The sequence below is a fragment of the Lampetra fluviatilis genome, chromosome 28, assembly GCF_964198595.1.
Source record: "Lampetra fluviatilis chromosome 28, kcLamFluv1.1, whole genome shotgun sequence".
Lineage (NCBI taxonomy): Eukaryota > Metazoa > Chordata > Hyperoartia > Petromyzontiformes > Petromyzontidae > Lampetra > Lampetra fluviatilis.
Genome location: NC_136302.1, coordinates 6,138,838 through 6,283,016, shown reverse-complemented (window position 1 = coordinate 6,283,016; position 144,179 = coordinate 6,138,838). Strand labels below are relative to the sequence as shown.

The 144,179-nt window shown below is 46.4% G+C and overlaps 4 protein-coding genes and 1 pseudogene across 4 annotated transcripts; all 5 read left to right on the top strand.

The window, feature by feature from the left end:
* The first annotated feature begins 7,703 nt into the window (after positions 1-7,703).
* LOC144942842 (large ribosomal subunit protein eL31 pseudogene) lies at positions 7,704-8,202 on the top strand (annotated as a pseudogene).
* Positions 8,203-25,294: 17,092 nt separating this feature from the next.
* Positions 25,295-39,332, top strand: LOC144942725 (protein mono-ADP-ribosyltransferase TIPARP-like). Its single transcript, XM_078869592.1, has 5 exons — positions 25,295-26,415; positions 30,914-31,067; positions 33,069-33,190; positions 37,158-37,397; positions 37,974-39,332. The coding sequence occupies exons 1-5, from the start codon at positions 25,757-25,759 to the stop codon at positions 38,422-38,424; spliced, it is 1,626 nt and encodes a 541-aa protein (XP_078725718.1). The 5' UTR covers positions 25,295-25,756; the 3' UTR covers positions 38,425-39,332.
* A 28,431-nt stretch (positions 39,333-67,763) lies between these two features.
* On the top strand, positions 67,764-68,699 carry LOC144942841 (olfactory receptor class A-like protein 4). Its single transcript, XM_078869847.1, has one exon. It carries the CDS (start codon positions 67,764-67,766, stop codon positions 68,697-68,699), a length of 936 nt encoding a protein of 311 aa, XP_078725973.1.
* Positions 68,700-76,812: 8,113 nt separating this feature from the next.
* Positions 76,813-91,933, top strand: PPP1R7 (protein phosphatase 1 regulatory subunit 7). Its single transcript, XM_078869591.1, has 10 exons — positions 76,813-76,857; positions 78,153-78,239; positions 80,173-80,228; positions 80,528-80,593; positions 81,138-81,268; positions 82,391-82,553; positions 84,409-84,525; positions 85,741-85,845; positions 86,044-86,130; positions 86,719-91,933. Exons 1-10 carry the CDS (start codon positions 76,836-76,838, stop codon positions 86,893-86,895), a joined length of 1,011 nt encoding a protein of 336 aa, XP_078725717.1. The 5' UTR covers positions 76,813-76,835; the 3' UTR covers positions 86,896-91,933.
* A 4,447-nt stretch (positions 91,934-96,380) lies between these two features.
* On the top strand, positions 96,381-142,803 carry LOC144942723 (anoctamin-7-like). Its single transcript, XM_078869589.1, has 23 exons — positions 96,381-96,666; positions 99,106-99,187; positions 100,189-100,367; positions 103,177-103,284; positions 103,895-104,031; positions 106,035-106,092; positions 109,852-109,962; positions 111,139-111,304; positions 113,317-113,407; positions 115,523-115,619; positions 115,999-116,139; positions 116,415-116,552; positions 118,753-118,851; positions 120,130-120,232; positions 121,142-121,253; positions 121,868-121,922; positions 122,644-122,741; positions 123,338-123,474; positions 125,715-125,920; positions 126,730-126,872; positions 128,139-128,229; positions 132,659-132,793; positions 142,627-142,803. The coding sequence occupies exons 1-23, from the start codon at positions 96,619-96,621 to the stop codon at positions 142,738-142,740; spliced, it is 2,649 nt and encodes an 882-aa protein (XP_078725715.1). The 5' UTR covers positions 96,381-96,618; the 3' UTR covers positions 142,741-142,803.
* The last annotated feature ends 1,376 nt before the right edge of the window (positions 142,804-144,179 follow it).

Sequence of the window (144,179 nt, the reverse complement as noted above, 5' to 3'; positions counted from 1 at the left end):
GTCACAAACAGTCAGACCCCCACCCTCTCAAATATGACGTCATAAAGCTCTGCCCCCCACCATAAATAAAACATGCTTCAAATCGCTTTGAACTATTGTCATTGTAGTGCGTATTTAATGTGGCGCTGCACTCTGATGTTGTAGGAGAAAACATTTATTAAAAAGTATATTTAATTAAGTAGAATGTGTTGTCTATATTTATTTAAAGTTGCGCATTTTTATGTGACGTCACATTTCTCACCCCCCACCCCTCGTCACACATCGTTCGTGACGTCATTTATGGACGGCCCCTTACGTAGCCAATCACCATGATTTACGTGATTGTTCAACGTATTGGTATTTGACACATTCAACGAATAAGGGAATGATAAAAGGGCAGAGCCGATATATATTTATATATTTTGATTCGTACGAGCTGAATTCGCGCGTTCGCAAAAGTGCAGGGTTCCGATCCGGCAGGCTACCCTGGATAATACTGCGGGCGTGATACTACGCGCCGTCTGTTTCAAAGCTGGACGTTCAAGATCCTGTGACATCGTTTGCAAAAGTCGGCAATTGTGCGCCGGTGTGATAGTCTCAATTAGTCGTGTTCGAAATAAGAAAAACATGACCATCAAATCACCACAATTGGAGATTTCATCTCAACCATTGCCCCCCTACTGCGCAAACTTGGCAGGAGCCTCCTGAATAATGAGTCGTGAGACTTAGTGAGGCTTTAACTGGGTCAACAATTTCGATTTAAAGCTTTCGTGACTGCAGGGATTCATCTTCTTGGTTCTTTCGGTAAAGTCACGTAGAAGGGAAATGATAAAATAATAAAAATAAAACATAATAAAATAAAATTCTCACGACGTTTCGGCCACAACGCAAGCAGCCGTCCTCAGGTGAAGAACAGGGCTGTCGGAAAGACAGCGTCTGAATGAACACCACCAAGCTTGGCAGCGTAATATATAAAGAACCAAGAAGATAGGTCAACAACCATAAGATATAATAGATAATCACTCATCCCATATCGAATGAAGGCGAGTTGTGACGCTAGGAACCTGATCTTTCTGGCTCCTACGGCTGGGAATCGAACTCGGGAACCTGGAATGTATCTTCATCTATCTGGTGTGTGTGTGTGGGTGTTTTACGGGTTGTCCCGCGGTATTCCAGCACGTTGAGCGAAACGTCGGACATCATTCCGAGCAACACGTGACGTGGTACAACCCGAGGACACATCTGAGCGCTACCCTACGCATCTGCGATCTCTTTCACAAACCCACACTCACCAACGTGGTGAAGTATTGTCAAACAACCTCAAAGATCAGCACGTGGTGGGAGGGATCCTTCATCCGGCAGTAGCCTGACACACATATACCATGTATTATTATATATTTTTCTATTATTTTTATTATTTATTATTTATTTTTTAAAAATCCCCACGTGACTTTACCGAAAATACCTAAAAGTATGAATCCTTGCAGTCACGAAAGCTTCAAATCTAGAAATATTATTACATAAAAATTAAACAGCATGATGTTTGCTGAACTTCTTTAGCACCGCACTGAGCCACCCGTGCTCACCGGAGGTGTGGGGGGAAGGGCAACGAACGATCATCCGCCGCCTCTAAATGACCCTGCGATGTAAATGTATCTTCCACGTGAACCGCAGTTGATGTCGCTCCGATGGAATACCTCTCGGTTCTGTTCAAATAGCCGCCGTTGAACGAACAAGACAAACGTGAAGCATCATCGTTGCGGAGAATGTTGATAACAACAACAACAACAGGCGCGACTTTGTCGATGATACGTTGATGATTCGTTGATGTGTCGATGATACGTTGATTTGTCGATGATATGTTGATGATTTGTTGATGATACGTTGATGATACGTTGATGATACGCTGCCGAAGAGAGATACACCCCCTCGAGATGAACCCCTCGAAAGCCGCGTCACTGATGGGCTCTCATCAAACTATCATTTCACGCAGAGACGCAATTGTGTGGAAAGAGGCGTTACTCACTTTGTTCAATTCTCAGAAGCGCTCGACCACTCCCCTCGCCTGCATTCCTAAATCTACATTTACACGCCATGCTAAATTACTCAACATCCCAAGTCGCTCAGTGTGTTTCCACAGCGGACCCCGCGCTCTGTCTTAATTAATTAGTCGCTTTAATCAATATATTTCGATATTAGAAAGTCACTGGAGCTATGCCCTTTTCAATCTATATTTATATTTTTTCCTTCATAACTGCTTCTCGTGTTTAGTCCGTTAAACCTTCTCCCGCGCCTCCGATCAGCACGCTTTGCTACGTACGGCGCGAAAGAAGTTCAACAAACGCGCGCACACACGCGCACACACGCGCGCACACACACGCGCACACACAAAGATAAAGACAAAGATCCCCCGTATAGCCTTAACAGACTGTAGGGACAAGTGCTGTTAGCGAGCACCTATGAAGGCCGGAACGGTACACGAGGGGTGGGTGGCAGCACCACGCCCGACCGCCTTTGTCTCCCTAGCGGCGTTGTTTACACACCGTACCAGGTACTCATTTTAGGCTGAGTCGACCTAGGGGAGACCCAGGACCGGTTCAGATAATCGTCACTGGTGTTTGCCGTGAGCGGGAATCGAACCCGGGTCGCCAAGTTCGTAGTGCAGCGCGCTAACCGCTACAATACCGCTCCCCACACACACAAAGATACACACGCGCACACACACGCACACACACACGCACACACGCGCACACGCACACACACACACGCACGCACACACGCACGCACACACACACGCACACACACGCACACACACGCACGCACACGCACACACACGCACACACGCACGCACACACACACGCACACACGCACGCGCGCACACACACACGCACACACACACACGCACACACACACGCACACACGCACGCACACACGCACGCGCGCACACACACACGCACACGCGCACACGCGCACGCACACACACACGCACACACACACACACGCGACGTGCGGCGTCTATCTAACTAACCGAGTCGCCCGCGTTGTGCGCGCGATTGGATCGCGATTTCCCAGCACGGAACAAGTCGGCCCGAGCCGCGTGCACGAGCCACGTCACTTACAAGAAGACCCGAGACACGTTGTCCCTCAGCTGACCCCCCCCACCACCACCAACATCCCCCCACCATACCTCCCCACCAACACACCCCCTACCAACACCCCCCCCCCATACCTCCCCACCAACACAACCCCTACCAACAAGCCCCCCCAACAATAACCCTCCCCCCACCAACACCCCCCCCCCCTGCACCTCCCCACCAACACACCCCCTACCAACACACCCCCCCACGAACACCCCCCCCCCTATACCTCCCCACCAACACCCCCCGCCACCAACACCCCCCCCCCACCAACACCCCCCTATCAACAACCCCCCTGCACCTTCACTCAAAACTGCTCTAGAGGAGTTGTACACCCCCAGCTGCCACTGCTATTCAAAATGGCCTGAAATCAAATGTATCGTTCCGGATGACCGCTGCAAAGTATGATCTTGAGTTTTGATTATAGTGTGCTGATCTATAAAGGTGTATTTGAAATTGTTGATACTGCTACTGATACTCCTGCTGTTATGGAGTGACTCATGCTGCCAGCTATGGCTGCAAAGTTTGGTCGTACATGTGATGTATATCGTTTATTGTTAAATTTGAATCACAGTTCCTATGATCACTGTTACATTGTTTTATAACTTTATTTTGATGATTTTGAAAACGTTTTGGTTTAGCCATGTTTGTTTGTTGTAGTACAGCGTTAGCCTGATAACTTTAATCTGAATTCTCTTATGGTTGTTATTGTTTGACTTGCATCCCACTTTTTTCTGTTGCGTGTTCATATTTTTGTTTTGTTGCGGTTGCACCCGAGTCAAGAGCCGCATGGCTCACAGGGTTATACCTAATAAATGAAACTGAAACTGAACTGAAACCTCCCCACCAACACAACCCCCACCAACACTACCCCACCAACACCAACACCACCCCCACCAACCCCCCCCACCACCCCCCCCCACCAACACCCTCCCCCACTACCCCCCCCCACCAACACTCCCCCCACCAACACCCCCCCCCCCTGCACCTCCCCACCAATTGTGTGTGCCCGTTACCCTCTCCGTTGTGGGGCGCACTGGAGATTCGCCTCCTTCCCCCTCCATAGCTCGCACCTCCACTGAGTATTATAATAATCATAATAATAATACCAACGGCAGATCACCGCTCTTCCTTCTCATTCATGTCAACCACAGCCGCATATTCCAATGTGATTATATTTTTTTGCCACAATCGCTGTTGTTAATCTTTTTTTTACGCGTGCATTCTGTTGTGCTTTTCGCGGTTATGTACGATGCTTTCCTGTACCGACCTGTCTAGCTTCCTCTGTAATGTTCCATCATTGTCGACCCCAGCTTGGGCTGGACACCCGTGAGGGTACTTGCCTTGGAGTGCGCCTGTGATGTGGTGGCTCTTCCTCTGTGGTGGCTACGCACACGTGGCCTGTGATCCGGTACTGTGGAGGCAGCGAGGCGTTGGTGGGTCACACACGTGTTGGAAAACTCCCTTCCCGTGGCCGCCGAAGCGGTGCCATACCCCTGGCTTGCCCAGAGAATGCGGTCGCGGAAATGTGGCCTTTAAAGTTACAAACTGTCAAAATAACAATAGGGTCTACCCTTTTCTGGCAATAAAACAGGTCTTAGTTGTTCAAACAACAAAGTAGAAACCTTCGCAAGGAATCAAGTCTGCGTTAACCACACGTGTTTGTGGTGAGCATTTCTTCATAGTTACAAAACTTTGTTGTCTCTGTTTGCGCGGGTCTTCCTCAACGGCTTGCGGCTTTGGCCAACCGGATATAATGGATGTTGAGAAGATAATCCAGACCTTGACAACAACCAGCTGTCGTCTGGATGCAGGGCCCAACGTGCCTCCTAGTGGAGTGGGTGAATAAAATCAGCCTGGGACTGGCTAGACATCATCTGGCGATTATTGTCAAGGGGAATCTTTCGAGATCCCCTGAAGGAAATGTTCGTTGGATCTCTCTGGAAAAAGCCCGCCCTTGATCCAGATAGACGTTTTAACTTTAGAACGGTCTCTAACCTGCGCTTTGTGGGTAAGGGTATTGACAAGGTAGTTGCACAGCAGTTGTAATGATCACATGTATATCCACGATAATAGTTTGAACTTGAAGTTTTCGTGACTGCAAGGATCCATACTCTGGTTCTTTTGGTAAAGTCACGTAGGTAAAAAGCCAGAAGCAGTTGCTGATGACGAGTGCTTGTGTTGCGCCCGAAATGTCGTGATTTATTTATTTTTTACTTTTTTTTACTTTTATCATTTTTTACCCACGTGACTTTACCGAAAGAACCAGAGAGTACAAACTGTATTATTCATGCGGATGTTATGCCTCGCAATAAGTGTCTATTTTGATGTTCGAACATCTTTACATCTCTATTATTTTGATGTAAAGCTTTCGTGACTGCAGGGATTCATATTCTTGGTTCTTTCGGTAAAGTCACGTAAAAGAAAAATAATAAAATAATACAAATATATTTTTTATATTTGTATTACTTAATTATTTCCCTTCTACGTGACTTTACCGAAAGAACCAAGAATATCTCTATTATTGTTATCAGCTTTGTATGTTTTTTCGCGCTCAAGCAGGAAAACTATTTTTCTCTTGTTTAACAGCTGCCTATCCGACATCCAAGGCTGCATTAGTTTTCGTTTGTTCAGGTTGAACCCTGACAAGATTGAGGTGCTGGTGGTGGACCCTCATCGTCAGAGGGTGAGCGTGTTTGGGTGTCCAACTGGCCACCAATAAACCTGGGTCTTATTTTTGATGACTTCCTGACCTTCGAATCTCAGGTTGCAGCTGCTGTCAAGACCTCGTTTTACCGCCTGAGAAAATGGCCCAGGCTAAACATTCGGTTCCCTCTCTAGATCTTCCTCCCTTGATCCATGCTTCGGTGACCACTCGCCTTGACTACTGCAACTGTTTCTTCACCTGAGGACGGCTGCTTGCGTTGTGGCCGAAACGTCGTGAGAATTTTATTTTATTACGCGTATCGCCGTCACAGTCGGTCTCCCCTCCTACAAAGGCCCCACACAACCAGGGCTCCCGCGACCTACTTTCCCCTCCCGGACGGCTTCGATCCACCGGCGAGAGGACTGCTCGATGTCCTCAGGGTGCACTTACACCCCCACGTGGGTGGCTGTTACGTTGCTTATATGTGCCCGAAGCTGTGGAGTCCCCTACATCATCAGATTGTTAGGAAGCCACTGGAGCTGTACACTTTTAAATCTAGATTCAAAAACGTTTTTTTTTAGGACAGTTTTTTGGGGGATTTAGTTTGTTGTCCTTCCCCCGCACATCCGATTGGCATGGCTGGGCTACGTAGGGTGCGAAAAAAGTTCAATATTTATACCTAAACGGGGCTGCCTGACCGTTAAAAGCTAAAAATATAACTTAAAACGTTACCTGTTCCACCTCGCCTTTACAGATGAATAGTGAAATAGTGTTGCAAAATGCATGGTTTAATATTAACTTTATAATTATTCTTACTGCCTGGTTTTAAGGGTTCGATTGGACAATGATAATTTATGTACATTGCGACTAGGTTTAGGAAAAGCGCTTTTAAAGAAATAATGCTTTTTCGAATGACTGATTGAAAATGAACTGGATAGCTCATGGGATTCTTCCAGTTTCAAAAAAGTGTCATTGCGTTCTTCCAGTTTCAAAAAAGTGTCTATGTCTGCGCTATTCTGTAACAAATGCCATCCACGCACAGCATGCAATCTTCCAACTCCCCTCCAAATGTTTCTGGTCAGAAGTTTTCTTGACATTGGCAGTGGTTCAAGTTAAGTGGTCATCTCCATATACTGTATATCAAAGGCAAAGTTGTGAATATGTGTGTCTGTTCAAAATGTTTAGCGTACTTCTTGACATGCAACAAACTGAAATTTGCCATGTGGGTACTTTCCAGACTGTACACCATGCAAACATTATAAAAATACACTTTTGGGGGGGGAGCTCAATAATGCATACATTTTTTTGCACGGCAAGTGAGCTGTGACGTCACATCTGTCACGTGACCCGCGCATTTGGAAGCGTAACGCATTGTAGTGTAGTGGGTAGCGCGCTGCGCTACGAACCCGGCAACCCGAGTTCGATTCCCGCTCACGGCCACCACCGGTGACGATTATTTTTACCGGTCCTGGGCCTCCTCTAGGTCGACTCAGCATCAAACGAGTAACTGCTCTGCTGTGTGAACATCGCCACTGGGGAGACAAAGGCGGCGGGCGTGGTGAATCCATGTCCCGGGCGAAGCCGGGTAGTAAAGCTAGTCTATATATATATTTGTATATGAATAAACATCCGGACGGTATGATATAATGTACCGGGATAAAATTTAGGTTACATATTATGTATTATAAATGGGCAAAAAATAAGTCGTGTCGTATAAAAGGCGTGTTAAATTAACTCGAGACTCAAACATCGCACCCCCTGTCTTTGAGACTTCGAAAATTAACGACTGTGGCCATGCAACCCAAACTAGGGACCACCCATAGAGACACAATGAGATGCACACTCACAGAAACACACAAAGACACACACACACAGAGACTCATACACAGAGATGCATTAAAGACAAGCCACAGTGCGACTGTGGTCATGCAATCCAGGCCATGCACCGTCGTACAGTCAACCGTTGTCGTCTGTGTTCCACCAAAAGAGGAAGAACAGAACAACGCTCTTCGACATCAGCGGCGGCGAAGATGGCGCCAGCCAAGAAGGGTGGCGAGAAAAAGACTCGTTCCACCATCAACGTCCGCAAACGCATCCACGGCATTGGCTTCGAGAAGCGTGCTCCCCGCGCCATCAAGGAGATCCGCAAGTTTGCCGAGAAGGAGATGGGCACTCCCGACGTGCGCATCGATACTCGTCTCAACAAGGCGGTGTGGAGCAAGCGTGTGCGGGACGTGCCGTACCGGATCCGTGCGCGGCTCTCCAGGAAGAGGAATGAGGATGAAGATCCCCCCCCAACAAGTTGTACACTCTTGTCACCTTCGTGCCCGCCACCTCCTTCAAAGGTCTCCAGACCGTCAATGTGGATGAAAGTTAAACAATTTCAAAACATAGATGAATAAACTGTCATTCCCCAAAAAAAAAACCGCCACAAACTCTCTCTCTCTCTCTTAAAGCCCCCTCGTGGCAAGCAGATCTCAACATTGGCATTCATCCCCGGAACATATTGCCGCACGCAAGAATAAAAGATAATGAACTGGAGTAACATTGTCTAGGATGCAAAGTGTTTTAAAATCGACGAGAAGTAAACAAAGTACATTACGTGCATTCGAATATATATGATGTTAAATACATGCACTGGAATACATTGTGTGGCATACAATGTGCTAGATGCACTCGAGTACATTATGTAGCACACAATGCATGATAAATGTACTATACTATGCGATGCATTATACAATGCATGGTGATTGTATTACAATTCGTTATGTACTATATAACATATATTAAATGTAATATACAACTGTTACGCGATATATATTTTTCTGCACATACTGGCACTGCCATCAAGGTGTCAATGCATCCATGAAACAATTATTAATATACATTTGAAGGGACCTTTGCTCACGCGGTGTCCAGCAAAGGTCTCTTTATTGATGACCCGCAGGTAACGCAGCCGGTCGTACAGCAGGTAACGCACGTTCCAGCAACTCCGCACTCGGAACTCCCCACACCCCCTGCTCTCACTTCCTCTTTCTCCCCCTCCCCCCTCCCGGTCTGTCCTGACCGCCAGTCAATCATTGCCCAGGGCTTTGCCCCAGGTGATGACCGACTGTCAAGGCACCTCCAAATCTCCCACACTATCCTTGGTCCCTCTGCTTGTGAGTCCATCCCTGTCCAGGGCTCTTGCCCCAGATGCAGAGGTCGCAACCGGGTTTTGATTCCTTACCCGTACCCGTACCCGGCCGCACCAGGGTCGCAAACGGCTACCCGTACCCGTACCCGGTCGGGTACGGGTAGCCGGGTATCGGGTAGGGTACGGGTATCGGGTACCCGGTTGCGACCTCTGCCCAGATGATGATTGACCGGCAAGGTGTCCCCATGTCTCCAACAATTCACCGAATTGCATTCTTCCTCTTGTCGCACGGCTGACGTAGACCGCAGAGCAACGACAATCAGGTTTAATTGTCTTTTTATATTAAACCCGATCATCTGAGATTGGGAGAAATCCGGTTTAATTGGTTCGAATTGCAGAACCGCACTTCTCAACGATGGGCTTCATCCATTCCAAGCTAAGGAACTCACTGGCGCCCACGATTGTGGAGGAGAAGCTCCTCGTGTTCATCAAGACCAACCTGCCCGCCGCATTCTACGACTACCCCGTGCCCGACGGCCCCCCCCACGAGTACGATAGCAGCACCGACGAGGAAGCAGCCTAAGCCTTGGATCAGAGTTTCGTATTCATTAAACCAGGTTTTAATTCCCCGAAATCGGGTTTCATTGTCTTAAAGAAAAAACCCGATGCCTGCCGCTGGAAAAATCGGGTTTTTTCCACCCAAATGTCGCTGTCACGACGTCTCTTTTGTATATTTGTGGATGGGGGCATTGCGTCATTGTATGTTGTACGGCCTGTTCTGGATGACCACAGTCGCATACTGGAGAGTTTTAAAATTTCCATTGGTGCATCGGGTATACCCCTTTGCCATGGTTTGTGCAGTGGATGCGGTTTAGGGTGGACCATGCGCTTTGTGGAAGATCAAACCATTTGTAATAATCGATGTTCTTGTAATCGTTTGCTGTATAGGCAATAGGCTCATGTGTCTCCTGCAGAAACTAGTGGCCGCTACATTCACCACATTGTATGGAATTGTGCTATTGAATATTCATATGACATTCAGGAAATAAGTATTTCTGCGTGCACTTTTCCATTCTCATCTACAATCTACAAATATAAAACATAGACTATACTATTTACAAAATACAATTGTCCGCTTTGAGTAAAACGCCAAGGTGTCACGTGCACCCCGACAAAGCTAAACAAATACATGAAGTCGTCACGTGAACAAACTTGCTCATGTGTCGTGAAATGTTGTGGTTTGCTGTCCAACACGCCGGGGGTGCTGAAGCAATAATACATTGTCGCGTTTTTGTTCACGTGGCAACTTATTATTCATTTGCCTGTGTCGTCTGGAGGAGGACACACGACACGACGACGGCCGTTTTACTCAAACGGCAGTCTGACCACCTTCCCCTCCCCCCCCCAAAAAACATCGATTAAAAATCACGCATAAACATTAGTCGCGACAGCCTACGTGTCAAATTGCGGTTGGTTTGCCGACAGTTTGTTCGATGTTTTTATCCGTCGTGTCTATATGTAACCGGTGTAGGAGCTTAATGTTAACGAATCACACGTAATCATTGTGAATGGAAGATAATGATGACCATGGGTTGGACCCATAGACTCACGTGCCTGCACAGAAGGCAACCTACCCCTAGGCCTCGGCAGGGTAAGGTAATTGTACCCTTTTTACCGGGTAAAAGGGTAAAGGTGTCGACATGCCAAGGGGTAAGGGTAAAGGGTAGGATAAAGGTAGGCTCGTTGCTTTTTACCTTTTACCTTACCTGCTAAAGGGTAAAAGGTAGGGTAGAGTGATTGTATTGTGGTAAGGTAAAAGGTAGGGTAAAGGTAGGCTCGTTGTTTTTACACTTTTACCTTACCTTGCCGAGGCCTACCTCCACCAGCAGTGTAGTCAATTCAGGGTACAGGGCACCTAATTCAGATGCTGATGGACACTGTTACAATACACGGGTTGAGCAGTGAGGCGTTGTGTAACGTGGGGTCGATTGGTGTGCATCTGATCAAAATTACATATGCACGAATGCTCCTCAGAAGAACATTTTGAAATAAGGAAGTTGCCCTTCCACAACCTTCGGGTGTCCCTCGGTGGTGGAGTCACTCGATCTTCAAGAGGAGGGCAGAACACAACGCAAAATATCCACATTCATCGCCTCCGAACTTGTCTTTTCATTGTTGGCTTTATTAACCGGCGTGTCCCCTCGTTACGATCACGGGAGGAGATGGATAATGCGAGCACGGTTACATCTATCTACAAGAACATAAAATACAATCTTCTTGGTTCTTTCGGTAAAGTCACGTAGAATGGAAATAATAAAATAATAAAAATTTAACATAATAAAATAATTATCACGACGTTTCTCCACCTGAGGACGGCTGCTTGCGTTGTGGCCGAAACCTCGTGAGAATAATTGTATTATGTTTTATTTTTATTATTTTATTTTTTACATTCTACGTGACTTTACTGAAAGAACCAAGAAGATGAATCCCTGCAGTCACGAAAGCTTTAAATCGTAAAATAAAATATAATATTTAGCAGCAGATACCTCTCTGTGCGTCATAACCGCTTTACCAGCAGAGTTGGCGATCGCCAGTAAAACGGAAGTTGATTTTCAAACAGTGTCGTGACACAGTTGGATTTTCATCAAGACTCATGTGGAGTAAACGTGAAGCAATTGTATGTCGCAACCCTATGACTTTGCCCTGAGCATTTGTGCGATGGCGATGATGGTCTGTGGACGATTTGTCGCTTAAAAAAAAAAAACTTCCTTTCTTATGAAAAAAAAATTTGGTACAACCTCGACTGAGCTTGCGAACATCTCAAAGCGCCCATCGTCACCCGAGCTGCACCTCTCCGCAACCTTCTCGTCAACGAAGCGCACATACGGCTCCTGTCGAGTCGATTACACTGGTTAACACACTTTTCTGGCATAAGGTATTCCAAAGGTTTGAAGGTAATTTTTTGGTGCTGATTCCACATCAGGTTATTGAGATATCAAATATTGCATTTTCAATAAAAACTGCAGAAGAAAATTATTAAATAAATGTGGATATCTACATAAAATGATATTGTAAACACACTATCCTAAAAATACAGCACCACATTTTAACACTAAAGCAGTCACTGACTCGCAACAACTTGCAATCATAAGTGACAGAGTTAATTTCAGGTAAAATCAATGAAAATGGGGTATGCCGATAGCATAAAAATGAGATGTGATAGAGCAAATCTGAGATCAGATTTGGAATCAGCACCCTGAAATTAGTCTAAAACAGCTGCAAAAGTCCAGGCCAGAATTTAGTTTTTTTGTTGACCAGTGTTATTAAAACGAGCGTGGCTCGCGGAGTTGCATGGCACCCAGGGCTTACGTTGTGTCGAAATAAACAATCACAAACCGTGTCGACGCTTACGGTGTTACCCCGTATTCTTGCACAGGGGAACTGAGTTTGCAGGTCCACACGGCGTACAGCCGTTTCAATACGGGTAACGACAACAACAAAATGGTCTATTTGTGTTGTGTATCTCCCTTGTGAATGGACTTTGTAGGGCGAACGTTGAGAAGTATAAGGGGCACGAGGTGACCAATAAGGTCTGAATTGGTCCGTAATAAGGTAGGCACTGATAAGGGGTTGACAGGTATGCAATAAGGGACCGTCCATAAATGACGTCACGCGATTTTGGACGATTTTTGACTCCCCCCCTCGTCACACGGCGTCACAAAAAGTTAGACCCCCCCCCCCTCAAATATGAGGTCACAAATCTCTGCCTCCCCCCCCCCCAAATAAAACATGCTTCAAATCGCATTAAACTATTGTCATTGTAGTGCGTATTTAATGGGGCGCTGCACTCTGATGTTGTAGGAGAAAACATTTATTAAAACGTCGATTTAATTAAGTAGAACGTGTCGTCTATATTTATTTAAAGTTGCGCATTTTGATGTGACGTCACATTTCTCAACCCCCCCCCCCTCGTCACACATCGTCACAAATGTCTGACCCCCCCCCCTAGGTGCGTGACGTCATTTATGGACGGCCCCATACAACAAAATGTCCGTGTCATTAACTAATCAGAGACGACTAATAGCTATCACAATTTCTCTTTTTGCCTTTATTTGTCAATTAAAAATGTTACGGAATGAACGGTATGGACTGTATGTACTGTATGGACTGTATGTTGAACTTCTTAAGCGCCGTACGTAGCCAACCGTGCTAATTCGAGGTACGGGGGGAACGATAACAAACTAAACACGATATCTCGTCAGCACACTGTGAATAAGTTACGTGTCCTTCCTTGTTTGATGCCTTTGTTGCAGTATCGGTGCGAGGTGTGCCATTTGTATATTACCACCAAAGTTTCTCACCGAGAAATTATCCACGTTTACAATATATGGGATTTTAAGACGGCGTCTCGCATCTTGTTCAAGTCATCCTTGCGTTTGTTTACCCAGGAAAGCATCACTCGTGTGTGTCATCGCGGCAATCAAAGCTCTTAGCCAACTCGTAGATCAAGTCGACATCACCTGCCATTATTATCTTCTTATCTTATCTTAAATGAATGTATATAGCGCTTTAGCCAAGGTGCTTTACACCGAATTAACAAGGGTGCATGTGAATGTAATGGTAGAGATGATGTGAATGAAACAGATGAGGGGAAGCAATGGGCGAATCTGTGACGCTTGAATTCGGTGAAAGCGAAATTGACGTCAATAGATGATGGTGAATGGATTGAATAAATGAATGGGAGATGGGTGAGAGCCATCCATATAATGGGAGTATGAAGAGGGAACAGTAACGGCGGTGGTGGTTACGAGGGGGAGACTGAGGGGTCGTGGGGTGAGCGAGTTGGTAACGATAAGTGAGTTTTGAGTGCGGAGTGGGAACTCAGTGAGCGAAGGTGACTGCTTCACGTGGAGGGGAGAGTTTGTTCCAGCGAAGGGGGGGGGGGCGAGAGGAGAGAAAAAGCGAAAGCGTGGATTGAGCACAGGAGAAAGATAGCATAGATTGAGAACGTAGTCTGCCATCCAAGTACTATTATATTCACAATAAAGGCTTTTTTTGGTTCGATCGTGTAAGCATATACGTGTCGTAACCCGCCACCACCCGACACAGCCAACCAGTACGGGTTGTCACCTTGCTAGCCAGGCTGGAACCTGCTTAGCATCCGACGAGTGGCCGCTACATTCACGACGATGTTGATGTTGAATTTAATTAAATTCACGCGATCCCGTACGAGCCGCAATGTTCGGCGTAATAACCGAGCAACAACAGCAGGGGGACATCCCCGGCCCCTTCGGGATGAGAGATGAAAGAGCGAGCGACAGGTGAAGTTCCTCACGGCGACGGCGACGACGATGATGATGATGATATTGCGTTTTAATTGCACAAGGAGTGCAAAGGGTTGGCGGAGGAGGCGTGTGTCTGTGTGTGAACGAGTTAGGTGCGGGCAGCGGTAGCCGCGAGTTTGTGTTGTTGTTGTTGTCATTGTTGCTGTTGTTGTTGTGATACTGTCGTTGGCAGTGGTCCATGAGCACAAATGACAAATAACGCAACGCAGTCGTTAGTAACACTGCCCTGAAATGAAAATCATAGCCCATGACTGGAGGTAGAACCCCCCCCACCCTCTCGTGCGTGACACCCCCCCCCCACCCCCTCGTGCGTGACACCCCCCCCCCACCCCCTCGTGCGTGACACCCCCCCCCACCCCCTCGTGCGTGACACCCCCCCCCCCACCCCCTCGTGCGTGACACCCCCCCCCCACCCCCTCGTGCGTGACACCCCCCCCCCACCCCCTCGTGCGTGACACCCCCCCCCCACCCCCTCGTGCGTGACACCCCCCCCCCACCCCCTCGTGCGTGACACCCCCCCCCCACCCCCTCGTTCGTAGAATACGGTATGAAGACAATGCGTGCAAAAGTCGATTTCTAAAGGCCGCAGTCAAATGTCACCAACTAACGGTCGTTATTACATCGATGCGCTTCGAGAAAAAGAAGGACACTTAGAAACTGCTCGCGATACCTTTGAAGAGTGAGTCAAAACGATCCGCAGTGAACGATTTCGAAAAGGGGAAAAGAAACGACGTGACGGGCAAAGAACGCGTGAGAATGGAAGCATGGCGAGAGATAGAGAGAGAGACGCACGTGTGGGATTATGACACCGATGGACTGAAATAGACATTCGCCGCAGTGGCGATGTAACTTTACATCATCGGCTCATGGGGGATGTGGGAAACGGTCAGGTGGGGGGGGGGCCCAATGTTTGATTTGAGCGATTTGCGGAAGCCAAACGTGACCGCTCTGATTAAATACAAATACAACGTGTGCACGTTAATGAAAGTATTTTCGCAACACCAAAAAAAACATTGAAACCGCGTTTGAAATACGTTTTCGTTCTTTGACACTGTTGTTGAAAACTTCTCTCACTCGGTGGTTGTCAATGGGGCCTCAACTCGTAGCTTTGGCCATCAGACACCCCCTGCCCCCACCACGCTCGTTGCTCTACTGACTCACCGATTTAGAGAAGTCGCGCCCGATAACCACATCACATCGACTGCCGCAAAGTGGGCTCGTGCAGCACACGTCAAGAGGTGGTGGTCGACGGTCAATATTAAAGGACGGCAGAGGTGGGACAAAGTCATTGTTATGCAAGTCCAAGTCGAGTCGCAAGTCATCAAATTCATGACTCGAGTCTGACTCGAGTCCAAGTCACATGACTCGAGTCCACATCTCAGAGGTGGGACAAAGTCATTGTTATGCAAGTCCAAGTCGAGTCGCAAGTCATCAAATTCATGACTCGAGTCTGACTCGAGTCCAAGTCACATGACTCGAGTCCACACCTCTGAAGGACGGTACTATTTGTTTTTTTCGGTAAAGTCACGTAGGTAAAAAATAAAAATAAATAAAATCACGACGTTTCGGGCGCAACACAAGCGTCCTTCCTCGGGTGGGGACAACTTATCGAAAGCACACCGCTTAAGTGTGACTGATGAAGGGCGCTTGTGTTGCGCCCGAAACGTCGTGATTTAATTGATTTTAATTTTTCACCCACGTGACTTTACCGAAAAAACCAAAGAGTATGAATCCTTGCAGTCGCCAAAACTTCAAATCTAGAACTCTAGGACAGAGTGGAAGCCCCAATAGGACCCCTCCCCCTCCCCCCAACACGAGATGGAGTGGTAAAAATGAAGGTGGCATAGCAGGTGCTGGATAGATTGTGGCATCGTGGGGCCGTGAGAGATTGCGAGGGGCGTGAGTGACGCCTTCTTCATCCATTCGGCCGTGGGTATGGAACAGGTGTCGGCAACCCCAGAAGCGTAACGAGAAGAGACATTTGTTTCGAGTTCGGTGAGAAAAAACAACGACCCACCTCAATGTCTCAAGAGCAGCATGGACAACGGTCACGAAGCGGTCCTTAAAGAGATGCATGCGGCTCTTTAAGGACCTCCTGTGCGAGATCAAAGCTGCATATGCTGATTTATTTTTTGATGGAAGTGTGTACAGGTTAGTTGCTCAATTACTCATGGACGTTTCCGGTAAGGGTGCGCGTTTCCAACCTCTATGCGTACATTTGTGCACGTGGTTCTTTCGGTAAAGTCACGTAGATAAAAATAAAATAAAATAAATCACGACGTTTCGATCGCAACACAGGCAATCCTCATCAAATCGAGGTTGTGCACGTCTGTTGAACCACTTTCGCACCCTCGTACGTAACCAACCTCGATAACATTAGTCAACAAAAAAACTTTTTTTTCTGGCCTGGACTTTTGCAGCTGTTTTAGACTAATTTCAGGGTGCTGATTCCAAATCTGATCTCAGATTTGCTCTATCACATCTCATTTTTATGTTATCGGCATACCCAATTTTAATTGATTTTACCCGAAATTAACTCCGTCACTTATGATTGCAAGTTGTTGCGAGTCAGTGACTGCTTTAGTGTTAAAATATGGTGCTGTATTTTTAGAATAGTGTGTTTATAATATAATTTTATGTAGATATCCACATTTATTTAATATTTTTCTTCTGCAGTTTTTATTGAAAATGCAATATTTGATATCTCAAAAACCTGATGTGATCGACAAAAACTGATGCCAGATTTGGAATCAACACCCCAAATGTATCTTAATTTGGAGCTTTCGTGACTGCATAAATTACTCTTTGGTTCTTTCGGTAAAGTCACGTATAAAGATAAAATAATAAATTAAATACTGGGCATACGACGTTTCGATTGCAACACAAGCAATCGTCATCAGGTATAAATGAAATAGAAACACAAATCTAGTTGGAATACCTTATGCCAGAAAAAGTGTGTTGACCAGTGAGGTGCGGGTGCAAGAAAAAACAAACGAAACACGAAAAGCATTCGATGATGACGATGCTGCTGATGTAATCGCGATGATATCACCAGCAGCCATTATCAATCCACTGCTGAATGGAGTCTTCCCCACGCCGTTGCCCCCCCCCCCCCCACCGATCACCCTCCCTCCTGCCCCACATTGTCCCACGATTTCACGATGCCTCTCTCGTGCAACGCGACCCGAGCTCAGAACTCCACGCGCTCTCTCGTTACATTCCTCTCGGGCGCTTTTTATTTACACGATTTCTCTTAACTCACTCACTCTGTCTGTTGTTGTTGTTGTCGTTGTTGTATCCTCAAATCTTGTAACTCGATTTTAACCCACTTCCCAATGTGGTATCGACTGCAAACTTGGTATACTCATGTCATACTCATGACAATACTATTTTCTATCATAAAAAATGAAAAAAATATTTGTAAACAATTTTTGTATACGTTATGTTTCGGCTTGGGTCTAATTGTCCACGGTAAACTCACATTGGCTGTAATTAACCACGGCCCCTTACATTATGGCAAGCTTCGGGGCCACTTCTTAGAGTCGTGGAGTTCTTCCATTACTAGTAGGGTACATTTCATGATAGCGTGTTTGAAAAAACAAGTTTTTTTTAAATATAACTTTTTACTCTCCGACGTGCAAATCTCTGCTCGTTGATTTCCACCGGACGAGAACGACCCTTGCTGCGCTGGGAACGTTCGCGTTAGTCACGCGTGCCTCGATCATTTACATTACGATGATTTCATTGTTCTAGTTTATGGGTAATTATGATCATTTGTGGATTTTTTAAAGAAACGATGTCACCGGATCTTTACGTCCGCATCAGAACATTTGACGGGGAAGGAAGTAACATACCGTGGAGATAATAATATATTAAATTCAACATTCGATCATCATCATCAGCAGCAGCAGAAGCAGCAGCCGTGATCAAACTACTGCTGGATATATAGTACGAGTGGAGCTGTTTGCGCAGTTGTAAGCGCACTGCAATATGAACGGATTTCACAAATTCGAATACCAGCCATTGCTAACACGAGCGGCGAGTGATACCTTACCTGATAACGGACGCTTGTGTTGCGCCCGAAACGTCGTGATTTATTTTATTTTCTACCTACGTGACTTTACCGAAAGAACCAAAGAGTATGGATTCCTGCAATCACGAAAGCTTCAAATCAAGATCGGTCCCACCAACCCACACGTGATCGATTGGTGAAGTGTGGGTCAAACAATTCACGTGATCGATTTGGTGTGGGGGAGAACGTCATTCAGCAGTAGAGAGATCACGGCCGACGGTGATGACGATTGTTTATTTTTTAGGTGTGAAGGAACCGGCGTTCCCGGATAAATGACAAACACAATCGTCTCCTAGTCAATCGTCTATCGCTACTACCATGGTAAATAGCAGAGGTGGGACAAAGTCATTGTTATGCAAGTCCAAGTCGAGTCGCAAGTCATCAAATTCATGACTCGAGTCTGACTCGAGTCCAAGTCACATGACTCGAGTCCACACCTCTGGTAAATAGCGTCCCCGTGAAGTTTACTCATTGATTGCTCCACCCATGTTGAGGACTCTATCTAGCAGACATGGACTGTCTTGTCTCATCCACACACTGTGTTAAACAACCCCTCATTAACCACACTGTGTTAAACAATCACTCACTCACCCACTCACTCACCCACTCACTCACCACACTGTGTTAAACAATCACTCACTCACCCACTCACTCACCACACTGTGTTAAACAACAACACACTCACCCACCCACTCACCACACTGTGTTAAACAACCACTCACTCACCCACTCACTCACCACACTGTGTAAAACAACCACTCACTCACCCACTCACTCACCACACTGTGTTAAACAATCACTCACTCACCCACTCACTCACCCACTCACTCACCACACTGTGTTAAACCACCACTCACTCACCACACTGTGTTAAACAATCACTCACTCACCCACTCACTCACCCACTCACTCACCACACTGTGTTAAACAATCACTCACTCACCCACTCACTCACCACACTGTGTTAAACAACAACACACTCACCCACCCACTCACCACACTGTGTTAAACAACCACTCACTCACCCACTCACTCACCACACTGTGTTAAACAACCACTCACTCATCACACTGTGTTAAACAATCACTCACTCACCCACTCACTCACCCACTCACTCACCACACTGTGTTAAACAACAACACACTCACCCACCCACTCACCACACTGTGTTAAACAACCACTCACTCACCACACTGTGTTAAACAACCACTCACTCACCCACTCACACACCCACTCACTCACCACACTGTGTTAAACAATCACTCACTCACTCACCCACTCACTCACCACACTGTGTTAAACAACCACTCACTCACCACACTGTGTTAAACAACCACTCACTCACTCACCCACTCACTCACCACACTGTGTTAAACAACCACCCACTCACCACACTGTGTTAAACAATCACTCACTCACCCACTCACTCACCCACTCACTCACCACATTGTGTTAAACAACAACACACTCACCCACTCACCACACTGTGTTAAACAATCACTCACTCACTCACCCACTCACTCACCACACTGTGTTAAACAACAACACACTCACCCACTCACCACACTGTGTTAAACAATCACTCACTCACCCACTCACTCACCACACTGTGTTAAACAACCACTCAATCACCACACTGTGTTAAACAATCACTCACTCACCCACTCACTCACCCACTCACTCACCACACTGTGTTAAACAACAACACACTCACCCACTCACCACACTGTGTTAAACAATCACTCACTCACTCACCCACTCACTCACCACACTGTGTTAAACAACAACACACTCACCCACTCACCACACTGTGTTAAACAATCACTCACTCACTCACCCACTTACTCACCACACTGTGTTAAACAACCACCCACTCACCACACTGTGTTAAACAACCACTCACTCACCCACTCACTCACCCACTCACTCACCACACTGTGTTAAACAACCACTCACTCACCACACTGTGTTAAACAATCACTCACTCACCCACTCACTCACCACACTGTGTTAAACAACCACTCACTCACTCACCCACTCACTCACCACACTGTGTTAAACAATCACTCACTCACTCACCCACTCACTCACCACACTGTGTTAAACAACCACTCACTCACCACACTGTGTTTAACAATCACTCACTCACTCACCCACTCACTCACCACACTGTGTTAAACAACCACCCACTCACCACACTGTGTTAAACAACCACTCACTCACTCACCCACTCACTCACCACACTGTGTTAAACAACCACTCACTCACCACACTGTGTTAAACAACCACTCACTCACTCACCCACTCACTCACCACACTGTGTTAAACAACCACCCACTCACCACACTGTGTTAAACAATCACTCACTCACCCACTCACTCACCCACTCACTCACCACACTGTGTTAAACAACCACTCACTCACCCACTCACCACACTGTGTTAAACAATCACTCACTCACTCACCCACTCACTCACCACACTGTGTTAAACAATCACTCACTCACCACACTGTGTTAAACAATCACTCACTCACTCACCCACTCACTCACCACACTGTGTTAAACAACCACCCACTCACCACACTGTGTTAAACAATCACTCACTCACCCACTCACTCACCCACTCACTCACCACACTGTGTTAAACAACCACTCACTCACCACACTGTGTTAAACAACAACACACTCACCCACTCACCACACTGTGTTAAACAACAACACACTCACCCACTCACCACACTGTGTTAAACAATCACTCACTCACTCACCCACTCACTCACCACACTGTGTTAAACAACTACTCAATCACCACACGGTGTTAAACAATCACTCACTCACTCACCCACACACTCACCACACTGTGTTAAACAACCACTCACTCACCACACTGTGTTAAACAATCACTCACTCACCCACTCACTCACCCACTCACTCACCACACTGTGTTAAGCAACCACCCACTCACCACACTGTGTTAAACAACCACTCACTCACCCACTCACTCACCCACTCACTCACCACACTGTGTTAAGCAACCACCCACTCACCACACTCTGTTAAACAACCACCCACTCACCACACTGTGTTAAACAATCACTCACTCACCCACTCACTCACCCACTCACTCACCACACTGTGTTAAACAACCACTCACTCACCACACTGTGTTAAACAATCACTCACTCACCCACTCACTCACCACACTGTGTTAAACAATCACTCACTCACCCACTCACTCACCCACTCACTCACCACACTGTGTTAAACAATCACTCACTCACCCACTCACTCACCCACTCACTCACTCACCACACTGTGTTAAACAATCACTCACTCACCCACTCACTCACCCACTCACTCACCACACTGTTTTAAACAATCACTCACTCACCCACTCACTCACTCACCACACTGTGTTAAACAATCACTCACTCACCCACTCACTCACCCACTCACTCACCACACTGTGTTAAACAATCACTCACTCACCACACTGTGTTAAACAATCACTCACTCACCCACTCACTCACCACACTGTGTTAAGCAATCACTCACTCACCACATTGTGTTAAACAACAACACACTCACTCACCACACTGTGTTAAACCACCACCCACTCACCACACTGTGTTAAACAACCACTCACTCACCCACTCACTCACCCACTCACTCACCACACTGTGTTAAACCACCACCCACTCACCACACTGTGTTAAACAACCACTCACTCACCCACTCACTCACCCACTCACTCCACTCACTCACCACACTGTGTTAAACCACCACCCACTCACCACACTGTGTTAAACAACCACTCACTCACCCACTCACTCACCCACTCACTCACCACACTCACTCACCACACTGTGTTAAACCACCACACTGTGTTTGTGTTAAACAACCACTCACTCACCACGCTCACTCACCCACTCACTCACTCACCACACTGAAGGTCACAACAACACACTCATCCACTCACCACCCTGTGTTAAACAACCACTCACTCACCACACTGTGTTAAACAACAACACACTCATCACACTGTGTTAAACAACAACACACTCATCCACCCACTCACCACACTGCAGGTCACCACCCACCCACTCACTCACCACACGTCTCTTTTTGCATCTTGCCTCCCACTGCTCCTTAGAACGTTTCTCAAATGCAAGAAACGCGTTCACCCTTTACTCTTTGAAATGCGCAGTTTCAATATTGCTGCTGTTTGCTGCTGGACGCTTAACGTATCGGGCCACTGACCCTGTGCTCAGCAATCGTAATAATCACATCAGTGGCGATGACGTCACTAGGGCGCTTGTGCCAGGCTAGGTGCACTTTGAGGGGATCACGTGAAGTGTAATCATCACATTCGAGCCACACACGCACGCACGACTACATGACACTCACACACAGGCACACGGGACAAGCGCATTATTCGTTTTCCTAACCGCAATTTTTGTTTTAATGCGTCACATATGAATAATACATTGCACGCTGCTCAATCGTAACACGCGAAAGTTACGTCAATGACACATTGCGTAACACCCCTGGCAGTCGTGTGAATCACCGTGCACACATCTCGTGCAAACACGCAACTTTGTGTCTTCGATGTATCACTCGTCGTTTCCGAGCCACAGCTCTCGCATCGGTGGCGAGTGACGGCGTCGCGGTGGCTAGGAGATGTTAACTACCTCGCCTGGTGCACAGGAGGTCGTGGGTTCGACCCCGACGCCTGCTGCTGTTGATTTGGGAGTTTGCGGTGTTTCTCTCTCATCATCATCACGGTGGCTAGGAGATGTTAACTACCTCGCCTGGTGTACAGGAGGTCGTGGGTTCGACCCCGACGCCTGCTGCTGTTGATTTGGGAGTTTGCGTGTCTCTCTCTCTCTCTCATCATCATCACGGTGGCTAGGAGATGTTAACTACCTCGCCTGGTGTACAGGAGGTCGTGGGTTCGATTCCGACCCCCAATTGCCTGTATATTTGTAGTTTGCGTGTCTCTCTCCCCGTGGTCGCGTGAAATATTTTTTTCCGGTTTTCCCCTCCACATGTAAAATCAACGTGCGCTCTAGAGTATTTGGCTGCTATACATTTCCACATGATAAGCCACTTAGTTGAGCCATCATTTGTGGCCGGGTCGCTTCTGAAAAAGAGCTATATATCTCAGTGGGCCTTACCTGGTAAGGATAAACAATGTTTTAGTTTTACATCTGAGGATCGTTAATAGATCTTAACCTCTCCGCCCCCACCCCATCACCAACCGGCATTGACCAGTCGAACACGTAGCAGGCTGTCGCGACTGATATCATCCATAATATAGGGTTTGTGTTGGGTTAGATCGCGTAACTATATAAATGTGTCGTTAAACCCGCCACCACCCGACACAGCCAATTAGTAAGGTTTGCCACGGAAACAGAACGTGCTAATTCGTCACTAGTACAGCACACCGGTTGTGTGTTGGAGCGCCAAGCCACAACATTTACAATCCAAGTATAGGGTGCTTCAAAAAAAGTGTTAAAACTTATACGGGACTATTGTTTTTCATGGACAAACGAACGGATAATACACTGTAGCATGATAAAAAAAAAGTATGTTAAGGGCTTGTCTCTTGGATTTTTCCTCACTTGATACAGTAAATTTAGCTGTGACGGTCCCACCTGATGACGGAGACTTGTGTTGCCTCCGAAACGTCGTGTTTTATTATTTTACTTCTATTATTTATATTATTTTTATTACATATTTTTATTTTTTACCTACGTGACTTTACCGAAAAAACCTAAGAGTATGAATCCTTGCAATCACGAAAGCTTCAAATCTAGAATTGTGTTAATAGCTTAAAAGTGTCTCCAACTTGTTCGCCGTCGTTGTCAACGCGCGCCTGGAATCTTCTCCAGGTGGTCTCCGAAGCCCGGATGGACACTCCTCGTGGCGTTGTTGCAAATTCTCAGAAGTGTTCACATCTTTTTGAAGCACCCCATATTCCCAGGGCTGCACACATTGGGTGGCTTATCTCCTGGCCTTGAGGCTTGCTGCTGCTGCTGCTGCTGCTCTCGTTGTTGCTGAGCGGTAGCGTAGCGGTTAGTGCCCCGTGCTACGAACCCGGTGACCCGAGTTCAATTGCCCGCTCATGGCCAACACCGATGACGATTATCTGAAGTGTTCACATATTTTTCTTCTTGGTTCTTTCGGTAAAGTCACGTAGAATGGAAATAATAAAATAATAAAAATAGAACATAATACAATAATTCTCACGACGGTTCGGCCACAACGCAAGCAGCCGTCCTCAGGTGGAGAACAGGTCTGTCGAGAAGAGAACAGGTCTGTCGAGAAGACAGTCTATTCAGACTCTGTCTTCTCGACAGACCTGTTCTCCACCTGAGGACGGCTGCTTGCGTTGTGGCCGAAACGTCGTGAGAATGTTTTTATTATGTTTTATTTTTATAATTTTATTATTTCCATTCTACGTGACTTTACCAAAAGAACCAAATAGATGAATCCCTGCAGTCACGAAAGCTTTAAATCGAAATTTGTTCACATTTTTTTTGAAGCACTGCGTATTGACCAGCAGAGTAAAACAAACTCTGGCCAAACAACCCTGTGGTTAAACAACCCGCCGCGGCCAACAAACGAAACGAAAAAGAAAACCCCAGCACAAAATCGTGCGGTCATCATTGTCATCGACGACGATCGCGTCGAACGGCGATGATCGCTCCGTTGGCCGTGTGAGTGCGGTGTCGCAGCACGGCGCCACTGCTGGGGTCGACTGAATGCCGAGCGGCTTCGTCTCGTGTGGCGGGGGGTGGGGGGGGGTGCCTTCGCTCGCTCCGCTCTGCCCCTGATGAATAACCGCGGCGATGCAGCCAATGGCTCTTTGCACCCGCAAACCCCGACCCGCCCACCAACCCACCCCGCCACCTCCACGGAGACTGTCACACGCCACGAGTTTCGCATCACCACGCCCGCGTGATGAAGTCCACTTGCCGCTTTTGATGATGATGATGCGTTTGTCGTTGTGGCAGCAATCGTCCCCTCCACCTGTTCCCGTCGACTTTAAAATGCGGCAGGCCCCTCCGAGGCACGCCACAGAGCAACCTGAACGCGACTCAGCGCCGACCTCACGCGTTCTGCGAGGTGGTTAAACACGCTGAGGGTTTACATTTCAACTCGGTAACATAGCACAAGCTCACGGTGTGTATTTGTTCACACACTCGTGTGTGTGAATAACGGACAATACACCTTACTGCTCGAAGCCTCAAGATACATTTAACGCGTATAATTTAATCATTTTAGTCCACCACGCACCGTCATTAAAAGACAAATCGATTAACTCGCGGTGACAGCTGAGTGACACTCAACTCATCGGCGTGAAAGCTACCGGGAGCCACAGGCGTTTTGTCGAGGAATTCCAACATCGGGTCGGCTTGAGCCGTGCACAGATAATGCGAGCTCAGAACCTCGGCGCGGACACAGCAACGCCGACTCCATCCACGCGCCGCCTCGCGCTCCGAGCCCGCAGCGCGGAGCTCGCAGCGAGGAAGAAAGCCAGCGCGCGTGCCCGACGTTTCGCGGCAGCGCCAACCGCGGCACCGCCGCCCCCCCTGCCGACGGCGAGGTCGTCGTACCCGAGGGCGAACGCGAGGCGAGCCGCCCATGGGCTGCTCAGATTGGCGGCCCTGGCGCGGTTCTCAGAAAGCGTTTCCGAGAATTCTCTCCGTGATCCGCCCAGCTTCGAGATGACCCACACTGGTCGCAAGGCACCACCCCACGCACACGACGCCCAAGGGCTGGAGGCTGCCGCTGCTGCTCTTGCTGCTGCTGCTGCTGGTGATGATGATGGTGGTGATGCAGGTGCCAGCCCTTTTGCCGGCGCTAACGGCGACGGTGACGATGACGAAGGTGGCAGTGCAGACGCAGGACGCGCCGGCTCGGGCACAGTCGAGGACTTGTGGTCGGGTCTTGCGGAGATCGGAGCGCTGCCCTACCACTGGCAGATGCGGCGGCCGGGCGCGCCTTGGGAGAGCATCCCGGCTCGCGCGCAGGAGCTCCTCGAGCGAGTTTTCTGCAACCCCGACAACGACTCAGCGCAGCTGCGCACCGAGTGAGTGTCGCGCGCGCACGCGGCGTGAGACGCCAGCCTACAGAGGCGGCGGCGGCACGGAGAGAGGGAGGGGAGGGAGGGGAGACCCAAGGCGCTATCTATGCAGCCTGTCGAGCAGGGCAACGTGGGGATGCACTGTTTCGTGACTTTATTAAGGAGCGCGGTCTCGTGTTTTCCGATTAAGGATTTCAACGTCTCGCGTTTACGCGCATTGCTGCTCTTGAAATATTGTTGAGTTGGTTTTTTTTACGAATGAATTCGCAAATAAATTGCTCTTCTCCTTGTTGATTGGGTCTTTCGGGAAAGTAACGACGTAGGTTCAAATTAATAAAAATAAACAAAAACCACGACGTTTCGATCACAACACAAGCGATCGCCATCAGATCGCTTGTGATGCGATCGAAGCGTCGTGGTTTTTGTTTCTTTTATTTGTATTAATTTTAACCTATCTACGTGGTGACTTTACCAAACGACCCAAACAATATGAATTCCTGCAGTCACGAAAGCTTTAAGTCAAGATTTGCTCTTCTTGTTGTCTTGTTTTGCCGACTCCCTGCAAATAGACTCTCTGAGTTTCTAGGGCTGTTCTGATCTCATCGACAAGAGCGCGTGTGTTGTTGTAAGTTTATCGATGAGAATAACACCCATTTATGATACTAATAATAGGGCATTGTCTTAAAGTATAAATAACCGTAAGAGATTACTCGGAAGGGACATCGGAAGTAAGTCTGTGATATCTACGTCCGCGGATCGTTTTCTATCGCGGGCGTGTCGCAATGCTCTGCGAGATTTCCAAATGGATTCTTCATCTCAGGACAGTGGCAGAGATATTAGTGGCGTTTGGGGGACAAACCGACTGGACGTATCTATTTATATATTTGAAAGCAATAATGCCAGTTCAACACGTAGGCTTTCGCGACCAATATCATTCATAATACAGGAGGTTTTTTTTTGGGGGGGGGGGGGATTTAATCGCGTCAATATATAAATGTGTCGTTAAACCCGCCACCACCCGACACAGCCAATGAGTAAGATCTGGCTGTCGCCTGATGAAGCTAGTTGTAAGTACCGGCGAACTGTCGTGCTCAGATTGTAAATGTTGTGGATTTACTCTCCAACACACCGGTTAGTGCTGTACTAGTGTACTAAAAGGGTACACCGACGGTCGCCGAACGGCAGGATAGGCTCCGCTGTATCAGCCATGAGCCAATCAAGTCAAGTGTTTGGTAGTACGTGTTGTTGACGTCGTTTATTGTGAAAATTCGGTCACAGTTCCTATGACCACTGTTTCATTGCTTTTATGGCTTCATTTTGGTGATTTTCGAAAACATATTTGGTTTGGCCATGTTTGTTTGTTGTAGTACAGAGTTAGACTGATGGCCTTAATCTAAGTTGTATTGTGGTTGTTGTTGTTTGACTTGCATCCCACTGGGATATTTGCACAGGGTTGGTGTACGATGATTTTTCTGCAATATTTTGCTGTCTTTTCTTGGATTTTCTGTTTGCACATAGTCACTTTAAGATGTTTTCGTGTTCATGTTTTTGTTCTGTGTTTGTTGCGGTTGCACCCAATTCAAGAGCCGAATGGCTCACAGGGCTATACCTAATAAATTAACTTCGAACTTTCTGGGCCGAAGTTCAGGGGCGGAGCTTAAGGGTGTTCGCGGGGAACCGTCGGGAAGGTTCTAAAGGGGGCGTGTCTAGAGGCGGGGCGTGTCTAGAGGCGGGCGTGTCTGGAGGCGGGGCGTGTCTGGAGGCGGGGCTTGACTCCACGTGGAGGGGTTATAAAGGGAAGCAGAAAGAGGCTCAAAGTCAGTCTGGGAAGTCTGTAAGCGGGGTCACGTCTCGCGCCTTCAGAACGCCAGCGGCCACGTGGCGGTCCGAGGGTTGACTCCTTGCGCGCAGGGAAAAACGGAACGAATTTCGATTTAAAGCTTTCGTGACTGCAGGGATTCATCTTCTTGGTTCTTTCGGTAAAGTCACGTAGAAGGGAAGTAATAAAATAATTAAAATAAAACATAATAAAATAATTCTCACGACGTTTCGGCCACAACGCAAGCAGCCGTCCTCAGGTGAAGACCAGGTCTGTCGGGGAGACAGACATAATTATTTTATTATGTTTTATTTTTATTATTTTATTACTTCCCTTCTACGTGACTTTACCGAAAGAACCAAGAAGAACGGAACGGTTTATATACGAGGAGCGTGGAGCTGTTGTTCAGCCGACACAGATATAAATAAAGACACGAGTCAACGTTCGTCGTCGAAGTGTTTTATTACACTAGTAACGAATTGGCACGTTCTGTTGACGTGACACACATTACTAATTGGCTGTGTCGAGTGGTGGCGGGTTTAACGACGCAGTTATGTTTACGCGATCTCACCCCAAAAAACTATATTAGCAATAATGCCCTTTGTAATCATTAAAATTGAACACGAAAGTTAGCAAGCATTGTAAGACAGGGTGACATTGCCATTCTCAAACAGATTATGCGCACGATCTTGTGCTGCTGCAGCTGCTGATGATAATGTCCGAAATGTATCCAGTTCAGTGTCACCGAGTCTCAAGATGTTTACAGAATTTCTCAACTCGTGTTTTAAGGCAAACAGTCCTTAATATACGATAACGCGTGTTTGCCCAAAGCGTTCGCTAAGTTAGCGTTGCATGTTGGGTGGAGTGGTGGCGCGGTCGTTTTTGCTGTGAACCTGGCCACCTGAGTTTGACTCCCGGCCACGGCCAACATCAGTGGCGAGTGAGATGTGAACCAATCCTGATCCCACATCTCCCTCCCCCCCCATCGTCAACCCGCACTTACCAGCGTGGTGAAGAATGGTCAAACAGCCCTTTTACCGAGACGGGGTTGGAGATGCCTTCATCCAGCAGTAGATTAACAAAGAGCTGTAAATTATTAACGTTACCAAGACTAACTATATAATTTGACGTTGTTGAATAAAAAATATACATTTCGATTTAAAGCTTTCGTGACTGCAGGGATTCATCTTCTTGGTTCTTTCAGTAAAGTCACGTAGAAGGGAAATAATAAAATATTAAAAATAAAACATAATAAAATAATTCTCACGATGTATCGGCCACAAGACAGTGTCATTCAGACGCTGTCTTTCCGACAGACCTGTTCTTCACCTGAGGACGGCTGCTTGCGTTGTGGCCGAAACGTCGTGAGAATTGTATTGTTTTATTTTTTATTATTTTAGTATTTCCCTTCTACGTGACTACCGAAAGAACCAAGAAGAGAAAAAATATATACATTTAAATGTATCCGAATTTGCTGAATTTTAAATAGAAAGTTACTGTACTCGCAAATGTATTTATTGGGAAAAGCATAAGAATCGTTGCCCCCTCCCACAAAACGAAATGCCTTGGCAGGAACCCTCCAAGAGAGAGTCACGAGACTCGGTGAGGCCTCTTACCGGGGACACAAATGTGCTCAGATGTTTAACGCGCGTCACCTCGCACGTGTTCACATCTTTACATGCTTTAATTTAACTCACTCTGTCTGTTGTTGTATCCTCAAATCTTGTAACTCAATTTTAACACACTTCCCAATGTGGTATCGACTGCAAACTTGGTATACTTATGTCATACTGATGACAATACTATATTCTATCATAAAAAATGTTTTTTTTAAACATTCTATTTTGAAATGTTATGTTTCGGTTATGCCAAAACCTTACTAATTGGCTGTGTCGAGTGGTGGCGGGTTTAACGACGCATTTATATTTACGCGATCTAACCCAAAAACACCGATATTATGAGTGATAATATATTCAGGACATTTATTTTTATTTAGCAAATGCTTTTGCACGTGACTTTCACGCACTTGATACAGCTAATCTGGCTGTGACGGTCCCACCTGATGACGGAGACTTGTGTTGCCTCCGAAACGTCGTGATTTTTGTTTTTATTTTTTTTATTTTATTTTACTTTCTACGTGACTTTACCGAAAAAACCTAAGAAGACTTTCACGCAGTTAGTGCGCCAGATAAATACAATTATCATGAGATAAATGGCAATGTCGGGTTCTGCTAGCATATGACGAGAGGGCTTGAGGAGAGAGAGAGAGAGAATTCGTGTAGCTTTGCTGTTCCTCCTCCGCTGAAGGAGCGCAGAGCACAGTGGGTTTACTCGATGGCCCAGAGGTTTGTTGCATGGCCACAATCTCACCACTGTGACTTGTCTTTAACTTTCCATTCATCTATGTATGTTCAAGTTCAAGTTCATTTATTAGGTATAGCCCTGTGAGCCATTCGGCTCTTGAATCGGGTGCAACCGCAACAAACAAATAACAAAAACATGAACAAAAAAACATCTTAAAGTGAATATGTGACTGAGTGCAAACAGAAAATCCAATTAAAGACAGCAAAATATTGCAGAAAAAACACCGTACACCGACGCTGTGTGCAAAAATCCCAGTGTGGGTAGGAAGTAAATAAATATGAAAATCTAAATGTTGGAATCTGTGTGCGTGGCTGGCTCCAGGAATGGGATTCTGCCTCTGGACTTCGCCACCATGGAGGCGAGGAATCCTTCTGGAGACAAATTGCTCGCCCGGCGCCTTGAGAGCTCGCGTTTCAGGCCCTATCCCTGCCGTTTCTACCGCAGGGACCAGAACCGCTGGCTCCGGCTCGACGAGGTGAGGCACCCAAGCACCACACCTAGCAACGCCACAGTAACGGCAGCAGCAGCACCCAACAGCAAAGACAAAGACCCCCCGTGTAGCCTTGACAGACTGTAGGGACAAGTGCTGTTAGCGAGCACCTATGAAGGCCTGCACTGCGCCTGGCCCCCTTAGTCTCCCCAGCGGCGAAGTTTTGCATAACGTACCAGGTACTCTTTCGGAGGCTGAGTCGACCTAGGGGAGGTCAATGACCAGTTCAGATAATCGTCACCGGCGCTGGCCGTGAGCGGGAATCGAACTCGGGTCGCCAGGTTCGTAGCACGGGGCACTAACCGCTCAGCAACAACAATAAGAGCAGCAGCAGCAGCAAGCCACAAGGCCAGGAGATAAGCCGCCCAATGTGTGCAGCCCTGGAAATACGGGGTGCTCCAAAACATTTTTCACACTTCCGAGAATTTGCGAACAAGTGGGAGACTCTTTGACTCTTTAAAGCTATCAACATGCATTTGTTATCATGTTGCATTCTATTAGTTCTTTTTTCATTTAAAAACGATAGTCCCATAGAAGTGTAGACATCTTCTTGGTTCTTTCGGTAAGGTCACGTAGAAGGGAAATAATAAAATAATAAAAATAAAACATAATAAAGTCATTTTTATTTTATTATATTATTATATTATTTTAGTATGTTTCATTTTTATTATTTTATTATTTCCCTTCTACGTGACTTTACCGAAAGAACCAAGAAGACGAATCCCTGCAGTCACGAAAGCTTTAAATCGAAATTTAAGTGTCGACACGTTTTTGAAGCACCCTCCATGAAGCGCGTGGGCAGGGGCTTAGCTGTCGGGTGCGCAGGCCGTGCAGCGGCGTTGGGGCCCACAGGCCGGAGGGGCCGATGCCGCAGGGCTGTGGAGGCAAGGGGATGAAATTGGACAAGCGAGGCGCCAGGGTAGCGAGATGTTCACTACCTCGCCTGGTATACGGGAGGTCGTGGGTTCGATCCCGGCGCCGGCGCCTGCTGTATATTCGGAGTTTGCGTGTCTCTCTCCCTGTGGTCGCGTGGATTTTTCTCCTGCACATTTAGAATGAACGTGCGTTTATAGTATTTGACTGCTATAAATGTCCACGTGATAAACCAGTTCGTTGAGTTATCATTTGATGCCAGGTCGTTTCTGAAAAAAAGAGCGATATAGCTCAGTGGGCCTTGCCTGGTAAAATAAAAAAATGTTTAGTTTCGTTTATTTAATTCCCTGAAATCAGGGCCCGTGTCAATTTCACTCACTTTGCCACGGCAAATACAGACCGAAAAAACCCATCACTACGGTCCATTAACAGTATAAATACACGTTAACATTTACAGCACTTTGTCAATTCACTCGTGGATGAAGGTCTACCCGCACTGTGCTGGCCACGAGATTGTTTGACCTTACTTCACCGCGCTGGCCTGTGCGGGGTTATTGAAATGGCTGGGCGGTTCACATTTCACTGGCCCATAGAGGTTAGCCGCGGCCGGGCATCGAACTCTGACGGGATCTTATCTTATACAGATTTACATAGCGCCGAATGTGCTTTACAATAATCATAAAATTCTGCTTAAGATGATAGTAGTTGAAGTACAGAGTGGGGTTATTAAAAGTGGTGATGTAGTTGTGGTGGCGGTTAGGAGAGCAGAGGTGGGAGCGGTTAACGAGGGGATTCAACGTGATAACCACTGCGCCACCGTTCCATCCATATCTTGTGATCGCGGTACGAATGGACAAGCGTGCACGTGCGTGCGCGCGGGTAACAACAGAAATTAAATATGTTCCGTTCGTACACAGGTAGTTGTATCGTTTCGTTTTTACCCTCCGACAAACGATTTCACTTCTGCTTCTGCAGCTGCCTGAAAGAGAGATATCTGCAAATCGCTTCTCTTTTGTTGAAGTAGACGGAGAGAAAAAGAGCAAAGTTTCTATTCTGACACTGTGGCTTTTCCTTTGGGATGGTGGTGCATTGTTTTTTTGTTTCTTTTTGTAGACGTCTACCAGCATCGTCACCAGTTCCGTGGCAGCTGGAATCTTCAACCTGGGCCAGTGGCCTCTGATGAGGATGCGCCCGGAGTTCGTATCGTCCCTGGCGGTGACGCAGCATTGCGACGCGTAAGTTCGCACACGTGTTTTTAAATTATTATTTTACCAGGTAAGGCACCGCTGAGCTGTATCGCTCTTTTTCAGAAGCGACCTGGCCACAAATGATAGGCCATTTGATGTGGAAATTTATAGCAGCCAAATACTCTAAACGCATGTTTCCAAGTGTGGAGGGAAAAAAAACTGGAGGACCTTAAAATGTACAGGCGTCAGGGTCGGGATCGAACCAAGGATCTGGGTTCGATAGCAACCCTGAGGATCTCCTGCACAGGTAGTTAACATCTCCCCTTTATCCCAAGACCCCGCTTGTCCGCAAGTGTCCGTTCGACTGGCGATGTCTGGAAAAAATATCGTGGTCATCGACGGAAAATACCGATCCGAAAAAGTACAAAGAGTGCACGTCGTTAGGGGCGATGGTGTCCGATGCTCAAGAATAGTAACGGGAGTGGCAACCTATGATCGGAACGTGTCCAAGATGACGTCCACCCAGGAGACGGAGCGGTGAAATCAGCTCGTACGCAGGCGCTCAGTGGATTGGATTATTTAGTCGCGGTATCGTAAGTTGGCAGCAGCTTGGGGAAGCCTTCATCCAGCAGTGGATTGACCATGGCTGCTGATGATTGGCAGGGGCATTTCAGGGGACGCATTGGGCTGAGTGCTGTCCGCTAGCCGCAGGGCAGGGAGGTGTTGTGGTGAAGGGCTGAACGATTAATCGATTTCAAATCGAAATCGCAATTTGAAACAATGTGATTAGCAAATCGCAAAGGCTGCGATTTTTTTTCGATTCGAAAAGTCCTATTACTTTCTTATTGGAATTGTTTTATTATTTATTATTATAGCTTTATTTATTTAACTTAACAATTGTTCTATGGTTGATTTTTCTATTTCAATTAAAACATTTTAATAAATACTTGTTGGAAGCAATTCATATCTTTTAAGTTTTCATCGTTGCATTAAAATATATAGAGCAGTTCATATTTGATGGTATCATGTGCTAATGCTCCATCGCATGTTTTAAATCTATTACACAATAAATATTGAACTGAAGCTTGACTTTAAAAAATGTAATCGCAAATCAAATCGCGATATCTGTCAGAAAAATCGCAATTTGATATTTCCCCCCAAATCGTTCAGCCCTACATATGGTGCTTCTGCTTATGGTGATGTTGTTGTCGGGGGGGTGGGGTGTGAGATAAGCTGGGGTCATGAACCGAAATCCCTCTGAGCTTTCCGAAAGTCAGCCCGCCTGACTTGGCAAGTTTTGCTGCCGACTACTGGCACGCATGCCACGCCTGCCACGTGACAGCCACGTGACAGCAGCAGCAGCAGCCTTGTGTGCAACTTCTAAAGCCACGGTTTGTTTACCTTCACTGTCGCCTTGCACTCCATTGGTTCTCAATCGTATTTTTTTTTAGTTTATAACGTTAAAAAATACACAGAGTTTGATGAAACAAAGTAGTTCTACTTATGTAGGGGCGTAGCGAGTGACGTCACGTGGTGGGCGTCACAGAACGTGACGTCAGGCGGCCCTTGGGGGACGGTGACGTCATGCCCCCGGTGGGGGGGGGGGGTATTTAAAGGGGGACCCGGGGAGGATAGGGGAGGCTACTCCACCCGACCGGCCGAGGTTGGGGTAGTCTCGGCCCGGGGCAGGGAGTGCGTGATGCACCCACGGTTCAGAAGGACCGCTGCTTCAAAGGGATCGTTGTAACGTACGCGTCGGAACCGTCGAGCGAAATTTTTATTTCTCACACTCGTTGGTATTTCGTTTCGATGGACATCACGCGCGCCGGACGCATTGACAAGTCGTTGCGCGCCATTGTACGCCAAGAGTTTGTGATGAAGAGCTTCACGGCTCATCGGATTTCTCCAGGATAAATACATATTCCGATTCAGGCCAATGGAGCGAACACAACGATCCAGGCTGACGGAGCGAACGTAAACCGTACCGATATACTAATAAAACATACTGGCAAACTTAGATGGTATAAACACGTGAACAAATGTATTGACCCCCTGTTATTCAAACTGTCTTTCGAGGCCTAGTTTCCCTTATTTGTACAGTGTCCTGCCGTGCGGTCTCGTTTAGACGCTTGAGACATCATCGCGAACGCAACGAACTCTCTGCATTCCGATGCGAGCGATGTGCCTGGGAGTAAAGTCTCAGAGTGGGTTAGAGTAGGGGAAGTCGCCAGCGCAGACATCGTAGGTGGAACAATGTTCTTTAGACAAGAAGCATTCAGTTGTATCTCCATTGCATTTATATTGTATCTCCATTGTATTTAATTGTAACTCCATTGTATCTACACTGTATCTCCATTGCATTTATATTGTATCTCCATTGTATTTATATTGTAACTCCATTGCATTTATATTGTAACTCCATTGTATCTACACTGTATCTCCATTGCATTTATATTGTAACTCCCTCGTATTAATATTGTATCTCCATTGCATTTATATTGTATCTCCATTGTATTAATATTGTATCTCCATTGCATTTATAATGTATCTTCATTGTATCTACACTGTATCTCCATTGCATTTATATTGTAACTCCATTGTATTAATATTGTATCTCCATTGCATTTATATTGTATCTTCATTGTATCTACACTAACGCTATTGTATCTCTATTGTATCTCAACTGCATATTGTATCTCTTATAGTATCTCCATTGTATCTACACTGTATCTCGATTGTATCTCGATTGTATCTCCAATGTATCCCGGTTCAACTCTGGCAGGCCGCGCTGGTTATCACTGCGGGAGCGATGACCGTTACAATACACGTGCCGCCTGGCTTTACAGTGGTCATTAAATACCCCGCCCTGACGTCGTTCAAATTCTAAAACGAGCAGGCCGTTGCGACGTCACGCTCCAAACCAAAGCTCGATCGGTAACCTCCGCGAAATTCTCAAATGTCCACGTCCTCCTGTATATCAGGCGAGGTAGTTAACATCTCGCCGCTATGGTGATGCAGAGCCCACCACCGCAGCACTGCCCTGGCGCCTGCCCTGCGAGCGGCACCAATCTGAATTCAATCAAAGCTCGATCGGTAACCTCCGCAAAACTTCTCGAATGTCCAAATTTTACACCGCCGCGAACGACTCCAATCTGGGATTATACGGAGCAACGTCGCCCCCTCCCGCCGCTACCGCGATGTGAAACGATCCGCGCGCTGTGTCCGGAGAAATATCAGTAGCAGCAGCAGCACTCACCTTCTTCCGTCGTGCCGACAACTTTGCTTGAGCTGTGAGAATTGTCCGTGCCAATACCAAACGCACTGAATTGTCACCGTTCTTACGATTATTGTTGTTATTGTCTAAGCGGCCATATCGCCGCAATCAAACGATACGGTGGCGAGATGCGAAGTACCTCGCTTGGTCTACAGGAGGTCGTAGGTTCGATCCCGACCCTGATGCCTGCTGTATATTTGGAGCTTTCATTTCTCTCTCCCCCGTGGTCTCGTGGATTTTTCTCCAGGGTCCTCCGGTTTTCCCCCTCCACATTTAGAATCAACATCACGCGTCCAGAGTATTTGGCTGCTGCAAATTTCCACGCCACGATGAGCCACTTAGTCGAGCCATCATATGTGAGTGCCAGGTTGCTTCTGAAAAAAGAGCTATATATATATAGCTCAGTGGGCTTTACCTGGTAAATAGTTGAACAGTTACTTTTTGTTTTTTTCGGTGAAGTCACGTAGATAGAAAAAATAATAGATCACGTTTCGATCGCAACGCAAGCAATCGTCATCAGGCGGATGATTGCTTGCGTTGCAATCGAAATGTCGTGATCTATCATTTTTCTACCTACGTGACTTTACTGAAAGGACCAAAGTGTATGGATTCCTGTAGTCATGAAAGCTTCAAATCAAGTTGAACAGTTATATAATACAAAATAGTTTCATGTTTTAAAGAACGAGGAGACCCTCCCGCTAACGACGAGCGGTGTCATCCCACGCGTTGTCACCTCCTCAGCCCCTCCGCTGGCGCCGCACCGCCGTATCCCGGCTGGCCGGACGCTGCCGGATGCTCGCAGCCCTCGACCTGGGTGCCCATGGATCCCGGCGCGGACTTCGTGCGCGTGACCCTGGAGCCGGCCGAGCGGGCGTACCGGGCCGCGTACCGCCTCTTCCACCAGACCGTGTCGGAGACCAAGGCGCTCGTGCTGGGCATCGAGCGCGTGCAGAACCCCTTCCTGTGGGAGAAGTACTGCAGGTGACACGCGCGGCACCGCGGACACGCGCGGCGGCTCGGGTTCGTCCGGGTTAACGTTCGCGTCGACAGCAGCGGCGCATTGGGAACGTGGAATGTGGAACTCGTCAACACGTTCGTCATTCTTGATTTGAAGCTTTCGTGACTGCAGGAATCCATACCCTTTGGTTCTTTTGGTGAAGTCACGTAGGTAGGAAAATAATAGATCACGACGTTTTGATCGCAACGCAAGCAATCGTCATCAGGTGGGACAACCACAGCAAGAAAAACTGCTGAAGTAGGCGAGAGATCTTCCGTGGTACAAGGTTATATAGTAGGCCTCGGCAGTAGGGGAGGAGGGAGGAGGCGGGGCAGAAATTGGACCCCGCAGCAGCATCCGGGTCGTCATTGACGCCGTGTTCTGTCGCCACGCCGGTGATGCTTTGCCTGCCACTGCAGCACTGCCCGAGCACCTCCCTTGGCACCTGCCCTTCGAGCGTCACTAATCTGAATGAAACCTCCGCGAAACTCGTCCGCCCGTCTGAACCTGTCGCCGTGCGCCGCCTCATCCCGTGTCGCTCCCTCCGCGCCTCCCCGCAGGAAGAAGGCGTTCATGCTGCGCAAGCTGCCGCAGATGCCCGAGCGCGAGCTCGAGCTGAACCTGTTCCACGGCACGACGGCCGACACGGTGCCCGCCATCTGCAAGCACAACTTCGACCCGCGCCTCTCGGGCAAGAATGCCGCCGTCTACGGCAACGGCAGCTACTTCGCCACGGCCGCCAGCTTCTCGCACGGCTACGCGGGGCGCGCGGGACACGCCGGGGACCGCTGCGTCTTCATCGCCAAGGCGCTGGTTGGGCGGCATGCCGTCGGGCGGCCGGGCCTGCGCAGGCCGCCGGCGCTGTGTCCCGACGACCTGGCCAGCGACCTGTACGACTCGTGCGTGGACAACGCGGGCAAGCCGAGCATCTTCGCCATATTCGACAGCGACCAGTGCTACCCGTACTTCCTCATCCGCTACCGGGTGATCGGGAACGAGGTGCGGCTGTGAAACTCGCCTTCTCTTGAGCGCTTCTCGTTTGCCATTGCCGCCGCGACGGGGTAGCGCAGGGGAGCGGGGTCATCCGCGCTGCACACGTTACAATAGGCGCCGTCCCCTTGGTTGTGATCGAGGAAGCAAAGGAAGAACATGGGCAGGAGGGGAGACTGCTTTCTGCAGGTGAACTATTGAACATTTTTGTAATTTTACCAGGTAAGGCCCAACTGAGCTCTCTAGCTCATTTTTCAGAAGCGACCTGGCCATCACAAATGATAGCTCACCGAAGTGGCTTATGATCACGTGGCAGTTTAAAGCAGCCAAATACTCTTGAACGCACGTCGATGCTAAATGTGGAGCGAAAAACTGGAGGACCCAGAGGAAAATCCACGCGACCACGGGGAGAGAGAAAGAGAGAGTGGTGCGCAAACTCCAAATATACAGCAGAAGGAGTTCACATCGATAGCAAAGGGAGGTGACGGCAAGCTTCGTCGTCGACCAATGCGCGCGAGCACTTTGACAAGGCCGAGGCGGGCGCAAGCGTACAGCTCTCCCGTCTGCCGCTGGCGGTGCCGTACCGCGCGTGGTTATCGACGCGCGGGCGGGTGGGTGTCATCGGAAGCACTGTGACGCCGGCCTACGAGACAGCACCGCGCGACCTCGGCGGTCTCACGAGATCGAGCTTGGGTGTTTTGGTGGGGTGGGGGGCTGCACAGTGCACAGGTGGTCGACCACCACCGTGCACAAACAGGGTGCCATGGGTTTTGCGAGGATGATGCGTTGGTGGTGGGCGGCGGAGGGTTAGTGGAGCAACAAAAACCGCATCGTTGCTGTACTTCTACGCCGGGCTCACCTTCACCGACCTGCACTGACCAAGCGTGGCGAAAAGTGGTCAAACAGCCCCCATGACCTGGCGGGGGTTGGGGGAGGGACGCGGGAGGGGGGGGCCATCGTGATGCAGTGTAATGACAGCGGGGCTGTGCGTGTACAATTTCGCGTTGTCCCCCGCTCCAAAAACCAAAGTGACGCTGGATGCTGTCTCGGACGCTGGCATCGTTGCGCCGACGCTCAAAGCCGTGCGTGCGCGCGTGTGACTTTGGCCACGCCGATGGGGAGGGGTGGCACGGTGGTTGGCACTGCGCGGCATAATAAAAGCACACGACCCTGGGTTCATTTGGTGGCCACGGCTAAAATCGCCGGCGAGTGAAGGCTCACATCGAAACCGATGTTGAGCCTCCCCCACCACCACCACCGCTCAGTCGATTCAGCCTTAAGTAGGTACCTGGTGTAAAACATCGGTACTGGAGAGACAAAGGCGGCTTGGGCATCGTGGCGGCTTTCATACGTGCTCTCGAACAGCACTTGCCCATCCTAAAAAGGCCACGTGGGGGATCTTTGCCTTTGTGCAATGAGGTACCGACATCAAGGATACTGACTGATATGAGGCTGAGAAAAAAATGATATGTCCATGTTTACAACAGCTAGACTGAAACTTAAATAGTCACTTATAATACGGTGGATATGTTGATGTTTTGAAACTATACTTTCGGTTTTACTACAGTATTGACTAACCCGACCCTTGACCCGGGCATGTACTGTGTACCTACGTTAGTGTATAAAAAATGACATTGATATAAATGACAAACTTTGTTTCGACGGTCGTACAATCATGTGTGCGGCATTTCGTTTAACAATTCCAGAGAATGAAATGTAATTTCATAATGAAACTTTGTGGTTTGTTATCCATCCAAATTCCCTGATGCCATCACCCTGATACACAAACACCTATCGATGAAAAAAGATTAACCTTTAACCCTTTTCTGGCAATAATACAGGAGGTGTTGAAATGTTCAAACACCAGAGAGACACAGCCTATTTGCAAGGCATCAAGTTTGCATTAACCACACATGCTTGTGGTTCAACCAAGCTTGAGGTTAAAGAGTCCCATCGATACAAACATTTTGGATATCTCCCCTGCCACACAAGGAGCCCGTTGCTAACGAGTCCGCCATTCAGCGCTCTGTTCCACGCTCTACACGACTCGCAGTGGCGTGACTGTCGTGGTGTGCAGGCCGTGTAACTGCCCCACGCACCGGGCTACGAAAAGAGCGGGAAATTGGACAAGGGGGCCCTCTCCGCCCCCCCCCCCCCCCCCATTGAATTCAACAAAAATGTCTCTCCTTAATTATTTTGGTTTGTCGATCCCCGGTCTGGTCGTGTTTCAAAAACTAATTAAATGCAAAGCGTGCGTCACTTTAAATGGTAACATTCAGAGTGTGTGACATCAGTTTCAAGCAAGGCACAAAAAAAATGTGTAAACAGCACACAGCCATTGTGCACATGCAACAACAACAACAACAAATCCCATCAGCAATTTCCTTCTCGTCATGCACACACATGGCTGTGTGCATTTGACACATTTTTGTGCGGTTTTAAACTTGCGGTTTTCCGCGGCCTACGCTATTTTTCCGTAATAATACCATATCGGCGCAAATGCATCGAAAAGGACGCTGACTGTTGAGCACACAGTGAAACAATCGTGAAATGCCTGTAACTTAACGCTGTGTATAAGATTTCCTGTCAGTTCTTAGACATTGAACAAAAAAAAACCCCCAAGAGGTATTATTTTCTTCATGTGTACCATCTAACAAGTAGTGCGGTGGCTTTATCAGTTCAGACGGGGTGAAAAAGCTGTCCCAATAGCAGTAACTTAACTACGGTATTTAACACAGCTTCTCTATGAAAGCTGATTAGAATTAAAATAGATGTTTATTTGACTTCATTTCCTTAACACTTTGAGTCTATATAAGAATAAAAATACACACTACGATGCCATCCCTAAATATGCCTCGGCATGTCAATACTATTAATATTTATATTTAAGCATGTTGTTAATTGCTGTTTAATAATTGGATATTTAGGTATAAACTTTACTGACATGTGTGAAATAAAGTTTCATATTTCGAACGGTGAACAGGTCTTTTCATATATTCTTTTTACAAACAAATTTGTATTCTTATTGTAGTGGGTCCAGCAGAGTCACAGACGTTGTTCCTTTTAGAGGCAACACTTTTATTTGTAACAACGTAACACAAAGGGCAACTTCTCCTTTGCCAGACTACAGCGAGTTACTGCTACGAAGGGTCGATCCCTCACTCAGGTCTCCGACCACGCGGTTGACTCGTAAGACCGAGAGCTTCAGCTTGAGACGTGGAGCTTCCAGCTTGTAGATGTTGAGCTTCCCGCTTGTAGATGTAGAGCTTCAGCTTGTAGATGTTGAGCTTCCAGCTTGTAAGTGTTGAGCTTCCCACTTGTAGGAGTTGAGCTTCCCGCTTGTAGATGTTGAGCTTCCAGCTTGTAGGTGTTGAGCTTCCAGCTTGTAGATGTTGAGCTTCCAGCTTGTAGGTGTTGAGCTTCCAGCTTGTAGATGTTGAGCTTCCAGCTTGTAGATGTTGAGCTTCCAGCTTGTAGATGTTGAGCTTCCAGCTTGTAGATGTTGAGCTTCCAGCTTGTAGATGTTGAGCTTCCAGCTTGTAGGTGTTGAGCTTCCAGCTTGTAGATGTTGAGCTTCCAGCTTGTAGATGTTGAGCTTCCAGCTTGTAGATGTTGAGCTTCCAGCTTGTAGATGTTGAGCTTCCAGCTTGTAGATGTTGAGCTTCCAGCTTGTAGATGTTGAGCTTCCAGCTTGTAGGTGTTGAGCTTCCAGCTTGTAGATGTTGAGCTTCCAGCTTGTAGATGTTGAGCTTCCAGCTTATAGGTGTTGAGCTTCCCGCTTGTAGATGTTGAGCTTCCAGCTTGTAGATGTTGAGCTTCCAGCTTATAGGTGTTGAGCTTCCAGCTTGTAGATGTTGAGCTTCCAGCTTGTAGATGTTGAGCTTCCAGCTTGTAGATGTTGAGCTTCCAGCTTGTAGATGTTGAGCTTCCAGCTTGTAGGTGTTGAGCTTCCAGCTTGTAGATGTTGAGCTTCCAGCTTGTAGATGTTGAGCTTCCCGCTTGTAGATGTTGAGCTTCCAGCTTGTAGATGTTGAGCTTCCAGCTTATAGGTGTTGAGCTTCCAGCTTGTAGATGTTGAGCTTCCAGCTTGTAGATGTTGAGCTTCCAGCTTGTAGATGTTGAGCTTCCAGCTTGTAGATGTTGAGCTTCCAGCTTGTAGATGTTGAGCTTCCAGCTTGTAGATGTTGAGCTTCCAGCTTATAGGTGTTGAGCTTCCAGCTTGTAGATGTTGAGCTTCCAGCTTGTAGGTGTTGAGCTTCCAGCTTGTAGATGTTGAGCTTCCAGCTTGTAGGTGTTGAGCTTCCAGCTTGTAGATGTTGAGCTTCCCGCTTGTAGGTGTTGAGCTTCCAGCTTGTAGGTGTTGAGCTTCCAGCTTGTAGATGATGAGCTTCCAGCTTGTAGATGTTGAGCTTCCAGCTTGTAGATGTTGAGCTTCCAGCGTGTAGATGTAGAGCTTCCAGCTTGTAGACGTTGAGCTTCCAGCTTGTAGATGTGGAGCTTCCAGCTTGTAGATGTGGAGCTTCCAGCTTGTAGATGTTGAGCTTCCAGCTTGTAGATGTTGAGCTTCCAGCTTGTAGATGTTGAGCTTCAGCTTGTAGATGTAGAGCTTCCAGCTTGTAGGTGTTGAGCTTCCAGCTTGTAGATGTTGAGCTTCCAGCTTGTAGGTGTTGAGCTTCCAGCTTGTAGATGTTGAGCTTCAGCTTGTAGGTGTTGAGCTTGCGGCTTGTAGGTGTTGAGCTTGCGGCTTGTAGGTGTTGAGCTTCAGCTTGTAGATGTTGAGCTTCAGCTTGTAGGTGTTGAGCTTGCGGCTTGTAGGTGTTGAGCTTCCAGCTTGTAGGTGTTGAGCTTCCAGCTTGTAGATGTTGAGCTTCCAGCTTGTAGATGTTGAGCTTCCAGCTTGTAGGTGTTGAGCTTCCAGCTTGTAGGTGTTGAGCTTCCAGCTTGTAGATGATGAGCTTCCAGCTTGTAGATGTTGAGCTTCCAGCTTGTAGATGTTGAGCTTCCAGCGTGTAGATGTAGAGCTTCCAGCTTGTAGACGTTGAGCTTCCAGCTTGTAGATGTGGAGCTTCCAGCTTGTAGATGTGGAGCTTCCAGCTTGTAGATGTTGAGCTTCCAGCTTGTAGATGTTGAGCTTCCAGCTTGTAGATGTTGAGCTTCAGCTTGTAGATGTAGAGCTTCCAGCTTGTAGGTGTTGAGCTTCCAGCTTGTAGATGTTGAGCTTCCAGCTTGTAGGTGTTGAGCTTCCAGCTTGTAGATGTTGAGCTTCAGCTTGTAGGTGTTGAGCTTGCGGCTTGTAGGTGTTGAGCTTGCGGCTTGTAGGTGTTGAGCTTCAGCTTGTAGATGTTGAGCTTCAGCTTGTAGGTGTTGAGCTTGCGGCTTGTAGGTGTTGAGCTTCCAGCTTGTAGGTGTTGAGCTTCCAGCTTGTAGACGTCGAGCTTCCAGCTTCTAGATGTTGAACTTCCAGCTTGTAGAATGCAGCGACCCCGTCCCTCTCAGGGACCCGCCTTATATCCCCCAACGGCCGGGTTCGCACCGCCCTCGTTCTCTCTCGATCCTTCTCAAGAGCTCTCTCCGGACACGTGATCACCCACTAGCCCACCCACCACACTCCGGATCACGTGTCTACGGGGTCAACCAGAGTGGCACGGCCCGGGGCAACCCTGCCCCTGGGCTAACGCTCACCCCCTCCCCCTCGTGGGAACCCCCCACCACACGCTGTGCGTGGTGCCCGCACTATCCCAGTGCTCACCAAGCCCCGCTAGGGCTGGTGCTACACACAGCCACACACACGGTGCTGTCCACACTAGGGCTGGTGCTACACACAGCTACCCACACGGTGCTGTCCACGATGTAGAAACATCGAACGGCACGACCCTTCTGGGCCGGCACCATACAGTGACATCCCCGATGTCACTACATCATTATTAATCATTTGCAACCCGCTGTGAAGTTTAATGGCATTTTCTCTCCAGTGTTGAACGAAGAAAGTTTTATATTCTTGGGTTCTTTCGGTAAAGTCACGTAGATAAAAGAAAAATTATAATAAAAAATGAAGTGAATAAAAATAAAAAATAAGAAAAAAAACAAAAAACACTATTGTAGACTGGTTCTTAATTGGAGTGAGTGCATTTGCAGTCTGTAATGTAGACTTATTCTTGGTTCTTTCAGAAATAAAAATAAAAAAGTTTTTTTCAATCAGTACGTATTACATATTCATCATAGGCGGAATTTGACTTCGATATTTATTAATTTATTTATTATCTTGATTGTGAAAATAAATTAACGCTACTGAATCTAAATTAACAAAGGTGTCCAGTTTGAGCGGGGGCGTTGCCTCCCCACAAAAAACTGATATATCTCGTCGAGTGTGGATGGCATCTGCTGTGAGATTTGACTCAGAAGCGTCGACGGGGAGTGGCGACAAGTCGAGTCAAGTACGTTTTCGGTGAACACGTGGTGTCTTTCCCGGTGTAACAGGCTAAAATAACTCCTGTCCCGATTAAACCTGGGTATAGTTTGGCCCAGGCCAGCGTATACCCGGGGGGATAAAGTGTCCTAGGCTCAACTCTACCCCCCGGGGGGTTTAAACTAGACTGGGCCAGACCATACCCCTCCAGGCCAGAATATGCCCCATGTGAAAGTTCAAACGAACTTCAATCGATATCTATAAAGCGTTTAAATGGAAGTAAGAATCTCAATTTGATCAATTGAAGCATTTTTAGGGTTAGGGATAGGGTTAGGGATAGGGTTAGGGTTATTATTAATAAAGTATTTCTGGTTGAAGCAATCAAAGTCTATGTGTTTACAGTTTTAAATAAAATGTTTGAAAAATGTAGTAATTCATGTGTATATCGCTCAACACTATTACTATCATGGGGGTATGATTTGGCCTAGGCCATAATATACCCCAGAGTATAAATTGGCCTAGGCCATAATATACCCGGGTATAATCTAGCCTAGGCCGTTTTAACCCCGGGTATACTACGGCCTGGGGGTATACTACGGCCTGTTACACCGGCACAAATCTGCCACCCCCAAAGCGCCAGCAAAGGGCGAAGAGAGTGAGCCCAAAGAAGTGCGGTGAGTGAGGCACGCGTGGTAATGCAGCACTGAGAACCCAGCAAGAAGACCGCGCAGGATTCGAGAGCACGCGCAGCTTCGGAGACGTGTTTGTGTTGAACTTCTTTCGCGCCGTACGTAGCCAACCGCGCTAATGGGAGGTGTGGGGGAAGGACAACCAACGAAACGCAAAAAAGCAGTTCTAACGAAATTAAAAGTGCACAGCTCCCATGCAGTGGCCTCCTAATATCGGAAGGAAGAGCGTTCCAGACGGCCGCAGAAGCGCGATGCGGTGGCCGCATGTGTTCGATGGTTCGCCAGAAGCCGCCGCTGCTGAGAGGACGAGACGCAATGTTGACTGTTTAAGGACATTGAGTGGGCCTTGGGGCAACACGCGTCGCTGGGAGGCAGAGGGAGGATGGCGCCTTCGTCCAGCAGTGGATAGATGATGGTTGGCAAGGGGATTTATTCGTTGGTCGTCGGGGAGACTGGTGGTGCTGGTCCATTGGGGGCAGGGCATTGAGCAAGATTGTTTTTTTGTGAGATGACGGACGGCATGCGGACCAGACATGGAACTGTAGCGAGATAAGATCAATGTGGACATTGAGCTATAGGGGATGAGAGAGTAGCGTTACAGCAAATATAGAGATTAGAAGGGTGAATTCGCTTATAACAATAGGTTTTACCATATTCTTGGTTCTTTCGGTAAAGTCACGTAGAAGGGAAATAATAATGATGATTACTCGTGTTGCAGTCGAAACGTCGTGAGAATTTTTATTGTTTTATATTTTTATTATTTTATTATTTCCCTTCTACGTGACTTTACCGAAAGAACCAAGAATATGAATCCCTGCAGTCACGAAAACTTTAAATCAAAATAGGTTTTACCCTTTATGGCAATGAAACAGGTGTCAAGTTGTTAAAACACCAAACCGAACCCTTATTCAAGGAAGGTTGTTCTCCTGTTAGGGGGCAGTGACCCCGTGTGTTGGTGTTAAATCAACTTGTTGCCTCCAAGTGCACGACTGCGACTCAGTTCAACCTACTACGCTATTACTGGTAGGAACCTCCTGGTTACACCAGCCCACAGGGGATTATTGTGTCCGTCCGTCGTGCAGGGAGGGGCTAGGTGGAGAGGGAGGGGCTGGGTGGGGAGGGTGGGGCTGGGTTGGGAGGGGAGGGTGGGGAGGGGCTGGGTGGGGAGGGGCTGGGTGGGAGGGTGAGGCTGGGTGGGGGGGTGGGGAGGGGTGGGGGTGGGTGGGGAGGGTCTGGTCACCCCGTGGTGCCCTTATAAAACTCAACGTTTAACCTACTCACGCCGGCTTGTGCCCGCCCTCACAGTCGGGCACATTTGCAGAATACACCACGCCGCCGTTGACCCTGGCCATTGACCGAGCAACCCTACCAGCTCCCTCCGCAGGAATGTGTAATCAGAGGATGTCTTTTTGTTTGCATGTTCACCACAATCACGTGTGGTCAATGCAGACCGGATTCCTTGAATAATGATTCTGTTTGGTGTTTAAACATCTTGATACAACTGTTGTATTGCCATAACCTGTTGCTATATTTTAATGATGGCAAGAAAGGTCCCATAATGACTTCGCTTGTAAATGTTTATAAGGATATTAATTCGAGATGATATTTGGTGCACCCCTACCAGGGGCTCTAAGGTTTTGCTGAGTTATCTTTCCCGGCTCCCCCTCTCTGCTCTTCTCCCTGCTCCCCCCACCCTCTGATCCCCCCACTCCCTGCTCCCCCCACCCTCTGCTCCCCCCACCCTCTGCTCCCCCCACCCCCTGCTCCCCCCCCCCTGCTCCCCCCACTCCCTGCTCCCCCCACCCCCTGCACCCCCCACTCCCCCCACCCCCTGCTCCCCCCACCCTCTGCTCCCCCCACTCCCTGCTCCCCCCACCCCCTGCTCCCCCCACTCCCTGCTCCCCCCACCCTCTGCTCCCCCCACCCCCTGCTCCCCCCCCCCTGCTCCCCCACCCCCTGCTCCCCACCCCCTGCTCCCCCCACTCCCTGCTCCCCCCACCCCCTGCACCCCCCACTCCCCCCACCCCCTGCTCCCCCCACCCTCTGCTCCCCCCACTCCCTGCTCCCCCCACCCCCTGCTCCCCCCACTCCCTGCTCCCCCCACATCTGACATTGTTTTCATATATTTATGTTGGTAATATTCTAAATCGTATGGTTAAGCCATGTTTGTTTGTTGAAGTACAGAGTTAGCCTGATAATTTTATCTAAATTGTCTTATGGTTGTTATTGTTCGACTTGTACCCCATTGGGATCGTCGCACACAGCGTTGATGTACGGTGTTTTTTCTGTAAGACTTTGCTGTTTTTAGGTCGACTCAGCCTCAAACGAGTAACTGTTGTGGTGTGTGAACATCGCCACTGGGGAGACAAAGGCGGCCGGGCGTGGTGGATCCAAGTCCCGGGCGAAGCTGGGTAGTACAGCTAGTACCTAATAAAGAAAACTGAAAACTCCCCTCTCTGCTCCCTCCACCCTCTGCTCCCCCTCTAACTCCGTTCGCCGCCTCCTCCATGGTGGTAGAGACGCCGGCGTCAGCAGCCTGCAGGGCGAGTTGACAGCTCCCCACCCTCCCCCCCGTGCCTCGCGGTTCCCTCCCCCCCCCCGGCACTTTCGGTCGCGTGCCGCGTCACCGGTTTCGCGGCGCCCGCGGACAGACAAACAAGGCGAGCCGGAGAGAAAGTCGGGCGTGACTGTGCGCCTGATTGGTCGGCGCTGGGTTACAACCACACAGATGATGCTGGTAGGAACCACGTGGTTCCACCAGCCCACAGGGGATTATTGTGTCCGTCCGTCGTGCATCCAAAAATGGGAGGGGTGGGGCTGGGTGGAGAGGGGAGGGTGGGGACGGGCTGGGTGGGGAGGGTGGGGAGGGGAGGTTGGGGAGGGGCTGGGTGGGGAGGGTGGGGAGGGGCTGGGTGGGAAGAGGTGGGGCTGGGTGGGGAGGGGCTGGTCACCCCGTGGTGCCCTGATAAAACTCAACGTTTAACCTACTCACGCCGGCTTGTGCCCGCCCTCATAGACGGGCATATTGCGGGATACACCACCCCGCCGTTGACCCTGACCATTGACCGAGCAACCCAACGTTCCTTCCAACTCCCTCCGCAGGAACGTGTTTAGTCGGTGCTGGGTACAACCTTCTCGAAACCACTAGCAGGTTCATACTCTTACGTTTTTTCGGTAAAGTCACGTAGGTAAAAAAATAATAAAATTAAAATTAATAAAAGTAATAATAAAAATAAAAGAATAAATCACGACGTTTCGGAGGCAACACAAGTCTCCGTCATCAGGTGGGACCGTCACAACTAGATTTACTGTATCAAGTGAGGCAAACAATTTCAAGATACAAGCTCTTAAATACAATTTCGATTTAAAGCTTTCGTGACTGCAAGGATTCATCTTCCTGGTTCTTTCGGTAAAGTCACGTAGAAGGGAAGTAATAAAATAATAAAAATAAAACATAATAAAACAATTCTCACGACGTTTCGGCCACAACGCAAGCAGCCGTCCTCAGGCGAAGAATGAGACATTATCAAGCTAGGAGCTCGCTACACCTATATAAGCTCCTAGCTTGATAATGTCTCATTCTTCGCCTGAGGACGGCTGTTTGCGTTGTGGCCGAAACGTCGTGAGAATTGTTTTATTATGTTTTATTTTTATTATTTTATTACTTCCCTTCTACGTGACTTTACCGAAAGAACCAGGAAGATCTTAAATACAAGTTAAGGGGGGAGGAGGGGGGGAGGGGCTTATCTGAATGTGGTAGCCAATGAATGGAACGTATTGGGGGGGGGCGGGGCTAAAAGAGAACAAGTGCACATGCTAAAGGTGCACATGCTAAAGGTGCACATGCTAAGGGTGCACATGCTAAAGGTGCACATGCTAAAGGTGCACATGCTAAGGGTGCACATGCTAGAAGAGAACGACAAAGCATATGTTGTTTTACCCAGTGTTGGTTGACAATCCAAATACATAAAAGGAGAGTACTGTTAAACGCTGAGGAATCACTAGCAGGTTCTAGAGGCTTCCAGATGGGGTCTTCTATGACCCTTGCCCCAGTTCCTCCGCCCTGCCGACACACACGTGTATATGCTCACTGGCGTGTGGACTGTTTGTCCACCGCAGTTGCCGCTGCTGGGCAGCAGCCGGTGCTATTACACTACACAACCACACAGAAGATTAGTCGGTGCGGGGTACAACTACATTGTGGTCCTTGCCCATGTATCGTTGGTTCAGTGTCAGTCTGGCTGTGGTCTGGGACTGGTTTTTGTTTTGCTGCCTCATCCAAGATTGCACTTGGTGTTGAAAAATCGGCAGGAATTTATGTATTTGTGGAATTAGTACTGATGAGCGTTATTTATTACTTTTATTTCTTTATTTTAGCGACTTGCTTAACTTCCCTATACTTTGCACTCCTTTCGGCTTTTGCTTTTTTATTTCTTATTCACGTAACTTTCTTTTCCAGTTACATCGGATTCCTCCAGGATAAATACAGGTTCTGTTTCCGAATTGGCACCATGAAACACAACAATGGGATGTATGCCATATACATTCGGGACTTAGGACCATCATCATCTATCATCACCCATCATCGCCCATCATCACCCATCATCGATCCACTGCTAGATGAAGGCTTCCCCAAGCGACCACCATCTCTCACAGTCTTGCGATGAAAAGATACATCATCTGGCTTCTGGACAGGGTTATGGCATGATATGTCTCCCCAGTGACGATGCTTACACACCGCATCAGGTACTCACTTGAGGCTGAGCCGACCTAGGGGAAGCCCGGGATCGGTTCAGATAATCATCACTGCTGACTGTTGGGGCAAGTGCTGTTAGCGAGCACATATGACGGCCGGAACGGCACACCAGAGGGTGGGTGGCCAACACCACGCCCGGCCGCCTTTGTCTCCCCAGTAGCGATGCTGGCACACCGCACCAGGTACTCATTTGAGTCTGAGTCGACCTAGGGGAGGCCCAAAACCGATTCAGATCATCGCCACCGGTGTGCTAACCGCTCCACCACCGCCGCTGTTGACCACACAACAACAACAACAACGCGCTCATCATACTCGCAATTCACCGCGACCGTTTCCCGCAAACCCCGTACAGCGACTGACCATCCCGAGTGGGTCTCTCACCAGCGCATTTCCCAGATGTCACGAGTTCGCGTTACCCCACCTGCACCTGCCACCCCACCGCGAGCCCTTTGACAGGTCGCCGCAGATCTCCTCTGTGGTCCGTCACCCCCCCCCACACACCCGCGGACTTGGGGGCCGTCCATAAATGACGTCACGCATCTAGGGGGGGGGGGGGTCAGACATTTGTGACGATGTGTGACGAGGGGGGGGGGTGAGCAATGTTACGCCACATCAAAATGCGCAACTTTAAATAAATATAGACAACACGTTCTACTTAAGACTTTTTAATAAATGTTTTCTCCTACAACATCAGAGTGCAGCGCCACATTAAATACGCACAACAATGACAATAGTTTAAAGCGATTTGAAAAATGTTTTATTTTTTGTGGGGGGGGGGGGGGGCAGAGTTTTGTGACGTCATATTTGAGGGGGGGTCTGACTTTTTGTGACTCCGTGTGACGAAGGGGGGAGGGGGTGGTCAAAAATCGTCCAAAATCGCGTGACGACGGAGTGACGCGACGTGGCGCGTCACGAGGCTCGGGCTCTGACTTTCGGAAACCTTGCCCCGGGGTGAGATGATTCTTGATGATGACACCACAGCAAATATCATCACCCCCCCTTGCCTCCCCACACCCGTCCCTTACATCTCTTGCACAACATCAGCAGCAGCAGTAGCTGCTACTGCTGCACCATAAACCTCTCCCTCTCTCTCTGGGCACCCGTCAAAGTCAATCGTCATCAGCCGTGAGTCAATCCACTGCCGGATGGAGGCATCCCCGAAAGCTGCCGCCGTCACTCCGCGGTTCCGCGCTCCACACGTGCACCTGGCACCTGCACACGTGACTTGGGACGTCACGACGCAGTTCAACTAACACGGTGACTGCGCTAGAAATCTCGGCATTATGGTTTCGATTCACGGTCGCGGTACACGACACCGCTGGCAATTGTACCCGAATGCGATCGATTCAGCCTCATCAGCTCAAATTGTCAATCACATTGCATTCAAGTAAAAAACAAAGAATGTAAATAGGTGACGTATCGGCCTATATGGGCCCTTCTTCATAGGATGTACAATTCAGCCTCGGGTGTGCGAACCTGTGAGCAAAAAGCCAGCACTGATGACATAGCATCTGAGTCAGCCGTGCTGGTTCGTTCACATGATGTGTTCGTGCAATAGTGATGGCTCGTTCACGTCCGTGTTCCTGAAACCGTGCTGATTCATGCACGTAGTGTTCCTGAAACCGTGCTGGTTCATTCACGTTCTCACGGATGTCTCCAGCATGGCTCGGAGACGTCTGAGAACCCGGTGCCGATAATATCGCTCACTCACGAGTTGAATCGGCACACTGTACGTGGTTTGCTAACGAGACTGTTCGAAGTTTGCTCTTTAAATACCTAAGAGACTTAACTCTGCCGGTGTAAAATGTACCGTGGATAGACTGGTGGTTGAAGTGTAATGACGTTAGAGATACTGTGTACGCTCGAAGTTCAAAGCATTTTACGGGTGAACTCTTAAATACGTATTCATGTTGAACTTCTTTCGCACCGTACGTAGCCAACCGTGATAATCGGAGGCGCGGGACTGAACTCTGCGTTTCAGCTACGCGGTTTGGTAAATTCCTTGGTTAGATCTTCTTGGTTCATTCGGTAAAGTCACGTTGAAGGGAAATAATAAAATAATACAAATAAAACATAATAAAATACAATAATTTTATTGTGTTTTATTTTTATTATAATAACATACAATTATTTTATTATGTTTTATTTTTGTTATTTTATTGTTTCCCTTCTACGTGACTTTACCGAAAGAACCAAGAAGATGAATCCTTGCAGTCACGAAAGCTTTAAATCGAAATCCTTGGTTAGATGTTGACTGCGTTTTGTCATTTTGGTGGAAACCGGAGTTCTTCGGAGGCTCAGTCATAGCGGATGTGCCTATCCGGGAAATGAGTGCTGTGCGTTTCATCAGCCACCTATTTTGGCCGTGACATCGGCAGTTACAGCCGCAGGAAGTTTACTTTCGTGTTGCGTTTTACACACCTAAAATTCTACGGTCAGATTTTAACCAATTTTTCCAAAAAATGTTTTACTCGGTTTTATTTGCCTTTTCCCAGATTTTAAACGAAACAACACCGGATCTTACAAACCAGAAAAAATTCAATAATTTCAAGACCACCGACGTCTGACAAACGATGTTTTTGTTTGTCAATAACTCCAGTAATGTCTATATTGATATGATCTTGACGTCACTCTCGATGCCACTGGCGGAGGACAGGTCAGGATGTAAGGCCTCGTTGAGTCGCTACCCCCACGACCCGATTCAGTTCGGAAAAGCGGGCCGATATTTCTTGATTGATATAAAATTATTGGCATTCGAGTCGTGTCCGGTAGCCCAGAAACACAGTAACGGAGCCGGCAGAGCTGAGATCCGTTGTGGCCAGGTCGCTTCTGAAAAATAGGCTAATAGCTCAGTGGGATTTACCTTGTAAGATAAAAAATAAAACTATTATTTCGTTTTATTTGTATATATAACTTAAAGTGGTATGTTTAGGGGCCGTCCATAAATGACGTCACGCACCTAGGGGGGGGGTCAGGCATTTGTGACGATGTGTGACGAGGGGGGGGGGGTTGAGAAATGTGACGTCACATCAAAATGCCCAACTTTAAATAAATATAAACACGTTCTACTTAATTAAATAGACTTTTTAATAAATGTTCTATCGTTCTGACCTGCCCCCCCCCCCTACTGGACATCTGTGAAAAAGAACTTCATGGCTCATTGGATTCTTCCAGGAAAAATAAATATTTTGATTCTGAAATCTTTTGTGCTTAATTTTGCTGACCTCCCCCCCTGCACTTCCGATTAGCACGGTTAGCTGTGTACGGTGCGAAAGAAGTTCAGCATAGACATGGCTCACGGGGTTATACCAAAAAAATGAAACTGAAATGAAACTGAAATACATCCTGTGTTTGAATCGGGCTATCGGCCGCCGGTGTTTCAAACCGGATTCACAGCTGTGGCGATTTGATGATCTCATCCCCATCACAAATAACTGCGCAACAACAACAACACAATCCGCCATATTAAATGTGTTCGTTCGTTCGTACGTTTCTCAGTCCGCTTGTCCTGGTTGAGGGTCACCAGGGCAGCGTGTTGAGCAGGGCCGTACAGACTTCGCTTTCCCTGGCTGAGTGAGAACCTGCCACACGGGCATAGCACCCAACCCTCACCCTTCGTCCTGCGGATTGGTGGGCCCACAGGACAAATTCGTGTTTTTTTTTCTAATTGCACTTGGCTTGTTCAACCCCTGAGAATGATTGCTTTTAGCGGCTTGCGATGAACAATCTTTAGCAGGGTATCTCCATATATATAAAAGGGAAATGTGTGATTATGTGTGTCTGCTCAAAATGTTTAGCGTACTTCACGACATGCAACAAACTTGAAATTTGTCATGTGGGTACTTTCCAGACTGTACACCATGCACAAATTATAAAAATACACTTTTGGGGGGGGGGGCTCAATAATGCATATATTTTTTGCACGGCAAGTGAGCTGTGACGTCAAATCTGTCACTTGACCCACGCATGTTGAAGCGTAACGCATTGTAGTGTAGCGGTTACAAGGGCGGCACAGTCGGGTTTTTTACAATCGGATTTAATTGTCTTTTTATATTAAACCCGAACATCTGAGATTGGGAAAAATCCGGTTTAATTGGTTCTAATTGCAGAACCGCACTTCTCAACGATGGGCTTCATCCATTCCAAGCTAAGGAACTCACTGGCGCCCACGATTGTGGAGGAGAAGCTCGTGTTCATCACGACCAACCTGCCCGCCGCATTCTACGACTACCCCGTGCCCGACGCCCCCCCCCCCCGAGTACGATAGCAGCACCGACGAGGAAGCAGCCTAAGCCTTGGATCAGAGTTTCGTATTCATTAAACCAGGTTTTAATTCCCCGAAATCGGGTTTAATTGTATTAAAGAAAAAACCCGATGCCTGCCGCTGGAAAAATCGGGTTTTTTCCACCCATGAGTGGTTAGCGTGCCGCGCTACGAACCCGGCGACCCGAGTTCGATTCCCGCTCACGGCCACCACCAGTGACGATTATTTGAACCGGTCCTGGGCCTCCCCTAGGTTGACTCAGCCTCAAACGAGTAACTGATGTGCTGTGTGAACATCGCCACTGGGGAGACAAAGGCGGCTGGGTGTGGTGAATCCAAGTCCCGGGCGAAGCCGGGTAGTAAAGCGAGTGCTGTGTAAGGTGAAGCGTCACCAAAGTGGATGGATAACACTGGATCACACTGGTCAACAAAAACAACATTTTTTTTCTGGCCTGGACTTTGCAGCTGTTTTAGACTAATTTCAGGGTGCTGATTCCAAATCTGATCTCAGATTTGCTCTATCATATCTAATTTTTATGCTATCGGCATACCCCATTTTCATTGATTTTACCCGAAATTAACTCTGTCACTTATGATTGCAAGTTGTTGCGAGTCAGTGACTGCTTTAGTGTTAAAATATGGTGCTGTGTTTTTAGGATAGTGTGTTTATAATATAATTTTATGTAGATATCCACATTTATTTAATATTTTTCTTCTGCAGTTTTTATTGAAAATGCAATATTTGATATCTCAAAAACCTGATGTGATAGACAAAAACTGATGCCAGATTTGGAATCAGCACCCCAAAATTACCTTAAAACCGTTGGAATACATTATGCCAGAAAACGTGTGTTGACCAGTGTAATGGGTGGGGGGGGTGGAGGCTGGCTTTCTCTTACACAGCGTGGTGCACTGCTGGCTTCGTGAGCTCCGAACACAGATTAATACCTTTAACATGTAGACGTTTGTACTCGAATTGTACATTTTCGTGGGTTTACTCTGCATCATCACCGGTGTGCTGAACCGGTAACGAGTTGGCATTTTCTGTTTACGTGACAAGCCTTATTGGCTGTGTCGGGTGGTGACGGGTTTAACGACACATGCATTGACGCGATATCACCCAAAACGCCTCTATTATGGGCAGATTCCTTCATCGCATGACACCTCCGATTAGCACGGTTTGGCCACATATGGTGTGAAAGAAGTTCAACATACATCGATCGCACAATTGCAAAACATCGTCGGCAGCATTCCTCCCACGTGACAATGTGGAACTCACACGACTGGCTGAGAGCTATCAATGGAGACACGCGCCACGCATCGATCGCTTGAGCAGGGGACACTTTGAATCGGTGGAGCGGTGGCGCTGTGGTTAGCACACTGCGCTATGAACCCCATCACGTGAGTTCAATTGCCGGCGCTGGTTAACATCAGTGGCGAGTGTCCTGGCTGCCTCCCCCCCAAACCCCGCTCCCTTCATCAAACCGCACTGACCAGTGTGGTGAAGTATGGTCAAACAACTCCGACGTGGGGAAGCCTTCATCGTTTGGTGTATATATTTAACACATCGCTGTATTGCATGGCCAAATACCGAATCGCGTCTCGTGATATTAAACAAAAAATATGTTTACCAGGTAAGGGGCACTGAGCTGTATAGCTCTTTTTCAGAAGCGACCTGGGCACAAATGATGTGGAAATTTATAGCAGCCAAATACTCGAAACGCATGTTTCCAATTGTGGAGGGAACAAACGGAGGACCAGGAGAAAATTCCAATGACCACGGGCAGACTATGCAAACTCCAAATATACAACAGACGTCAGGGTCGGGATCAATCCCACCACCTCCTGTATACCAGGCGATGTCGTTAACACCTCGCCACCAAAACACAGTTGCTGTGTCATGTTGGATGAGTCACTGCTGCCACTTGAAATCATTTTTTTTTATTTTTAAGCAGCCTCACCAGTCCCGAGCCTCTCTGTCTGCAAGCGGCACTGCAGGAGGGAAAAACAAGACAAAGACATTCTTTGGGTCTTTCGGTAAAGTCACGTAGAAAGGTTGAAAGAAAATAACTAAAAACTACAACGTTTCGATCACAACACAAGCGATCGCCATCAGGAAGATGATGATCGCTTGAATATGAATTCCTGCAGTCACGAAAGCTTTAAGTCAAGATTTAAAGGCAAAGATCCCCGTGCAACCTTCGCAAACTGTTGAGGAAAGTTCAGTCAGCTACCACCTCCAGAGGCACGGCACGGTCAAACACCGCTCCCGGCTGTCGGTGTCACCCACAGTGCTGATGTTTCACACGCCGCACCGTGCAATGCACCGCGCCATTGTCATTGGCAATTGTGGCTGAACGGGCAACGTCTGCGTTCGGTGAAATGTTCAATGACCTCAGCGTTCGAGGATGCGTGCATGTCCCCGTTGGTCAGCCCTTTTGTCAATCCACCACTGGACAAGGTCCTTTTTTTATTGCCGGGGGGATGGATGGGGTGGTTGTGCCACTGATTGCCCCCGGGATGGGTTCAGATATTCGCCACTGATGTTATCCGTGCGCGGGGAATTGCAACGGGGTCGGTTGCCGGGTGCGTAGCGCATGACGCGAGCGATCGTGCGCAACGGGAGACACGGCAAACCGATCTCCCCCATCCAGGGTGTGTCAGCTTCACTTTGGACATCTTTAGACGATGGACGTGACATGTGCCGAACAGTGCAGCGTGTGAACAATAAGAAGAGGTGTTGCCCTGTCTGCCAACGAAACAGGCGTTAGGATGTCCAAACACCAAATAGATTCCCTTTGCAAGAAATTGAGTTACTGCATTAACCACATATCGTACTTGTGGTGAGCATGCAAACAAACTTGCTCTGATTATTATTTATGGCGTTGTCTTTGAAACTGATTGGCCTACACCAGAGACAACCTTCTCTTGGCCTAGTCGCAGCCTGTTTTGGCCTTGTACAGGGTAGCCCAGATGCCTTGTGACCCCCAATTAATTGACATTTGTTTTACCATTGGCATATTAATTTCTGTTTGAAATAAACCTTACTTTAAAATACAAATATTACGTTTCAGAGAATTTAATGGCGGGTCACAAGATATGTGGACCACCCTGTACCAGTAGAAGGGCGACCACAAAATTGGATCTTTTTTTTTATTTCCTGCAGCCTGCACAGAAATTTCCAATGACTTCGCATGAGTAGTAAACCATCTGACCTGTACGTTTGTGTAATGCACTTTACCTTTCACCGTCATCATCATCATCAGCAACGGCAGCCGCCATGATCAATCCACTGCTGGATAAATGAAGGGCCTCACCACACCGTGTCGGTCATGCGGGTGGTTTGACCATACTTCACCATGTTGGTCAGCGCGGGTTGGTGACGTGCGAGCCTGGGGCCTTGAACCAGTTCAAGGTATCACTTCCACGCTGACTTTGTCCATAGGTCAGGAATTGAACTCAGGCAGCCTGGTTCTCAGCACGTCCCACTGCTCCACCCAGCGCGATGGTTGCTGACTGCCCATTGTTACCCTTCTGCTGGATGCTGCGATGGTTATTTATCTTTCAACCTGCCGAGGAATTTGCTTCGAGCGCCTTCAGGGTCAAAACCATAAATAGTTACTTTCTTCACGCGAGGTACATCGCAGAGAAACGTTTCGCTTCCTCACACTGCTGTCTCTGTGATTGTTTACAGGGGCCCTCTGGCAATGGACTGGTGCAAAGTTATAATAACAGCCTCAAGCATGGACACACAGTGCAACGTGTGCATTGCATGGACCTATAAATCAGCGCGGCCAAGTTAGATTCACATTACAAGCCCAGCTGGAACTTGTGGCGAGATGTTAACTACCTCGCCTGGTATGCAGGAGCTCGTGGGCTCGATGCCGCCCCTGACGCCTGCTGTATATTTGGAGTTTGCATGTTCTTCCCGTGGTCGCGTGGATTTTTCTCCGAGTCCTCCGGTTTTTCATTTGCGTTTAGTTGGCTGCTATGAATTTCCACGTGATAAGCCACTTCGTTGGGCTATCATTTGTGGCCAGGCCGCTTCTGAAAAAGAGCTACGTAGCTCAGTGGGCCTCACCTGGTAAAATAAAAAAATAAGTGAATAGCAATAGTTTACTACTCCATCTACAGTTGCCTCCTTCCAGTCCCCGCATGAAGTGAGTTCGAGGTCTCTTGTGTTGTGGTAGAATGTGGGTACTGCCCACATGTTCAACTTGCAAGCGGTACATCAAGTAGATTTGTTTGGAAGCAGTGTGCAATAGTTTTCTTTCACACGTGCAAAAACGAACAGGGGTGGGCATTGGTCAAGCATCCCAGAGCAGGAATCTGGTGAAAACACATCGGGCTCCCGGGAGGAAGCTACTCTCGAAACCCAAATCGTTATTTTAGTGATACTGCCAACACAGGATCACACAACAACATGTTTAACTAAATAATAAAGTCTGCGCAGACGCGTTTGAGTGGCAAGTTGTCTAGCTGGTTGGGAACACATTAAAATGAATGCTCTCCTGCTTCAAATTGTCGTCTATTGAGCTTCACGTTTGCACAGCACTACCGGTGCCGCCTATTCACGGGCATTATCACCAAAGCCCCCCACATATAATGACCTCGATCGATATCCACACACATCAAGCGAGCCACCTCGCTTGATGTGGCTCGATCAAGTGAGCCACCTTCCCCGGGTATCCCTCCTGGCCCCAAGCCAGCCACGTTCTCTGGGGGTCCCTGTGTGATGGTCAGTGCACTGGAATGCAATCTCGAAGTCGCCTGTTCGATTCAATCTCCGGCATGGCAGTTTAAACACGCGGCATAAATGAGTCCACCGCAGTTAGTTGATTGACAGGTCGCGTGCGGTGGGGTAAAGTGTGAATACTCCCCGCCTCTTCCAAGATCGTGGATGAGTAGGCCCAGACGCCCTCTACTGGGGCTCTCGAAGGCTCCCTCTGGTGGAGGCCCTTTCCTGTGAGCAGTGGCGCGCGCAAGTAATTGCAGAGCCGCGCCTTTGCCGCCACATTGACCTCCGCTGTCTTTTTTTGAGCGGCACTTCGCGTTCCTTTTGTTTGTTATTTACGAGCAATAAAATGGCAAAAGAGCGCAACATCCCGATGGAAGACCACCTCCGATGCCGCTGGAATGCCGTGGCGCCCAAACTCTAAAGCCGACGTAGACGTCGTTCGATCGTGTGACCTTGCAGCATCTTAGCAAGGTCACATCCCACTGTGCTGACGAACGCAAGCCCGCCATCCTGCGTGTATCTCTTGTAAAGGACAATTCCCTAATGTGTCATCACCTTCACCACCATCATCAGCAGCGGCAGCAGCCGTGATTATTCCACTGCTGGATGAAGGTCTCCCCAAAAGTCGCCGCCACGGTCACCCCTCTCGCGATCCTCCAATGTAAGACAAAGATCCACCGTATAGCCTTCACAGACGGTAGAAGCAAGTGCTATCCTCCGATGCACAGGGGCAGACAACCTGCAGAATCCGAATTAAATAAATGCTTGTTGTTACTATTTTGGTTCAATCTTGATTTGAAGCTTTCGTGACTGCAGGAATCCATACTCTTTGGTTCTTTCGGTAAAGTCACGTAGGTATAAAATAAAATAATCACGACGTTTCGGGCGCAACACAAGCGTCCGTCATCAGGTGGGAAAACATGGTCTGCTGCTGATGCAGACTGTTGTAAAAGGTTTGAAATGGGTGTAGCCCAAGAGTTATAAAGAAGTGGCCGGGGCTAGTGATGTTAATGTGAGAAATGAGCATGTGACTGTAAGATAGGAGAGTGGCTTCCTAAACGAGGGAGTGTACTATTTTGGTTGCCGACCCCTCAGGATAGCAATGCGAATTCGTGATGGCCTCAATTCATAAGAATGCGCAATGACAAATGTTCTTACTTACTTACTGAACTTAGCGCCTGCATACGAGCTGATTGAATCGTTCCATCTCCACGGTGGAGGTGCTCTCCTTTCCCATGGCTGCCAATCCGTCCTTAAATCACGACCCGTTGGGCCGTCACCCGTCTGGCCGCGACGTGCCCTGCTCCAAAAGCCAGACCTGTCAACCCATTATATCAGTCCCCTACCTTGTTACAGACAAACTCAGACCTCAAGTGTTTTATATTATTTTATTATTTTAATTACATTGTTATTTTTATATTATTTTTATTATTTTATTACTTCCCTTCTATAAACGTCACTTTACCGAAAGAACCAAGAATATGAATCCCTGCAGTCACGAAAGCTTTCAATCAAAATGTAAGATCTAACTTATTCGTGAGCTTCATTAACGAGATAACCACTTTAAAGTTACGGTCAGAAACGTTTCTAGTTTATTACTAACGCAGTTATACTGTACACCTACAAAGTGTACAGCTAATGTAGTTGTACACAATTACATGCCTGTCAATCCCTTATCAGTGCCCAACCTTATCACAGACCAATTCCTACCTTATCACAGACACCGTGCCCTTATAAATCCCCAAACGTTGATCCCCACAAAGTCCCACCGCGAGGGAGAAACACAAACAAATAGTCTAACATGTTGTTGCCCGTATTGAAACGGCTGTACGCCGTATGGACCTGAAAACTCGAATTCCCTGTACAAGAACACGAGACACACCGTATGGGTTGACATATTCAGAAAGCCCACCGACGTTCTTGTAATTAAGACCGAATTATTCCACGACTGTTTTTCTCACTTAAAATGTTGGCTGAAACAGAGGCACCGATAACACCATCATCATTAAAACCTCGATTATGGATGATAATGGTCGCCACAGCCGACGTGTTAAACGAACTCATGATGATGATGTTACGTCCAGACTTTACACACCGTGCACTTGGTGTAATAGCGGCCTCTTGTGGCGGAATAGTGGCATTTACAGAAGAACGTCCGTGCAATTTACCATACAGGACTCTGTTGTTGTTGTGCAGCGCCCTCTTGTGAGAATATTTGGCTATTCATTGACATGGTGTAAAAGACATCGGTGTTTAAAAGGGGGCAAACTTTTGGAACGAATTGGACAAATCCGTTTGAGTTTACTGTATTTGATTCATTACACGGATGATCCCGGTTTAAGCATTTACACGGGACATCCGTGGTGTGTGAGCACAGCAGCAGCAGCAACAACAAAGCTAGGACACAAACAAGTTCAAGTTCAAGTTCATTTATTAGTTATAGCCCTGTGAGCCACTCGGCTCTTGAATCGGGTGCAACCGCAACAAACAAAAAACCAAAACATGAACAATAAAACATCTTAAAGTGACTATGTGCAAACAGAAAATCCAAGAAAAGACAGCAAAATATTGCAGAAAAATCACCGTACACCAACGCTGTGTGCAAAAATCCAAGTGGGATGCAAGTCAAACAACAACCACAAGACAACTTAGAATAAAGCCATCAGTCTAACTCCGTACTACAACAAATAAACATGGCCAAACCAAAAAACTTTTCGAAATCACCAAAATAAAGCCATAAAAGCAATGAAACAGTGATCATATTATCATCATTATTGCAGAGAACGAGTACAGGCTGGGTCCTTGAGGAATGTTGTACAACTCACCAACGAGGTAATTGACGGTCGTAAACGAAACACGCGCGCGAATAATATGAAACACACAATGCAAATATAATGTCAGAGCAAGAGGCGGCAGAAAAAGTAGGGCACAGCTGCAGAAGTAAGCGCTACATTTGAATCTAACAGCGAACACGGTTAGGTACATGTGCAAGTACGCTCTGAGTCGTGGTGCAATAGGGATTCTAAAGAGCGCCCCAGTGAATGGGGTAAACAAGCTGGAAATGAGCGGCAAGGGTCCAATAAGTGAGCCTGCCTATCTTCGTCTCGAATTAATAATGTCACAATTACAGTAGGCCTGCATCCTGCCGGCGAGAGTCTGAGTCTCATGACTCGTTTTGAAGAGGGTTTCGCCATGGGATATTTCTCCCAATTTTTTTTTTAAATGAGTGTTTTGCCTGTAAGAGGAAACAGGCAGTCGCGATCTACCCACTGCTGCATGAAGGCGTCACCCAGTCTCGCACACATCTCCACCTCGCATCGGGACACCACGATCTCGTTTCGTAGCTCCACCTTCAAGGTGGACTTCGTCTTGGTTGCGCGCCCTCTCTGGACTGCCTCTGCTCTGTCGGTCTCGACCGTGCGCCTCTGCACGCTTCTCTGGCCACGTTGCAGTTCTTGTTGTGCGGCGTTGCAATATGCACTGAATGTAAACTTTCTTCTTTTGGGGAATTCGTCATTTGTGTTTCATTGACAAGGTGATGTTTCCATCCAGCTGCCTATGTCAGCTGTTATTTCCGACTCTCTGTCTCTCTCTCTCTATGCCTCTCTCTTAGATCTCTCATGCTCACATGCCCTTTGGATTGCACCCGTTGGGGTGCACTCATGCCTTTGGATTGCACCACTCTTCGATTTTACATTAACATGCTAATTTCTCACATTAACATCACTAGCCCCGGCCACTTCTTTATGACCCTTGGGCTACACCCATTTCAAACCTTTAAAACAGTCTGCATCAGCAGCAGGCCATGGCTTTCCCACCTGATGACGGACGCTTGTGTTGCGCCCGAAACGTCGTGATTTATTTTATTTTATACCTACGTGACTTTACCGAAAGAACCAAAGAGTAAGGTTTAGCTCTTTAATAATAATAATAGAATCAGAATATTTATTTCTACTGGAGGAATCCGATGAGCTATTAAGCTCTTTTTCAGAGATGTCCAGTATAGGGTCGGGTCAGAACGTTCTAGAAATCTCGTTTGTGGATTTACCCGGGGTGCTCCAGTTCTCTCCCACGTGGAATCCATCGTGGCTCAGTGGGCCTGACCTAGTGAAATACAAATACATTCATGAATAGTGTTTTCCCCAAACAAATATAATGTCTCATTGGAACCTCATTTGCCAGTAAACAATATGATAATTGGTTTTTTACCCTTCTATCTGGCAACAAAACTGACACCTTTTTTTACAAGGAGTCATGTTTGCATAGACCACAATACCTGCAGTCATAATGCAAACAAAAACATAACTCTGATAATGTATGCACTGTCCTTGAAGTTGATTGGTCCACACCCGAGAAAAAAAAGGTGTCAGTTTTGTTGCCAGATAGAAGGGTAAAAAAACAATTATCATATGTTTTACTGGCAAATAAGGTTCCTATGGTGTAGATGCTTACCCCGAGCTCTCACACTCTGATGGTGCATTGTCTTTGAGTTGTGCGCCTTTTGGCGTCATCTGGTCCAACACCATGTGAGACTAGGCTCTAAGGAAAGCTGTCTCGGGTGTGGACCAATCAACGTCAAGGACAGTGCATACATTATCAGAGTTATGTTTTTTGTTTGAATTATGACTGCAGGTATTGTGGTCTATGCAAACATGACTCCTTGTAAAAAAGGTGTCAGTTTTGTTGTCAGATAGAAGGGTAAAAAAACAATTATCAAATATAATGTCTGCCGGCCGAGTCGCTTTCGCTAAATTCTTCTTAGCCCAATGGGCTTTACTCAGGACATACACTGTATGATTCTGATATGCCTAATTTAACATCTCAATGCAGGAACCCCTTTGAAAAAAAACATCTCGAGACTCGGTGAAGCTTTACTGGCCAATTAACTGGAATGATCTTATTAATAATTATTACTGCTACTATAAGTAGATATACAGTACTATAAATTGGACAATCACTCCGATGTAGGACTTTTATGAACGGGAGTGTTTAGCCTCAGTGAGGCTTTCCTGGATGAATTCCTGTCATAATCATCTTCTTGTTATTATAGTACCGTATGTACATACAGCATGTAATGAATTGACTCAAAAAGCAAATGAACGACCCTTGTGTAAACAAAAACCACGTAACAATTGAGAATTAGTGAGGCATATCTCATGGGCAGAAATTGGACTTGCTGTAGTACTTCTGAGTGCGTACATCGCGACTTGGCCAAACATCCCAATGCAGCACCCACGAGAAGAACACAAATATATAATAATAATAATTTTGAGACTCCTTGAAGCTTTCTTGCATAAAATAATTGGCATCAATTATCATAAAGTTTTTTTTGGGGTTAGATCGCGTACATATTGTTTTATATATCATGTGTTTTTATTGACGCGATCTAACCCCCCCAAAAAACGTCTATAATGGGTAATATTGGTGGCAAAAGCCTACTACGTGTTAAACTGATCACCATCATTAACATCACTACAGAGTGTGAAACAATAAGAAAAGGCTTTGTTTTCCCTTCCTGGCAATAAAACCAGTGTTAAGATGTTCAAACACCAAACAGAAACCTTTTTTTTTGCAAGGGATCAACCACTGCATTAACCACACACAGCACCATGCGGTGCGCATGCAAACCAACCACAACAGTCCGTGACCACAAGAGTCCCCTTCACGTCCGTGCATTCGCTGAGGCTGCGGGAAGCGTGGAAAGGAACCAACTCCCCCCCCCCACTGCACCTCGTCCCTCCTCCCCTGGGCCACGTCGCACCGCGCGTTTAAAAGGCAGCGGCCACCCCCACATCCTCGCGGTCACCACCGCATTGTCCGCGAAATGTTGGCGCGCACAAACGAGATCGATTTAGCGGCGCAGCGGGTAGAACGCGCACGGCTGCTGTTGTGCACGCGCCCTCGTGTTGTTGCTGTTGCTGTTGTTGCTGTCATTGGTAGTTCATCGGCGTCACCGATTTAGCTCGGTTGGCTACGTACGGCGCGAAAGAAGTTCGAAATACATGCAATCAGCAGCATCGCCGTGATGCTTGCGTGCTACTCATGACGACGCCGTTCTCTGACTTCACCGCCTGAATGTGAAGTTGTCGCCCTGCGTCTCAGCCAGCCAGACGAAGGAAAAAGAATAAGCTCAGCATCATCATCATCGCTCGCGTTCAATTCCCCCTACTCGACGGAGACTTCCGCCAGCCATTAGCCATCGCTCATGATCCCTCGTGAGATGTAGCGACTATTGCACCTCTGCACTACCACCGGCCCAACCAGTGGATTTCATCGCTCCATCCTCGCCACTCCGACCGGCGCCACAGTCTCGATCGCCAGCACGCCGCGCCCGGTACGTACGTATCTTGAACTTCTTTCGCACCGTACGCAGCCAAACGTGCTAATCGTCGGTGCCCGGGGTGAAGGAACACAAAGCAAACACGAAAAACGCCGTTCTGAAGAAGTCAGTTTTCAACGTAGGTGATTTAAAAGTGCATAAACCCAGTGGCTTTCGAATATATTTCTTCGAGCGAAGTTGTCCTCCTGCCCAAGCGTACCCAGTTCCTGCTCCACCATGCAGATGACAGGAGCTCATCGATTAAAGTACCTGGAGACATGTATCTGTTGAACTGGACATTGTGTGCGCGCAATGATTTGTTGTTATTGTAGTGACAAAATGCAGGGATGACATGCGGATAATACAAAAAAATAATCTAAGTGTGCGTCAAGCATGGCATTAAGCCATGCGTATACAAGTAAACAATTTAAACTATACATTTTTATTCTAACAGGTAAGACCCACTGAGCTATACAAAGCTCTTTTTTCAGAAGCGACCTGTCCATTAGCTCAACGAAGTGGCTTATCGTCGCGTGGAAATGCATCGCAGCTAAACACTCCAAATCGCGCGGTGTTGATTCTAAATGTGGAGGGGAAAACCCGGAGGACCCGGAGAAATATCCACGCGACCACCGAGAGAACACGCGCACTCCAAATATACAGACGTGAAGGTCGGGATCGAACCCAAGACTTCCTGTATACCAGGCGAGGTAGTTAACATCTCTGGTAGTGGCAGAGGGGGGGGCAGCTCGCTTTTTATCGAGCTTAGCGTCACACTCCATGGCAGATGCATTACTTCGTTCTCTGATGATGAGGACGGTGATGTTGGCTAACCACCCACGTGTAAGTTGCCCGGCACGAGACTCGGTTGCAACGGACTTGATGCTAACCACCGGGCACTGTGGGTGGAATCATCGTGGGTAGATTCCTCTTGGCGGCGGCGATTGGCGGCTCTGCTGTTGATTATATCCCTTTTATCCGTGCTTATCCACAAATGTGCATCGCCTTTTTCGGGACGTCGTATGTGGGTAGCTATTCGTGAAAATGTCCCTCTTGTTTGGCTAAAATGACGTAGATAGCAGGAGCTGCTGTGGATTATAGCGATGGTGGAAATCGTGGGAGGTGGCAACGGCTTGGGTAGAATTCATTCAGCAGTGGATTGACCTGTGGCTGATGCTCATGAACAGGAGTTTCTGATCGCTCATAAGAAGAATGCCACTGTGATTAGGATTATTATTATTATTATTCGATTACGATAAATCAGCCTTCGAACACATCACCCAAAATGTGCTCGATCTCGACAAATCTCGGAAGCTAAAGCAGGTATGAGCCTTCTTCTTGGTTCTTTCGGTAAAGTCACGTAGAAGGGAGATAATAAAATAATAAAAATAAAACATAATAAAAAAAATAATTCATTCAGACGCTGTCTTTCCGACAGACCTGTTCTTGACCTGAGGACGGCTGCTTGCGTTGTGGCCGAAACGTCGTGAGAATTATTTTATTATGTTTTATTTTTATTATTTTATTATTTCCCTTCTACGTGACTTTACTGAAAGAACCAAGAAGATGAATCTCTGCAGTCACGAAAGCTTTAAATCGAGGTATGAGCCTGGAAAGTACTTGGATGGGCGGCCATCGTGTATAAAGTAGCTATTATGAGCTGCTGCTGCTGCGGGGGTTATGTTGCCAGCAGAGGGCAGTCCAGCAAAATCTATCGTTTTACCGTGCTACGTACGGTGCGAAAGAAGCTCAACATGCATACTTACATTGACTAAGCTCCCCGCCTTCAAGCTGCACTGGCCAGAATCACAATCTTTATTTATCCTGGAGACATCCGATGAGTTATGAAGCTCTTTTTCACATCAGTCCAGCATGGTGAAGTATGCTCAAATAGCCCCTATGGTCCACACGCTGTGAGGAGGCCCTCATCCAGCAGTGGACTAACACATTGCCCATTGAGTGAGCACATGTCAACAGTGTGTCACTCGGTCATGTGTCCTCCTCCTCCTCGTCCTCCACCTCTTACATGTCATCATCCTCCAACCTCCTCCTCCTCTTTGTACTCTGTTACACCGTCTCCTCCTCGTCCTCCTCTCTGTCCTCCTGCTCCTCCTACTCTGACCTCCTCCTCCTCTCCATCCTCCCGTGCAGGCAACGGTGAGGGACCGGATGACACGGCGGCATCCACGATGAGCACCGAGGCAATGCTCCTCGTCGCCATCCACAGCGTGATCACGGCATTCGGCGTGGTGGTGAACGCGCTGATCCTGGTGGTGATCGCCAACACGGCGTGCGCCTACGAGTGCCTGCCGCCCTCGGACGCGATCCTCGTCAACCTGTCGTTCGTCAACCTCCTCATCAGCGTGGTGCGCAACGGGCCGCTCCTCTTCTGGGACGCGGGCGTGCACATGTCGCTGAGCGACATCGGCTGCAAGCTGTGCATGGGCGTCTGGGTGGTGACGCGCTCCGTGAGCGTGTGGACCACGCTGACTCTGAGCATGTTCCACTACCTGATGGTGAGCAGGCGTCACACGAGCGTCAAGAGCAAGACGTCCGCCCTGCGCAAAGCGGCGCTCACGCTGCTCTGCGTGTGGGCAGCCAACGTGCTCTTCAGCGTGCCCGCGGTGGTCTTCTCCGGCAACAGCGCGGGCAACTTCACCGATCGGCTCATGCTCGTGAGCGGGACCGTTCGCCCGCTGCTCGGCTGCGTGCTCCGCTTCGCCAGCGCACGCGAGGGCCTCGCCTACACCACCGCGTCGATGATCATCAACGAGATCGTGCCCATCGTGCTCATGGTGACGGTGAACATCAAGACGCTGCTCATCCTCCACCGGCACCGGCGGCAACTGCACGTGGCCAGCCTCATGCCGTCGCGCGTCTCCACCGAGGTGAAGGCGGCCAAGGTGATCATGGTGGTCGTGACCATATTCGTGGTCTCCTGGGGCATCCACGTGTTCGCGATCAACTACTACAACTACCGGCAAGACGACGACTTGGATTGGCTGATCTCGCTCGCCAGGTTCTCCACCGCCATCAACATCAGCCTGGGCCCGTTGATTCTCGTGGTGGGGCACGGCAAGCTACGTTCGCGAATCAAGCAATTTTTGCAATTGATCTGTAAGTGATTGTGAGACGGGGCACGGCTGGGCGCGTCCCTGCAATGTCTGCACTCCACTGCCCGGTGGAAAGGCCTCAGCTAGAGGAAGCTCTCCAGAGCCCCCCTAGAGTAGATTTAGGTCTACTCTTCCACACGGACAAGACGTCTCGGAAGAGGGTAATGCTGTAGAAATAATGGGGAGGGCCTTCATCCAGCAGTAGATTGACAAAGTGCTAAGTCATATCTTATATGAATAATTAATCGCATATATACGTATCCAAGAAAACTCACTCAATCTTTATACTTTTTTCAGGATGGCCCTGCTACATAGGGCTGCTTTGGCTATTCTATTCATGAGTGACTGGCTTGTGGGAAGAAAAAAACACTAAAAACCCGGAGAAAACCCACACATTTAAAAGGCTAACACCCAGAGCTCCCCAGAGATAGTTTCAAAAATCCATTGCTGCCGTACTATCCCATAGCTACCTCGCAACCCGACAATATAAATAAAAATGCAGCACATTCCTCAATAACACTGTAGCTTCAAATGTTCAAAATATATATAATAGACGACGTTTTGAGCACACATAACACACCCTCAGATATGATAAAGTCCGATGCAATATTGGTGATTTGGCATAGGCATTATATATAAAAACAATACAAATGACGAATTGTGAATAAATATAGAATTGGTACTCTTAGTTTTTTCGGTAAAGTCACGTAGGTAAAAAATGAAATAAAAATTAATACAAAATAAAATAATAAAATCACGACGTTTCGGAGGCAACACAAGTCTCCTTCATCAGGTGGGACCGTCACAGCCAGATTTGCTGCATCACTTGATGCAGCAAATCTGGCTGTGACGGTCCCACTTGACAGCCAGATTTGCTGCATCACTTGATGACGGAGACTTGTGTTGCCTCCGAAACGTCGTGATTTTATTTTTTTATTTTTTGTATTAATTTTAATTTAATTTTTTACCTACGTGACTTTACCGAAAGAACTAATGAATCCTTGCAGTCACAAAAGCTTCAAATCTAGAATTATAGAATTGGTATTTTCTTGGGGAAAGCCATCCCTTGAGAATAAAAACTTCATATTTTTTTGGGCTCACCGACAGAGGAAAGCAACTGTAATGTTGTATCATTAATCTCACATTGTCATGAACGGAAGCGGCAATAATTGAACTCGTTTCACGGCGTCAGTGCAACTTTGCAAATAGCAAATACGCAGCCCGCGCACTGGAAAACATTTTGAAAGTGGTTGCGTGAAAGCGTAGAGCTGTTTGCACAGTGGTCAAACCCAGCGATGTTTTCGTAATGCCTTTGTTCACATTGTGAAGGACACGGAGGGATGTTCTATGCGGTCTCACTGTTTAATAATACAACACAAAACACAGTGCGACAGACTGGGCAGAGGGGGTTTTCCATGCAATGTATAATTACACTCCTGCCTGCCTGATTTCATTCACGCAGTATGTGTTACACTATACGCTACTGCTGCATACGCAATGCAACGAGGATCCGAGTACATGAATGAATGTGAAGTCAAATATTTTGTGAACATAAAAGAAAAAGAACACGTTCAGACGTTGCACTTTGTTTTGTTGAATAAAGTTAAATATTTGGTTACGTAACCACGCAGTTTGTTATATATGTCTCTTTATGAAAAATGGTTTGCGCACGGGACTTGCAATCCGGAGATCAACGGGTTCGTTCTCCAGGCACGGCAGCTGATAGCGACGGTGCAAGTTTCTCAAATCTTCCCCCCATCACCCCACGGTGACTGTCCACCACAGCGGTGTAAACGGCAGGCGATTGGAAGGTCGCGCGTTGTGCGGTCATGCCTCTTGTTCGAGACGTCTGGAGCTCTCCAGTGTCACTTTATTTAACTCTCCAAATAGAGGGAGCTGCGGTTAGCAGGGTTTGGCTGCGTACGGTGCGAAAGAAGTTCAACGTACGTGCGTACAGCTCTGTATGTCCTAAAAAAAAGCGGCAGCACCCACACTTTACCCCACCACACGCCACAGTATTTGGCCTACTCTTCTACGCTCCCGAGAGCTAGCTCGAGCGGACGCACCCTTCCTCCAGCGGTGGCATCAGCAAGCGATTGCAGGGCTGCACCTTTGCCGTTGCCGTTGCGGCAACAGCACACACGTGACCCCACGTGTTGACTCTTACATTGCAGACGCGATGAGTGAAGTTTTCTGTGATGTACATTATGGACACGCACACAAAGCTCCCCACGTGTAGCCTTGAAGAGAATATTGGCCTATGAAGGCCGGCACGGCACACAACGCAATGTAATACTAACAATGTCCCGCCTCTTGTCAATCCATTGCATTGCCACCATTTAGCGGGCTCTCGATGTAACGATCCATCTCTAGCTGATGCCATTGCTCCATCTGTGCAGTGGTCGCAATCGCCCCTTTGACTGCCACGCATGCTTCAGTCTCAACCATTGTCTCTTCAAGCGACGTGTCCTGCCCAAAACCCACCTATCCATAGCAATCATCATGAAGTCTTCATGTTGGGTGTCTCCTCTGCTCCACGTGTCCCGCAATTGCCGCTCAGTTGGCTACGTACGGTGCGAAAGAAGTTCAACATTCATACAAGCGTGTTCCTCTCCCCGTTTCACTGCGCACGTTCCAGCTACTCATCCATGTTTGCTCGTGTCCATATTTCCAACCCATGCGTCATACACGTTTACACTCTATCTGTAATTAGTTTCAACACTTTCAACACGGTGCAATTATCTACAGTATACGATAACCACAATCCCCAGTAATGATTTGTGTTGCAACGGAGTGCTGTAATTGGCACCGAGAGGATGGCCATGATGCCGAAGGTGCCACGTGTGGCGTGAATTGTTAATTAATGAGGGATCCCATCCCAGCCCTTCCCTCCTCTTCTGTCCGCCCCCCCTCTCTGTGCCCCCCACCCCGCCCCTCTTTGTCCCCCGCCCGCCGTTCAAGAGCTCTCAGCATCTCAACATAAAGCCCCAAGGACTTTATTAGTGTCGGATGTACTTTGAGCTTTTCCGCTGCCTCGGAAAGGTTTCCCTGTTTGATAAATTGGCCAACCAGGTGAATTTTGCTGGTGGTGTTGATGGTGCTGCTGATGGCGATGCTCCTCGTGGTGATGGTTGTATTCACGATGATGCTGGTGGTGGTGCGTGTGGTGATGGTTGTGCTGGTGGTGGTGATGTTGCTGGTGGTGATGGTTTATTCATCATCAGGTGAGTGCATCAAGTAACGACTACATCACGTGGTAGGAATCGAGGAAATAACGTCTGAGAAACTGTTGACCCATAACACCAATTCCTAAAGTGTGCGTAGTCTCAAAGTGCACCTAGCCTGGCACAAGTTCTGCGATATTACAACAGCCACACGATAGTAAGCGGTGGTTGAAGTTGTTATAATTTTAGGTCAGATGAATCAGCTCCACTGTGCAAAAATGGAAATGCTCAGTTTGCTTTTTTGTGCGAGTGCCGGCTTACAAGGGAAATGGATGCATGTTTAAGCAGGAAGGTTAAATGTGTGCACATAGTCAAAATTCAGGACGAGGGCACCGCAGGACAAGTCAAGAGCCACAGCGCGAAGCATTTACGCTGAGAAACTGGGTTGAAAATTCATGTTTCAAACATTCGTAATTAAACCAGGCTCTCAGTTATAGAATTGATAATCTCTGTTCAGTCATCAATGACTGCAACAACAACAAAAAACTCCCATCATTTAACATTTGGGTTTTCAATTAATTTGGATGATTAAAAATGAGCCAAATTTGTTTGTCATCTCCGGTGCGTGAATTTAAAGCCCCTTGAGTGTTTGGCACGTGGGACAAAATTGCAGTGCCCGGAAAACCCTCCATGTAGGAATGAAACTCATCATCCCTCAACTCGTGGTCACCTCGCAGCCCGGCGCCAACAATATATTCGCGAGCCCTGGTGGTTGCCCATCCAAGTGTGAATCAGCCTCAACCTATCTTAGCTTCCGAGATCCGACGATACCGGGTGCATTCAAGGTGAATTGGTCTATTTATAACCACCCCAATGTGTTTTCTGGTTCTGCTGAAGAAGCACGTGGAGTGAAACTCAAGACATCGCGCCAAACAATGCGTGATACAACTCAAAAACACATCGGAGAGTTGCACAGCACAACCGCGAAAAACCTCATATAGGTAAAATTGTAAATTGCACAAGCTGGATTTTTATTTCAAATTTCATCACCATCAACGGTTTGACGATGACTTCGGTGAATGGCGAATGCATTTGCCCACATTGTCATCGCAGATATGTTTGTACACGTGTTGTGTCTCTCGGTGTGCGTGTGCATGATGACTGTCGTTCTACTCTCTCTTGACCCCTTCTGTTAACGCAATAAAATGAAAACTCAGCCAAACTGATCATGGACTGTGCACACAAGCAGCATGTGTACGTGTGTGCACTTGCAATATTTGTTTTATCGGGGTGAACTCTCTCCAGGTGTCCCCGTGCGAATGCCTTAGTTTGGATAAATAAAAAAAATGCAAAGAAAACAGAAATGTAATGTGACGGTTGTTTTGAGGTGGCACGAGTGAATAAGTTCATGGGTTACCCCGTACAATGTCAGTTGTCAAAAGCACATTTTGTTCAAGGAATAAAAACATGTCAGACACACATAATACACAATAATTCATCTTTCGCGTCCCAGCTTGTATAAGCCGAATCTATTTTCGATATCTGCACTCATAACACACCACCACGCTAATTCGCCGTGCTATCGTCATCGGCAAAAGTGGCTGGGAAGCGTCTGGGTTTTGGTGGAACATTCAATGACCTAAGCATTCAAAAAATATGTGCATGTACATCATTAGCCATTTTGTCAATCCACTGCTGGATGAGGGCCTCCCCACACCTTGTCAGTCATGGGGAGTTTCGTCTGCGCGGGTTGCTAAAGGGCGAGGCCCAGGACTGGAAATCTAACGCAGATCGTAGGGTATCATAGCACAGTGCGCTCATCACTACGCCACCACTCAAAAAGTTCCATTATTATACCATGTGGTCGGCTACTCCGATTTTCTTTCTCTCTGTATATTGGAGTCATATCGTGTGCCACTTCTGTCGTCACATCGCACTATCCTCATATGTGACTCCACCGCATCCTCTCGTCTCACCCTCGGTCTCCTCTCTACTCCTTCTGCCCGACACTGGCAGCATCTGCTTTCCCCCTGATCTACATAGGCCCTCGAATCTTCTTTGTCTCTTCTCAACACCGTGGTATTCAAACCATATACAAAGTCCATCCTCCCTCTAAAGCTACAACTTATTTATTCCTCCTCCTCCTCTACCTTGGAGATAATCCCAACATCCACCTTAGCATTCTTATGTCTGCCCTTTCAAACACTATCTTCTCTCCTTCATTAGTTACCACGTCTCTGCAACAAATGCATCTATGATAATGACAGCGTATCCACCAGCCCCGGCGTTGCCCACGTCAACTCCGTCAAGTCCCAGAGCGGCCACGATAATGAGCTGGGCATGAAGGCGATTGCAGGAAGAGTTTTCGCAAATCAGTGATTTGATCGCGGCGTGAGATTGACTACTCGCTCATGCGGCACGGGCTATTTCCGCCATCGAGTGCTCAGTGCGGTATTAATTAAAGGCAGCCACTTCGTAGGACCCTAAGGGGCCAAAATCCCCAAAGTCCATTGTGCAAGTCATAAGCCAGGGATTACTATAGCTTAGGACTTTATTATTATTATGCTTGTTTACCCAGGAAAGCCTCTCTGAGTCTCAAGGCTCTGTTTCAGGAGAATACGGACAAGCGTTTGCAATTTTGGAAAATATTATTATGCCAAAAAGGGTAAACCATATTTTTTTCATCAATGTAGGTATGTGTGATCCCAGTTGATATTTTTTCAGCAATTGGATGTTTGGCCATGGGAGGAAACTGGAAAGCCTGAAAGAAACCCATGCAGAACAGGAGGAGACCATACGAACTGAATCCAGGATCTTCTTGCTGTGATCAGGCAGTGCACATTTGCATGTTACACTTAAGAGTTCACACAAGCACCGAGTGACATCATGGCTGCAAGTATTTCTGACAAATAATCTGGGCCAGAGTAGTCGGTGGAAATTGTCTAGAGTTATATGAATTTAGCATAGACGTATCAATTCAATAGAATCACGTTATTTTTGTATTTAACCAGGTTAGGCCCACTGAGCTATATAACTTTTTTTCAGAAGCGACCAGGCCACAAATTATAGCGCAACGAAGTGGCATATCGTGTGGAAATGTACAGCAGCCAAATACTCTAAACGCACGTTTATAAATGTGGAGGGGGAAAATCGGCGGACCCGGAGAAAAATCTACACGACCACGGGGAGCGAGACATGCAAACTCCAACTATACAACAAGTGTCAGGGTTGGGATCGAACCCGCGACCTAACCTTAAACACCCAGTCGTTCATAAAAGTGGAAGGCGGTATAGTCCTATAGTAATAGAGCAAGTGCAGAATCACTGAACCGGAATTGATAGCTTGAAAGCATTTAGCGCGGGGCCCTTGACAGTGCGGGGCCCGTAGCATTATGTAGCTACTCTTGCTACGAGTTTGAACCGGCACTGGTCAGGCCTGTCCATGACGCTCAGGTATAGTGTCTTCGTGCATTGAGCTTTGAGGGTGAATTCGCCGCACACGTGGCAACACTGCCACCTGTTGCATGACGACAGTGGCACGGGCGACGCACTGCAATACGGAATAAAACCACGGGATTCAAGGTTTTTTTTGCATTGCGGTAAATTAAATTTCTGCGATTGGTGGGGGCAAAAGGCACGAGCACTGGACTACTGCTTAATGTCGAAATGTGAACCTCTCCGTGACGGTTTTATCGCGAAGGGCGCGAATGATAAATCTCACCGCGGCACCCGCTGTGGCCATGAGATGTTTACAACCTCGCCTGGTGTGCAAGGAGGAATCGTGGGTTCAATCCAGACCCTGACGCCCGCTGTATATTTTGGAGTTTGCGTGTCTCTCTCTGTCTCTCTCTCGCTCTCACCTCTCCACGTGGATTTTTCTCCTCCAGAATGGACATCATCACGGCTTTTAAGGGGCCGTCCATAAATGACGTCACGCACCTGGGGGGGGGGGGGGGGTCAGACATTTGTGACGACGTGTGACAAGGGGGGGGGGGGGTGAGAAATGTGACGTCACATCAAAATTCGCAACTTTAAATAAATATAGAAAACGCGTTCTACTTAATTAAATAGACTTTTTAATAAATGTTTTCTCCTACAACATCAGAGTGCAGCGCCACATTAAATACGCACTACAATGACAATAGTTTAAAGCGATTTGAAGCATGTTTTATTTGGGGGGGGGGGGCAGAGCTTTGTGACGTCATATTTGAGGGGGGGGTCTGACTTTTTGCGACGCCGTGTAACGATGGGGGGGGGTAAAAAATCGTCCAAAGTCCCGTGACGTCATTTATGGACGGCCCCTAAAGAGGAGGGTTTCGGATGCTCTCAATGTCCACCCTGACACGCCGAATTCGTCGAGCTGTCATTTGTGATGATCAGGTTGCTTCTGACAAAGAGCGACATTATTTTTCAAAAAAATTTACATGAATAATTCGTGAGCTCGTAAGTAGTAAGGGGCCGTCCATAAATGACGTCACGCGATTTTGGACGATTTTTTACACCCCCCCCCCCTCGTCACACGGCGTCACAAAAAGTCAGACCCCCCCTCAAATATGACGTCACAAAGCTCTGCCCCCCCCCCCCCAAAAAAAATATAAAATATGCTTCAAATGCGCTTTAAACTATTGTCATTGTAGTGCGTATTTAATGTGGCGCTGCACTCTGATGTTGTAGGAGAAAACATTTATTAAAAAGTCGATTTAATTAAGCGGAACGTGTTGTCTATATTTATTTAAAGTTGCGCATTTTCACGTGACGTCACATTTCTCACCCCCCCCCCCCCTCGTCACATATCGTCACAGATGTCTCACCCCCCCCCCCCCCTAGGTGCGTGACGTCATTTATGGACGGCCCCTAAGTTGTGGGGTTTTTCTGAGTGTTCGGCGGGGCGGGGGAGGGTTTAATGAAATCGCGTTTCGGGAAGCGGCTCAGCCGCGCGACTTTCCGTCGGTCCCTGCGCAGGTGACGTCACACGCCCGGGCAGCATGGCGGAGCACAGCATGGAAGGTGAGGCCGCTGGCGATTTGGGGGGTAACGGAGGTAACGGGGTAACGGAAGTAACGGAGATAACGGGGATAACGGGGCTAATGTTGACGTGCTTACCGTGAAGTGAACGGCGTTCAACGTGGGCTTGGTCGAGGCAGTGTGGGTTGCTGGACATCTGTGGGCAAAGAGCTTTGCCGCTCTTCGGATTCCTCTGGTATAGATGACAGATTTTGTAGGTGGTTAATGGGGATATTGATGGGTCAGTAGGGACACCGTGGGGCTACTAAGGATGATGTGTTCATGTGGTTACGGGGGTTAATGTGGTTACTGATGGGTCAGGGACACTGGGGCTAATAAGGATGATGTGTTCACGTGGTTACGGGGGTTAATGTGGTTACTGATGGGTCAGGGACACTGGGGCTAATAAGGATGATGTGTTCATGTGGTTACGGGGGTTAATGTGGTTACTGATGGGTCAGGGACACTGGGGCTAATAAGGATGATGTGTTCATGTGGTTACGGGGGTTAATGTGGTTACTGATGGGTCAGGGACACTGGGGCTAATAAGGATGATGTGTTCACGTGGTTACGGGGGTTAATGTGGTTACTGATGGGTCAGGGACACTGGGGCTAATAAGGATGATGTGTTCATGTGGTTACGGGGGTTAATGTGGTTACTGATGGGTCAGGGACACTGGGGCTAATAAGGATGATTTGTTCATGTGGTTACTGGGGGTAATGTGGTTACTGGTGGGTCAGGGATAGAGTGGGGTTAATAAGGATGATTTGTTCATGTGGTTACTGGGGGGGGGGGGGGGGGTTCATAGGAACAATGTGGGATTCATCGGGATGATGTGTGGTTAATGAAGATATTGGTCTGCATAGGATTTCTGTCGTGTTAATGTCGCTGTCAATTGTCACTTGGACTGACGACCACTAATTAGCACGGTTGGTTGGCTACATACGGTGAAAATTAAGTTCTTCATACATAAATGTTTCTGATTTTAATGTTCATGCTGAATGTACAGCTCCGTAATGTTCATGGGATGTGGTTAATGTGCTTGTATTGTTGCTGTGTTGATATTTGTGTGTTACTAGTGGCGGGTGTGGTTGTGATGTGGTTGTTGTATATATTAGTGCCGATGTGAGTAAACAGTCATCTGATTGTTGTTGTTGTTATTCGTGGTGTGTGTGAGCTTGATGTGATGTTTGTCGTTATGAGTGTGATGCTGTGCTTGTTGTTGTTGTCATCAGTGGTGTTGTTATTGCCGGCGTGAGCACGAGATGGATGAGTGATTTCCTCACCCCTGCGTCAGTTGACAGACGGCCCGAGTCGGAGGAGTCTGCGGATGAGGAGGCGACAGGAGGTGCCGCTTTGAGTCCGAAGCAGCAGCAGCAGCATGGTGCTTGTTCTCTTCCATCACTTACATAATTTACTTAATCGTCATTAACAATTCATCGCTACGTATTGGGACGGAACTGTGGCGGTGTGATGAACCTGGCAGCCCCAGTTCGATTCCCCTAACATCAGTGGCAAGTGATATCTGAACCGGTGCTGGGCAAACCTACCCTCGCGCAAAAAATTGACCAGCGTGGTGAAATGTGGTCAAACAATCCCTCGATTGGTTTGATGTGCAGAAGCCTTCATCCAGCAGTAAAATGACAAAATGGCTGATTATCGTTTTTTTAAATATATATAATATAATCACTGCACTAACACCATTACTAGTATTAATATTAACAGCACACCTCAATTTGCATACTTAACAGCAATCACGGCATTAACAGGCACGTTAACATCACCAGTAACATCGTCCTTCTTAACACGAACGACGCGCGATTATGGTTACGCTACAAATCATTGATATTAACTTCCTTATATCTTTGTTCCGCACATTTTATCAGACGTGAGAGGGGCTCGCGTTTACATTTTCATTGCAACCTTCGGAACCCATTCCCATTCAAAGCTGAATGTCCTGTAATGTAGGTTCACAGTTTGTGTGTCGACAGCGGCCAAGGCTTGTGTGAAACACTCGGGTTCTCCATGTTCAATGGATGCAGTGTTTATTCATTAACATAGCTGCACGCTGCACATAAAGACCCATGTGTTATTCGGTCTTCAAAGGAAAGCCAGTTCGTTTTACGTTTAGCGGTTGACTACATGCATGAAAAAATTAGCTTGTAAGTGATAAAATGCTGCTTTTAAGTGATATAATGATGTAGTGATGTATTTTTTCACGCGACAGAAATACACATTCACTCAGTTTTGTATCGCCCCACTAGCAAAGCTTTTAAACGATTTAATAGCAGATATGTGGCATATAAAGCTTTGAACGTGTTTAGTTTAACAGACTCCTGTGCCTATAATTCATTAGCTGTTCTCTAATCCACTGTTGGATGAAGGCCACCCCATGTCTTTTGATGCTGCAATTTGTGTCACTCCTGCACACGAACCGATCTCATTGCTCCATCTCTTTGGTGGGTGCCCTCTGGGCCCCGTCCTCTCCATTGACTGTCATTCCAACCACCAGTCTTGATGTCTACCACCAATCATCTGTGCTTGTAATGTGTTTTTTTCAAGGACCATTTTCCTGAAGTCAACGTGATGTCGCTGATTTGGGATTGTTCCCAGGTTCATGTGTCCCTGCATTGTGTATGTAATTACTGGTTGGAGATCTAAAGATGGACCGCGGGTGTGTAGTTATAGAATTCTGTTTTTTGTCAATTGAGTTTTCCATATGCAATACTGGATTAAATAAATCAAATATAGAATCTTAATTGACACTGATGAACAATTGTTTGGCATTAAATTGGGTGCTGTTGGGTAGACTGCCAATTGGCAACCCAGTTAATTGTTGAATGCGAATTGTCCTGAACTTGTTGTAAAATGCAAGGACTCTTTCTACATCAGTACATACTGCTGGTCTTTTATGGCATGTGCACAAGTAAAGTTCACCCACAAGGTCACATTACATATTGCATAAAGATCAGCGCCAGAATTAGGTATCTTGATCCCCAGGACATTGGGCAGGTGGCTCAGTGGTCGAGCGAGCGGCTCGCAATCACAAGGTTGCGAGTTCAATTCCTCATAGGGGGTTGACTCATCCCATTGTCTTCTGGGGGTCGATAAAATAAGTATCACTATTGTGGGGAAGTCAACAGTGGTTGTACGATGACGTACTTGTACGTCGTCGGAATGGGAAAGCGTTACTATTCATATTTATACTATAACATCAATTGCCCCTCTAAATCTAGCCCTGCAAGAAATGAACAAATGCGAGTGGGTTCGGTCTGTCAGTGTAAGCGTGCGTATGGGTCGGTGTTATGGCTTTTCAGGTCAGAATGAGGTAGCAGTGGATATCACCACCATAGAGCTCAACCCTGATGATGAGGTACAGTCCCACTACAGTGCTACACACAAATGGAATGTCACGTTGCATCTGTTGTGGCGTCATGTAAAGACAAACCGAATGCATAAACAAACAGCAGGAGGACTTCTACATCAGCTGTCCTGCTGTGTTTGTTTCACACCTGATGACGGTTCCTTGTGTTGCGATCGAAACGTCGTGATCAATTATTTTTCCTACCTGCGTGACTTTTCCGAAAGAACCAAAGAGTATGGATTCCTGCAGTCACGAAAGCTTCAAATCAAGATTAATCCGAATGCAATTAATGCCTTACTTTTTTGCAGGAGGTGGACTTGAACCACTGTCGTATTGGGAAGATAGAGCGACTTGAAATCCTGACGAAAGTTCAGGTCAGTACCAGTAAGAAGAATAACTTTTAAGAAAACAAATGGTGCATTCTGCCAACTTGAACTTACCACTTTGTTCCAGTAAAGGGTTATACTAGGAAGGCCATCATCCAGCAGTTGATTGACAAAAGCGATGTGCATGTGTAATAAGTGGGCATTATTAAAGGAATAGAGTGGTGGAGCATTGGTTAGTGCATTCTGCTATAAGCCAAGCAATTAATATCTTGCCCTTAGCTATCATCATTGGCGAGTGATATCTGAATCAGTTGTGGCCCCTCGTCCCACCCCCTTCACCAGCCCACATGATGAAGTACGCACAAACAACCCACATGATCAACATGGCATGGGGAGGCCTTTATCCAGCAGTTGACTGACATAATATATTTGTGAAATGGATTTGCTGTATGGTTTTGTATTTGTTTTGCTTTTTTTATTAGAATCACTGCACAATGTTTGATGGCGTTCATTCAACTCCGTCATGTAACCGAAGAGTGATGCTATCGGTGCGGTGCTTGGTGTGGGTGGGTGTTAATGTTTGCCGGAACAGGTGCTGTGCTTGCGACAAAACATGATAGCCCAGATTGAGAACCTGGAGAGCTTGACGACCCTGCGGGAGCTCGACTTGTACGACAATGTCCTCAAGAAGATTGAGAATCTTGACACGCTGGTGAACCTAGAGTGAGTCTTCTTTTTCGTGCCCTTTAATTCACTGTCATCTTTCCAACCTTATTCACGTTGAATGTTGCCATCACTGCCCAAGGCTGCATTCATACATGCTGTTTAACTATAACAGCAGTGGTGCTTTGGTACAGCATATATATTTTAAAACTTATCCCTTTTCACAAAACACTTCTATTTTTATGAAACCCAATTTCAAGATGCCACCCACGGTAGCGTGAAAGTGACTCATACCTAGACATATTATAGGAAAGGATGATTCTTGTCAAATTGTCAACATTTTGCTTGGTTTTCAACTTAACTGATTTGCTGAAAAACGAAATCTCTTGTCACGTTTGCCCACGGACAACTCGATTTGTTAACCTTTGTCAGGTGATCTAGAGCTGCTTCTCTAATTGACATACCTACACAATCCGACCCACAAAAGAAACCACTGATGCATCGGATAATATGTCATGAAAGCTTACGTGAAATCTTACCAATCACACATAGGTGAACATGTCTTGTGAACAGTACCCCCCTGTGTGTTTTTAAACGTTATTCCTTCAAAAATGTGATTAGGCTGATGACAGCTAAAAAGCCGTGCTTGTTTAATCGCTCTCCATGCTTTGCATCATTCATGGGCCCTTGCGAAAACTGTTGCACAATGCAGCTGTTTTAAATTGCCTGTGCCAGTACACGTGCATTCATAGCATCTCTTAAAAACTAACCATGCTACTTGAAACTTACCAATGTTTTTTTAGACATACCATAAATGTGGGTTATTGTAATTGCTTTTAACAAATGTAATATATTAACATCTTGCATGGTGATGTCTATTTGTGTAAAATTTGCTTGTGGTCAGAATAGTAAGGATTGTTACATATAGAAGTAGTTTAATGAAGTATTACGAAAATGTTTGCCTCCTTTCCATTAATTTTTTTAGGTTTAATGCACTTGTACATGACTTTTATTTTTCTCATATTTATCTTCATTCCGGCTTTTCAGCCTTTATTCCATTGAATACTTCAGTCATGTCTTGTATGTAATTTATATAGGTTGTATGAGTAATCGGCAAGTATGCTGATAGTTCATTTGTTTGCATTTTATAAACATCTGCCCATTTGGTGACGCGTCGATCAGGATGCTTGACATTTCGTTCAACGTGCTGCGCAAGATCGAGGGCCTGGACACGTTGAGAAAAGTTCGCAAGCTCTTCCTCGTGAGCAACAAGATCACCAAAATTGAGAACCTGAACTCTCTGACTGAGCTGCGCATGCTGGAGGTGGCATCTAACCGCATTCGGGTAAGAATTGGCCACCCCTTAACACATTGAAGTCCACAAGTGTGACGCATACAGAACCTGTTCCCTTCATATCCCACGGGCCAATGCTCTCTTCTCAGAAACCTGTAACACGTGACCCCATAGCCATTGTCAATTTCTCAGCAGCTTGTATAGCTGCGTGGTTGGGGGTCATCCATTTAGTACGTACGCAAAAATCTGTCAAAACTTGACCCCTCCCCCCCCTCCCTGTACGCACGCGTACTTTTTACACCCCTTCCCCACCTGCATACGTACGCTTGACGCACCCCCCCCCCGAATCCTATAGAACGGCCGATATTTAATCCATGCAGAAACGATCAAGGATTAATAATATTCACGTGTTTAAGCAAGCAGTCCACTGCCGGACTATCTAACTCATTTGAAGGCCAATGTAGGCAATTTATTATCGAAGCTCCACCCCCCCCCCCCGTTTCCTATGCGTACGCACACTGTCAATAGACCCCCCCCATACGCAAGCGGCACGCATTTGGGTTAACCCCCCTCTCCTCCATGCATACGTATGAAATGGATGGCCCCTCGTGAGCTGCTTAGTCAGCTGACTTCAAAGTTGTGACAGTTAAAAACAGGGACTGGGACAATTCACAAACCCTCCACCCCTTCGGCGTTTCGATGATTTGTCAAAAAAAAATCTGCTTCATCTTTAAAAAAATTAAGAATATTTTTTTTTGCATGGGTGATGTGAACCCATTTCCATATACAACGTATCATAACAAAAGAGTAATTGACAGGGGTTTGTCATTCCACTGTGGCCACATTCGCTGGACAAAGTGCCGAGGACAATGAACCACATTAGTTAAACGTTAATGTAATATCAGACCTCATATACATACACAACACGATAAACATTCAGATACAACTATTCAATCTTGATTTGAAGCTTTCATGACTGCACGGATCCATACTCTTTGGTTCTTTCGGTAAAGTCACGTAGGTAGAAACATGAAATAAAAAATAATATATCACGACGTTTCGATCGCAACACAAGCGGTCGTCCTCAGGCGGAAAAAATAATCCAGCAGTTGAACTGCTGGACCAGCGAGAGAGCTGTTACAACAAGAGGTAAAATATGTGGTGAAGGGCAAGCAGGCGGGGTCTGAGCTGGAAAGGAAATCCATCCCCGGACGCAAGCACGTCAGTTGTGTTAATTGGGGGAGCTTAGGGAGAGAGATTACATTTTTTTTATTTGACCATGTAAGGCTCACTGAGCTATATAGCTCTTTTTCAGAAGCGATCTGGCCACAAGTGATAGATCAACGAAGTGGCTTATCATGTGGACATGTATAGCAGACACATATTCATTTAAATTGGAGGTACACTTTTAAAGGAGTTCTCCATGCATACATACAGACTAGCTGGGTTCATGTAAATGCTACTTAAATTATATTGGTAGGAACCACCTGGTTCCACCAGCCCACGGGATTATTGTGTGTGTCCGTCAGTCGTGCATCCAAAAATGGGAGGGGTAGGGCTGGGTGGAAAGGGGAGGGTGGGGAGGGGCTGGGTGGGGAGAGGCTGGGTGGGGAGGGTGGGAAGGGGCTGGGTGGGGAGGGTGGGAATGGGGGGGGGGGTGAGACGGGTGGGGCTGGGTGGGGAGGGGCTGGTCACCCCGTGGTGCCCTTATAAAACTCAACGTTTAACCTACTCACGCCGGCTTGTACCCGCCCTCACAGTCGGCCATATTTGCGTAATACACCACGCCGCCGTTGACCCTGGCCATTGACTGAGCAACCCAACATTCCTACCAGCTCCCTCCGCGGGAATGTGTTAACACTGGCAACCGCGTGTGTGATGTTTTTGTTGCCTTTTCTCCCTGCAGGTCATTGAAAACATTGAGACTCTAAAGAACTTGGATTCGCTGTTCATTGGGAAGAACAAAATCACCAAACTGCAGAACCTTGACAGCCTCACCAACCTGACCGTGCTTAGTATACAGGTATCAGACCATAGAATAATGTATTTAACATTTATTTAAAGATGCTGCATGTTGCTTGTGATACGTCTCGTAATGCATGTCTCTATGCCAACACTGATTTAAGTCGGTGTAATGATTTGTGTATTCACCACAGTGTAAAAATACATTCTTATTGTATTATTCTTATTCTTGGTTCTTTCGGTAAAGTCACTTTACCGAAAGCACCAAGAATATGAATCCCTGCAGTCATGAAAGCTTTAAATCAAAATGTATTATTCTTGTTTACCCAGGAAAACGTCACGCAGTCTGCAGACTCTTTTACAGGAGGGTCCTGCACAACTTTTTGCAATAAGAGGCAATGTTGCTATGTGTAATTCCAATTTAGTAATTTGCATGTTTTATTTGAACATTGGGATGTTTGGCCAAGAACAGAATAACACTGCAACCCAGAAGCTCTACCATTCACTGGATCGCTGGGGTGTGAACTGCTACATTTCTCGGTTTAATATGAAATAAATAAGCAAGTAACTTTATATGAATGCATTGCTCATGTATGCAAATGTCACCATCAACTGTAGTCCTTAATATTATCTGAGCAAATATTCCAACTTGGTTCGATAAGTGAACTCTTCCATCATAAATCTTGTGCGTGCGTCTCTGACACTACTTGCTTACTTTTTGTTGATAGCAGTAGTTGTCTCATCGTCTCATGGATAGACTCGCTCCCATCATAGTAATGTGCAATTTACATATGCCACTCACCACAGCTGTTAACAGGATATGGAGCACCGTTTCAAGCTTGTTTGAGCAAACCACCACTTATGACTCTTTTAAGCATCTACATATGCCCTTTGACCCGGTGTCAACGCTTACTCATGGGTGACACGGTGGCGAGATGTTAACTACCTCGCCTGGTATACAGGAGGTCGTGGGTTTAATCTTGACCCTGACGCCTGCATATTTGGAGTTTGCATGTTCTCCCTGTGGTCGCGTGGATTTTTATCCGGGTCCTCTGGTTTTTCCCTCCACATTTAGAAACTTGTGTTTAGAGTATTTGGCTGCTATACATTTTCACATGATAAGTCACTTCGTTGAAATTTCATTTGTGGCCAGATCGCTTCTGAAAAGAGCGATACAGCTCAGTGGGCCTTTCTTGGTAAAATAAAATAAAGTTTCGTTGAGTTTGCTCCATGTGACCTTTATGCTTCTGTGTCTCTGTGTGTCCTGTGACCCCAGAGTAACCGGATCACCAAGATAGAAGGCTTGAGCAGCCTCGTGAACTTGCAGGAGCTCTACCTGAGCCACAACGGCATTGAGGTCATCGAGGGCCTTGAGAACAATGTGAGTGTTGTACATTTTTAATTGTTGTTTTTTATATAATATACAGTACGTTGTCTGAAACTCTTTTTGAGATGTGTACTTCCACTGATTACTTTGAAAGCGTTTTACCATGGTGCTGAGTGAATGTTTTAGTTGATGCCTCCACTGCAGTCTATTTCGCACCGTTTATCTTTGCCCTTCGTGCTGGTGTTTGTACAGAAAAAACTAACGACGTTGGACATCGCCGCCAATCGCGTGCGAAGGATCGAGAATGTGGGCCACCTGACAGAGCTGCAGGAGTTCTGGGTGAGTATTGCTCCCCAGTTCCTTCTCCGCAGCCCACTTAGTGCACTGAGCTGGCACGAGCACTCCCATGATTAATTCAAGGCACAAACACACGTTAGAAAGTGTTCCAAGAAATCCGGCGACTTGAAGCAGGGGTGGCGCGTTCGCCGCTATTTTAAGAAGTTGGAGGTTGGAATCAGGCAGGCCGCCCTGGTTAATACATCAGGTGTACGAACGATAAAATACTAAGTGAACTCTGCTTTATAGTGACCGTTAAAGATCCTGTGAGATCATTTAAAAAGAATAGGCTATTGTGTGCTGGTGTCATGATCCATATTTACAAATTAGAAAAATAATTCCTGCAAATTACTTAATTGCGGATTACACTTGTCAATCTTTGCCCCCCTACTGTTAAAACTAAAGCTCACTTGCAGGCTCACCTTGTGCCGTATACGGACAACTGCAATCGGGGTTCCTTTGGAAAAGCTTAAGTGAGATGTGCCCTAGAAAGGCAAAGATCACGATTATAAAAAAAATTATGCATATGCGCGATTTTTATTTCTTTAAACGTGCAACGTGGTAATGCCTTAACTCGCTTGCCCTTTGCAGATGAACGACAACCAGATCTCCAACTGGAATGACGTGGACGAGCTGAAGAACGCGCGGGGCCTACAGACCGTCTACCTAGAGCGCAACCCTCTGCAGCGCGACCCACAATACCGCCGCAAGATCATGCTGGCACTGCCGTGGGTACGGCAGATCGACGCCACCTACGTGCGCTTCTAGCGCAAGGCTGAGTGCCGGCGACGATCTTTTTCTCGACACTGAAGATTTGGGAATTGAGATTTTTCCGTAGCTTTGTTAGAACAAATATTATTTGGGTGCGTTTTGTTAGCTACAGTACAACGTCGCATATCTGTTCTAGATTTGAAGCTTTTGTGACTGCAAGGATTCATACTCTTAGGTTTTGTCGGTAAAGTCATGTAGGAAAAAAAATAAAAATAGAAATAAATAATAAATCACGACGTTTCAGAGGCAACACAAGTCTGGTGGGACCGTCACAGCTACATTTACTGTATCAAGTAACTGTATCAAGTAAATTTAGCTGTGACGGTCCCACCTGATGACAGAGACTTGTGTTGCCTCCGAAACGTCGTGATTGATTATTTTATTTATATTATTATTATTTAAATTATTTACCTACATGACTTTACCGAAAAAACCTAAGAGTATGTCGCATATCTGATTAGCAGGGTCACTGGTTTTGGGCAGATTTATTTTTAAAAGGTTGGATATGTGAGCATCTGTCGACAGAAGATGACCGTTGCGCCATGCACAAATAGGTTACTGGACAAATATACAGCGCTAAACGACTCTTAACATGGGAAAACCGTTGACCTGTCCGTCAGAAGTAAGCGAATGTACGCAGGATTAAGGATACATTATTTCGTATGCAAATGCTGGCTTTGTGAACAACTAGAAAATCACACTTTCATTATGCACAGGGTTTGGGCAGCAAATTGGTCAGGGTGGTTATGTCATGGTCGGATATGTGACGGTCTACTGTATATAAGTTGAAACTCTTTAGTAGTAAAAGCAGTACTTAAGTAGAACCTCAAGAGAGCATGAAGCCACTTTTTTGGCTTGAAATTTACTCTAGGGAGACCAGGTCGTCTGGCCTGGACGGTGTGGATATGACAGGCGAGATTTGTGTGCAATTGGATGTGGGGGTATGATTTGTTAAATTGCGTTCCATAGTGTGTCAGGGTATGTTAATGTCGTTTTTTAAAAGTCTGAAAGCGTTTGGGTCTTCCATGTTGCCTCGTATATTGCTTGTGTATGCGTTGTTTTTACCGTGCATCTGACAACATTTCTTTACCATCCTGAGAGGTGCAGTTTAATCGTAAAATGTCAAGTATCCAGAAACCCAATTCAGAAACTGCATTTTAAGCCACTGATGCTTAGAAAAGTGGTTTCAGCATGCACTGTCGAAATCGTTTCGAATATTTGCCCCACATTCTCATTATTCCAGAAGCTAGAATTCCTGGCAACATGGCAACTGCATAAATAGTTTCATAGGTGTCTCACTAAAAATAGTAGAGCCGTGGTTATGCTAAACTGTCTTTACTTTCTGCCAGCTCTTTGAAAATGAATAAATTACCGAAAATGTGTCCTAGTTGCTCACTGCCAAGTGCTTCCACTACACCCTTGATGTGGATGATGTGGAGGAGCAGCAGTTCACATTTCTTGAGACGTTATGTTCTCATAAATTAAATACATGGGATGAAGTAACAGCGCTAGTTTTTTTAATCGCTGCATTGTGTCTGCATGCGTATGTTACAAGTTGTATTGTAATTGTCACATTTGAGTGCTCACACATTACTTGCAAGGAGGCCATTCCTTGCCTGCATTTAACCTCGGCTTCACTAACCCGATGCTTTACACGTGTATTGAAGATTACAAACCTATAACTCTCCGCTGTGTGTATTCGGGTCATGCCGCATTTGTCCGGCACGATGCCTGTTTTGCTATGTGGGCAGGGAGAATCTTCAAGAGCTCAATATTTGAACATCGTGCCCAACTAAAATCTGTGCAATTTTAAAATACTTTAGAGAGTTATACTGTACAGCACAAGCCAGACGAGCTGTGCAGTAAATTATGAATAACCTTAAATGTGATTTTTAGAAAATGGGCTACTTTGCAACTGCAGGTCACTGTTAAGTTATTTATATACAGTACTGCTTGTTACGTTGTGATTCAGTCAAAAGCTTTTCAGATACATCATTATGGGAGTGGCTGTTCTGGCAGAGTTTATGGTGACCTGGAGTGTGTAAAACATTTAGCTATTAATATATAGCAATTTTGTATAAATAATGGGTAATTGTGATGAGATAGCCAATCGTATGACGTTTTAGATTCAGTGTACCTGGAGACAAACAGTCCACCTTTATCAATGTTACCAGATCATGGGACACAGCTTTTTGAAATGAGGAAATATTTAAATAAATTTCAACACACGACAGTCACCCAGAACTCCGCATTAGTCAGTAAAGGCAAGCAATTTAACGGGCTTTTTTATCCATTGACAAAATGTACCATCGTAAGCAAATGTATCAAGTGTTTGATTATTCGTTTTAATTATAACCAGCTGTCTTGTTGAATACCAGTTGTGCATCTTGCAATCAATCGCTTTAAATTGACGGACCTAACCAGTGCGATTGGAGGGTCACTGGTTTCGGCAACTAATTTGTATCCCTAAGATAACGATGTGGGCGATGTGGTTGGTATTTTTTCCTGTCCATTCTCGCTTTGAATGCACTCCAGTTGATCGTTGCGTGTGGTTTGAAGTGGCTGAACAGCAGTGTGCCTTGAGGCTGGAAAACAGCCAGGAACAATTTGCCATCAAGTTCAATTGTCACGAGCTGTCGCGTTGATTCAACTCTGTGGCGTGACCTTGTTTAAAGGGGTGGCATGCAAAACTCAGGGTTTAGGGGTTGGGCACGACACAATGTTAAACAAGCTCTCCGTTACACGTAGTAAGGGTGTCCTCAGCCTGCAGCAGTGGGAGGGGGGCTCAGCTCCCTACAACCCTGCCCTGATGCTACAGGGCTAAGTATTTTGAACAGCATGTCATAGTAAATTCGGTTATGGCTTGATCGCAAGCAATATTCGGCAATTTCAAATACATATTGAAGGTTCTCCACAGACCTAATTCTGTGTATCGTTCACAGCTGAATGTCACTTGATTGCATGATTTTAGGGAAAGTGGTTGATATAATCTCATCTAATCGCAGAGGTCGTATTTTGTCATTTCATTTTACAAATTCTTATTCCATAACATGCTGTTGCAATTTTCTTATCACATGGAATGTTGGATGTCTTCAGTCGTAACTTATTTAAGTTGTGATGTTTAACCTGTATATGTGCTCTCCTACCAAGAATGAGAATGTTGCTTTATATAACAAAAGTATTACCCAAGAAAAGCTGATGATATTTTGTTGCTTTTCCACATAATTACAGGCCTTTGTCAATCAGCTGCTAGATAAACGCCTTCACACACCATGATAGTCAAGGGGGTTGTGTGCACATACTTCACCATACTGGTCCGTACGGGCTGAAGACATGTAATTTGGCTAAATTCCAGCTCAAAGAGTTCAACGTTTTCCATGTGGCATGGCTGGTGGGAAGTCCTGCCTTCTGCGTGGACGTCACATTGTCGAACACGTCCCTGCGAGAGATGCGAATGGATAATTAAATGGTTTCTTGATGCCATGAGCACAATCTGGATACAATTATGGGGAAATTACAAGGAAAATTTAAACTTAATATGCTGTTGTACAGAGAAATGTAACAAATTGCATGTGTTAAAAGCAACACTGCTCATCAGAGGACTGTTAAGCAAAACTTCGTGATGATTTATTGCGTCGCCTTTCGAAATTCCACGTATTTATTTTCTTAAATATTGTGGTTGTAAAGTGTTTAAAACAATATAATGTACCATATATAGCAGTTATATTTATCTCGTTTGAAACCTTTAGCAGCTCGTATCAATCTTACATGCTTTCCGTGATACCGAGTATACCACCTTGCAATGTTATCTCAAAAGTGAAGATAATTCATAGATCTTGAGGTGACTTTGTCATTTAATCTTCAGAATAGGCCTAACATTGCAGGAAGAGATTACAGGTGGGCTGCTCGTTTCACTTGTATTTTTGGGGCCAAATTCCAAGCACCTGAACTCTCCTCCTCAGTGACTTACCAATATGGCCCTGGCAGCAGTGAAATGTCGATGATAGTGGTGCTTGTAATCGTAACGTACATGACGTTGCAGTGTTGGGGTGCATGTGTGGTGCAAACGTCAGAGCAGTGGGTCCGTTGTGGTACTACCCCCTAGCAGGTCTACAAACAAAATGAGCACAAATGCATATTTAAATATATCAACCCATGAATATATACCAGGAGTTGGGGAGCCGATGGCTTCTCGGCAAGATATTGACCGGACGTTCATTTCATAGGGCCCACGACTTTATTTCATATGGCCCACGACTTTATTTATTATGGCCCATGTCCACATTCGGCTTCTTCGAAACGGCCGGTGGCCACAACATATATTTATCGCTTCAAGTATCTTTGTAGCATGCATTGGGTACGAGAGGGGACTATTTTCAATCTGGCAAGGGCTGTTGATAATTTGAGTGCACTAAGTCTCTTCTGTCAAGTCAATTCTGGAGGTTGCCTCTGGCATTACTAATGCGTGGTGATGGCCCCTCAAATGGACCTGAAAGCCCTATTTGGGCCCTCGATAAGAGAAAGATTCCCTCTCCCTTTGATCTAAAAGAAATGCTGCAAGGTTGAAGTAATATTTGCCGGGATGTGAGCTTCAAATACGTGTGTTAAGCAGTATCAACAACCCTTGCAGTATCGTCCTCTACGTTTTGAAGACGGGAAACAGATTGAGGCTTGTTGGTTCTGGAGATGGCCAATTGAACCTCATGGTGGAACCCCGGTGTCCCGAATAAACTGAAGTCAAAATCGTAATGAGTTCATTTGATGTCGCAACGCAGTTTTTGTGAGAGCCGAGGGCTTATGGAACCCCGGGGTCCCGCCATAAGGTTCACTTGTTATGATGTCGAATCGTACAATGAATGTCTTAATTACACAGGAAGTAGACATCTTAATTTGTATTTTGAGACAATCGTATTGCAAATGATATGGTAAATGCTGTTGATTATATTTTGTAATCGTGTACAGTGAGACTACACATCCTTAACGGATATTGAATATTTGCAGTACACTGTATATGTTATTCGTGATGTAATAAAATAATAACAATAACATGCGTTTCCCGTATCTCGTTTTCTTTTAAAGAACTACAGTAACTTAAGCCATTAATGTTGTACATCACCAAAGACTTGGCACATGCTGGAATGGCCTGAAGTGGATTTTGACTTTAGTAATTGTTTTGTTGTTTAATGAACACTTTTGGGCCCTACGTTAATGAATGTAGGGCCCAATACGTCCAGCGGCCAGCAACAAGCAGCACTCCCAAAGTAAATCATTTTTGTAAAGCAGCAGAATGTTCACAAATGTTTATATTTTGATTTAAAGCTTTCGTGACTGCAGGGATTCATATTCTTGGTTCTTTCGGTAAAGTCACGTAGAAGGGAAATAATAAAATAATATTCATATAAAACATGTTATATTAATATTATTTTATTATTTTCCTTTTACGAGACTTTACCAGCCCCAGTGGCTTAGTGGGGCGCGGTGCTGGGCCTCCCCTAGGTCGACTCAGCCTCAAATGTGTACCTGGTACAGTGTAAAAACATCGCCACTAAGTGAGACAAAGGCGGCCGGGCGTGATGCTGGCCTTCATAGGTGCTCGCTAACGACACTTGCCCCAACATTGTTGAGACTTTACGGGGGATCTTTGTATTTGTGGTCCTGGGCCTCCCCTCGTTCAACTCGGCCTCAAATGTGTACCTGGTACAGTGTAAAAACATCGCCACTGGGAGAGACAAAGGCGGCCGGGCGTGGTGCCGTGCCACGACCTTCATCGGCGCTAACGGCACTTGCCCCAGCAGCATGTGAAGGCTACACGGGTGGTGGGGGGAACTTTATCTTTGTGGGCTGCCAAACTCACCGCGTGTCTTGGTTGAGCCTCCCTGAAATGTGCGTAAATTATTGTTGTTGTTGTGCTTAAAATCTAGAGAGAAAGCTGCTATTAAATAGCACGAGGTGTTTAGTGACGGTAAACAGAGCTTATTTTATTTCATCTATAATTAAAAAAATAAATCCAACCGGTAAATTAATAACAAATACAAATTGTAGCGCAGAACATTTCGAATTCGGCAGTGGCGGTAGTGACATTTTCGTGTTTTTTGTAATCCGTGAGGTAAAAGTTTTGATCGTCTTCCACACACGGGCTTACATCAGTGCCGAGACGTATCTTGAGCCCCATCCCATGACCAGCGTGGTGAAGTATGGTCAAAAGAAGTGTGGGGGATGAGGCCCTCATCTCATCCAGCAGTGGATTGACAAAGTTCAACTTTAGTAGACCATTGCCATGCCCTGTCAATCCACACGGTGTAACTTCGTATTCTTATAGAGTCATCAGCTCCATCAGGGCGTACATATGTTTTAATACGGGCAGATTTAATTGTTAATAAATGTGTCTTTGTGTTTCTCCCTTGTGATGGGATTTTGTAGGATAAACTTTGAGGTTTGTAAGGGATACGGGGTGATCGATAAGGTAGGAATTGGTCTGTGATAAGGTTGGGCACTGATAAGGGATTGACAGGCATGTAATTGTGTACAACTACATTAGCTGTACACTTTGTAGGTGTACAGTATAACTGCGTTAGTAATAAACTAGAAACGTTTCTGACCGTAACTTTAAAGTGGTTATCTCGTTAATGACGCTCACGAACAAATTAGATCTTAAATTTTGATTTAAAGCTTTCGTGACTGCAGGGATTCATATTCTTGGCTCTTTCGGTAAAGTCATGTAGAAGGGAAGTAATAAAAGAATAAAAATACAAAATAATATAATTAAAATAATCAAATAATATAAATAAAATAATATAAATATAAAACAAAAAAATGCTCACGAAGTTTCGACTGCAACACAAGCAATCATCATCAGGTGTGATATCCACAGAAAGAAAATGTGAAAAAAGATTTCAATGTTTTTAATTTGTATTGTTTTATATTTCTATTATTTTATTATTTCCATTCTACGTTACTTTACCGAAAGAACCAATAATACTTATATCTTGTCACGGAGATACGAGAGAAAGAGCTGGTGGATTTCACGATGTGTTTCCACTCATTATGTTATTGTGCCTTATATTATTGTTGTTGTTAACGACATTGGACAAGTTTAACTTCATTAAAGACGCGAGCAAATCGTTAGCTGACGATGATGGAGTTCGTGGTCAGGTTTCGAATTTGGGTTGGCGCAGTAAAATTGTCGGCCAGTTGTTATGTAATTGTGATTAAGAGGAGATATTAAATTTGTCCACTTATCATGAGTTAAATAATGCCACGGACAGACTGACTTTGTCTTCAACGTTAATTATCCATCGAATCTTGCGTGTCAAACCATTATGCGTTAAATAAGCCAGTTTTTATCTTATTTTAGATACGTGTACAGTACTTTAACATTACATCCGGTACGTAGTTAGGATGCTTTTTGTTTACATAGACTTATACAAGCACACAACTGCATACAGTACATAGTACAGTTCTGTAATGATAATCGGTATTTGAAGCGTTATTAGTTTAAAAAAAAACGTCTGCGTGTACAAACATCAGTATACTGTACGTGGCACGCTACTAAATTGTGCAATATAATTTATAATACAGTAATGCGATAGCTATGTTGTGTGCAGTGTAGCACATCTATAGTGGTGTACTGTACTACGCTTCCACGTCTATGCTCTCTGCCTTCTCAACAAGCACCACTGACCAGCGTGATCACGTGGCCCTCTCATCTACAAGGGGGCAGCACTTGCAGGATGGTCTCTAAATTTGTGCAATTCACGGGCAAAAAAAACACATTGTGGAAACATCCAGACAGATGAATCTTGATTTGAAGCATTCGTGAATGCAGGAATCCATAAAAATAAAATAAATCACGACGTTTCGATGGAAAGGTCGTGATTTATTTTATTTTTCTACCTACGTGATTTTACCGAAAGAACCAAAGAGTATACAGACAGATCCTCTTATTTCCATCAGATTGACGCATTGCTCAACCACCACACACTCTGCAGGTCACTCATCCCTTCTCTTTCTGCCCCTTCCCTCACACCGCTCTCCACTTATGTAATTGCCTCCATATTTGTCTGTTTTCAAAAGTTATTCTTACAGTTCAGTGTTGAAAATGTAAGTTTTAAGCTGTCAATGTGAAATGCATTAGCAGGCACTGTTGCTACATAACGTATTTACGTTTTTGTCCCATATGCAGATCGAAACAGGACACCAGGCTTTCCCAAAGATGTTCATATGGGAGCACACACAAGAGTGACTGAACCAAACTCCGCACAACACGGTACTATAACAACATTATCCAATTATTTTACTGCTCTGGCATTGCCTGCAGTAAACAGCAAGCAACATTTGAGGATTGTGACAGCGAGAACTCGGGTCATTGGTCGCAGTGTGTGTGTGTGCAGTTTCATGTGTCCATTATTCGCAGGATTGTTTTGTAAGCCATGGCACATTGCTCGGAGGACCAGTCCATAGAAATGTGGAGTGCAAGCAGTCCAAATGATGGAGAAGACCTGCTGCATTCAGAGCACGAGGGTGCATGGCTTCTGGTGGGTGTGAGGAAGTTCATTAATTATTGTATTTTCTCCAAGAGTAAAAAAATGTGAAAAGCTATTTCCTGCTCATGTGAGCATTGCGGCAGTGCTCATCTTCCGTGCACAGCCTTGAGGCAGTGGTGGGTATTCCACATTCCTATGGCGGGGTAAAGTATATCCATAGAACATCCACTGTGGTGATTGTTTTATCGATCCCATAAGGATGATGGGCAGTCAACTTGCACCCGGGATTTGAGCTCGCAACCGTCTGATCGCGATCCACTCACCGCATTCGAATTTCAATCTTTAATTGCAATTTCCCACAAGTGCTGAATATAAGCATTGCAAGCATATATTCTTAAACCTGTTTCTGGGCACAGCATTCGTTAACCTTGCCATGACACCACAACAACGCCGTGAATTGATTCATTACGAGTAACATAAATACAACTAACTGTAACATAAATATATAACATGTTACATAGTATTTATTATGAATGACTTGATATACTAACCCAGATTACCTTTGCATTAGTGGCAATGAATCAAGTCTCCCAACAGGCCTTCATTTCAGAATCAGAATATTTATCCTGGAGGAATCGGACGAGCTTTACAACTCTTTTTGCACAGATCTCCCGGTTTAAATAAAGGATACATTTCCTGTCTCTACTACAACACACGTGCACGCCAATTAATTCCCCCATCATACAAAAAATTCCACGACATGCAAACCTAAATGCATCAAGGCGTGTGTCACCAACCACCATACCTGGCTGACGATCATGTAATTTGTGTGAGAAGTGGGTGCACGTGCGACATGTACACCAGCAACGCAAGCCACCGTGGTGCATGCAGCCTTCTGCAAATGTAAAGGCAACGCCCTTGCATTGCAGCACACTCCGCCTTAGCACTGTATGCGTCAAGGCTTGTGCCATGGCACATGGCCAGCAAGCCAGCCAAAATTAAAGCAGCGTGTGCCACTTTCGAGTCCTGCATTGCACAGTGGTGGGCTGTCCCGAGATCCGCATACCAGCAGCAGATGAAACCAGGCGTGGTGCACAGCCGAATTCTCTTTCGCAGTCGGGCAGCGGTGGCTTCTCGTCTCATGCTCATCATCATCTCAGCTCCCTAGCAGTGTTGCTCCACGCAGTCTCAGTAGCACAGAAATAGCCACGCGTAGCTGCCGAGACCGGGATCCACAATGAGGACATCGTTTTCCTCCAATTTCCACATTGCCCGTCTCTTCCAGGTAACGCTCTTTGTGAACTGTAGTAAGGTGTCCGTTGTAGGTTAGGTAAATAATTTCCAGTCTGTAAATTTAATCGGTAAGGTTTTTTTTTATTTAAACAAAGGATGCATGTATGGGCTACAGAGCTGTAACTGTGAGTTGAAATGTGTTGTGTATGTTTGAAGACTTGGATGCATTTTGTATTTTTTATAACCGACTCCAGTCGCTTATATTCACATTTTTTGTTACGCTAAATCACCAATATAGCAGATGGACATAGTGTGGTGTATTTTTCCGTTCATATTTTGCAGAAATTAGAGATTTATGTCTATTAATAATGAATGTAGTACTCTAATAACCTGTTGGTTTTTGTACTTTGCAAAAATTAAATTCCATTATAAAAACTAAATTAACAACACTGCAGCATAATCTGTAGTTATTGCAGTGCAACAATTCATAAAGTAACTTATTCAGTCAGAGTTGTATATGCTTCATTAATCTGTTTTTTTCTTTTTAAGACCCTTAAGAGCAATTAAATAATTAAAATCCTTATTATCCTCTTACAGCATTTGGATCGTGAATCGTATTTGCTTCTTAACTGCATGAATATCTATCTCAAAGAGATCATCTTAATTGAAGGCATGGTTACAGCCCTTTGTAAATCCACTGATTGATTAAGTCATTGGGGGATAATTGACCATTCTTAACTTTGCTGGTCAGAGCGGGTTGGTGAAGGAGAGGCCCAGGGCCAATTCAGATATCACTTGCCACTGATGTTAACCATGGCCAGGAATCAAACTTAGCTTACCAGATTCATAGCCCGGTGAGTTAACTACTGCACCACCTAGTTAAGTTCGGAACGTTTGTGAAATATGATCGCTTATCAACAAAACTATGCTATAGATGTTAAGATGATATGTTCGATTGACATTCCAGGAATGCTTGTGCTGTGTAAAATGGCCCATATACAGTCATCACCCATCCTGATATTTTACATTTTCATTTGACCTTTATAGGCTGTAATCTTTCTTAATGTGTGACATTGCTTTATACTCCACAGACTCATAGTTTAGTTTCACTCCTGTATATGTATTTATGGGGAGTAGTATTGCGCTGCTCAGCGCACTATGCAGTGATCTGGGTGGTCTGGGTTCGATTCCCAAGCACGGATAACATCAGTGGCCAGTGATGCCTGACTTTGCCCTTTACCAACCAGCACTGACCACTATGTTGAAGCAATCCCCATGGTCTGTGTGATGTGGGGGGAGGCCGTCATCCAGCAGTGGATTGACAAAGGATTGTACATTATTATTGTATCTAAATATTGTAGACCATATTACTGCATTATTTGTTATAGTACTGTGTTTATGTATAATGTTATTGACTAGATTGCGCTGCAGGGTATAGAGTATACTGTAGTGTATAAAGTAGTGTAATCTATTCTGCAATATATTAAATGCACTATTCTGCACTCTTATTAGGTGTGCTGCAGGTTATGCATTTAATTTCACCAAGAAAATATGCTGGCTAGACAAAAGTAATTGTACTTTTCACAATTATACACCGACCATTCATCAGACTCGTGATGAATTATATTGGGTAATCATTTAGAGGTAATATTCCACTTTGTCATTGTCATGGCATGGTCTGCCATAGGCAGAACCACACCCAGCAAGGCGATGGTTGCAGTGTCGCATATACCCTCAATATGAGACCATCATACACGAGACTATTATCTGTTCATTGACTGTTAAATATCAAATAATATACTCTACCACTGATTTTTCCCATTCTGTGTTTGCTATTAATGAAATGCAACTGCAATCAATGTCTGTTAAAATATCCTCGATTTCACTCTTCAGCACGATATTTAAATGTTTTGAATTAAATGTTGACTGACTGCCTCCAAACATTGGTCATGTATAGTTTGAGCTATGCATTTTTGATGTTCAGTTTACCATCGTGACTTTTCTACACCACAATGGCAATATATTTTGTGTTTTAACCAATAGTGAACCCAGTTATGCTATCAGCTTATTGGCACAATTCAGAACTTGTTAATATGTGCAGTCGGTTTACTGTAATCAAAATACTATGATCGACTTTACAGATTACCAAATGAACCATGATTCACCCGATCTCATATCTCAAAAGCTAAGCCGGTGTAAGCCTCAATAGTGTTCGGACACGTGACCATCATGCATATTAGGTTGTTATAGGCTGCGTAGTTATGTGGTGGGCAATACAGCATGATCAATTGTTGTACTCTTCTTCTATGCTTTCACTTATATGCTCTCCTCTTTCACCAAACCACACTGACCAGCGTGGTGCAGTACGGTCAAATACCATCCACGACCTGCTGGGTGTGGGTGGGCCTTCATGCTGCAGTGATTTGACAAAGAGCTGTACATGTACACTTTAAATTAGCGTGGCTGGTGCGATGTGATTTGTGTGTCTCAGGAGGACAGGACACCTTCCAATCCCCCAACTCCGGGCTCACTTGGAACAGGCTGTTTTTTTCGAGATGGCAAAACAAGAATCGGTGAGAAATTGCTTTTAACAGTTGATGCATATAGTGTAGCAGGGGGAAATCTCAATGCAAATGGTGTTCTTGAATTTTGACACCAGGAAGACAGTCTAACGTGTTCACACAATTGCCACTCATCCAGTTTGCATGGGTTAAAAGTTAAATTCTTTCAATTTATTAGAATTGGACATGTCTACAGGGAATTAACGAAGCAACTAATGATCTATAATCAACCCATGCCCAAGGGTGTATTGAGTGAGGCATATTGCCATTGCAAGCCTTGTAAATTTAAATGTTCACTGCAATTTTTATAAATGTAAAATCAGCTCAAACGCTGATATAAGAAATTGTCATATTTCTGCTGCAATTCTGGAAAATGCATATCAAGCTACAAACAGTATCTATAAAGTGCTACCTCTTCTGTTCACAATAAAATAATGTGTTCGGGGGTGCCTCTGGCACTCCTCACAACCATTTACGGCCTTCGGCCAGGAAAGTAAAAAAAATTCACACGAACGACGCATTCACCCGATGCTCCGTTTTGAAGTTTTTAAATAAAACATCTTTGAATTGTATTATGTTTTGAATTAGATAACTTTATTTCTTCATTAAAAACTTATATAATTTTACATCTGGAAGACTTCATTGAAAACGACATTTCGTGTGAATTTTCTCTCGTCGTTAAGTAGATGGCCTTGCTGGGGGGTTCTGTTCAATGCAGACTTTCACCTGTTTGGGATTGCGGGATCGAGATAAGGCGACATAGAGCTGCTGGCCGTGCGAGAAGACCGCCGTCTGCATATCGATTCCAACGTGATCGAACGTCTGTCCCTGCGCCTCCGTCGTTCATGAAGGGGGCACGTAGATTTGCAGCGCCCCTTGCATGAAAACGACAGAGTGCAGCGTTCATCACAGATAAAGTTGTGCGCTTATATAAGAGTATAATGATGGTAACAAAATAAAATGTAGAAAAATTCTCAAAATCAAGCCTGGAATTTGACTTTCGTGCCTCCCAGATTTCATGCTGGTTTGGGAGGATGTCATGGAAGGCAACAAGAAGCTCCTGAAGACCAAGAACACGTATCAGGAGATGGAAAACGAGGAGACCGTGCCTCCACAATCCATCGACGAGCACGACAGCCTCCGCAAGATCTTCCTCACGAACCTGAGCAAAATCGGACTGCTAATAGAGGAGGTATCCTCTGTCACAGCATCCGGCGAACTGGAATGTTACTAGACTTGACTCGTGTGACAGCTAGCAGACGGGATGCACACTGGATTGGAAACTGTGGCTCACATAATGCATTGTGTCCGTGCAGTTACTCGTAATGTAACAGGTGTAGCCCTTTGGAAATTCACTGCTGGATGAAGGCCTCGCCATGCCATGCTGATTGTACGGATTACTTGACCATTATTCGCCACGCTGGGCAGTGCGGGTTGGTGACGGTGGGGAGCATAGATAGTGGAACATATAAGTACAGTAGGTAAAAATAAAAATGATTATAGAAATAAAATAATAAATCACGACGTTTCGGAGGCAACACAAATCTCCGTCATCAGGTGGGACCGTCACAGCTAAATTTACTGTATCAAGTGAGGAAACAAGTATAACCCGTAAAAACAAAGTTTTTTACTATAAATCCTTTATATGCGTGGCGGCTAGAGTCCTCTCGTCCTCTGGCTTGAGATGGCTGCCACCTATGGGTCAAATGATTGCATTGCACCATTAAGCAATTGGTAATTAAATATATTTTTGTCCTAAAAAGTGTAAAATTTTGGAAAAAAAATTTCACGAACATTAATTATCACGCACAACGAGTCTGTGTGGAAAATGTCAGCTCGATTGGATCACGGGAAGTTGGTTAAAACACGACCGAAAGATTTGCACGGTCGTAAGCGTGCAAGCAAGCAAGTGAACTTAATATAAAGGATTTAAAAATCCAAGAGGCAAGCTCTTAAATACAAGTTAAGTGGGAGAGGGGGAGGGGCTTATCTGAATGTGAATGGAACAGTGGGGGGGGGGCGGAGCTTGGAGATGCGGCCGATTGTTGGCTGACAACTAAAAATACAAATAGCAGCGCTGTTAAACACTCGGTAAAGTAGAATCGTACCTGTCAAATAAGAAGGTACAAATATGTGTAGTTAAATGTTTTTTACATGGTTAATAACATATTTCCAATGATTACTCAGTTTGTACCCATCATCACGGTAGAACCGGTTGAACCGTGATGATGGGTACAAACTGAGTAATCATTGGAAATATGTTATTAACCATGTAAAAAAGATTTAACTACACATATTTGTACCTTCTTATTTGACAGGTACTATTCTATCTTCTTGGTTCTTTCGGTAAAGTCACGTAGAATGGAAATAATAAAATAATAAAAATAAAACATAATAAAATAATTCTCACGACGTTTCGGCCACAACGCAAGCAGCCGTCCTCAGGTGAAGAACAGGTCTGTCGAGAAGACAGACTCTGTCTTCTCGACAGACCTGTTCTTCACCTGAGTCTGTCTTCTCGACAGACCTATTCTTCACCTGAGGACGGCTGCTTGCGTTGTGGCCGAAACGTCGTGAGAATTATTTTATTATGTTTTATTTTGATTATTTTATTACTTCCATTCTACGTGACTTTACCGAAAGAACCAAGAAGATGAATCCCTGCAGTCACGAAAGCTTTAAATCGAAAAATAATGAATTTGTATGCAGTACCCTCTGCTGCCCACCATGCAATAACCACTTACAGATTCATCATTTTTTTATGTAAAAATTCCTCACACGTGTCGTAAGCAATTACTGGGGCAATGTACGCATTGCTGTGTATTGATTATGATAGTATAATCGTGTTAGCTTCATCTGGTGGTAGAGGTTGAAATAAAAGACCCTTGTACATCATACATTATTGCAAATTGGAATGCAGTCAGCCCATGTAGTTGATTTCTCGCACGTGTTCACCACATTACAAATTAGAGAGATTTATTTTATACAGTACTATAAAAATGGTTATCTTCAAACTTAAGTTTAAAAGGCAAGTTAATACTTTTAAGAGAAATGCACAAATTATTCTGGGTGTCTACATATATAATTAAAATTGGTAAACTAGAAGCAACAGACATGCGATTTTTAAGACGGATCTTAACAACGTCATGGACAGACAAGACAAGTAACATACACGGCTTACGGATAGCAGGTACAAAATAAAATAAGAATAATTAGAGAAAGTCAAGTTAGATGTCATGGACATGTCATGAGCAAACGAGACAATATAATGTTTTGGCTGGGAGAATTACAGGTTCAAGAAGCTGGGGAAGACTGTGAATTAGGTACATAAGCGAATTGAACAATTTGATTGAACTGGAAGTATTTAATGCAAAATGCTTGAGTCATATCATGGCTAGTACTTCATGGATGGCCATAATCGCCAACGTCTTTGAGAAAGGACATGGCACAGTTTGAGGAAGGTCTTTAAAACCATACGCACACACGCACTCTATCGCATAAATATTTTATCATCAAAGTCTCACCCCTCTAAATCTCCACACGTCTGCAGTGGTGTTAGCGACGAACATCATATCGAGACTTGGGAGAGACTCCCAGGTGTTGGGCAACATCCCGGCTGTCATTGTCACATTCTGCTGAAGATCACTCGTATTTTTATTATTTTTGGAAAGCAGTTTTATCTTTCATGATTCATACATATTTTTGTGGGTTAGGCCACGTATTTGTCATTAATTTGGCCATATCGCTTTGTGGCCTAACCCAAAAATAAATGATGAAATGAGAATATTGGTTGTCGAAAACTTAGCGTGTTAAGTTACTTTATCATTCACACAACCACACAGTTTAAACCGCTTTCTAATTATAATTATTTAATCGTGCATGGTAACTTAATGGGCATGCTGTATTTCAAGGGGGGGATATACAGTAAATTAAGTACAGTATGTGACAAAAGTAAACCATCCATCAGCCTCTGCATGTGTGTAATATATAATACATTGCAGGACATCATGCAAGGGGAGAAGATTAACATCCATTATCTGAAGCTTCATGCACCGTGGGAAGTACTGCAACGCTACGCAGAGGAGATCAACCTCAGAATGCCACTGCAAGTAAGCATTCCTCTGGCAACATACATAGCCTCAAACAAAGCACACAGCCATTGAGCCTATGCACCATCAGCATTTTCAGAAAAAGTGCATTGTGGTCCTCTCGTTTTAGGTCACCAAAATAACAGCAGCATTCGGACTCATCAGCACAGTGTAGTCGCCAATCCTCTGCTGCATAGTCTACTCCATGAAGCCATATATGTGGAGTCCCTACTTCCACACTAGCTTGGCTAATGCCAACAATCAGATTTGATTACATACAGTAACAAGATCATAAGAAGATATCGAACTTGTCATCTTTGAATTGTTTCCTAAAGTCATTGGTTTACTTGCTCGACGTGTTTGTAGTCACGTGGGCACCGAGCCACTAACCTACGACGAGTAAGAAATAGCTTAGAATAAACCAATACATTTCTAAAAAAAATCACAAGAAGGGTAAAATCCGCAATGCGGAGAAGATGCCTGTTGAATTTCTTTCGCAACATACTTAGCCAACCGTGCTAATTGGAGGTGCGGGGGAAGGATAACAACCCCTGTAAGGCCGAGTTGATCTGAACACAGACACAAACAATTGGAAGTTGACTGTAGCCTCATTTTTTTCATGTACTTGCAGATCCATCCAATGACCAAGACGCACTTTTCGGAGAGGCTGTTAAAGTTCCTGCATCTCCCAAACATCATGCATGCAGATCTTCCGCGGCAGCCCCAAGAATACTACAGCTGCTTCTTCCGCAAGTCCAAACTCGATCGGTAGCCAACTCTTCCATTACTGTAACGTGCATATGTTGTGTACATTACAACTGGGGTTTATATAGTGCCGAAATGCATATCAAAAAACTGTACAAAGCGGTATGCATATCTGGTTTGCATGGGACGTATTAAAACACTGATCAACAATGAATTGCTAGTGATTGTTGGAAGACCACCAATGTGGCATCCACATATCTAAACCAAACAGATGATTTTAGTGTGCTTGAAGCTATTGCTTTTGTTTCAAAATCTTCCATGTACAAATTCGCTATCGGAGATATGTGGATGACACATTGGTACATTGGTGGTCTGGCCACACGGCAAAGATACACTGAACGCATTTCTAAATCATCTCAACTTGCAAAACCCATCCATCCAGTTCACCATGGAAGTGGAAGCTGACAGAACTCTACCATTTCTGGATATTCTGCTCGGACGGGGTAGAAATTGTAATATAACACAATGTTTACCGAAAGAAAAGCATACCGACACCAATCTGAATGCAGAGTCACACCATCACCCCGCACAGAAATCTGCTCTTATCAAGACGCTCATTCATCGAGTTAAGAAAGTGTCAGATGGTGACAGTCTGAAAAGTGAAATTCAACATGTTAAAGAAGCGTTGCAAATGAACAGTTACAGTGATGCACACATCAACAGGGCATTGAATAGCAAAACCAAATCAAATAACAAGAGCATTGAAACTGCCCAAGTAATTAAATCGATCGAAATACCGTACATTGCGGGAGTAACTGATAAACTAGCCAGATGTTTGGAAAAACAAACCATCCGAGTCAGATTTGGCACGGTACATAAAAAACAAATTAATATCTGGTACAAAACATGTATTACCGAAGCTATCAACAGAAGGTGTGTACAGGATTAACTGCACATGTGGTAAATGTTATGTTGGGCAAACAGGACGAATGATCAGCACGAGACTAGAATAACATCAGAGAAATATTAAATTATCTCAAATACAACTGTCAGCAGTAGCAGAAAGCACGTGCCAACAAGGACTCTCAATTGATTTTGATAATGTTGAAGTTTCGTGCAAAACTAGCTACTACTGGCCAAGACTAATTAGAGAATCTATTGAAATTGAAAGAAATGAAAATAACTTTAACCGTTCGGATAGCTACCGCCTTAGTGCTGCGTGGAAGCAAATCATCAAATAATACATTATTTAAATGCATGCCTACAAAGGGCAGTGTACTTCAATATGGATTAACGTTGGCAGGGCTATTTTAATAAACACAATAGACAGGAAGGACAAGTTCAAAGGGCTCGCATAATGCACATGCATAATGTACGTGGTCAACACATCTACGCCTCTATATAAGGAACGAAACAGATGGACTTCTCCACAAATCTGGCTTTTGCCTGATGAATCTAGTTGTAATTACTGGCGAAACGTTGTACTCAGATTGTAAATGTTGTGGCTTGGCTCTCCAACACACCGGTCTGCTGTACTAGTGACGAACTGGCCACGTTCTGTTTACATGACAACCCTTACTGTGTCGAGTGGTGGCGGGTTCTAACGACACATTTATATATTTACTCGATCTAACCCAAAAAACCTCTAATATGAATTCTGCAAAATGGCTTCCTGCTCCAAAGACCACAGACCAATTTTCATCTGTTTACAGCAATGAGCCAGTTGTGTAAATTCCATATTCCTGTGGCTGGCATGAATTGCCTTGTATGACAACCATTCCCACAAACTGGTTCTCTATCAACCCTGGAGGGATATAGAGATTTTATCCGACAGCCCTGCGGCTGCGAACAATGTGCTCTGAGCACTTTACCCCCTGCTACATGACATTTGTCGCAGTGACTTAACATTATTTTGGTTCTTTTAATAATATGATTTGTTTTGTGATGGCCGCATGCATGTATGTATTTTGAACTTCTTTCACAGCATACGTAGCCAAACATGCTAATTGGAGGTACGTAGCCAACCGTGCTAATTCATGTTTATAACACACATTTGTTTGATTTAGGTTCCTTGGCAGTGACCGCCCAGAAACATTCTTCTCCAATACTCAGCGGCATGTCATCGTAAGTGTTAAGCAAGTGTTCTGTAATTGCTAATGCATATCACATTGACCACACTGAAGAATACATTGGTTGATGTGTTCCATGCACATCTGGAAAATACAATATTCTGATGTTTATATCACATCCTGAAAGGTGTTGTTAAATATGTTTTTTCTACAGTATATAGAGTATACAATGGAAGGTAATTAAAGCTCGCCATATATAAGCACAGTTGTGATATAAGCGACACATGCTTATATCACGCTCCTGGGGGGAAGGTGAAAGGCAACTTTTAATACGAACACGCGACTTTGTAAATAGGCATATAGCTGTCCTTGCTCCCAAGGAGTGTCCTCAAATCCAGCTTTTACTCTATTCAATAACATTATGTAACACAATTTTTGTTATTTCCTAATTGCTTATGCCTAAAAAGTATAAAAAATGGCTGTTATTAACCACAAACTTTGCTTTTGTGACCAGGACGTTGATATTTTGAAATGTAGCTTTTTTTCAATGAGAAAACAGGCGAATTTGTGTCTTTTTGTTCACATAAAGTCAGAAAAAAAAAATATATGAATCAAAATTAACATGTATTTATACTAAAGTAATACAAACATGACTACAAAAGATTTAGAAGTGAGTAGTTTTTCGAGATTTACGATTATACTATAAATCACTTTCACGAATCAGCCCCCAAATGTAGTCTCCCATCATGTTTTCGTTATACTGTCCTTGGTAGCTGCGTTCAAAGTCCAGTATATCCTAGTGAAAGCGCTCGCCTTGCTTCTCCGAGTATGCTCCCATGTTCTCCTTGCATTTATCAAGATGAGCATCAAGAATATGGACTTTGAGGGACATCCTACAGCCCATTGTGTTGTAGTTCTTCACCAGAGTCTCAACCAGCTCCAAATAGTTTTGGACCTTGTGATTGCCCAGGAAGCCATGAACCACTGTGACAAAACTGTTCCAAACCGCTTTCTCCTTACTAGTGAGCTTATTGGGGAATTCATTGCACTCCAGGATCTTCTTTATCTGTGGTCCGACGAAGACACCGGCTTTGACCTTTGCCTCAGACAGCTTAGGGAAGAAGTCTTGAAGGTACTTGAAGCCTGCCGACTCCTTATCTACAGCTCTGACAAATTGTTTCATAAGGCCCAATTTGATGTGCAGTGATGGCATCAGCACCTTTCCGGGGGTCCACCAGTGGCTCCCACTTGACGTTGTTCCTCCCCACAGAGAACTCTGTCCGCTGTGGCCAGTCTCACCTGTGGTAGTGTGCCTTGCTGTCCCTGCTGTCTCAAAGGCAAAAATAGCAGGGAAACTTGGCAAAACTGCCTTGGAGACCCATCAGGAATGCCACCATTTTGAAGTCTCCGATGACCTTTCAGCCATACTCGTCATACTTCAAGGCGTCTTTGAGGTGCCCTGAGTGAGCCAGGGGAAGAGACGGCTACTTGTTACCATTATGGAGCAGCACGGCTTTGAGGCTCCTGGATGAGCTGTCAATGAAGAGACGTCACTCATTCTAGTTACAGGCGATTCCGATTGCCTCGAACAGACTGGTCACATTGTGGCAGAAGCAGAACCCATCTTGACAGGTGAAGAAGCTGCAAAAGGTTGGTGACGCTTCCTCTCATCTGCGACTTGCACACTTTCATCAAACAAGTTCCACTGCTTGAGCCTAGATGTCAAAAGCTCGGCATTGGACTTGTTGAGACCAAGATCTCTGATCAAGTCGTTGAGGTCTTTTTGGTTGGGATAGTATGGGTTTCTCTCCTCATCTCCACCTGAAATTGTCATCTGGATCGACAACGTCTTCCTCGCTCTCTGACTTGCTGCTCTCTTCTAAAGACGGCTGCTCTCTCTCCGGAGGAGTGGGTACGGGGAGCTCATGGCAGTGTGGCACCGGGGCGATGGATGAAGGAAGATCCGGATACGTGATAGCAGATGCATTCTTGCCAGTCCGACGTTTAAAGGGTCCACCATGCAGAAGTAGCAGTTGCTTGAGTGGTCAGTGGGTTCCCGCCACATTCTTGGGATCACGAACTTCATGGCTCTCTTTTCCCCTCTGTACCATCCTACAAAAATACATTTTTTTTCACCCATCACTAATGTGTGAGAGAGTAAATCTCGACTTGAAGCTTTCGTGACTGCAGGAATTCATATTCTTTGGGTCTTTCGGTAAAGTCACTTAGGTAAAAATTAAAAATAAACTACTACGTTTCGATCGCAACACAAGCGATCGTCATCAGATGGGTAAAGGGGGGGAAAGTCACTAAAGGCAAGCTGTTTTAAAGGTTTAAAATGGGCGTAGCCCAAGCGTCCTGGTATCAGAACGAAGTGGGCGGGGTACAAGTGCCCTGAGGCCAGCACAAGCGGAGATGGTTACGTCAATGTGAGATCGGAGAGCAAGAAAACGGTAGACGCATGAGCCGTGGAGAAATTAACAACTTGTAGTACGCCCAACGCAGGGGCGACACCGCAGGGACTGTAATTGCTTGTTCCATCTTTATTAAAATAAAACTAACATCGACAGGTGACAAGATGGAAAGATCACAGCCAGTTATGACTTAAACTGGTTGATGACGTCCTTCCAATGATTGCTGAGTTTGTACCCATCCTCTCGGTTGGAATTGTGTCTGTGTCTGTATATCTGGATGGCTTAATGAACGAATCTTTGTTGATAGCCAGTGGGCTTGCAAAGTACCTTCGTCTTAGAAAAATCTATTTCGTGTGAGCCCACCGCATTAAAACAATGATCAGCCACGGCTGAAGTGTTGGTCCTCCCGTGTTTCAAATCTGCCTTATGCTCACGAACACATTGGAAGGACGTCATCAATCAGTTTAAGTCATTAACTGGTTGTGATGTTTCCATCGACTCACTTGTCAATCTTTTGTAGTAATTTTTGTATTAATGTAGTATAAATACATATTAATTTTGATTCATATGTTTTTTTTCCTACTTATATGAACGAAAAAACACATTCGCCCGTTTTCTCATTGTAAATGGGTAAATTTAAAACTATCACTGTCCTGGTCAAAAAAGCAAAGTTTTTGGGGAATAATAGCCATTTTCTGTACTTTTGAGGCATAAGCAAGTAGGAAATAACACTTACTAAAAGTTGTTACACAGTGTAATTCAATGCATTATGCATCTGTTCCAGCAGACAAAGTATATTTGTCAAGTGGGTTGGCTGCTCATAAAGTTAGAGGCGTTTTAAGTGCTGTGCACTGCAATTGGATTAAACATGAAAGTAAGAGAGGATTTTATGAACAATCGCCCCTTTGTCTGCACCTGCCGTTTTAAAATCCCCTGCCTTTAGTGAGGCCCACGTACAGTAAAATCTACCAAACAACCTGGTTTGGCCACGACAAACCTGGTTTTAGAATGCCCTTCTGAAGAATTTGTGAAACTTGGGATTTTTCTCTGGTTTAACATTTTTATGGCCTCATGCTCGACTCCTGATACGGGCAAGCGGTGGAGCTACCTGAATAGTCGGCAGGGCCTATGAGTGGTAGGCAGCGCCAGCATCAGAGGGAGCCAATTCACTCGCCGTGCGGCCGGTTCTAGTGATTGAGTGGGTGTGGTTATGTAAAAGTAGGCGGAGCTGACTGAGGCAGGAGCTGTCGGCTCACCTTGTTTCCAGTTGAGCCTCTCAGAAATCTGGTAGCTCCAGAGTAGACTACTATGTGGTACAACACTTGAGACTTGGCTGCCTTGTTCTGTATATAACTGCTGGGTGTTGCTGCATGTCCAGTCATGGTGCGCTCTGTTGGCAGGTCAAAGAGATCTTAAACACAACGCCATATGGGAAGCGGAAGAAGGCCGAGGTCGGCCTTGATCGGATGTTGAGGGACCATATCTTCTCTGCAGCCTTCCCTTTGCACGAGGTTCGACGTGGTTTGCTCACTGCATCAACCCCAGATAAACCAATTGTTTAAAAGTATTCCTACTTGTGATATTATGGCACTGGTCTTAATATTATTGAGTCTTCATGGAGAATTACTATCATTTCAAGTGATCCGACTAACAAAGTACTTTATTTTTAATCAAAGAAAATGTTAAAGAGGTCATTCACTACATTTGGTCAAATGTCAGGTTCCGTGAACATGTGTGCGGTATCCCTACTATATGGCACTATACACTCACATATACATGCACACTTAAACTTTTTTTCAGTTAATTATATTTGCAGCTGTAATGGGATGAACATCTCTACAGCAAGGTGCATTTGAAGTCCCTTCAAATGACAATAAAAACATTTGAAGGAATAACATAAGTATTTCTGTGATACCACTGTAGGGGTGTTAGAGAGAGAGCCCGTTATGCATGGCAGCCTATGGTAAACAAACACAGTAGGCGGGGCTACATGTGTGCACAAGCAGGTGCCCTCTGCGACGTCCGCGCCAGACACCCTGGGGGGTCGATTCGGTCGTTATGATCCCCCGGGGCCCCACCCCTCAGGGAGGGGTTGGGTATAAAAGGGGAATGTATCGAAGGGCTCGGGAGTGATGTTTAGCTAAAGAAGAGGAGGCGGAAGACGTCTGAGATAGAGCCCTGGACTCCCCCTGGTACGCCGTCCTTATCAGGACCGCGCAGGCTCGAGCCAGTGGCGTGGTACCAGAGCCAGAGCCAGTGCTGGTCTGGACTCTGGGTACCGGGCCCGACTGACCAGTGTCGGGCCAAGATAGCCTCCCCTAGCCCATTAGTGGAGGACTCAGAGGCAGGCTAAGGTTAGCCTAGAGGTGTGTCCTCAGATAGACGGGTGAGGGGGCCGATACCCCCTCAATTGTGTATGTCACAAAGTTGGTGTTCAAATAAACAAGTGTGCCTCCAACTCCGGTGTCAACGAGTCGTAAGCGTTACTACACCACCTTACAGAGGCTTTTCTCGATCATGCGGTAATGCTCGGGTTACCCTAGTTTCTTTCCGCATATTAAACGCTCCTAAAATGGAATTTACATGCATCTCTACAGAAGACTTTCTTAAAGAGAGTCTCGAGACTGAGCAGTGGTTGGCCGTATAGATACATGACGTGATTATTATTATTGTGTTTGGCTGCATAGGGAAGCTACGATGGGACGTACCTGGGCTTGGCCCCGGAACAGATGACTCGCCGCCAGGTGCTCTACAAATACTGGGCCCGCTGGGGCTGTTGGTTCAAGTACCAGCCCCTGGACCACATCCGCGAATACTTCGGGGAGAAAATCGCCTTCTACTTCGCCTGGCTCGGTAAGGCGTCTTCGGTATCACGATTTGCATGCACAGGGCCCTTGCTTAAGTGCCTCAACATCTCGTTTCAACCATTCCAGTGTCCCTACCGCATTCTAGCCAGGAGACTTCAGTGGCAGCTAATGCAAGGTGAATGCAGCGCCGGCCTGCAAGTGGGCATGAGTCTGCCAAATAGGGGGAGATGTTGCTGTGTGGCCTATTCAAATTGATTAATTGGATTCACTCAATAGTAATTGATCAAATTTGCATCATGATGCTAGCACACACGGCCTCCGTTTAAATAACGTGACAGGATATTTAACGTCCACTGTGAAGCCGGCATCGTGTATTCTATAGTTGACAACCCCGCAGTAATAACCGGGGCAACCACTGGGCTTGAATCGCGAACTTCGGCAACCAGCGGAACGCGCGCTATCACTCGGCCATGTCACTGTCCTGGTTGTTCCCTGAGTATTTCCATTTGTGATCTAGCGAGGTAGCTTAGTAGTGGATAAAAAAACATTTAATAGGATTGCAGAAGTATTCCTGTGATATCTACTTCCCATGTGATATCACCTTCCCAGTCAAAGCACCAAGCTAACCGAACATGAGATCCTCGATTTGAATCCAGGCAGCAACCAATGGTTAAACTGAGTTGGGTGGTATTTTAAGTTGGTAGTTGCAGCCAAGTGGCTATGCAATAACTCACATTCTGAGATTTTTTCGCCACTTTATTTGAGCATAAAGAATATCTGTTTACCATGCGCGAAAAAAGGTTGACCGCCTGGTTTGAATAAGGCGCCTATCAAAATGAAGTAAATTCAGAAATAGTTTAAATGCTGTCTTCTTCATTGCTCATTGCGAGAGACAACTGGAATGCAATTTTAAGCAAACATTATACTTTAAAGGATGCACCTTGTCATGAAAGCCTGTTTTAATATAGCACGCATAAAGAAGGAACACTTTGACTTCTTTCCATTTCACAAGGAGGCACACTGATTTTACCACGTGTTGTTCGGCCCGATCTCTGACATGCTGCTTCAGCTGCTGGGAGCTTCTGCAGGAAGAGGTTATTTAGAATATGTGCCCAGCACATTGAGCAAATTATCAGACATTCGGCCAAACGACTGGAAGTACAACCAATAAACAAATCAGAGCCATACAGTACAATCACGAAAGCCCACGCAGATGCATGAAGTGCGCTTTGCTGTGCCGTAGACATTTTTAAATCCTTTATATTAAGTTCGCTTGCTTGCGTGCTTGCTTGCTTGCTTAGGACCGTGCAAATCTTTCGCTCGTTTTTTAACCCACTTCCCGTGATCCAATCGAGCTGACATTTTCCACACAGACTCGTTGTGCGAGACAATTAATGTTCGTTAAAAAATTTTAAATTTTTTTTACACTTTTTAGGCAAAAAAAATTATTTAACATTTATTCAAATACAACTCATTCATGGCTTTGGCTGAACGTCATAGTGTAGGAGCCCAGAGCGTAACCCCTCCACAGGCCGTGGCGGAGTAGCGCAGTTGGTAGCGCCCTCGCTTCCCATGCCAAAGGTTGCGGGATCGATCCCAGCGTCCTCCACAGGCGAATATATTTTTAAATCCTTTATATTAAGTTCGCTTGCTTGCTTAGGACCGTGCAAATCTTTCGCTCGTTTTTTAACCCACTTCCCGTGATCCAATCGAGCTAACATTTTCCACACAGACTCGTTGTGTGTGACAATTAATTTTCATGAAAAAATGTTTCCAAAATTTTACACTGTTTAGGGAAAACGAATTAAATATTTAATTACCAATTGCTTAATACTTGGAGACAATCATCTGACCCATAGGTGGCAGCCATCTCAAGCCAGAGGACGAGAAGACTCTAGCCGCCACACATATAAAGGATTTATAGTGAAAAACTTTGTTTTTACGGGTTTACTTGTTACTGATTGTGTCAAACATTGTGCCCCTGTGATAGCTTCACGCTACAAGAATGTTTGCAAATACCAAATGCACTCAAGATTTGATGTCATTTATTTGTACTAGGATTCTACACCTGCTGGCTTCTCCCGCCTGCCTTGGTGGGACTAGTTGTGTTTTTCGTGGGATGGTTGACGCTTCACAATGACAGCACAATGTAAGTCTTTTTCATTTCGTCAAAGATCACGGGGCAGAGCAGTGGAACGGTGGGTAGCACACTGCGCCATGAACCCAGGTAACCGAGTTCGATTCCCAGCCACGGCTAACATCAGTGCTGAGCAGTGACGTGCGGTGAGGTCAATGGCTGGGGAGGCACTGGCTCGTGTCAAGAGCCAGATTCACACACTGAGGGGGGCGTGTCCTCACGGAGGGGGCGTGGCCTCACGGAGGGAGCGTGTCCTCGCCGAGGGGGCATGTCCTCAAGGAGGGGCGTGGCCTCACTGCGGGGGCGTGGCCTCGCTGAGGGGGCGTGGCCTAACTGAAGGGGGCGTTTTAGACACGCTGTCCTCAGTGAGGCAGATGTGATAGCTGCCTCCCCTGGTGTTTTTTCATTGCAGTTTCATGACGCTACCAGCGAGCCTAAATATCTTTATACACATACGTGAAATAAGTTACCTGGAGTATGGAAGGCGAGGACATGAAATTAAGGGGTCTACAAACATTACATTGGTGACATACTGAGATAGTAACAGGCGCGCGATTATTGCCCGCGCTCCATCCAGTTACTGAGGGGTTGCGCAATCAGAGGGGAGGCTGAGCTCGTCGCTGCCTCACCTCTCGTCTCTTCCTGTATTTGCAGCGGAGCTCCGCAAATTTGGCGATTTTTGACTATAAAAATGATTGGAATCGTACAGAAATTACATTTATAACACAGATCAGTGGAAAAATCTAATTTTTATTTATTTGATTATTCTTTTTTTCTTTTCGTAACAGCTATTTTCATTGGAGTATGATATGTGAGGCTCTGCCTCCCCTGACCGCACGTCCCTGGTGCTGAGTGTAATCTGACTAGCGTAATATAATGAATGTGGTGTGAGGATGCCTTCATCCAGCAGTGGATTGACAGACCATTGTAAATTATGAGACAAATGAAGCGTATAACTTGTACACTTGCCATATCATCACATTGTGTTTCAAGACTGGCTGTACAGATAGTCCCCGAGTTACAATGGTCCGACTTCCGTTATTTCGATCTTACGATGGCGATAGCGATACGACAAAATTGTAAAATATTTTAAATTTCGCGCGGCAGGCAAATGCAGCAGCGTACAGTACAATATGATACGTTACGATAGTTCAATGCATGTATGATACGTAGCTTTAGCGATTTCATTTTAGGGTTACCACGATACGATACGTTCAATGCATGTTAAAAGTTTTTATAGCAGATAGGATTGTTTCCTGAAAAAAAATTCTATTAAATTGCAGTTCTTATAGGTAGGCTAAGAATTTACCTTGTTTTTTACTTTACATTTTACTGTGCAATACAGTATTGTAATTAATAAGTGCATACAGCATATAGTTTATACAGTACGGTACTGTAAATTGCTCTGTTTTTCTAAATTATCACCATTCTTTAAGACTCCTGGGTAGGCTAGGCCATCTTCGACTTACGATGTTTTCGACTTACGTTGGGGTCGTCGTAACGCATCTCCATCATAAGTAGAAGACTACCTGTATATGATATATTTAATTCAGCACAACTGTGGTTCTTTGGAGAGCTTTAGAAAACACAATTTTTCTAAAACGCAAGCTAACTGATGACATCTGGCTCAAGGGCACACATGCTTTGTAGGACGATGCTTTGCCAAGGCATGTCGTGAGTTTCCATCTCTCAGCACATGGGGGTGCAATGCCACTTAATTTCACTGGTAATAAGCATCGTGACATTTGCTTGATGTTATTTTCATGAAAATATACCCTTTTTTAAGGTCAATGTAGACTCAATTGTGAAAGGATACTGTATATGCCTTGAATTGTGCTCCTATCAAATACATTTTTATAAATTAGGACCAGTTGTGATTCACACATTTTAAACGATGGTCAAGTATATACTTTTTTCGATTATATTTTATCTTAAATATTGTGTAAATAAGGTGAATAATTGAATGTATCAACATGCACACATATTTTAGATGTGTATTTTGTTTCATGTATATGGCCATTCACTCGATTATATAGCCTTTGTGGATAAATTGATTGGAAAATTGAATAAATCCCATCATGCAAATAACACCATATATATCCAATTATGCCTTTTTGTTTCCCACAGAAAAGAAATCTGTGAAAATGGCAGCCATTACCAGATGTGCCCTCTCTGTGACACCTGCAAAGTGTGGAACCTGTCAAACACCTGCAACATGGCTAAGGTGACCATTTTGTCAGTGAACGAGTGAACACATTTTACTTTTATCCTTCCAAGAATTTCAAAATGCTACCATGTTGAGTTGTTATTGTTTTGTATGTCGCAGTCTAAAAGTAGGCTATTGAGCCAGTGGTGTTTATTTTCAGAGTTCTGTATGAAAAGTTGTATTGCAAACTGTCATATCTGATTCATTGGAACACTTTTGCAAAACAATTGATATTACCAAAAGTTACGTGTTTAATTTATGTATCAACAATATTATTAAAGTGCGTAAAATGTGAATGCAATCTTTTAGCAAGCAAGTGTCCACAAAGTTAGTGACAAATCGTAATATTAAAATGCCGCTGATGATAATGCAGTGCTCTGTGTCGTCCCTTCCGCAGATGGGCCACATATTTGACTACCCAGGAACGATTTTCTACAGCATCTTCATCTCCCTCTGGTCTGTGAGCTTCTTGGAATACTGGAAGAGGAAGAGCTCCTGCCTCACGTACCACTGGGGATGCACGCTGGTGCACGAAGAGGCGAGTGTTTTGTCACTGCAAGAGGCCCGTGCAGTATCAGAAGTGACTGAGCTCTCTATAATATAAACACAGGATTTCCAAATCAAATATATTTATCCCTAGCACCCAATTAGTGCCACTAAGCTTTTTTCAGTTTGCAGGCTGTTTCGAAGCGGGAGCCCTAATGCAGACGTAGGCAATATGACATTAAACCCTCGGTGTACATCTTCCCTGAAGTGTGTGTGTGTAGTGTGATGGTCATTCGCGTTGCTTCTCGCTTGTGCTGTTTCTTGCAGGAGCGGCCCCGGCCAGAGTATGCTGCACTAGCCCCCCTCATTCGGGAGAACCCCATCACGGGAGAAAAGGAACCCTACTTCTCCGAAAACGATCGCACTCCAAGGACTGTCACCGGATCAATTGTCCTCTTCCTGATGGTAAATGCCGTTTGTACGTTTGAGCTGTTTGAGCAGCTACGAATCGTTGTGACTTTTCAGAGTATGATTTCCTTCATAGTGTTGTTGTGTCTTTGAATGTTCACCTGGTTTTGAGGGTGTTAGGGTGGTTCCATTATAGCAGGCTGCCCTGGTTGATACTTAAGGTTCTTTAACTGTAAAATATGCGTCGTCTGCTCCACAGTGGATGTAAAAGATCCCGTGACATCATTCGAAGAGTGTAAGCCTTTGTGTGCTGACGTCATGATCCCATTTTTACAAAGTTGAATAGCTTTCAAATTACTCAATTGGGCTTTGACATAGTAATATTTTTCCCTAATGTGAAACTACTGCAGGATATGTATGTGAAACAGTGCCTTTATGCTAATTTTTTCGTAGTTTAGTGGTGGTTAATTGAAGGTGGAGGGGTTACCAGCCCCTCGCACCCGTCCAGAGCCCCCGTTTAGCCACTGTGGTGGTCACAGACGCCATGAGGGGAGAGGCCAATGGGCATTGGCCCTCCCCCCACAGCACTGCCCACGACAGTGTTGCCCGTCCGGCACCGCGAGGAGGTAGGAGGTTGTTTTGCTGGACGGAAACATTTAGGCTGGCCTGCCTACGATCCATCCTGGGTTTAACCAGGCTGGATTGTGTGAGGAGCTCACAAGTCCTTGAAAGATCTGGGCAAAGTCCCATCAGTGAGCTCCTCCGGCAGGCAAGGCTGCGTTGGCTGGGTCATGTAGCCCGCATGCCCAGCCACCGCATGCCTAAACAGCTTTTGTTCGGCCGGATCGAGGGGGCTAAACGGGCGCGGCACGGGCTAGAGAAGAGATGGAGTGATGTGGTACAGGAGGACGTGGAGCTGAGTGGACTTGCCGATGACTGGTACCAGCGGTGTCAAGATCGGCCTCAGTGGAGGAGGCTCGTGAAGGACGCTACTGGGCAGTTGGAGGCAGTCGCCCTCCAACAACAACGGAGGGCGGAGGAGCGACGCTCACAACAACGAGCGGAGCGCCGGGTGGCTAAAGCACAGCAAGTTGGCACAGTAGGGGTCACAGGTGGTGCATCAGCCAGTCATCTCGGTCATCTCGGTCAGTCGACCCGTGGCACCTGGGTCTGCCCCGTGACCTCCTGCCAGTGGGCGTTCGACACTTCACGTGGCCTCAGGGTGCACATGGCCTGGCACAAGCGTCGTGGTGACATCACCGCCACTTAGTGGCGAATGGCGGTTGTTGTTGTTGTTATGCTAACCTTGCAGTGTAAGCATGGTGTGAATTCCAAATGTACTAATATTTTTTTATTATAACGAAACTTGATCATTTTGTAAACATCGTCATTGCATTGTGATTAGTGACATGGCACCCCTGACACGTGCAATCTTTTTTCCAGATTTTTCCACCAGATGGCAATTGTATCACATAATCAACGATAGTATCGCCCTTGCATAACTACACACGAGAAAATCAGAAATCCGATATTAATTATTGACCTCTGAGGGTATAACTATTACAGATAGTCCCCGAGTTATGATGGTCCGACTTACGATATTTCGATCTTACAATGGCGATAGTGATACAATTGTAAAATATTTTAAATTTCGCGCGGCAGGCAAACGCAGCAGCGTACGAGGTACGATGCTGTACGTTGGGACGCTGCTGGGATGTACGCATCTCCCGCCTTGTGTGATGCAGATAGGATTGTTTCTTGAAAAAAACTTTCTATTAAATTGCAGTTCATATAGGTAGGCTAAGAATTTACCTTGTTTTTTACTTTACATTTTACTGTGCAATACAGTATTGTAATTAATAAATACATGCAGTACATAATTTATACAGTACGGTACTGTAAATTGCTTTGTTTTGCTAAATTATCACCATTCTTTAAGAATCCTTGGTCGGCTAGCCCATCTTCGACTTACGATATTTTCGACTTACGATGGGGTCGTCGTAACGCATCTCCATCGTAAGTAGAGGACTACCTGTACATCGGAATTTGTAAAATAATGAAGCTGCAATATGTTGACACCCGCATGAATCGTGGCAATGTTTACATGTGGGTGGAATGGCTGCAGTTAGCATGTAGTGATGATGATGATGACATAAATGTGAGTCCGATTCATGCTTTAAATCCTGCCGATATTTACCGTGTTAAGTTTAGGCCAAATATTTGTGACGTTTTATGTCAATATGTTGTGTTTTTGTAGATCTCTGTGGTTCTAATATTCCTGGTCACTGTGATACTGTACGAAGCCCTTCTAAGCATTTCAATCTTCAAGACTGGCAATTGGTTCCTCGCGACGCAGGTAATTACGTTCTCCCACAATACCGCAGCTCAATTGTAGCTCCCTCCTACAGAGCTAGTACTTTGGTAGTTTTCCAAACAGTGGAGCTTGATTCCTTGTCAGGCGCAGGGTCATTCAACAGTAAGTCTGGTGTATTGATGTATAACAGTGTTATTGAATTACCCAGGAACATCTCACTGAGTCTCAACATTATTTTTCTTGACTTAAAGCTTTCGTGACTGCAGGAATTCGTATTCTCTTTGGGTCTTTCGGTAAAGTCACGTAGATAGGTTCAAAGAAAATAACAAAAAACTACGACGTTTCGATCGCAACACAAGCGGTCGTCATCAGAAAAAAGACGACCACTTGTGTTGCGATTGAAACGTCGTGGTTTTTTGTTATTTTGTTATTTTCTTTGAACCTATCTCCGTGACTTTACCGAAAGACCCAAAGAATATGATTTTTCTGTCGGTTCCTGAATTGGGACATTTGGCCAATTTGATTTTGATCAGTCAGATTTTACTAACATTAAGTAAATATTGTTTAGAACCAATGTGGTGGATCTATTTAATGCGAATTCATAGCCCAACATGGATAAAGTATTTGTTTTTATGTTAGCTATTATTTTGTTATTTCTGCTATTGTGTAATGCATAATTTCAGGTTTTTTGGGTTAGATCGAGTAAAAATATAAATGTCATTAAACCCGCCACCACCCGACACACCCATTTTGTCAGGTTTGTCACGTAAGCAGAACATGCCAATTCGTTACTAGTACAGCATCACCGGTGTGTTGAAGAACAATGTCACGAAATTTACAATCTAAGTACGACGTTTCGCCAGTAATTACGACTAGCTTCATCAGGTGACAGCCAGATTTGTGGAGAAATTCTCATGTTTCGTTTCCTAAATAGAGGGGTAGATGTGAGGCATCACTTGTGAGCACTTCTTGAGCGATGAGGGGGGGGGGGTGGGATTAATGAATGCATATAAATGACAAAGGGTATCCAAAATACCTATATTGTTGATGATATTGGTCACGAAAAGCCTACGTGTTAAACTATTGTGTAATGGTTCGTAGATTGGACTACAAATCATAGTTTACCAGTTTGATTATACTGTCCGGAGCGTCGGTTAAAACAGCATTGGAAGTTTATTATATCCACCCAGTCACAGTCCACCCAGTACACGTATTATTGGTAAACTACAGTTAATTGATTGACATAACAGTAGAGGTGCGTGATTAATAGCCTATTTTGGTGAGGTTTGGGAAAGTAATTGTGGTTTCTGATGTTTTCAGGCGACGAATATCGCGAACATGACTGGCACCTTGATGTTCCTCGTGCTGATCGTGATCATGTCGCGCTTGTACACGACCATGGCAGACTATCTCACCAGATGGGGTATGTGTTTGGTATAATCCACAATGTATCTAGCAGCAATTGCCGACCTCATCCATACACTGCATATTTGATATATTGCATACGAAAAGTATGTACATATACACGTATAGCCATTTGTTAATCTGCTGCTGGATGAGGGCATCCCCATGCCTTGCAGAAAGTGGGGGTTATTTGACCATACTTCACCACACAGGTCAGTACGGGTTAGTGAACGTGAGGAGCATAGATAATGGAGCAGAGAGGTACATTACAACAATGGATTTTGTTGTACTACCCTTAGCTGACCGACAACGTAGGACAGCCCCTGCAGCCGTCCATTGCAAGCCGGTGTGCATGCTGGTCGCCCATCCGAGCACTATCCAGGCTAAACCACTGCTTAGCTGCCAAGATCGGCGCGTACGCCTGGTGATTTGGTCGTTATGCACAGTTTCTCCAAGTGTGTCAATGAATGCAACGTACTCACAAATTGTGTTCGCCACGTTTATTTCATTGCACGCTTCATGACAAAGAAAAAGGCAACACAATCCGTAACCTCTCGTTGTTTTTTCAGCACGTTTGTTGCAGACGACGATTGCTATCGTCATTCGTGTTAATTGCATCCCACAATGTTGTTCATTCATTATGTATAAGGTCCAACTCCTAAATATAGCTAACTACCAAGCAAATGAAAAAAAACTAATAAAGAAATTGCACCAAAACAAAAGGCACAAATAACAAAGAAGTTACCACAACAGAGAAATTCGCCCAATTAAGTCTCAACATCCCCAGACCATAATCTCAACTTCTCACACGATCCAGGGATACCTTCACAGGAGGGGGGCGGTGGAGTGGCAAAAAAGTTACGACTAAATAAAAAAAAACAATCGGTTAAACGGAATCGACTTAAACTTGCTTTGGTGTTTTGATCAGAAATGCACCGGACACAGTCGGAGCACGAGAACGCTTTAACCGTCAAGGTGTTCATCTTCCAGCTGGTCAATTTCTACTCCTCGCCTGTGTACGTGGGCTTCTTCAAGGGCAAGTAAGTGCCATGCTACAACTTCTGCCTCCAATCCGTGACCCTCTGGGCATAGTCAGATTAACCCTTTTCACGTTTCAAGATGTCCTGCAAGTTGCAGGGTGGGTCCCATTCACCTCCTGAATCTCGGAACGCACAAGCGGTTCGCGTTCATTTTATTTGGAGATGCATAGCGCCGCTGTTTTTTTAAGATATTGCATTGTACTCACCGCATATAAGTGTAGCGCCACGGCCCCGCTCTATGATAGCTAGCACCAAACTGTTCCTATTTCCCGCATCTCCGTTAGCACGGTTGGCTACGTACGTTGCGAAAGAAGTTCAACATACATACTTTATGAGATTAGATCTCGGTAAATGTGCGCAGCCCTGCATTCGCTTGCTCACACCACTGCTAGCAGAAGGGAACTCCACTAGAGGGAGCTATGTGAATGTAAAACAAATATCCGTGGATTCGTTTAGTGTGCATTAAGGTGATCGGGGCCCTTGGTTTAAATATCATCCAAAAGATGGCATCCATGAGCACTGTTCCGATGTTTAACGATTCTGGCATGCACATTGCATTTGTGATGGATACTGATTCATCTAGTTGTTGTCGTGGTGCGTGTTTTGTTTTCCAGGTTCAATGGGTATCCAGGAAACTACGGATCCCTTTTTGGAACTCGAAATGAAAACGCAAGTCAAACATTGGTCCCCCACTCTCTGCACTATCACCTTGTTAATTAAGTGACCTTGATTCATCGATTGATAACATATATGAACAGACGTGTCGCGAATCAGTTTAGATCTCTCGCAGAGCAGTGTAGCCAATTGTGTTCGAGAACAGCTCACGTAAGCATATATTGCAGATCTACCTCTGAGTTCCCTTCAAGTGACCTTTCTTCCATACAGTAGGGAGCAGCACTTTTCCACCTTCTCTGCCACTGACAGTAATGTCCATCACATGACAGTTAAACTGCCATTTAATTCTGAGAGCTGATATTCAGCTAAATTCAGGCAAAACCAAATGTGCCATGATAATTATGTTGTGCTGCCATTGGTGACTGGGCTGATACCATGAACCCACTGAATCCAGGATCTGAGTGGTGCCAGCTCTGAACTCTGACCTCTGAGCCACTTCTGCAATTGTTAATTAGAACTCTACTACTCTACAACCCAGCAGAACGTTAACTCTGAATAATGATTGTGATTTAAAAAATTACATCTCATTAACTTCATGGTGAAGCATTTTAGCAACTGTAATAAATGTTCAGACCCGTCAACATCATGGTGAAATGTTTGGTATATATAGTAAACATTGCAACTGAACAACATGACGGTAAATCATTTAGCCACGATTATATATCGAAACTCATCAATGTTTTGAAGAGTCATAGTGAGGCGATGCTGTGTTCAGTGTCCCCAAGGCGGCTGCCTGATCGAGCTGGCTCAACAGCTGTTCATCATCATGGTGGGGAAGCAGATCCTTAACAACCTGCAGGAGCTTATCGTCCCGTGAGTTCCAATATGCACTTTAACCAACGCTCAAAACGCAATGTTAATCAGTCAATATGCCATGCTGATCAGTGCCGGTTGTTGAAAACTAAACTAAACTATTTTTTTTTATTTTACCAGGTAAGTCCCTCTGAACTACAAAGGTACTTTTCTGAAGCGACCTGGCCACAAATGATAGCTCAACGAAGTGGCTTATCACGTGGAAATGTCTAGCAGCCGTAGAGAAGGGGGCCCAGGATTGGTTCAGATATCACTTGCCACTGATTTTATCCACGTGTGCAGCCCTGCAATCGCTTGCTCACACCACTGCTAGCAGAAGGGAACTCCACTAGAGGGAGCTATGTGAATGTAAAACAAATATCCGTGGATTATTTTAGTGTACATTGGGTGATCAGTGCCTTGGGTTTAAATATCATCCAAAAGATGGCATCCATGAATAGAACTCGCCAGCATGCTAACCACTGCACCACGGCTCTACCCTCTTAATAATTATTTTCACATTCATTCACTCTTACTGCCAATTTCCTACCATTTCACATCCACCTTTCACAGTGGTACCACATACTGATCGTGCTTCCCTCTGATCTGCACTGCAGGATAATCCAGCAGTGGAGGCAGCGGAAGAAGCTGGATGAGATCCGAGGCAAGCGTCTGGTACAAGAGCTCAACATCTGGGAGGACGACTATGAGCTCCTGCATAACACTGGCCTTTTCGACGAGTACCTGGAAATGGGTGAGGCAGATGGACGGTTATTGCATTGCAAATAGAATTACCAGTGTTACTTTATATTGCATCTGTATGCGACCACATCCCAAGATATCCCGCAAAAACAGTGGACATATTAATTTTGTAGAGAGACATAGCCGGAATCATATTCACAAGTAATAAAATATTTTAAAATGCTTTTTATTAAACACGCTTTAATGAAATGTACTGTCCGAGCTGCCCCTCCCCATGCCCACTTCCCCCATCGCCCCTCCCCTCCTTCCACATCCCCCGCCCCTGGGCGTGGCTCCCCGTGGCTTGCCGTGACGTAAGGGACCACGTGGTGATTTACAGGCAACGTCAGTTGAGCGTGGACAATTAGAACCGTTAAAAAGATTGTTTAAAAATATATATTTTTTTATGATAGAATTTAGTATTATCATCAGTATGACATAGCTATACGAAGTTTGCAGTCTATAGGACATTGGGAATACGGTTGAAATTGAGTTGCAAGATTTTTGGATACGACAACACATACAGTAAGTGAAATAAAAGCATGTAAACAGTTGTTAAATATAAGTTTTGGATTTTTTTTTTATGATAGAATATCGTGTTGTCATAAGTATGACATACCTATACGAAGTTTGCAGTCGATAGGACATTGGGAAGTGTGTAAAAATTTAGTTACAAGATTTCTTTTTTGAAGATACAACAGACGAAGTGAGTTAAATAAAAGCGTGAAAGCGTGTAAAAAAAGGAATATCTTGGTTATTTCGGTAAAGTCACGTAGAAGGGAAATAATAAAATAATAAAAATAAAACATAATAAAATAAATCTCATTACGTTCCGGTCACACCTGAGGACGGCTGCTTGCGTTGCGGCCAAAACGTGAGAATTATTTTATTATGTTGTATTTTTATTATTTTAGTATCTCCCTTCTACGTGACTTTACCGAAAGAACCAAGAAGATGAATCCCTGCAGTCACGAAAGCTTTAAATTGAAAAAAAAGGAATATCTTGAGCCGGAACGCGAACAGAGACACTGTCTAAATATCATGGATGGCTATGAGTAAGGAGATCCAAACTGGGGGCAGTGGAGGTGAATGAGTCACCACCCACTGATTCAAGGTTGACTGGGGTCTTCAATAGAAAGCGTTGGTTTTCTGGGGGCAGAACGTGTGCAGAGGGCAATAGAGTGAGATGACAGGAAAGAAGTAAGGGAGTTCATGTGGAGGTGAGCAGAGTGAGATGAGAGGGGACAGGCAATGCTGAGTACATGGAGGATCCTGAAAGTATATTTTTGGTTCTTACGGTAAAGTCACGTAGAAGGGAAATAATACAATAATATAAATATAAAACAAAAAAAATTCTCACGACGTTTCGACTGCAACACAAGCAATCATCATCAGGTGTGAAATCCACAGCAAGAAAATTTGAAAAAAGTGGTGCTTTGTCCTGACGTCAGCACCACAGACAGCGATTTGGCAGTTGGCCAGATGGACGAGTCCATCTAGGAGGGGGGAGAAAATGGAATGCGGTCTGAAAGTCACCGTAAGCATGAACACAATCAATTAAGACCTGAAATGATTTATCAAATCCTTCCAATGATTGCTAAGCCAGAATCCATTTTCTCGGTTGAAATTGTCTCTGTGTTTGTATATGTGAATAGCCTCATGAACGAACCTCTCATGGTAGCCAGATGGCTTGCAAAGAACCTGAAAGTGTTTACGTACCCTGGATGCCTCACACCACAAAACATTTCCGAGTGTTCAGTTTTCACCAACCCCCTTACACAGGGGTCAGAAACCAATATTCCAACAGCCGCAATGCATGTGAATACGAAACGGTGGTCCTTAATGGGGAATGGTAGTGTTGTAGCGGTTAGCATGCCGTGCTATGAACCCAGCGACGCGAGTTCGATTCCCGCTCATGGCCAATGCCAATAACGAATATTTGAACCAGTCCTGGGCCTCCCCTATGTCGACTCAGCCTCAAATAAGTAGCTGGTGTAGTGTATAAACATCACCGATGGGAAGACAAAGGTGGTCAGGCGTGGTGCTGGCCACCCACCCCCTCGTGTTATACCATGCCTGCCTTCGTAGTTGCTAACTGCACTTGCCCCAACAGTCTGTTAAGGCTATATGGGGGATCTTTGTATTTGTGGTCGTTAATAAATAACGTCACAAAGCAGTTCTTAAAACGCCACACGCGGCTGCGGAGCCGCAAGTTTCCGATCCCTGCCCCTAACTCAACCTTCTCGACCACAGTGATGCAGTTTGGGTTCATCACCATCTTCGTCATGGCGTTCCCGCTGGCTCCGCTCTTCGCGCTCATCAACAACTGGGTGGAGATCCGTCTGGACGCGCGCAAGTTTGTGTGTCGGTACCGGCGCTCGGTGGTGGAGCGCGTCAGGGGCATCGGCGTCTGGTTCGACATCCTCTCTGGCCTCGCCCACATCTCCATCATCTCCAACGTCAGTGTCGTTCCTTTCCCGTTGCACATCGTTCGCTGTGCTTTGATTTCCGGTCGTACCGCAAATTGTTCGGCATGGTGTCTGACGTTTCACTCCACGTGCTTCCCGAAGATGGCTTTCGTCTAGCATGGCTGATGATGATTCGGCCCTTGGTAAGGAAAAGTTCACCCCTGCGTTAAACAGAACTGAATGAACAAACAGATGAACAGTTTGACTTATGCCCAGGTATTTTTGTGGTTGTGCTGTATGGCTCACTGATATGTTTTCTGGTTGTACCGCATGTTCTTTGGCACAATGTCCGACTTTTCACTGCACGTGCTGGAAGTTTCCCGAGGAAGCTTCCTGAAAAAGCCCATGACCTAATCAGCGGCAATGCATCCGATCTCCGCGGATCTGGAAAGCTGAACAGGATTTAGCGTGGATAGTGCTTCGCTGGGGGACCACAATGCACAGCAATTTGTGAGAGACTGCTGTGTTGTATGTACTATACTTCAATGCTCCCTGTCTTCACTAACACACTTTGACCAGTGTGGTGAATTACGGTCAAGGTACCCCCTGACACTAGCACGACGTGTGGAGGCCCTGGTCAAACTAACATAATTAAAGCATCCTTTTCTGCTGTTTGTCACGAAGCTTATATATTGACGTGTGAATTGCTTTATTTGATATGATTTAAAACAAGTGAGATCTGATTTATATACACATTTCTCTTAGAAAACAGTTATGTCACCAATTGACTGCAATTTTTGTTGCGCTTGAGTGCCAGCCAATTGTGTTTTAAACGGCGCTAAATCGGTGTTGCGTTCCAGGCCTTTTTGATAGCGTTCACCTCTGACTTCCTGCCCCGCCTACTCTACCGATACACCTACAAGTCGTCACTGGACGGTTACGTCGATTTCACGTTGGCCTACGCTCCCCGTGAATACGTGGCCGCCAATCACACCATGTGCAGGTACTGCCTCCTGCTCGTGCTGTGCACACAGTGAGCAGCAATGTTACCACTCGTGCAGCGTGCACAATTTATTTCTCTTTTGGCATATTACAGTAGAGAGAGGCTGCAGTAGTTAGACACTGGGGGGTGTCTCTCATACATTATGGTTGACTTGAATGCCTGCTTTGAATTCTGCTTAACACATAGGCTTTCGCGACCAATATCATCCATATTAGTGGTTTTTAGGTTAGATCGCTTAAATATAGAAATTTGTCGTTAAACCCGCCACCACCTGACACAGCTCATTAGTAAGGTTTGTCACGTAAACCGAACATGCCAATTCGTTACTAGTACAGCACACCGGTGTGTTGGAGAGCCAAGCTACAACATTAACAATACAATAATTATACAATCGGAATTGATATAGTATCTAAATAGAAGCTTAAAGCGGTGACTTGATTTTGATTCTCAGCCACGGCAAACATCATTGGCGAGTGATATCCGAAATTGGTCCTGGGCCAACCTTTTATCAATCTGCACTGCCTAAACCAGCGTGTAGTAGTTGATTAAGAAAGGAATGTAAGTCACTTACTACTTCGTAAATGCAACCACATGTCAAGATGCTGTAAAGAAACAGCGGACATTTATTTTGTAGAGAGAGGCAGTCCATCATAAGCAGATGAGAATAGAAAGGTCTTAAGGCTCTGGACTTGAACAGGGGCAAGAAATTCGACAGCATGGATGGCTGTGGAAAGGCGAAGTGATTTACAGACTATGGGGGCAGCAACAACTAGACTTGTAAACAAAGAATGTCAGAAGCGTCAATTTTCTTGCTTATCTATACGAGTGAACATTACTGAGCTGGCATGGCTGAGATCCTGGTTTTGAAACTGGATTTTAGCCGCCCGTAATCTGACAAGGTTCCCAAGTGATGGTTCGGCCAGGTCACCATCGATGGCACAAAGATGGCATCTTTGAATGATTCTGGCTCTGGGAATTATAAATGTATTGTTGGCATGCAATGAACACACTCTATGCAGGACAATTAAATGGCATGTATAAAGATGCCTATTTAAGCGATTTTAAAAGCATTTCTGCAAGGTCATAGTCCAGGGCTGTTTCCAACTGTGGTCGCATAGCATACTTTTTTAAAGCTCCACCGCACCTGCGGGTCTATATTGGTTTTAAAGCAACGAAAACCTGAAATGTCACATTTTAACGGTAGCCGTAGCAACAGTCTAGGCTAAACTGCAAATGACTGCACATTTGTCACTTGTAAATCTACAGATACAAAGACTTCCGAGATCAAGATGGGAACCTGACGCTCTTTTACTGGAAGCTCCTGGCTGTGCGTTTGAGCTTTGTGATTATCTTTGAGGTACCGGAGTTTGTCAGCACACACTTAAGGGAAAATGTCAAAACTGGGTGGTTTTTAACTTTTGCCGACAAAACTGGATCCCAAATGTCAAAACTGGGTGGTCTTGGAAAACGACAGGCAAAACAGGGTGGTGCTTTTTGATATGACAAAACTGGGTGATGTTCAATGTGGATAAATGTCAAAACTGGGTGAAGAAGGTGTACGATTTAATGTATAATTTTGTACACGTTTAGGTCCTTGCGTTATTCATCCATATGTCGCCACAGATTTAGAGCGTTCCAAATGATGTTTCTCGTGGCTCATGTTCCATACCTTGCACCACAAACTTCCCGTTTGCATACTGGCACAGTGTGCCAGCTCGCTACTACAGTAACACTTACTTGCCATATGTATACTGGCACAGTGTGCCAGCTTGCAACTACAGTAACACTTTCAGCTCGCGAACATACACGAACTTGCCATTTGTATACTGGTACAGTGTGCCAGCTTGCATGCTACACCTACTACAGTAGAACAACGGTAGATAGTGTTTGCATCGAGAAGTATGGTGCTGCACACTTAGAACAAAACATGTTACATATATATAACTACTTCGACGGGCAAGAGCGCTTGTTGTGGCCCTTGGCGCGACAGAAGGAGCACCGCGTGAGGCCCAATGGGCCACCTTCGCCACGGTTGCGAATCCGACGCTTCTTCGGGCGGCCAGCCTTCTTCTGGCGAGGAGGTGGCATCATGGTGTTGTCGCGTTGCAGCTCCTCGGCAATGGGCAGCTCGATACCGGCAACCGAGGTCCATGTCGTGTTGATGGCAGAGACTTGGTAACACACCGCACATGCGTCGTAGAGCTCGGGCATCCGCCCAAACGCCATGAGGGCACGAATGTAGTGCCGACACGGCAAGCCCATCTGCTTCATGTACCCGCACGTGCACGTCCGAGAGCTGAGATCGACTCGGCGCTTGGCAGAGGCGTAGGCGTCTGGATCCTTGACGTATGCACGCGTCGAGGTACTCTCGTAGACCTTGTACCTCGGGGCCAACGCCTGCTGAGCATCGATGAGTCCTTGAGCGTACGGCGTAATGACACGCCCTTGAGCGGCCCACTTCTCGGCGTCGCTGCGGTGGGCAAAGGCCGTCGTCATCATGTCTTCCATGTGGTGCATGAGGAAGTGGAAGGGGTCCATCTCGCGAGCCGGCAGGGCCTCGCTGTTCGTGGACTCCACAAAGTTCGTCGTGCGCCAGCCGTACAATGGCGTCGTGTGCAGGTGCGGGTAGAGCGCCCACGTGTGGGGGTCGATCTTGTTGTAGTACGTGGCCGCCGCAGGCAGAGCTACGCCCAAGCAGCCCAAGGAGCTGCGGCCTCGGAGGCGCACCCTTGGGCATCGTAGATGATGCCTTGGAGGTCGGGCGTGAACGCGGAGCCGATGTTGTCCACGCCGTTGCAGATCAAATGCCGCGTGCAGTGGATGAGCATGAGGTCCTTCCAGTTGGAGGCTAGGATGCCCGTGCCACGATCGCAGAAGACCGGCGTGCCGTCGAGCTCGATGTCGTTGGTCGTGCAGCAGTTGAGAAACCAGTCGTAGGCCGCTGCCGTCTCGGACGGCACCAGCGCCACGGCGAGAAGGACGTTGCGGTTGTTGCCGTCGCGCCCAACGAGGACGAGCATGGTTCCATTGTAGGCGCGCGCCTTCATGTGCGACCCGTCGATGCCGACGACGCGTTGAAGACTTGGCTGCAACGAGCGTGCGATCGGGTTGCAGATGAACGCACCCCAGAAGATGCCCGCGTCTTCTCGCACACTGCAGGTCGTCGCGTTGAGCTTGCCGAACGTCTCCACCAGCGAGTTGATGAACTCGAAGCCTGCATGGGCCGCACTCTCGTTCGCCGCGATGCACGTGTCCTTGGCGCGGTACATCATCCGGGTCGGGACAATGACGCGAGCAACGTCGGCGACCTGGGCAATGACAGTCGGTGCGGAGGTACGGGGGTTGGCGCGAAAGGCCGAACGGGCTGTCGTGTTCGCCTCCACTTGGCGCTGCGTGATCTTGGTAGTGCCCGTGCAGCCGTGGTGATCCGTGCACAGCGCCGAGACGCGGAAGCCGCGTCGTTCCCCCGTGAGCTTCGTCAGCTTCACCTTGAAGGAACAAGGTGTTGAACTAGAGCAGACGATGGCAACGTGCCGTCCGCCGCTTCGCTTGAGGTCAAGGACCGCGCGCTTGCCTTGTTGCAAAGCAAAGTCTTGGATGCCGTGGATGGCCTCGCGGCGCGTGGTAAAAGTCTTCTTGGGGTGGAGGGTTGCCATTCGAATGTGAGCAAGGTGGCAGTGCGCCCGCCTGGTCGCAAGCCCGCCCCGAGCTCACTTCCGAGTCCGAGCCGTAGCTTGAAATGTTGGTCGTTGGGGTGCTGGCACACTGTGCCAGCGTACAAATATCAAGTGTGTGTAGTTATATGGTGCTGGCACACTGTGCCAGCATACTAATACCACGTGTTTAGATGAATGGGGTGCTGGCACAGTGTGCCAGTATACAAATACCAAGTGTTTGGATGAATGGGGTGCTGGCACACTGTGCTAGTATACAATTATCAAGTGTATTTGACAAATGTCAAAACTGGGTGCACCCTGAGTGTCCAAAACTCAAGTTTTTGGCCACCCAGGGTGCACCCAGTTTTGACATTTGGGATCCAGTTTTGTCGGCAAAAGTTAAAAACCACCCAGTTTTGACATTTTCCCACACACTTAACTTCCAATTATCTTTGTGCTTGCTCTTCATGAAGTGTGACAACATTAAGTATACTCACTTGCATAAATTACGTATTCCTATGGTAAGGGACTAGTCTTTCCCGATGCAAAATATCCTCAAAAGCCTTCAAGCTTATTATAGAGCTACCAAATAACGGGGGAGGCTCAACCGGGATGGGTGATGACCTCCGCCAGTCCGACACAGCAGTGCCCCCCTCAACTCTCTGACACTGTCCCCACCCATTGCTTCCCTGCCAACCCTGCCCACTGCTCAGGTTGCCCTCACCCATTGGCCTGTTTTCACGAATTGAGCGCAAGGGCCATCAAATGTTAAACTGGGTCAAAGTCCCAGCAGGATTTCTGAAATGGCCGGGGACTGTTCTGGCCCCAACCCAGGGTGTTTGACAGCTTCAAACATGCACAACCAGAGTGTTGATGTTCGAGTTGGTATTCTTGTTATTAATGATAATGTTTCCTGTCAACAACTATACAGATTGGCTTGGAGGCAGTATTTATGCTGGTAATGAATGCCTATGGTAATGTGAGTCTCTCAATCGGCTCGACCTTCCTTTGCGTTAGTGTAAAAATCCACCCACTCATGAATATTAATGAGGGGGGGGGGCTCATGTGGAGTGACGTCACGCGGGGGGATGAGCCTCATGTGCAGTGACGTCACGCGCAGGACGGACAGACATTTCTGGGTGATCATAGTAGGTAATTAGTTTTAAGTAATTAGGTTTGCAACATGAAGTGTAATATAACCAGATATTGTAGAGGGTAAATTCAAGTGAATCCATTCCGAATGAGTTATATAGTCTAAATAATGCTTCTGAATTCTATGGCCAAAGCCGTTGATGCAAAAACACCTCGCCAACATGTTCCACCCTCTGCAAGATCTCCCAGCTGCAGCACAGTCGACACGTGACCCTCCAACATCTGCCCTGACAGTCTCCCACCACCAAAACAAAAACCTATCCGTGTATCTCACTGGAAACGTAGACATTCTTCAGTTGTAAATCTTTCGCACGTCTTTTTATCACCGAACATTGCAGTGTGGTGGACAGAGTAAGGGTTACATTGACTGCCTATCATCGACAGCTTTGGCCGTGAATTTTGTCATACATCATTCTTACAGAAGGATTTGCAATCATGAATATTGTCACGTGGGTTCTGCAACTCGTCGTTGTGTGCATTAAGCGAAGCACGTTCATGTTGTCTAATTTTATTGATGTCATATTTATTCAAATATTTCACCTGCAATATCCTTTGGGATGGAACATCTCCATTGCAACTGTGTCTATGGTATCAATTAACACATACACATAGCAAACACGTAATGACTTGTTTATGAACATTGTAAATCTGTAATCTATACATTACTGCATTTATACAATGAATATCCCACTCGGTTTAACATCATAAGTACACATATAAATCATTTAAACTGTGCACACTGACAGTTCCTTTCTATAGAGTGTAACATCAAATATTACTGTGACGTATGCCGCATACCAGGTGTGCCATCGTGAAAAGAACCCACCGTAAACCTCACGGCAAATTACCAACACGTTCCTTCAGAGTGATGAGTGAATAGCCGTGTGCCTGAGGATGACCTTGCTTTAAAGGGAAACATGCGAGAACTCCGAAGTTTACTCCGTGAACTCACCCAGTGGCTATGTTTTCTCTCGGCAGCACCTGGTGTTTCTTGTGGCTCGAGCAATAGATTGGCTCATTATGGATGTGGCTCCTGATCTAAAGGTAAAAATTAAACGGGAAGAGTACCTGGCAAAGCAAGCTCTGTCCGAAGACCAGAAAACACTGGAAAAGGTCAGTTGAAGTCTCCGTGTGCGTGTCTCACCGATGTCCCTGTGTGTGTGTGCGCGCATGTGCAAACTTACATTGGGTGTAGACATTTTTTGTAGGGAAAGGTCAATTGTTGTGTATTCCCATCTTGACAAGAATAGCTGAAATATATTGCCTTGGTTCATAATATAGTTTCGGGTCAGGCCAAGTTACAATTTGACCAGGATTTGTGTTGGTGAGACATTTGTGTTGGTGAGGCATTGAACACCGCGCCGATTATTATTGTTCAGCTGAAGGACAATTCTCGCAACCAAATTTAGCAGTTAGTAAAATATTGATTAAGAATCGTAACGTTGGCTGAGAAAAACCTATGTGTTAAAATTAGTACCCCATTGTTGTTGGCGATAGTGACGTTGTCTCATTGTCACTGATCAATGGACGAAAACAGAATATTTCCCCACGCGTGAAACGGCCTTCAAAATGTTAGAAGTGTAGTGGTGGTGTTGACGCGCGCCGACTGTGACAGTGATGGATCACGGGGCGGCACGGGGTGCGGGGTTGGGCACGCGTTGTGGGCGTGGTATGGACACGCGCGCGCCGGGAGTGACGGATGACGGGGCGGCGCCGCGTGGGTGGTGAGGCACGCTGAGATGTGGGAAAACAGGATCGTAGCCAGCGCCCAGTGATTGGTCAAATAGGATGGGTGCTCTCAGCGACGTCCGCAGGTGGGGTATAAAGGGGGACGCGCGAGAGCACTCGGGGTTGTTAACCAGTTGAAGATCGAAGACGGAGTTGAAGACCTAGTGCCCCGAGACCCCTAGTCCCGCTGTCCTTGTAGGGACCGGGGCCCTGTGTGGCTCGGAGGCGAGACTGTGGGACCCGTGGTTCGACGCCCACGTGGGCCGGGACTGGGGGACCCACAGTCGAGACGGACACCCCGGCAGGGTGTGTCCCGAGTAGCTCAGTGGGCGTTAGTCACCCGAGTAGCTCAGTGGGTGTTTGTCACCCGAGTAGCTCAGTGGGCGTTAGTCGCCAGAGTAGCTCAGTGGGCGTTAGTCGCCAGAGTAGCTAAGTGGGTGTTGGTCACCCGAGTAACCCAGTGGGTGTTAGTCACCCGAGTAACCAAGTGGGTGTTAGTCACCCGAGTAACCAAGTGGGTGTTAGTCACCCGAGTAACCAAGTGGGTGTTAGTCACCCGAGATACTACAGTGGGTGTTAGTCGCCTGTGAACCGAAGTTGGTGAAATAAAGAGTGTGCTACCCGTGAAGTCGTCTCCCGCCGAGTTACTACATTACAACTGGCGTCAGAAGTAAACCTGTCTTCAAGAAGAATGGATACTAGGAAGACTACCCGTACCCACGAGCGAGATCGGGAAGACGACGGCGTACCGGAGACACCAACCTCGGGAGGAGAGGACGAGGAGTTGCCGCCGATGCAGCACTTCGCGGCGATGGCCGACGCTCAGCTCGCCTCCGACACCAGCCTACAGGACGCGCACTCCCGCCTGGCGGAGTTGCTGCTCGCCGCCGCTGCAGTTTTGGCGGAGATCTCCGTTCCAGCGGGCGGAGGGACGGCTGCGGGGTTGGAGGAGGCGGCGCGGCTGGAGGGTTCCCGCCAGAAGGCGCTTCGCGCCAAAAGTTTTGAGGTTGGCGCCGTTTTTGAGGGACCGCCATTGTTTGGCGGGAAGCGGGGACACCACGTGACCGGAGATCTCCACTCAGCGCGGCCCGCGTCATCGGCGCGCGCCGGAGCTCTCCAGGGTGCGACTGCTGACCACAGTGGCGCGGGGGAAAATCGTTCCGACGACGACGACGACCGAGTCCTCCAGCAACGATTGCCCGCGCTGTCGGCGTTCAAGGCAGACGGAGGCGACTGGGGAGCCTTCCACCGAAGGTTCCTCGCACATCAAGAAATGTCGGGGTGGTCCGACACCACTGCCCTGCGCGCTCTGCCAGCGATGCTCGACGACGACGCGCTTGCAGCCTTCACATCGGCCCCACGGTCGTCTCGCTCAACGCTCCAGGCCGCGCTACACCTGATGGCTAGGGTGTTCGGCCCGCCCTCGACCTGCCGCCACCAATTCTACGATCGGCGGAAGGTGGCTGGGGAAACAACGCTCGCCTATCGCACGGCGCTGCTCGCCTTGGCGGACGCAGCTTTTCCCCGCATGGACAAGGAGGGGAAGGACGCCATGGTGACGGAGCAGCTGCTGGCGTTGGCCCACGAGTTGGGAGTCCCCATCAATGTGGCAGACGAAATGGATATCTGCTCCCTGGCGATCGCCACGAGTATTCGCGCGTACGAGGTCCTCAAGCGCAAGCCGACGGTCGTCTGCAAATTGGCGGAGAACGCGGCACTGGCCGCCACGATCGCCGAGCCTCAGCCAGCTGCGGATCGGGAGCAGGCCTTCGCTGTATCGCGTCCGGGGGAGTGGAGAACGGGAGGTCGTTCACCCACACGTTCATCCCGCAAGCTGGAGCAACCGAAACCTACGACATCCCTCGTCGTCTGCTACAACTGCGGCCTTCGGGGTCACGTCGCAGCCGGGTGCCGGGCCCCGCGTCAGCGCGCCACGGGACCACGTCGGGACGACGACCAGGCCCACAAGTCATCCCAACTAAACCCGGCAAGTCACGGCACCTCACACGCCCGGTCCACATACGCGGCACGTTCGGGTCGCCGCTTGGCGGTGGGGGGTCCGCGGCTGGGTGCTGGGGGTTCACTTCGGCGGGGGGGGTCCGTACACGGCCCGCAAGCAGTCGAATGGTCCGAATTGGCCCACAGGATAGTGGCTGCGTCGGCCGGGTCGTCCGTGGTAACGGGGTTTATTGACGGGGTTGAGGTCCGGGTGCTTGTGGACACGGGTGCGTCGGCCACTATCATTTCGGACCTTATTTATAACATTCTTCCCGTCCAAAGTCGACCCCTTCTGCCTGTGGACGTGCCATTTTATGCGGCGAATGGGGGATCCCTGGGGATCATCGGCCAGATTCGGGCGACTATTTGCATTGGTGACATCAAATTGGCGGGCCCTATTTTTGTATCATCATCGCTGGCCGTTCCTTGTTTGCTAGGTACGGACTTTTAGTCCAAAATGCCCATCAAAATTCTCATAGATCAGGCCTGCATTGAGCTTCCGTCGGGACGGCGGGTTGCGTTCTTGACAAGCCCTACCAAAATACGCACAGTTTGTGCGACGGTGCAGGCGCTGGCAACTCAGACTGTACGGGTGCCCCCGGGATCGCAAATGTTGGTACCCCTTCGGTTGAGGAAACCACTCGGGGTGGGTGCGGAGGCACAGGGAGTACTGTTGGGGCCGTCTAACAGGGCCAAAAGGGGCCTCGACTTGGCGGTAGCTCAAACCATGGTGAGAGGGGACAGTGAGCCGTTCGTAATGGTCCTGAATACGGGGTCGCGGCCGGCCATAATTACGCAGGGAACGGTGCTGGCTCACGCCGCGCCGCTACCCGTTGAGGAACAGCTCGTTGCTCACGCCGATTTCAGTGTCGAGTCGCATCCTCCAAGTGATGAGAGGACAGAGTGGTTGGACTCGTTGTGTGCCGGGTCTGCTAACTTGTCCAAGGTGCAATTGGGAGCATTGAGGGGTTTGCTACTCGAGTTTGCTGACGTGTTCAGCAGACATAAGTACGATATCGGCTGCACAGACCTGTTGCGCCACCACATAGATACGGGGGACGCGGCCCCTATTCGACAGAATCCCTTCCGGCTCAGCCCAGCCGAGAAGGAGCATGTGCAGTCGGCGGTTAATGATATGTTGGCGGCCGACATCATTTCGCTCTCTTCTAGTCCGTGGGGTGCTCCTATTGTCCTAGTTAAAAAACAGGACGGGTCTTTGCGGTTCTGTGTCGATTTCCGCCGCTTAAACAAAATCTCGATGGCGGATGCGTATCCGCTCCCCAGAATGGATGAGTCGCTGGATGCCTTGGCGGGAGCACAGTTTTTTTCCACACTCGATCTGCTTTCCGGATTTTGGCAATTGCCCCTCGATAACGAATCTAAACCTAAAACCGCTTTCCGGACACCTGGTGGCCTATTTGAATTCAACCGTTTGCCCATGGGCTTACACTCCCGCCATGTTCCAGAGGCTCATGGAATTGGTTTTGTCGGGCCTCCAATGGGACTCCTGTTTGATTTATCTCAACGATATCATCGTTTTCAGCCGGACTTTTGAGGAGCACCTCCAGCGACTGAGAGCGGTGTTCCTCAGGATGCGTTCCGCTAAGCTTAAATTTAAACCGGCTAAATGTTTTCTGCTTCGGGAATCGGTCAGGTATTTGGGCCATATCGTGAGTCATTCAGGGATCTCGACAGACCCTGCTAAGACGCACTGCGTCAGCTCATGGCCAACGCCAACCTCGGTCACGGAGGTTCGCAGCTTTATTGGATTCGCCTCCTATTACCGTCGGTTTGTCAAGCAGTTTGCCACCATAGCCAGGCCCCTGCACGCTTTAACGGCTAAGGGTGTGCGGTTTCACTGGGGGGCGGAAGAGGAGGCTGCGTTCTGCTCCCTTCGTGACGCCTTGGTGCAGGCTCCCCCCTTGTGTTACCCCGATTTCACACAACCGTTTTTGCTTGACACGGATGCCAGCAACACCGGTATCGGGGGAGTGCTCTCACAGGTGGTCGGGGGGGTTGAACGGGTGGTCGCCTACGGTAGTAGAGTTCTTTCCCCCGCCGAACAACGCTATTGCGTGACTCGCCGTGAATTGTTAGCGATTGTGTTTTTTACACAGCAATTCAGGCCGTATCTTTACGGCCGTCATTTTACGGTTCGTACGGACCATGCGGCTCTCCAATACGCTATGCGGGTGGCGCAGCCATCGGGCCAATTGTCCCGATGGTTGGAGGTCCTTCAGGACTACCAATTCACGACGATTTACCGCAAGGGATTACGACACTCAAATGCGGACGCCTTGTCGCGGTTGCCACCGCGCACGGACTGCGCATGTTTGCTGGGATCGGCGCGGTGTAAACCCCCAGTCGCCGACGCCGCGGGAGTTGCGCTCGCCGCCACTGACACCCCGGGTGTCGACGCTCCCACGGGGAGGGACTCGCTGTTATCGTTGCCCCTCATTGAGTGGGGCCGTCTCCAAATGTCCGACAGCTCCCTGCTTACGCTACGTCGGAAAGTTGACGCTCCCGAGGTAGGGGATGCGCGGGTCGGTTCCTGGGTGTGCAGACAGGGCCTCTTGATGAAGTGGGACAACATGTCCCGGCGTCACGTGCTTGTTGTGCCTTTTGCTATGCGGGGTAGGGTCGTTCTGGCTGCTCATGAACGACTCATGCATCTGGGTTTTCACAAGACGCTCGCCCTAATCCAGCGAGACTATTATTGGCCGGGGATGGGTAACGACGTGGCGAACATTCTTAAGGGATGCGTAGGGTGCGCCCGAAGAAAACCGCCACCATTGGCGGCTAATCCACCGCTGCAATCCATTCAAGTTTCGCGCACAAACGAATTGGTTGCGTTAGACATCTTGGGGCCCTTTCCTGCTACGCCGAGGGGAAATAGGTTCCTGCTGGTTGGCGTAGAGTACTTCACCCGATGACCCATGGCATGGCCACTCGCCAACCAGTCGGCTGCAGCGGTTGCGGACGCCTTCGTCCAGGGTTATGTTTTGGACAAAGGCGTCCCCGAACGCTTGCTGATGGATCAAGGAAAGAATTTTTCGAGCGTTTTGTTGCGCGAGGTGTGCGACCTGTTGGGTACAAAGAAAGTGCGGACTTCCCCGTACCACCCGCAGACTGACGGGATGGTTGAGCGTCTGAACAGGACGATTACGTCTATGCTGTGCCAACAGGTCTGCGACGATCAGGTTGATTGGGACTTACAGGTGCCAGGGGTACTCGCGGCCTATCGAATGGCCCCTCATGCGGCGACGGGGTTTTCCCCATTTTTTCTTATGTATGGGCGGGAGGCCGATCCGGCCATGGACGTCCAACTGGGGATTTCCCAGCCACGTGCAAAATCAAAATTGGCAGACCACATCAAATTTAATATCGCCAAATTGGCTGAAGCGCGGGAGGCGGCGAGATTGAATTCGCGGTCTCGGCAAATCGCGAACGAGAGATTGCATGGACGGAGGGTGCATACGCACGATTGGAAACCAGGCGATAAGGCCTGGCTGCATTGTCCACATGCACCGTTGGCTACGTCCCCCAAATTGTTGAGACCTTGGAGGGGACCGGTAGAAATTGTGCGGGTTGCACGACCCCAGAGTATACAGATTAAATGGGGAAAACGCCGTTGGTACGTGCACCCCTCCCGACTGAAGCCCTATGCGGCACCGTGTGACCCCGTTCTGTGCCGTAACGACCGGGCGTGTGATGTGACCGTCGACTCGGGGAGGGATGTGTCGCAGGCTGATCCTCACGTGTCTCTACCTGACCCTCCCCCAGGTGTCTCGGGCCTGACGGCTGCTGACCGTCGGGAACCGGAATCCCGCGGCACGCGCGGGTCCCCGATGCCTGGCCCGTGCCTTCCTGAACTGCCGGCACCGCCGGACGGTCAACCGCGTTTGGTGCCGTACGACGGACCGGCAAGGCGGACTCGGGCTAGGGCACAACACTTTTCATGAAGACATTTTTCAACACCGAGCTCGCCCGGTGTTCCCCCTCTGCCGGGGTAATGTCCCGTTCTAGGGACGCTCGGAAAGAATGGGACGCTGCACGAGTCGGAAAAAAAAAAAAATGGAAATTTTTTTTTATTATTTTTCTTTTCTGCATACACATTTGGTATTGTCACTCGCCGGATTGTATATATTGTTCTGTTGTTGTGTAGTGGCATTGGTTGATGGTTGCGGATGGCAGTGTTCGCGTTGTGTTGTGTTGTTACGTTGGTTGTTGTTCTTGTTGTTGTGTTACGGGGCACACTGGGGGGAGGGGGTGTTGTATATTTTTATAGCAGCCGGGTCGGCTGCGAGCTATGTGGTAGGGGGTGATGTAGTGGTGGTGTTGACGCGCGCCGACTGTGACAGTGATGGATCACGGGGCGGCACGGGGTGCGGGGTTGGGCACGCGTTGTGGGCGTGGTATGGACACGCGCGCGCCGGGAGTGACGGATGACGGGGCGGCGCCGCGTGGGTGGTGAGGCACGCTGAGATGTGGGAAAACAGGATCGTAGCCAGCGCCCAGTGATTGGTCAAATAGGATGGGTGCTCTCAGCGACGTCCGCAGGTGGGGTATAAAGGGGGACGCGCGAGAGCACTCGGGGTTGTTAACCAGTTGAAGATCGAAGACGGAGTTGAAGACATAGTGCCCCGAGACCCCTAGTCCCGCTGTCCTTGTAGGGACCGGGGCCCTGTGTGGCTCGGAGGCGAGACTGTGGGACCCGTGGTTCGACGCCCACGTGGGTCGGGACTGGGGGACCCACAGTCGAGACGGACACCCCGGCAGGGTGTGTCCCGAGTAGCTCAGTGGGCGTTAGTCGCCAGAGTAGCTAAGTGGGTGTTAGTCACCCGAGTAGCTCAGTGGGTGTTTGTCACCCGAGTAGCTCAGTGGGCGTTAGTCGCCAGAGTAGCTCAGTGGGCGTTAGTCGCCAGAGTAGCTAAGTGGGTGTTGGTCACCCGAGTAACCCAGTGGGTGTTAGTCACCTGAGTAGCCAAGTGGGTGTTAGTCACCCGAGTAGCCAAGTGGGTGTTAGTCACCCGAGTAACCAAGTGGGTGTTAGTCACCCGAGTAACCAAGTGGGTGTTAGTCACCCGAGTAACCAAGTGGGTGTTAGTCACCCGAGTAGCTAAGTGGGTGTTAGTCACCCGGGTAACCAAGTGGGTGTTAGTCACCCGAGTAACCAAGTGGGTGTTAGTCACCCGAGATACTACAGTGGGTGTTAGTCGCCTGTGAACCGAAGTTGGTGAAATAAAGAGTGTGCTACCCGTGAAGTCGTCTCCCGCCGAGTTACTACATTACAGAAGCATTGAGCAGTATGTGAGGTTTGTACTACGATGTATGGGGTGGTAGTGGTCATGCTTTGCTTACATGTTGCATCACACGTGATTGCTGTGTTCTTCGTCCATGCAAGGCCATGACGTTTTAAGTTTTGCACGATTGTAACAATGATGACAGTTTTGTGCCGTACACTTCTTCATACGTCAGCTATTTTAAAAGCCGCACGAAAGTAAATTCCTATGTATGCTTACACAGCAACAAATGAGTATTTAAACACCAAACGCGGAATGGCTATGACGACATTTGTCACAACTAAAGAGAAAATGTATCGTAAATGATATCCAGAGAGGCTGAGGACATGCTACATTTTTAACGTGGTCAGGTGTGTGTGTGTGTGTGATTTTTAAAATCACAATTCCCAGTCTTGTCAGACAACTGAATTTTTGCACAAGTTAATCACTTCGTTCAGCCAGTTATGCTACCACGGTCCTTGAAAACCAAACTCATGTCAACGCCTCGTGTTTTAACATCGAAAGCGTAATCCGTCAAGTGCCAATTGGCATCGCATTCACCGAATAACAATAAACTACATAAATAATGACCAGTCTCCCCAACATGTTATTTCTCCAGTTCGGCCTATTTATCTGCTGCAAAGGTTACTTCATGTTGGGCATTCCCCAAAAATGTTCTAAGACAAAAATAATAATAATTATTACAGGAATTGTTTGTTTTTGATACTGCGCCATCCTTTTGGCCAGGTCATGTCAGAGCGTTTTACACACGGCAACCGACTTGCATTGCATCTCATCTCAACAACACATTTGGAAGGGCACCCCCAGCGGCAGCTGTCCCTGAAGGGTGACTCGGCACCTGGCCTGCAATTGGGCATTCATCTGCCAGTAGGGGGCCGATGATTACTACGTGCAATCCTATTTAACAGTTACAGTTATTTAACATTTCTAACTCTGCCCATGAGACTGTGTTGGTCGAAACTAGTTCAGAGTTTGCCCACTCAAAACCAATTCTGCTGGAATATATTGGTTCAGAAGGCTCGTAGGCCGATAAACAAAATATAAATTGTAATGTATATGGAGAGACGTACTTCACGTATGTTGATTATACATATGCAAGCTGGCATCCTTCACCACAGTGCACAATGAGTATAATAATCTTGATTAGAAGTTTCGATTTAAAGCTTTCGTGACTGCAGGGATTCATCTTATTGGTTCTTTCGGTAAAGTCACGTAGAAGGGAAGTAATAAAATAATAAAAATAAAACATAATAAAATAATTCTCACGACGTTTCGGCCACAACACAAGCAGCCGTCCTCAGGTGAAGACCAGGTCTGTCGAGGCGACAGCGTCTAAAAGAAAACACCACCATGCTTGGAGCGTCTATTTAAGCTTAGTCGCGGCGTCTCTGAAGAGATGCCTCGACAGACCTGGTCTTCACCTGTTGTGGCCGAAACATCGTGAGAATTATTTTATTATGTTTTATTTTTATTATTTTATTACTTCCCTTCTACGTGACTTTACCAAAAGAACCAAGAAGGAAAAAACTTGATTTGAAGATTTCGTGACTGCAGGAATCCATACTCTTTGGTTCTTTCGGTAGGTTTACCTACGTGGCTTTACCAAAAGAACCACATCAAGGTGTATATATGTTGCTGTCGCACATAACCTTTTATATCACCGCCCCAACCTGTCCATCACTGCATCGGGCGTGCCTTGCTTTTCACAAAACACCTCTAAAACAGACAATTGCAAGCCCGCACCATCATCATCTTAAAGCATTAGCACATTTAAAATTCTCTCTCCCAATGTGTTTGATCGCGGTCACCTTTGCCGTTGATTATTTCTAGGCCCTCGCGAGCGTAGGTGGCGTGTGTGGAATGTCGTGCGCTCAAGTTGTGTGTGCTGAAGTTGTGTGTGCTTTTGTTCGTGGTCAGCTGATGGTTGACATGCAGCCAGAGAGGAGGGACGGAGAGCCCAGGGACACGAGCAGGCGGAGATTCGAAGCGAAACTGAGTAGTGTGGGCGCAATCTTTAATATGAACAAGTGAATTAAAAAAAAGCCTTGTTGTCCTGACTGAATGGCCCGAAATGTACCAGATCTCAGAAGGAACTCGGACGCTAAGTGGGGTTTGAACCTGGTTTCTGCTTTTATGGGTGACCACCATGTGTAACAGATTGTTATCGGATCTGGGGCGATGTGGTGGGCAGCAGAGGGCAGTGTAGTAAAATCAGTTGTTGTGCTGTACTATGATCCAATGTTTGTGCACTATATACCAACCCCATGCTGATCAACGTGGTCAAGTGTGACCTGTACGGTGTGGGGAGGCCATCATCCAGCAGTGGATTAATTAAAAGGCTGTACACGCAAATGTACATTTTCACATTGCAGTACGATATAATATTGGGCAGTGTTTAGGATTTTTCATGGTATTTAAACTACAAAATGAATATATTAATTAGCATGTAGAAAAGAACAAGGCAGATAAGCAGCTAAACTGATGTCCTAAATTATTTAATGTTATTTAAAATATATATATTCCTGTTCTTAAGTGTATTTTAATATGATAGAAAGACACTTCAATAGGAGACGTTGCGTTTATGATATGTAGCAGTCAAAGAACTTGCATTTGTAGAATTTTCATACTTTTATGCTTATGTTATTAAATAAGTGCCAAAAATGCTTGAACTAGTAATTTGCACAAATGAACATTTTTTATTGCAAGCAGCAATTCTAAGTTGCTTCAAATCATATGCATGTTTCAGATCATTATATCTGTCAATGTGTCATGAATTACATAGATTTTTTACTGTTGTCTAACACGTAGGCTTTCGCGACCAATATCATTCATAATAGAGGTTTTTGGGTTAGATCGCGTAAATATATAAATGTGTCGTTAAAACCCGCCACCACCCGACACGGCCAACTAGTAAGGGTTGTCACGTAAACAGAACGTGACAATTCGTCGAGTACGACGTTTAGCCAGTAATTACAACTACTGGCGAAACGTACTCGGTTTGTAAATGTTGTGGCTTGGCTCTTCAACACACCGGTGTGCTGTACTAGTGACGAATTGGCACGTTCTGTTTACGTGACAACCTTTACGAGTTGGCTGTGTCGGGTGGTGGCAGGTTTTAACGACACGTTTATATATTTACGCGATCTAACCCAAAAACCTCTCTTATGGATTTCTACTCTTGTGTTTTATAGTTCATTGATGCATTTTTAGGTTTAAGCAGTAAGCACATATAGCAAAACACTGGGCGTAAAAATGCTGTCAGTTCCACGTGATTTGAGCTCCTCTCCTTCATTCCATGCCTGAAGAAGATTCCAGCACGTGGAGCGAAACGGTACAACCTGAAAACTGTGGCCATTGTTAGAAAAAAAACCGTTTCGTTTAATTATTTACTGATTGTGGTTTTTCTCTCTCTTCCTATCTCTTTCCTTCCCTGCTGCCACAACAAGGAATCCTAGCAGTGAGCGTTCTCC

Coding starts and splice junctions, on each gene's coding strand:
- LOC144942725 (XM_078869592.1), top strand. CDS start 25,757: ATGCGAGCTCAGAACCTCGGCGCGGACACAGCAACGCCGACTCCATCC. Junction 31,068..33,068: donor GCTGGCTCCGGCTCGACGAG/GTGAGGCACCCA, acceptor TTCTTTTTGTAG/ACGTCTACCAGCATCGTCAC. Junction 37,398..37,973: donor CTGTGGGAGAAGTACTGCAG/GTGACACGCGCG, acceptor GCCTCCCCGCAG/GAAGAAGGCGTTCATGCTGC.
- LOC144942841 (XM_078869847.1), top strand. CDS start 67,764: ATGAGCACCGAGGCAATGCTCCTCGTCGCCATCCACAGCGTGATCACG.
- PPP1R7 (XM_078869591.1), top strand. CDS start 76,836: ATGGCGGAGCACAGCATGGAAG. Junction 80,229..80,527: donor AGCTCAACCCTGATGATGAG/GTACAGTCCCAC, acceptor ACTTTTTTGCAG/GAGGTGGACTTGAACCACTG. Junction 86,131..86,718: donor CAGAGCTGCAGGAGTTCTGG/GTGAGTATTGCT, acceptor TGCCCTTTGCAG/ATGAACGACAACCAGATCTC.
- LOC144942723 (XM_078869589.1), top strand. CDS start 96,619: ATGAGGACATCGTTTTCCTCCAATTTCCACATTGCCCGTCTCTTCCAG. Junction 113,408..115,522: donor CTTCACAATGACAGCACAAT/GTAAGTCTTTTT, acceptor TGTTTCCCACAG/AAAAGAAATCTGTGAAAATG. Junction 121,923..122,643: donor TTGGAACTCGAAATGAAAAC/GCAAGTCAAACA, acceptor TGCTGTGTTCAG/TGTCCCCAAGGCGGCTGCCT.